The following is a 144,179-nucleotide window of genomic DNA, read 5'->3' on the forward strand; positions in this document are numbered from 1 at the left end:
ATTCAATGGGCCAGGCCACGCAATTAAAAACCAGAGTTTTCATCAAGACATTAGAAGTGGTGATAGGACTTAAGCCCTCTTCTCCATTTGTCATCAAATTTGGGATAATTCTGAATGGAAATGACAGGAGTCACATGAAGAATTTGTCAAATAACTGTTGACATGGCTACAGAAATAGGGAAGTTGTCTGGATCTCAGAGGGCTTAAATTAAATTTCTTTATCTCCTGCCTACCCTAGAAGGAAATATTTCGGTTCTGTCTCCCTCTCTTCCTCATTCAGATGGACCACTAGTTGCTGGAGGGACTTCCTTGCTATTTTTGAGTGTAGTTTAGCACCCACCACGTACAGGACCTCAATCTTTCTCTTTAAAAATGTTTTTCTACCAAGACAAGGACAATCCTTGGCCCTTGGACTGCTGTGGGCTTTCTCAACATGGCAGGTAGGATTTTACCACCGTGGGAGTGATGAAGCAGGGATAGGCCAGGCTGTACCACTCATGGAAGCAGAATGAAGAGGGAAAGACAGCAAAGATCCAGGATGAGTCCTGAAGAAATGGGTAGCTGCTCTCCCTGTGTGATGGGCACATGACTGCTGCTGGAGGTGACCACGTTGCAGTAACAGTCACCAGCCCAAATATCCCGGCTGTGCCTTCAGCAGTGACTGCGCCTGCAGCAGTGGCTGCTTTCCTGCCTGCTTTGCCCTATGCCCCAATACAGTCCTCTTAATATTTGTCACTTCTAGTTCCCCTTTTTTCTGGTAGAGCTGGAAATAGATGTATGGGACTGTATCACATCCACCGGAAACATCATATGGGGGTAGGCTGTAGCTGAGGGCTATTCAGATACTCCACAGATGGGCAAGTCCCATGAAAACAATTCTACACGTATGTTTTCTCAGGGTAACTCCTTCCTCTTCTACCTCTGCTCTGGCCTGAGTAAGAAAAACTTGCTGAACAGGAGCCCTAGGGGGGTGATATATTCCACAACCAATGGAAAGCAATGCCAGCATCCTCTCAGCAAATGCTTTTTTCCTACACACGCAGCTCTTTCTTCTAACAACCAGTTGCAAATAGGTTTTATTGCTCAATGGCTGGCTCAAGTAGACATTTAACAGGCTTTAATTCTTCATCAAGCTTCAGATTTTCTACCCGGGAACTCTTCCTCCTTTTCACCTCCTCTCTTTTCTTTTCCTTTGTTAAAAGCAGGACATGACAGCCTGCAGGGTGATGTCTATTGTTATAAGTTGAAAGATCTAGCACACTCCAGAGTCTGAGAGCATGCATGAATTATTAACATCCTTCCCCACTGTTCCTAGTAATGTATGCAACACTTGAAAAGGCTTTTCTTTTAGCTTAAAGCAGCATAGATATTAGTGGTTATTCAAGACAGCCTGGGAGATGCTATGTTAATATTGCTTAGCCAGGGCTTGGCAGGGGTGAACTTTGGATCTTTCCGGTTGAACAGGAGAAGGGACATGGTCCAGGAATAACAGCAACAGCATTGCAGCAGTTTGTCCCTATGGCCGTGGTAATTTGAGAGAAGGAAGGTTACACTACCAAGTTTTCAACCAGAAAGGCATAGATGCTGTTGTCTAACTTTTGTCAGATAACCAGGACAGTTAACTTACAAGCCTAGTCACCTGTAGATCACTCTGTTGCCAAAGGGGTGTTAATTACCTCCCAAAAGTGTTTTAAATCATTCTTCTGTGGTACCTGTCCCTCTCTACTGAGTAAGCGAAGCCTCCTTGCCACTGTCTCCTCTTACTTTGTGACACCTTCTTGCATTACTCCCCGAGCTAATGCTCTGCCCAGCTGTGGTTGTCCTCTCTGATGCTCCTCTGCCTCTGGGATGTTGAGCTCAGTGTCCCTAAGCTAGGAACCTTTCCTCACAGTAGTGGGGTGAAAGCTACCGATCTTATGTGATTTTCAGCTAAACCTGTGGTGCGCCTTTCAACAGGCTGCCACGCACATTTGCAAGGCTACCGTGTTTCACCTGCTGAGGACAGAGCTAATGTGATGGGGCTTCCCTCTGCTCCTTTCTGGCCTCAAACAGGCCTTATCACTGCCCCCAGCTGTTCTCTTGTGGCCAGACACAGTTGGCTTGGTCAGTGCTGTAACAGAAGGGGTTGTCACACATTAGGACCCCAATTCATAAACCCCCAGTCCCAGCTTTCAGACTGGCACAGCTAATCTGCCACAGCCAGTGAGACCACGCAACACTGTGGGTGAGCTACACCGAACACACCAAGAGCATCTTCTAGCACATATGTTGAGACCACCACATGACAATTGCCTCGTACATCAAGAAACAAGGAATTTTAGAAGGTTGTTTTGCCAGGGATGGACAGCAGTGCTAAACTGTCTGTAGCTAAAGAAAATATAATGGAAAAAGTATTCCATGGGTTCTTATTTGTTCTTGAATTACTAGGCAAACATCACTTATAACAAACTAGCAGTCAGGAGCCTTTCAGGGATGAGTATTCTGGTTAATGAAATCTGATTTCTTACAGTTTTGTGTTATCGGTCTCACACACTCCTCCTCAGTCCCTCCAGCTTCCTGGCCAGTCCTCTATAAGCCTCACTTAACAAAAGTCACTTGCCCACCCTATGGTACCTTCATTTTCTTCCTCCATCACAACACCCTTGCTCTGAAGTATCTCAGCTTCCCTCATGTCCACCAGCTATTTAGCTAAGGGCTGTGGAGACTGAATGTGTTGGTCTGGGGATGTAATCGCAACAGAAAATCCAAAGGCTTGGGTTCTTCTTGCTAGCTGTTGGGTACCTTCTCTGCACCCAACTTGCAGGACTTGTGGGTAGTAGCTCTGAGATTGATGTCCTGGTGTTAAGCTTCAGCCCACCTTGCTGATGGGCTCAGGTGTTAGCAGGGATGGACTAACAGCAGATCTGCACTCTGACAGTTAGAATATGTTCTCAACCACATTTCTGTCAGAAATAAACAGCTTAAAGGAGTTGAATTTCTCTAGTTTGCTTCTCTGTGAGAGACACTGTTAGCTGACCTGCTGGACCGTAAACTCATTCCTCAGACCTTCACTTCAGCTATCTGCCTGGTCAGAAACATTTCTGCTCCCCAGGCTTGCCTTGTACATGGGAAACATTTAAACAGTTTGTCAAAAGAAGAGGCTGGGAAGAGGAAAGGAAGGAATCACAAACCAGAAACATCTCAATTTTTTCCAGGCTATTTTTCCTGCTGAAAACCAAATCAACTCAGCACAGCTGGGCTCCTGCTCTTGTTTCTGTGCTTTCAAAAGCAGCCAGCTCCTACAGCATGGGCAAGACAACCCTTTGATAAAACAGCTGAGTGTCAACCTGTGATATCACCCTGAGTGCTGAACTTCTCAACGCCCCATGAGGGCAATGCATCAGGTTTAAAGCTCTTCTGGTAGTGGAAGGAGAATGGTGCCAGGCAACAGCAGAGCAGGGGATATCTAGGAGGTTTCCTATGCCCCCGGTCCATGCACCATAGTCCTGTCTGCAGCACAGTGCCCTGACCTCTCTCCCATGGCATGACCGTAAGGATCCAGTGCCTGTGTTTGGAGACATATGGGTAAGGATGAGTCTTGGTTCCAGGCACAGGAGATGACGGAGGAAGGGAACAGTGAGGTTGCCACAAGAGCCGTAAAGCTGTACACGTGTAACGCTCCATGTCTGTGACGTGTTTCATAGGTCTGCAAGTAGATTCTCCCTCAGCAGAAGGAAACAGAGCTCTCCTGGGCTCCATCAGAGCCAAGGGGCAACCCCAACACAGCTATTCTTAAGCAAAGACAACTGTCCCCTTCAATGTCCATGAAGGTCCAGCTCCTTTGCACTGAAGGAGAGCAACACTAGGTGGCACTGACTTCATTATGTGGAAGAGTCCAAAGCCACAGTGATGGACAGAGCTGCTGAATGGGGGATCCTGATAAACCCCACTTTGGGGAGCCTTCAGCCAGGGGGTATCATCTTCTGCACATTTGGACGCCTAACCTCATGGAAGTGCCTTGTAGATAGCAGTGCCAGGAGAACAGAAGTGTTTCCTCTTCTTCACAAAGAGGATATAAAACATGCAGGAAAATCAGGGCTTTGTTTTTCAAATGTGCTCATCCTCAAATGCTTGGTGAAGTCTCACAAATGGTCCTCCTACATGCCCTGTGTACTTAAAAATAATAATACATATGAGCACTTTGTTAATCAATGCCTCACTCAGACTACACAAAGTATCATGTTTCCTGAAGCCTTCTGGTGTTTTGCATCACCGAGGACTTTGATATGGTCTCCTCGATGTAGCCTTCTTCCATGGGATCAGATACAGTGGCTGTGAAAGAGCTTACCCAGGTACTGCTGCAGGTCAGGGTAAAGCACTTGGTGGACACCACTGCTTCAAGAGGGCCCCTTCAGAGTGCATAAACCTCACCTACACATGGATGTTGTGGGCACAGACTATATGTGGTGAAGTAGAATGAAGCTGTATGAGATCAGAGTAAAGGTCTGCTTAGTCAAGTTCTGTCCCCAGCAATGGACAATAGAAAATGTATAGAGAAGAGGCAAATGAAGAACATCCTGACAGCTTGCCACTCTGGGCCCTCAGCAGCTACCGGGGTGATTTTGCGTGAAAAGCCCTTAATGAAGTTTTCTTCCCTGAATATGTTCAACCACTTCTTGAAATCATGTAAGTGTTAGTATCCCCTTGTCTTCTGGAAAAGTGTTTCACAGCTGCACTTCACACTGCTAGAAATGTGACTTTTTTTTTTTTTTTTTTGTTTCCTGAACTAACCAGACAGTAATGTTACTTGATGCATTACCTGGGTTTTAGTATTAGGAAAATTAGATATGAGTTGTTCCCTGTTTCCCCTCTCTAAGCCACTCATTCATCTATACCAGATGCTTTCTATGGTACCTCTTTTCCAGCCCAAAAAGTCCTACTGTATGTAATTGTTCATCATAAAGAAACAATTCCACATTTCAGCATTTTGTCACTCTCCCACTTTTTCCACTCCCAGGATATTGCACTCTAGGTGGGGAGACAGGACAGCAACACAAATAACATCAACTGAAGGCCCTGAAAAGATTCATACAGCAGTGCAATGATGTTTTCTGCTATTATTAGCAAAGGCTATACAAAAGAAAAAAGATGGCACTTTTCTTGACCATGAAGCTTTGTACCAAAATTGGTGAGAGCCAAAAAGACGCCTATTACATCCATCAAGGACCTTGCTGGAGAGCCATAGTTTATAGGCAGATGTCTATGGTTGTCCATGGACCTCACTAGTCAGGGAGCCAGATGGCTCATTCCCTCCTACAGCAAGAATTCAGGTTGCAGAGAAGTCCTCAGGCCAGTCCAGCTGTGGAGCCTGCCTTCCTTCCAAAGCTAGTAGGAAATCTCTTAACTAAAAAAAAAAAAAAGGCATTTTTCATTAGAAAAAAATCAAGACAGTGTGCAGAAGAGCAAAGCACTAGAGGTTCAGAGGACACGTTTCAATACCTAGACACAGATATACACAAGACAGTAATGCTGTGGCTCTCTGTGTTTTGTAAATCATGAAGGAGTCATATTTTTCAGACAGTCCCATACAGCACATGGTCTCTTTTGTCTGGAACATTGAAGTTGTGTCTCGTCAGCTAAAATAGCTTCATTTTCAGAGACATTGAGGGAACGATTCACCCCACCTAATATCACCTTTGTAGGTGTTAGTCTCCCTTTCCCCACCTGTGATTGAAGGAAAATGTGGTCATTTTTAAGATGTGATTCATCTGACCTGTTTTGCACATTTACATTTGTCTGAGTTAAATGTGTTCTGGATGTGCCTGTTTCACTTGAAATAAAAACCTCGATTTGATCAGACAAATCCCACCCTTCATGCCCAACATGCCTACTCATGTTAGCCTCCCAGATGGTGTCCAGAGTCCCAAGAAAAATTAAACCAGGTGAAATTCATCTGCTTTTATGTTGCTTTAAGGACTCCAGGCCTTAGATGAATTTGTCACTGTTTTCCAGGAGCAGACAGCCTACCCATGCATGCAGCTGGCTCAGTGTTGTCTAGGTTCCTATAGAGATGGTGCTGTCTATCATTCAGGCAACTTTTTTTGTGAAAGCTGGGGCTCGGTGCTAAATCAGGTGGCAAGAATTTAGAGCATATGTGAATCAAGGCAGAAGAATAAAGATCTTCCTATTCCTCCAAGCAAAAATCTACACAAAGTTTTGGATGGCGAAGTGCAGTTCAGAGTCTACAGTCAGTTGTTAGTGGGCTAAATGGACCCTAGAAATTCTAGGTTTGGTCCAGATTTTTCCATGCAAGTTACAGGCAGGTCTAAGTTAGGCTTAATGCTAAGATTCTTGGGTGCTTGATTTAGTTCTATTAGTTCTGCAATGTATGAACTAAGAGCATTTACGCCAGAAATGGCCATCATAACAAGACTTTTACAAGTCTTTATTCCAGAACCAAGCTGATTCGTGAGCAGGTCATTGCTGTAGGCCCTATATAACCATACAGTTATAAAAATTCAGGGAAGATTCAACTCCAGACACTCAGATCTGAGTGCTTGATTCTGAGGCTGAATTGCTCCCAGACTGAAGAGATGTGAAGGTCCACGTATGCATTATGCAGCTGGGCTTTCTTTTGTACATAAGAGCGATATGGGGCACAGCTCAGTTGTGGGACACGCCTGGACTCTGGCTGCTGATCCAGATCTTATTGCCTGGGTCACTGCTGAGTCACTCTTTGGGCTCTGCTCCATGGCCTATACTGAATGCCAAGCGTCCATCAAACTCATAGGCTGACACTTGCACTCTAGATCCCTAAAGTTGAACATCTGCATCTCAGGGTACCAGAAAGATATGCATTATCTCCTTTTGCTCTCCATATTACATGTTTGCTTTTCTATTGTAAGTGGTTTGATCTTATTTCATCGAGATTTCTATGTGAAGAAAACAGTCTTTCCTAAAACAAAAAAATAAAAGCTTCCCTCCAACACACAGGCACATCCCCTCAATGCTGAAGTATGTTTTATGTCACACAGTAAAATTCTCATGTGCCACTGTTTACACATTAATATGAAATACAGGATTAGGCTGTAAAATGAACGTGCTGGTTTCAGTTCCTTTTGTCAACAGGGATAAGTTGCACCACATGTCAAGTAGTGGTAAAGCCCTGGTGCAGAGCGTTAATGGAACTATCCATTAATACCTATGTACCATGGCCAAGAAAGACTCAACTTTTTTTCCTGATCGTAGTGCATGCTGCTCAAAAAGCAACAGCTGGAATTGAGCAGAATTAATAGTGCTCAGAGTAAGAAATGTTAAAGGAAGCCACAGAGAAAAAATGCAGACTGAGATTTGAATGGTATTCTCAGCTAATTTTTTTTATTGTAGGATATGGAATACAGAACCAATCCAAGCAGGATTTGACATCAATCCCTCCCTGGGCCAGCCTTGAGCCACTGGCTCTTATCCACTGTCACAGATATACTCCAGGTGAGTTCTGACACAGTACCAGTTAGGAGTGAGTCACACCCTTTCAGTACAAGGGTTTTTCAACAATTATGAGCTACAGAGGGAAAACCAAATGCATTATTCAGAGAAGTGGGCTAAACGACCACAGATTTACTATGGAGGACAATGGAATAACAACATATACACTTACAGTTACTGTGGATCAAGTTACAAGTACTAATTTATTATGCACAACCACCATCCCCAAATGGACAGAACCACTAGGCCAGATTCTGCCTTTATTGTGCACCATTGTGAATGTACCATACTGCCTCAACTGAAAGTTTAATAAAACTGACTGGACTAGATCTTGATCTTAATCAATACACAGATCCAACATGTGGTTCTGGCTCTGTCACCACTGATGTTCAGGTATGAAATTGTCCTTTTCCACCTTGCTGAAGCTTCAAGTCCATGTCAGACTTATTTCCATGATCTGTTGGCTCTCCAACAGCTACTTCATTTCTTCTTGGAAGTCTAGAAGTAACACTGGGAGCCTCATCATCCATCCTGATTAAGATGAAGAGGGTAGCCTAAAGGATGAAAAGATTTGGAGTAAAATGTTCCCATCAGCTACCAGGAAAATCAGTCTCTAAGGGAAAGCAAACCAAATATTTTATTAGTATTCAATTAGAGAAAAATAAAGCTAACATGTTTTTAAGAAAATTAGACAATGTCTAGGAAGACGGTGTTCTCTTTTTACCCATCTACAGAGTAGATGACTTCAGATTTTGATAGTAGAATTTTTTGACCTATAAATGCAGCACACCAGATTTGTGGTACAGCTTTCCCTATGAAGTTCTCATTTTATATGATGATCGCTAATACTCCGTAGGCTCGTCCATATTGTAATTAAATATATGTCAATACAAGGGGCACAACACCTTTAAACTTATCACAGGCCTTGCCTGAAGCACAGGGATCTCTAGCTCATGCTACCTCCTTCTGCTTCCATTTGTGTAAGAGAACGTGACTGTGCATCAAGGAATATGCTGTCTTGCCACAACACCTATTTTTTTCTGCAACGATGAGTTCATGCAACAAAGTTGAACAGATGGAGAAAAATCAAGAAGGTTAAGTTAAGACACAAGCGTTATGTTAGGAAAAAACCTCTTTGTGCTAACGCTCAGATTAGTTCCACACTCCACTGTGCACTTCGAGCCTCCTTTTCTTTGGGAGCATCACTCAGGGACGTTGCAAGCACCACCTTAGTCAAGACAAAGATGATCTATGTGAGGATAAGACATGTCTTTTACTGAATAATGTTCTAAGAAACTGAAACCTTCCACCCTGAAGATCAGAGATGGTGACTCAGACCACCAGCCACCCCAACTCCAGACCTGGATCACCCTCCACAAGTACTTTTGGTCCGAGGCTGGAGCTGCTTTTCCTGTTCACACACTGCATCAAGCAATCCATGTTGAACTCAAATAACAGCTAAAGCTATGCAGCCCTGGGACCAGACCTCCTTAAGGTAAATTGATTCCTGATGCAGCTTTCCTCTGCTCTTCTCTTTGTGCCTTCCTAGCATCTTTTAGAATTCACATGCTTCCATTTGACATGATCCTTTCATCTTCTGGCGGGTAAGGCCCCATTATTACAATCCTCTGCATGTTGTATAATTATTATAACAGCTCCCTTCGGGCTCAAGTCATTATAACTGTCATTTGATTAGCTTTTTGTCATTAGGTCTTTTAAAGAATGACTCCACCCTTCACACATAACATATGTTAATTCATTTCCACAACATCCAAGCGTCTCTCCTCAGCTTGACAGTGACTTGATGAGATCTTGTGTTTCTTTTTGCACACACTCCCTTCTTCTAATTGATGACCAGATGGAAATGATGATCCCATGCCTGATCGCATTTTTGATAATAATTTAGGCTTATCAAGAGATCCAGCACATACTTCTAACCTACACACCTGAATCAGCACAGGTTCTTCAGACATCTGTATAATCATAGACTGACATTTAACAATTAACAGTTTTCCTACAAATTTTTTATTTGGAGGAAAAAAAATCCTCTCGCTGATCTCTAAGCCTTCTCGGTGGCCAATTACAGGACGCTTAAATTTGCCATTAACTTCAGCAAGTGTCTAACTATTTCAGCGCCGTCTCTCAGCTCTGATGGAGCCTCACCTGGAACATCTGTAAGCAAAGCACACTCCATTCCTACACTATATTCCATTATGGATGGTCTTGAAGAGAGTCATGTGTTTAAGAAATCTTGATTTCACTTACTTTATCTTGATAATGGTTAACCTACTACACTATGACCACAATACCAAACACTTAAAAGTTGTATAATATTCCTTTATCTGTGTTTGATCTTATTTGTTAAACTAAGATGACAAGTCCGTCACAGGTTTTAGGTTGCTCTGGGCTGTTGCCAAGATTTCAAGGTGGTTCATATTCATACTTGCACTTCAGTTATCGCTGTCTGGTAAAGCTCAGAAGAAAGTCTCAAACAGAACCAGAATTAGCATCCTAGATTTCCCAAGAAGCCACAGAAGGGGTCTGTCTGGGTTGGATGTGGTTGCTGGATCGCAGAAGCACTCATTGCACCCCACATCAGCATTGCTGTGCTGAGCCATGCTGTGTGCTGCACACATCCAGGCTGACCTGAGCCTGGAAATCTCTTTGCTTCCTTCCCTATAAACACAAGTTATTGACCTGTGGCAGCAATTGCACGACTGTTCCTATGGTCTGAGCTGTTGCAGTAATTTGATTTTATATAATATTTTCTATTTGAGCAGCTGCTATCAAAGACCAAATCAAATTAGTTCCCTGATAGAAGAAAAATTAAAGCAACTGTATTAATATCTTCCAAACGTCATGGCTCAGCCTTGCAGCCCAAGTCTCACACCATGGTGTTGTGACAACCACAGCTTGGTAGGAAGACGATACAAAACTAAGCGATCGTCTGGAGATCCGGTGTCATTTCCACCAGAGGAAAATAAAAGAACTGGTAAAGTGACTCAGTGACTTAGAGAATCAGTAACCGTCCAGCCACTAAAAAGTTGTTTTTCATTGTGTTTGTGTCTGTTTCAACGTTTCCTGCACAAATGGCCAGATGGATTTACTGCCAGTGCCAACTCCCAACATCACAAATACTCGTATCTCAGGTGCATTTGCTGTTGGCTCCACAGTGTGCAAGCATGCCGCTCGAGAAAGGGGGAAATGCAACAGGGACTTACAAAATGGTCCCTGCCAAATTTTGAAGCCCCCAAAGGGCTGAAGAAAATGTTTCTTTAACTTTGCTCACTGACGTGGATGAGTGAGGTGGCAGTGGGGAGGGTTTTCGTGACCTGTTCGGCTACAGAACAAAAATTGTGGCTGCTTCCTGTAAAGGAACTGTCTGCTGAGGTAAAACATGACGATTCATGCCCACTTCAAACACTGTGTGCTCCGTCCTGCAGTTTTTGTTTCAGAGAGCCAACAGTAAGTCTGGGTGGAAATAATTTTTTAAATTGCTCATTTTGTTTTCATTGACATATTTAGGAGAGAACGTTTTCTGCGTATCAGGCATCTCAACCAGCTACCACCGTTCACTGTCTAAACAAATCTTTAAGGATACAAACTGTCCTTCACGCTGTCTCCTGGGTCATGTAGAGTCCCAATAAGGGAACCAAGTACAGGGAATAACCTAAGAGTCCCTAGAAAGCCAAGAAGACATGCAAAGCTATACCTGTAGTAGTGAGTTAAGCAGGTCAGGACACCTTCTCTGTCCCCAAGCCCATTGGTATGGCCTGTCTGGTGTTTAAGCCAAGAAAGACACACAAAGACAGACCAACCTCTCACGTGCTAAGCCAGCATGGAGAAGGTGCATTTGGGACACTGAACAAGTCTACACAGAGCTGGTGGTTAGGGACTATGGTGGGAAGGATGCTCTTCTAGTCTACATTGCGAAATAACTGCAGAGAGAGCATGCCTATATGCCTCTTCCCCACGATGAAAAGTGATTGTATGTCAGACTGCACTTATCACAGAGCCAGCGTGGAGCAGTTCACCAAGGATCTGAATTTCACCCATGAAAAAAAAAAACACCAAGCAAAAAACTGAACACTTCTTTTTCGTAAAGGCACCAGCAGAAACTCTGATTTTCAGGGCCTTGCTTTGCTTCTCTTGCCTGTTTCTCCTCCAGGACTGCAGGCCACACAGGAGGAAGGGCTGATGTTCAGCCCCTGCTCTGCTGAGATCAAGGGGAGACCCCTGAAACCCCCAAAACTGAAAAGCTTGCAAGTGTCCTTCTGCAGGAGGCAAAAAGCTGCATTTGGGTGTCATATTTTTCCACCTCAAACCAGCCCTTGGTGGGCCCAGCAGATAAAGCTTTGCCACAAGCTGTAATACAGTTTGTGTGACAATTTTTTCTTCTGAGGACTCAAATGCAAACGTTTGATACGTGTCTGGTTTTCTAACCACAGAGACAATATCTTCTTCCTCTGGGCTCCGTGGGGAGGCAGAGACTGGAGGGTTTCTCACTCTTCCCTCGCCTCTCCTGACTCATTCACCCTTGGAGATGCCCAGCCAACGGGAAAATAAACTAGAGAAGAAACCTCCTGAGCAGTCACTGTGTGGTGTCCCAACCAGGCTTAGTTACATCTTGGGGCCTTGGTCCATTGGGCTCTGCAGTTTTACTAGACGCACTGTCCAAAGTCCCTGTGAATCCACAGCTGGGCTCTATCTGCTGGTTCCCATCTTCCCTCCATGCCTTCACCCCAGGGAAGGGTAACGCAGAGTGGGGATGCATGCTGAGGTCTGACAGGTGCTACTGAATCATCAAAAACAGGGTAAAAGAAAAACAATAAAAACGTGTACCCATACATCTATTCTTTTTTTTTTTACCTGCCACAGGAAATAGGCATCAAAGGGCTGTTCTGAGGCACCCAGAGTGAAAGGTGAAACAGAGCTGCTCTCATAACCAATGCACTTTGTGATTCATGATCTTTTGCTTTTCCTAGAAGGAAAATCAAAGATTATGGTACTTGTTTATGAGGAAGTTAAAGAAGAACCACCCTCATGGAGGCCTGAGCAGAGGATTTCAACCCTATGGAAAAGTCAAAGATCTTTCCTCAGACCTGAGGAGATTCAAAGCCATTGCTCCAGATGTCCAGGAAAGGCACTGCTCCATTAGGCTACAACCAACATATGGGAAGAGGGGGAGGATGCCTTCCTGCCCCTGCAGCTGATGCTGGACTGCAGCGCAGCATCCCATCTCAAACTCTTCATGGAGAGAAGCAAAGCAGCTAGCAAAGCAGCCCAGAACATTGGGACTTCAAGTGGCCTGTTTCCTCTGAAAAGTGGAGCTATCTGAGAACACTAACAGATGGGGTTAAATACAGGGGAAATAAAAGAAACCACTGAACCTGTGGAGGAACAAAACATTTCAGCCCAACTTAAAGTGGCCTCCTGTGGGTTGCTTTGTTGATTTACAGAGAATGTTCTCAACCCATTCCTCCTCTGAAATCCTCTGTTACTCCCCTCCCATATTTTTATTTTATTAATTTCAGCTACTGAGGCCAGAAGTTAATGACTGTCCCAGCTCTGTCCACATCTTAACTCAACTCGAGCTCCTTTTCTTTGCTCCTGGAGAGGCAAGGGGAGCAGCTGGGAGGTGAAAGCCCTCCCTTCACCCAAGCCTTGGTTCTTGGAGAGTGCAGATGGGGGAGCAGCCCCAGCACCACCATCACAGTATTCCACTTGCTTGGGTGGAGGGAGGGCTCAGGTTGGTTGTGGCTTTGTTCAGTGTGGTACAGAGCTCTGCTCGTCACTGCTGCCCCATATCACCATGAGCTGTGCGATGAGGACACGCTTCAGAGAGTCAGAGTTAGTCCAGGATGTTCCAGCAAAGGTAACGACTTTGGAAACCAGGCTATTGTGCAAAAGGGATATGACTTGTCTGCAGCAATCAGAAGGAACCAGGGACAAAAGAGCTCTGAGAGGTCCTTGGAAGATATTTGTTCAGTAGCAACTTGGAGCTAAGTAATCCAGCGAAGGTCTACCCACTTCAGGTCCTGGCTACAACTATACTCCTGGAGCCACCAGGCTCATAACAAAACCTCTTAGAAACACAGTTTTGCACATATTACTTCCCCAGACCCATATGTCCATAATAATAATAGTAGAGTGATAACAGCAACGATAGTCAACACTAACAGAAAGCAGAACTTTAAATGATGAGAAGTTTGGTTAAACAGTTCAGTGAAATTCTGGAGTCACTGACCGTTCAGATCTCCCACCCGAGAACTGCACTGTCGTTGGTGCTGATATTGGTAAATATTTGTACTGCAGGAGGCTAATGCATGTAGTTCTCACAGAATGTGATGAATATTGAAAGGTTACTGGTATGAAAAAAGCAACCAGATAAACTGGTGGAAGAAAGATCCATGAAGAGGTATTGAATATAAAGCCACAACTACAGGAAGGCTATGAACAGCAAGTCTTGCTCTGACCTACTACTGGTTTGACGTGAACTCTTGTTCTCATGCATTTCTTGACAGTATTTATGGGAGTCTTATCTGTATTTCTTCTAGACAGGTAATACTGGGACTCTATAATGAACCTTTTCAGCTTCTGAAAAGTTTTGTGAAGGCTTGCATCCCATGTTGGTTAGATACTATTACGGGTAACACTCTAGTTGGTTATTCCAACCGCCAGATCATGTTTGTGGAGACTTTTGGATACGGCCTTGAGAATGAGGTGATTTACTGACACACTTATTTTTCGCAGGTGTTCACCCAATCTAATATTACTGTTCCACAAGATTTATGTAGGCATGTGCTATACTCTTGAAATCAAATAGCCATTCACGTAAATCGTGGGGTGCACGTACACGGGATGCTTCTAGGTGGTACTTTGCCACACAGACAACCCAAAACTGCAGGCAGGGATGGAAACACCAGTTGCCACTAGTGTTGATGGCACTGGAAACTCCTTACTACATTCTCAGCTGTGCATGGGGCTTCATGATGTGTAGTTCAGACATCACAGTTCTGCCTGTGCTCTGGGGGAATTGTGTCCCTCAATGCACCCTAACCACGTTGTCAGGGGTTAATTCTTAATCTGACGATACTTTCTGACTTTTTAGTTCCTGATTACCATCACACTCTGATCTCCTATCAAGGGATCTAGCCTCCCACAAAGCAAGAATTTCTCTTCAATCTTAGATTGGTCATAAAGTCTTCTATGTTTTCAGCTTCTTTTGATAATCGCTGTTATAAAGCATCGCTCTCACATGTCTCTTCTTGATGTGGAGTACAGTACTCCTTCCATTCCTGCTGCATGCTTTCATAGTTAACTTCCTCTGCCTGAGTTAGCTGAAAAACATTAAAAGCATAAAGAGCTTTACAGCCAGCTGCTGTCAGAAATAAAGCAACCTTCTGACTGTTTTCCTTTCTGCAGCACGTTTAACGTGATGGTACAATATGATGCAGTGGCTCTCCTTTGTCCCTAAAGTGCGGTTTGTTTAGGGTTCAAAACCAGGCTCATCTTCCAGGCAGTGTATTACTACTTTTCATTAGTTTAGTTTACTCCTTATACCATGAAATGTTCATTAATCACTCCCAAGGAGTCATGGTCGTGTGCCGTACAAGGGCTTGCCAAATGCAAACTCTTTGTTCCCTTTATTTCGGGGTAAGCTAACCAAAGCTGCCTCAGGCGTCTTGCTCATACCTAGTGGCTTTCAGTAAACGTGATGTGGCTTCGTGTCTGTGTTCATCCTGGTAGGCAAAGAATATTGCTTCCAGGATAATGGCTCCCGTCGTGGGTGAAAAAATGTGTAAAAATTACTTGGTATATAGATTGGTTGTTACTGTTTTCTGAAATGAGATTCACAGCCTGACTTCTGTTGCTATGTATAATACGTATGTACATGAGAGTGCCGCTGGAATATTGTTTAAGCTGCCTGCCAGCCCTGTAAGCCAATAAATCAAGGCCTGAAAGGCTCCAGAAAGTTTGCAAAGCTGAGGAGAGAGTTCCACTCCTTCAGTCCCTGCAGAGTTCATCTTCACAAGGAGTCGTCTCCAGCACATTGCCCAAGATCTGATAGGCTTCCAGTGTTTTGGGAAGTTTCATTTTTGGTTACTCAGCGCAAGAATCGTAATAAAGCCTCGCCTTCAGGGGACAACACTCAGACCCTCATGAAGTCTATCCTTACCATGCCCTTTCCCTGTGGGCACAAAAATCCATCAGCAGCTCCAAAGGATTTCTGGAAGTCCTGTCCTAAGAGAACTGCTTGGGTTTCCTTCTTGTCCTGAATTTCCAGGGTTGAACTCTGATTATCCAGACGTGTTCAGTGTGAATTAGTCTGACTTCAGGTGAGCACATCTCTGACATTTCATGGCCAATCTATTTCAGTGTTAATTTATATATAACCTCTGTGCTGGTGTTCATGTCTATTTAATGTCACTACTTCCTCTCTAGTGCCTATCTTTCTGAAACAGAAAATCACCCATGATATTAAGATCAAACCAGAGAAACTCTTTCTTTATAAAGTTCAGGAAGCAATGAGTTTTTTATACACTGAAAGAGATATTTCATGCACTGTCTTTTTTTTCCCATGGCATTGTTGCAAATGCATATTATAACCAGTGTTAGGTTTTTGAACTCAGGATTAACAACTCAGAGGTTAAAGGCAAACTTTTGTTAAGTTAGTCATAATTAAAACTTTTTTTTTCTACAATGCCCAGATGTATAGACAATCTTCTAACACCTTTTGTTTTCTATGCCATTTTTTCGTCTGTGACTCAGATGCATAATTTCCATTAAATGCAATGTGGGTTGAAACCTTGCATAGCCCGCTGAAATGTACCATGTTTCTCCTCTACGGTAGTTGCTCTTATTTGTGCTGTACAAAAATATTTACAGAAAAAATACAAAGCTAGACTCAGAGGTGGTGTAAGTGTGTGTGTGTGTGTGTTCAGAGAAATCATAAAATCGCAGTAAAATAAGATCTCAAGAGACCACATCCTCCATCATCTGTCCCAGGGTGGGATCAGCCCTACCCATTTCAGTTCCCTATATGTTTGCTTAATTCCTCCTTAAAATCTCCCACAAGTTTTTGTACATGTGCAAGTTCACCCGACTTGTTCTTAAAACCTCAAATGACAGAGCCTCTGCAACGTGCCTGCAGCAACCGGTTCAGAGCTTCTCGGTCACAGCTGATGAAGCTTTTTCCCCAGTGTTTGCCCTAATTCCACCTTGTTGCAGCTTAAACCCGTTATTGCCAGGTCTGTTCCTATCACTGGAGCCAGTGGACCCATATCACAGCAAATGCCCTTTAGTATTTTAGGATTATAATTATCTTCAGTGTAGATACTTTTTTCCAAAGGAAGAATATATAGTAAGGCACCATTTTTTCCCCATAAATGCTTACTACCAAAAAGGGAAAGCAAGGAGAGAGAAAGCGATACTCCAAGAATGCCAGAACTCTGAAAGTCAGCCAAATAGTGTACTATACACTACCCCATATTACTTCTTATTTAATTAATAGCTCTATCCTGCAAACATTTGAACAATTTTATTCCAGTATGCCTGTGGACACATAAATAGTGGCAACATTCACAGAAACATCTTTCTTTTTTAAAGATTATGGGCTGTTCATTGGCTCCAGGCCTGATTTATAAGCCCGAACGGCTGAAGTCTGAATTGATCCTCATATTTCTTTAAAAAAGCACTGGAAAACAGCCTTCCCTTGAATTATTGCATTAAAAAAAATACAAAGAATATTCATACTTAGTCAGAAACCTACATGAGTAATAGGTTACCAGAATTTGCCATTGTCCAGGCAATTTTAGAGATTGCATCATCAGTTTTGTTTTGGCATGTTGTGCTGTTAGACAGTCTTTCAAAAACTTCATATTTGAGATCTGCCTCAAAAATAAATCCTCTTTAAGTGGTGCATTTCAGAAACCTGTCAAAATAAACAGGGTCCAATGGGTTCTAGTGAAGGTCAAAAGAATGTACACACACGTATATACACACATGCACGTGTGTATTATATATATAATTTTTGCAGTTTGAACACCAGATTTAGCCATAAAAACTCTATTCACTGTTTTTCTCTCTGTAATGGAAAAGATGAGTCAATCACTAACCCAGTGCTTGGGCCTGAATCTCTCCTCCCCAAAGCTGGCACAAAAGGAAGTAACCTAGATGAATTATTTGGAGTTACATCAGCATGAAAGTAGAGCAACTGAGAGAAGAATAATATTCCTCCGTAAAGCTGAAGAGGTTTATTTTAGCTTCATTTATTCCCAGGCTTTTCATCTGGGGACAGTGTTTTCTTTTAACTTCATACGGTGTAATGTGAGGCTGCTATAAAAACTCCTCTATTCTTTTGAAAGTCAGGCTTCCTTCTTCCTTTGTAACATCTGTGACCCTTGACACTCCCATGGAGAATGCGTTCCTCAAAGACTTATTACAAGAGTGATTGATTCGAGGTGGGTTTTCAACTCGATTGCATTTTGTGTGACAGGGAATATAAGCAACATTGACCTAACCTTATCACCTGAGGCATGAAAAAAACAAATTAAAGTGCATGATTTACATTTGCTGCAAGCATCCGTGGCTGTTCACTCATGAGACCAATTTTATGGACTTGTTGGCCCCATATCCTGCAGGATCTGAGAGCCACATCTACGTGGCTTTTGCGTAAGCCCAGCTCCAATTCATCCATCCTGTTGGATCCAATGCAGCCCATGGCGGCCCAAGCTGCCAGCAGATATCCAGGGCTCAGCTCACTCTGAGCACCTTGTTGTTATGTTGTACATTAGAAATCCCCCAAATGCTACCTGCCACCTTCCTCCAGTTACATCCCTGCATCATTTAAAGCTTTTCTCGTATGGCTGAGATATGCCCACTGTTGTGGACCATACACAGCACCACATAACGGTAGATCAGGGAGGACAGGTAAGACACAAATCTTTGCTGTGTATCTGCAAAGGCCCTTTTAGCACTCATATTGCATTGGCTTTATTGGCATCGTGATGGCTCTAACATCTGTCACTGTATCCTCAATTACCCATCCTACTCCACCCATGGTCCACATCAATATCATCACCCCAATATACATGGACCAGCTGATACCAGTTGCAAAAAGGAAGTGGAAAGAGGACATGGAATGAGCCCTGCGCACATCCAGAACTGCAAGTCAGGCTTAACTGGTGGACAAAATTAAAAAATCTTTTGACAACCTTGTGACATATATGTCTGGCAGTTGTGAAGCCAAGGGTTGGTGCTCCTCAGGAGCTCACTCCCAGGATGAGTGTTCAAGCTGAGCCAAGGAGATGGGGAGCTGGGGGAGCTGGGGCTGGCCAGCTGCAGCCCTTCCACTTCATTTCAGTTCAGATATATTGCACAGCAAACACAGGAAATCGCTACCCAAGAACACAAACCAAAATATACACGGATCTTTAGTTTCATTTTAGCAGTACCAAAACACAGCTGATCCTCATTAAAAGTATGATATCTGAAAGGCTGGAGGGAGGATGCACCTTTATAAGAGACAGAGTTGGCAGGAGCCTAGTATACTATCCTCAGCATCCCTCTATCACAAGGCAAAATCAGCCCTACCCACGACCTTCTCCGTAAATGTTTGTCCAAGTTATTTCGAAAAGAGAAAGAAATATTGGAGCTCCCATCCATTCCGCATGAAAGCTGTTCCAGTAATCACTAGTCCTAGCATTAAAAAGCTTTTTCAATGACTAAACTAATAATACGAGATGAAAAGTTCAATATGATTTATCGGTCACAAACTCTACAGATGTTTCTCTGTAAATATTCTCAGCAAAGTATATTTTTTTAAATCATTATTATGTTCCTGGGACTATTTCAGTTGCAGTGCAATCTGAAGATCTCAGTGTCAGGACAAAACTGAAGCAAGACATCAGTTCAAACCATCAGTCAAAGCTATCAGTCAAACCACAACCATCAGCCAAAGCAAACCAATCTGATCTTCTGGGACACCCTACACAGCAAAAGGCAAGGTCAACCCAGGAAGCCACTGGGGATATATTTCTTAAAAAGCAATGATTCAGAGAGGGATTAGAAAGTACACCCAAATGTCTAATGCAACCAGCCCTTCCTGCAATTTCAGGCCAAAATATCTTGTTCTTGGCAGACACAGAGAAGAGACACACCTCTTTGCCACTATTGGCTTATTTGAAAGCTGTTGGCATATCCTGCTTTGCTGCTCGACCTAAACATCCTCGGTGTCTTCCATCCTTTGCTGTGGCCAAGGTCCTTACACCCTGATCCTTGTTACCATCGTCTGGCCTCCTCCTCAAATATCCTTGGAGCCCACCTGGCACCCACTGCAGTCAAAGAGAAGATGACCTCTAGATGGTCCAGCCTTTAAGTACAGGCTTCCCAGGCTGCACTAAAACAGCAGCTTTTCCCTTCACATGGAGTCTGAGCTCAGAGAGACCTGCCCGTTGCATCCAGTCTGGTTGTATTTTTACTGTTCGAGCAACAAACTAAGATTTGGTTGGAAGCAGTTCCTTAATACTTTGGTTTCCTTTTCAGTTCTTGTTCCCCTGTTTTGTTTTGTTTTGTTTTGTTTTGTTTTGTTTTGTTTTGTTTTGTTTTGTTTTATTTTATTTTATTTTATTTTATTTTATATCTCAGGATGATTCAGAAACTCAGAGGAACCCAAGGGGACTGCAGCCACCAGGATTTATTTGCTGTAGCAATCCTGGAAGCGGCACAAGGCATCAAGCTGTGTGTTGTACTGCGTTTCAGATCCTGCCGTCTCCTCCTGCCTGTCGCTCTGTTTCCATGAGATTTTCCCATCCCTGGAGCAGCGTTGGCAGAATGAATGGCAGGACTGGTCCCGATCCTGTGAAATCTGTCCTCTGCACTGCTTTAAACTGTTCTAGCAACCTCTTTAGTGAAAGCCACTGGCCAGCTGTGGGGGAAGGAGGTAAAACCAACCAGAATTGTTAATTTCTGAAATATTTATGATTCAGATCCACAGACCTAAAGTTTGTCAGCATGAAGATGTCACTATGATACTGTTGAAGCTGCAAAGTGAACTCAACAGAGTAAAAGTAGCATAAATTTTCAAATGGACACTCTTATTTTGATGCAGGCAATCTTCTCTTGTACAGCAACTCCATGAAAGCAGGGTAAAGGCAAACCAAAATATATCAGCCTGTCAATGAAAGAAATACGTGTTCCCAGCAATTCATATTGACAAGGCTGTGTTAGGTTAATTAGCTTGGTAGTCAACAGCATTGCACATCAGTTAAACTTTGCTTTGAGCTTCTCAGCTTGTACTTTTCTCTTTTAAAAAATAAAAAGCAATGTTGGGGAAAGATGTCACATCTTGCGTGACTCCAGACAGCGCTGGAACATAGATAAGTTTCTACTTAAAAAAACCTTTCTCCAAAAGACTTTTAAGCTGGGCTTCTATGTCCACAACTTGGTCCTTCTTTTTTTCCTCCTTAAATCTCTCCATTGCTCTGTCCAATGTATGTGTTGCCTCTCGCTACAAACCTTGTGTTACTTACATCCTTCAGACATCAGTGTTACAGAAACACTCCTATTAAAAAGTCAAATGAATAATACATTAAGGAGGATTTCTCTGTAAACATGTCTTTCATGTCTTGTGTTTACTTACTTGTAAAAGAACATGAAAGAGAGAGCTTTGCTTTACAGCTCGAGAGAAAGGTGCGGAGAAAGATGACAAAGATGATAAAAAAGTGTGGAATAGCAGCCTGGGGAGGAACACTTAAATAACCTTGGACTCATTTACAGGCTGAAGAGGTGGCTGAGGGAGTACGAGAAAGGTCTGCCACACTTCTACCCCTCTCCTAAATGGTTTTCTGTTGTTTGACATCAAACTGACAGACTGCAAGGAGCATTCCCACAGTGGCTCTCCTGGCTCTGCAGATGCTGTAAAATGAAAGAGGGACAGGGAATAAGCTCAAGGCGTGGGCTGCTGCCTGTAGGCTTCACACCCACCAATGTATCCTCATGCCACATTCAGAGGTAGAAGAAGTTTGCTGTCATGTTACTGCTATGAAGCACAACTCTGGCAGGCTCCTCTCCAGCCTTACTGTTGTGACCTTGACCTGGAAACAAGATAATATAAATAAAACAAGATGTGGACAGGCTGGAAGGGGCCCAGAGAAGGGCCACCAAGATGATCAAAGGACTGGGAAGCTGCCATACGAGGATAGGCTGGGAGAGCTGGGTTTGTTCAGCCTTGAGAAAAGGAGGCTCAGAGGGGATCCCATCACCAGGTACCAGTACTTAAGGGGTGGCTACAAAGAAGATGGAAACTCCCTTTTTACACGGAGTCCCGTGGAGAGGACAAGGGGGAGGGACACAAATTGCTCTTGGGGAGATCCCGATTGGACACCAGAGGGAGATTTTTCATGGTGAGGACAGTCACCATTGGAATAATCTCCCCAGGGAAGGGGTTGGCTCGGCCACGTTGGACACCTTCAAGAGTCGAATGGACAGGGTGCTGGGCCATCTTGTCTAGACTGTGCTCATCCTAGAAAGGTTGGACTAGATGATCCCTGAGGTCCCCTCCAACCTGGGATTCTGGGATTCTGTGATAATAAAGGTATGCAGGTAACAAAACTGCCTCAGGACCATGGGAACACATGAGATGGCACGGAGAAGAGCTGGGGCCAAGTGCAATGTAGTGTGGACATAGCCAGGAATGGGTCCCAGGACAGGCAATCGGTCCCTGTTTTGATTTAGCAGCCTAGATAAAACCACTGGTGCAGGATCAGGGATTAATAAACATGTTTAGTTGCTTTTTCCACGCAGCACAAAACTTGGTGAGGCTAAAGGCCAGAAGGCACTAGATTCTGCTTGAGAATCTAGTGAGGCCTCCCTTCATGGAGGCCCAGGTAAGGGCAGTCTACAACAGAAAAACACCTTTATTCCTTGCCCCATTTGTGGTTTGAAGACTCCCTTTAGATGCTGAAGTTAACTCCCAGTTTCTGCTTCCAAGTCACCTCTAGTTTTCAGATATTATTATCCTGAGTTTCTAGCCACCTCTGGCTGTGCTAAAACATTTTGCCCATGCAAACACTTTGGTACCTCAAGGCAAGCCAATGGACCTGTGTAGCTGATTTTTCTTTCAGTCCCAAGCACACTGTTCCCAGTGCCATAAGGGGACCTGTAATTCTGCAGCAATGGAAACAATTCATTATAAAAACGAAATCAGTGTTTCATCTCTCAGTCTGATCTTATTTTGTCTGGCTGTTGGCATGCAAGGGCCCCTCTGGAGTTTATTGCAGTTTTGCACGTTACTGAGGGAGGCATCTTTGCTGTCTCCCAGCCTTACAGGACAATATTTTCTTTAGAGCACATGCTTGGTGCCATGTCTCGGCCTCGTTTCACATAGCAATACGGCTTGTGGAGCCATGTCCCATGTCTGTCCCTTGCTCCATACCTTTGGGACAGCTTCAAGAAGAACAGACTGAGTTCTGATTATTTCACATTTCACAAAAAGAGGCAGATGGTAAAAGATGGAGACCTATCCCCACCCACAAAGGCTGCAGTTGTAAACACAACCCCTATTAGACCATGGAGAATCCACACAGGAGAAGCCTCTGTGCTCCTGCTTGGGCCCAGCAGCAAATGCACAGGTAATTAATGGAATGACTTCTTTCTTTTTTAAAACTGTCAGCTTGGAAATAACCCACCCCAGCGCTGCATTCTCCTGTGGGAGAAGGGGAAACTGAGGCAGGGAACTTGCTCTCTGCTGTCGAAGAGAAGAAGACCCCAGATTTCCTGAGCTGGGTGCTTCATCCCCCACATCGCACCGCTGTGCAACAACTTAAGCTGTACAATTGCCAGCTCTGCTTTCATGGGACAGTGGCTGCAGGGGGCAGTTACAGAGAAGGAGCCCAAAAAATCCCTTTCAGCAGCTCTCGTGTAGTCTGCCAGCATCTGGACAGCCCACAGTTTCCCCAGTCTAAAACAATTCCCCCACCAACGCAAATATTCCTTTCCTTGAGGGGAAGGGAGGCCAGTCGATGTTTTGGGGAAGGAGGAAACCAGCGTACTTGACTAGATCATGGGAGGTACCTCATCATGAAAGATTGTGGTAGAAATAATCAGTGAAACACAAAAGAAGACAGGATATTATCTCCACCAGACATGATTAAGAGCATTGTTTGGATTTCAGATAATTGGTCAATGAATTTTTTGCCTTCCAGGAGAATTGTGCTGCAGGATTTTGGTTTATACCTGAGAAACTTGTTTCCCAACTGCAGGTAGAAGGTTGGAAAGTGGGAGGGACATATGAGCCCAAGCCATATCCTGCATTTTCAATGGGCATCAGACAGTCCTTGAGTGAGGGAGTTTGTATGATTCCCTTCTGTAGACTGTCAACTCTGAAAACTAATGATGACAGGGTACTGCAGGCTGGAATCAAAAAGTGTGGGGAACCACCTGGAGATGAACACTTCAGTGAAGAACATGGATCATGTTTTAATTGCCTTCTCTATTTCTGGATTTCAGTGGAGTGCTCCTAAATCAGTCATTAATCAATCAAATCCCCATGAGAAAGAGTCAGGGCTTGTTTCACTTACCTAAACGTAGATGCCCGGGGTATCTGAGGCGCTCAGATAAGGCTGGCTACGTGGGACCTGTGCCTTTCTGGATGTGTGGCTGGAAGCTGAACATGATTGCATGATACTCTGGCACATCTGAAATGGCACTACACACCTATGACAGAGCACCTGTCTGGCACCCTCAAAGTCCAGGCACCCTGCTACAAAATCAGCCATTTTCTGCACAGAATATGACATTTAAGTGCAATCCAGAAAGTGATAAGCCTGTAAATGCCAAGGAAAGTTAAAGAGCAGTCTGGCACTTCACAGCCAAGCAGCTAATCCCCGAAGTAAAGTATTTTACTAACTTTTATTTTAAGCTTTTCTTTAGCAAGCATAACATGTCTGAATACAAATTATCACAAAGATCAAGATGTTCAGATCTGAAAATACCTCACAACAACTGTCTGCTTTAACCTTTCCATATTTTACATATTTTTCCCTTATAATCATGTTCCACCCACTACAGGATTTCAGAAGCACTGGAAGGCAATGCTTCTGTGGAGCGTATGTGTTAGAACATAATATCTGCTATAAAGTGTTGGCTGGGAATTACTAGAAAGTGTCCTGAAACAAATGTTCTTCATTAGACCTATGCTAATTCAGATCATATCATTTTGAAGCAAGAAAGTACATGCAAATAACATCTGTCTCGTAACAGGAAAATGACCCAAGCCTAAAAGTTTGAGTCTGGATCTAGATCTTACACCTCATGAAGTGTCAAGAGCTCCAGGCTTGGGTTCTTGCTGAATAAAACATCAGAAAAAAATTAGAAATAAGACTAACAGCAGCACAGAGACGTCCGTGCATCCAGGGTCTCTGATGACCCCAACAGGCAAGGCAGGCGTGGAGGCACAGGCATCAGATAAATTCAGTAATCAGGTAAGGGAGATCATACATCAAGTCTCTAACAGCTACAAGAATGAAATGCAGATGTACTGTAACCATCCACTGGTCTGTTATCCGTACAATTGGCATTCCTGTCGCAGCTGTTCAGTGTACCAGCCACATTTGCCAGGGACGGAGTGGAACAGGGTGAGGACAACTAGAGGTGGTTAGCCACATCTTCACAGGAATGGGTTTACCTGGAAAATTCTCAGGATCCCTCCCTTCCTTCCCCCATTAGCATGTTGGCAGAGCAGATGTTCTTATATCGTATTGATTTGCACACCGTAGATTTACACCAGCCTGTGTCTGTTCACAGAGATATTTATACCCAAAGAAAACAAGGTAAACCTGACATGTCTGGTGTCATCTTGGTCCCCATGGAGGATGAGGGCCAGCCTGGAGCTTACTGTTCAAGAACAGTGTGGAACAGAAGAAGGTGGCAAGAAAGACCTCAGAGGCTGAGGAAACATCATCTACAAGGAAAAGCAGACTGAACTAGAGCACCGTGCAATAAGACAAATTCAGTGCAGGCAGGTGGGTGCCCAGTCTCTGAGAGTTACTAATGGCAAATGAGCCAAGGAAAACCATAATAGGCCAAACACACAGGAATACCTCCTTCAATACTCCCAGCCTCCAGCAACTTGTATTTCCAGGACTTCCTAAACCAGAAAGGGTCTGCTGGAACTTAGTAACCCTCAAGGGATTTTTATTTGTGTATTTGTCTAGGGGCTTTCTGAACCTGCCTAAGCTTTCAGTGGTCACAACACCTACCAGTGAAGGTGTTTCATAACTTAGTTACAGATCTTGCATGCTGCATGAAGAACTACATCTGCATGTTTCCTTGAACCTATTTCTTTCACGTAATTTGAGATAATTTTATGTTCCTGTACTGGAAAAGGCTGTGGCCAATGATCTCTTACATGTCTCAATGGCACTTATGATTTTATAGGTCTGTGTCATATCATAGGATAAGAAGTCACAGACTGCAGGTGCATTGTAGTGGATTTGAGTTAGATGTTAAGGAAAAATCATCTTTATAGTGGTAAAGAGAATGAGATGCTGAAATAGATTGTATACTAAGAGGAGTGAGCTTGATTGTATATCTGTCAAGAAGGCAATCGATCACGTTCATGGTGCAGATTATCCCACTCTGAAGTGTATGTCCATGCTCAGTCAATTAAATTGCATTTTAAACACCATTGACTATTGAAAGATCTCCAGTGACAACCACGGAGCCTCAGCAGCCTCCTCTCGAGGAGATAACTAAAGTTTGAGGAGAAGAATCCCACCCATTTGAGTCAACCCAGGCAAAGCAGGACTGCCAAACTTCCATCTTTAGCAAATCTTTACCAGTCACTAAAAGCTACTGAAATGCCATGACAATGACTTGAGCTAATGCCTTCAAGTACTTGCTTTTCCTAAGTGTTCTTTGATGCCAAGCACACACCACACCAGTTCAACTCCCATGTATTCTTTTGACTTTGCAAATTGTGTAGTGAAGCTGCAAACAGTGGCTGTGCTCTGCCAGGTCACAGAGAAGATGTGAAGCCAAGACACTGAAATATGGTAGGAAAGGATAGCATCACCTGAGTTTCCTTGTGCTCAGCAGAGCCCTGTAATAGATATTTTCCCCTGTGACAGTCTAATGCTGTGCCTTTGTGCACCAGGATGCTTCCTCCTGTCCCAAACCTACAGGAACTTGAGGGATCCACAGCTGGCCTCCTCCTTCCCCAGTTGTCTTCAGTACCTTTTCTGTTTGAGTTTTGTCCTTCAGACCTTCCTTAGGCCAAGCGAGAATCTCTCAAAGTCTATGAAGGGATAGCCACTGACTTCAGAAGGGCTTGGCTCACCCAGAATTACTTCCCTGGCGGAAACAACTAAAAGAGGACCTTTGCTTTGACAGGCATCACCAGCTCAGCCAAGACACAACAATCCTCAGCACCAAGGACCTACCTGGATTCCACACCCCATATCCACGTGAGTATTTGTGCTCCTAAATCATAGCTACATTAAAAGCAGTAGAAAGAAGAAGCCTCAACAGTTCCATGTCCAAGGTCCCTCATGGAGCTGATTCCTCAGTCAGAACTATGTGTAGTGACTACAGTCAGTCATTATGGCTAATTTTGTGTCAGATGACTAATTCACCATCCCTCCCCATTCCTTCCAGGCACCTTTCATTACCCCTACATCTAATTAGCTAGACCTAAAGGAATGCTAAAATAAATTTTTTCATGAATAATGGCCCCTCTTAAATCTATGTACCATAATAATGGCAATTAATTTGAACAGGCCATTTAAAAGCTATTGTACTGAGCTCAGCACAAGCCCAATTGACATCCAAAAGCCTTTTATAACCCAGTACTCTCTGCACTATCATCAGTTATCTCCTAATTAAACAACAAAGTTCCCGTGCAATGCCCCAGTTAGATATCATTACTAAACATTTTGCCATCACTTAGTGGATTAATGTGGCTAATTAAACAACTTGCAGCACAGAGGCAAGATCATGGCATGACACTTGAAATGAGGTGTGCAAATCTCTATAAATTGTTTGAAGTCAAAACCTGCTTAGCCTATATTGACAAAAAGGATTACTTTAAAAGTCAATAGCTTTATTTTTTTTTCCCATCCTGGGGAATAAAACCAAAACACGTCCCACAAACTCCAATAACAAATTGCCATTGGAAATGTTGGCCTTTCTATGCTCAAAAAAGAGACAGCCCCTTTGCTCAAAGTTTGTAGGGGGTGGGAGTGTGAGGGTTTTACAACAAGAGTTTGATGAAAAATCTCCCAGTAAATTTTTCATCATCTGAATTCTTCAGCTTCACCTATGCACCTGCTGGGAGGACCTCACCCCATACTGGAGCTCAACTTTACCTCTAACAGGGAACTCCTGCTGGAACTCTTCATATGCCACTATAACCAGTAAAAAGAGTTTGGGGGTGATGATTTCATTCCATCAGCAGGCAATCCTGCTGCTGGGAGTGACCAAGCCCAGGTTTCTAGTGCTGTGATTGCTTTAGTATTTCCAGATCCAGCCTACTTCCAGGAAACTCGTGGGTTTGCAGGTTGAGCCTCATGGCTGCCAGGTTTCCAGTTTGTGATGCAGCTGCCGCTTTCCAGCTGTTGTTCAGCTAACATCCACCTTGCAGGATCTCCGTTCTGAATTGTACATGTCAGATCAACAGCTATGGAAAAACATGAAGGTCTGTTTAACCTAAAGGAGAAGAATTTGAATTGTAAACCCGTGCTATATGGGAGGCCGCTCATAGTACACCTGTCTGTCTCCACTGACCCTAGGTGATTGATTAGCTGGGGTTAGACATCTGACATCCAAATTCTGGAGTCAGAAATTTCTCATAACTCACACCACCAGCCACAATGGGTTCCTAATCCACAATGAGGAGCACATCACTAATGAAATGCTTATAATCTCTAAAGGAGCAACCTTACCCAGGCCACAGCATAGCGTTGCAATTTTCTGTTTACAGCAGCTGAGAGTGTGAAAAAGCACTTTTAGGATGTCTGAGATTCCTGCTTGGAGCTGTGCTGGGGACTGTTCACATGTCCCGGTGGCCCTGATGACTATGTTGATGGCTCAAATCCATGACAGCAAAGGACAAACCCAAATCACTCTTATTTTACCCTAGGAAGCAGGGGTAACCAACAACCTGCTAGTGAAAAAATATCTTAGAAAACATGATTAGGTGGTACAGTAATAAACAGCATGCTAGGTATTTTCGTGGCCTAAGCTATGTCTGACGATGTGCAGAGGGTTCAGATTTGTATTCAGATAAGGCAATCACAGTGAAACTGAAACTCCCTGCATGATAACTAATTCTTACTAATGTCAAGGATGTTGCCTGAATTATAAAATCTGAGGCACCTACAAGAAGAAGCATGTCCCAGATTATGTTGTTGGGTAGCACTCCAAAAATACCCATGAAGCAGTTGGCTCATACACTCTCCACCAGGAGGCACTCAATAAATCACTTTTAGGTGATCGCTTGCAGGTGAAGACCTTGACTTTTCACTTCATCTGCCCGGCTGTGTTGGGCAGTGGCTTCTCTGTTCTTCTCTTTGTGTTAAATTGAGCACAGAAGGATTCAAAGCGAAACTTGCACACACACACATATGAAAATGATCCCTTTGGTTTTTCTGTGGTTTACAGTTTGGTCACCAAACTACTTTGGAAGACTGGTTGATACCTGACTGTATCTCTGCCAGGTTGGATGGAGGTATCCTGGTTATCCACCTGGATTCTGCTGTGGCTCTCACTGTGTTCACCACTCTAGGATGCCACTGCCTGACCCCAGACTAATGCGGTCATATGTCACAAGGATTAGAATAAAACCTACTCATGTACGAATGAGCACTTCCTGCCTTCCTTTCAGCCTCACATATATCGTCATCCTTTGCTTATTATAGTGCCCAGTGCCCAGTCACAAGTGATCGCTTCCCCTTTTTCCCTTTATGCTGCAGAGTATTGTGCAAACAGAAAACCAGTCCCTGTCCAAACAGAACAAACTGATTGCAGGGAGGAAAAGCATGTTAGAATCATAGAACCATTAAGGTTGGAAAAGACCTCTAAGATCATCAAGCCCAACTGTCAACCCAACACCCCCAGGCCTCCTAAACCATGCCCTGAAGTGCCACGTCTGCACGTTATTTGAGCAAGGGGTACAAATGCTTGCTCATGGGCTTGGCAGAGCAGCCTAACAAAGAACGGGCAAATAGACCTGTGCAATAATAAAAGTGATACCTCAAAGTTCAGGTCGCAAGAGGAAGGCCAGATCCAGGAGATGGTTAGCGAGTGGATTGGTGGCGTAAGTTAGACAGTGGAACAACTCCTCCAACACATAGGTGACAGCCTGGTCAGCTGGAGAGCTAGTGCCAACTCTACTGCAAGGAACCTGGAAAACAAGGTGTCACAACTGAGGACAGTTGGGCAGGTTAGATAGGAACAGCCGCCTCCTCCGCAGTCCTCAGCAGGAACAGCAAAAGCAAAATTGCATCAGTTCCATTTAAGTGGCAAGCAAATGGCTGTGCAACATCAGCTGGTGCTGTAGTTCTTAAACTTGTACCTCTCCTGCTCCACGTATTCCAGATTATCCCCCCAAATACAGACATGCACTTTCTGAAATCTCCCTACATTGTCTTGCCCATCTATGAAATTTTTCTCATTTTCCCTTGTGTCCATAAGTCTTCTCAGCTGACGGACTGATGGTGACTCAGATGCTGTACTGAGGCACTGAAGCAAGGATTAAAGGTTCAAGCACAGAAGAGTCAGTCTGTCTACTTCCACACTCCTTACTCAGTAGAGAGGGAAAAATGGCTATACAGGTATTATAACAGCCTGAAATAGCTTCCCTGGCTCCGTCATGTCATTGGTATTGCAAAGTATGTCCCCACTCTTCCAATATCTGGACAAGTGCAAGACCAATAGCGAGACTGGTGGAAAATATAAATATATAGATGCATAAATACTCACATAGGCAGATGGGACACAAGACTGTTCTGTTACTGAAGCTCTCTTTTGTCATCTGGGCATCTCTTTTTATATCTCTAAGCTGCTGCCACCTCCTGTTTGCCCTGCTGCTGGAGATGACAAGGCCCTCTTCTTAGACTTAGATGCAGACATCTGTGGCAATATCCCGGGGTGCCTGTGGGTGTTGTATATATACACAGGCTCTTTTGATATCCTCTGTAGATTATGGTCTTGCTACAGCCCTGCATCTAAACATGTCTGCAGATTACACATGGTTATGTATGGATGTAGGTTTGTATGCATGCACACCTTGCCTTTGGTTGTTTGTATGCCCTTAGATTAATGAACAATGGTTTTGCTATTCAGAGTTTTCTGGCTCTTAAAAAGCGCGTTTTTTCCTCTTAAACTAAGTTCTTAACCTGCATCTTAAGTTACTCTCTCAGTAAACCCCAAACACAGAACGGTCCATTTAACTTTTGATTCTAACCATTTCACCACCTCGCTTTCTCTCACAAGCACATTCCTCCTGTCCCCAGAGACTCAAAAGAAACAACGCCTTTCACTGACACTGAACTAAAATTTTTCAAGTATTTCTATTGATCCAGACTTCCAAAATGATTGGAGGTGTGCCTACTGTGGTTTAAATGAGCAAAACCCTGCTCAAGTCAATGAACCTTTTCTGATTTACAAGGAGCTGCCTCTTTGACTTTACCGTCTTGTCAAGTTGGATCTGAATTAGACAGGCAGTTCTTAATGAAAGAGAAATTCTACATGAATTTCAGAATCCAAAGCTATAAATCCTAAAGGGAATATACACTGCCTCACCATCACAGTTATTATTTAGCATTCATGTTTCACTAGCATCTTGATGTTAGCCATGGTGAAAAGCTATCACACTACAACTTGTCCAGACGTGTAGAAGTGGCAATTGTTGTCCCAAACAGCTTGAAAATTCCAATAAAAAAGAACTGGGGGAACAGGAGGGCACTACTAGAATGAAATTACAAAACCAGCTGCATAGTCTTCAATGCTAAGGGTACCAATGTTGCAAAAAGTCAGGGCCCTGGTACTGCATCACCTTCCAATTGCAACACGGACCTGATTCCCCATTATTGAACGTGCAGTCGCCTAAGAAATAAAATGAATTGAGAGTTTGTGCAGTGACATTTTTAAACATGTACTGACTTTTAGGGAAAGCCCACGATGAATATTAAACAAGCCCCTGCATTTCCTAGGGTTGCTGTGTAGGACCTGACTTTCCTTTCTCGGTTATGTGCCGTGACCTTTTAAAATCATATTTGTCACTGCATGGTTCCTCTGCTTCTTCAGCCTTATTCATTCCGGGACTTCAAGAGAATTAAGCCTCTTCTGTTGCTAGAAGAAAGCCCTGGATTCTCTCATCTGGAAAAGGACTTTTGACTAACGCTACTGTGCATGGAAGAGTGCTCAGCAATTATAAGACCAGCTGAGTACAAACCAGAGGTGCAAATGAAAAGAATTGCAGGTTTCAGTTGTTACTTTTGAGGCATTTAGTGTTATAGCACCTTGATGCCTTACACAACACCTGGATTAAGTCCAAATCTTCAAGGCTGTACTGAAAGATAAAACACAAAGCCTACTTATTACCTAAGTCCCAGTTAAGCCTTCAAAATAGACTTCAGGTACAACTACAGTGCTGCAGTTGCCTCCTGTGTGGGACACCTTCCATGATACAGTCATTTAATTTCAGGATACATTTGAGCTCTTTCTTATATATCCTGAAGGAAATGACAGGCCTGGATAAACCACTTTGGATCAGACAGTGACTGTAGTTTTGGTTTTCCTTTCCACCATTTGTTTTTCCTTGTATTTGCAGGCACTATCGAGCAGGCTAGTCATCTAATCCTTTCTGAAAGCTCTCTCTAAGAACTAAATGAAGCCAGAGGTAAAAATGATTCATATACAGTCATGTTTATCATTGTCTGGAAAGCAAAGTGTTCAAACCAAATCCACCAGAGACAAAATAGCCTGAGCTGTGACCGTGATGACCTACTTTTAATAATACGTGAACTCTTCAGAACTGGGTGGGTGGGGTAAATGTGTAAGGCCCCTGGTGCATGGCTAGGAGATATCCTACAGGAAAGGATGCTCTGCAGTCTTTTCACCCTTCAGATCCTGACCTTCTCTAAGCAGAGATGTGACTACATCATGAAGTAGTGCCACGGCTTTCATCTGTTTACCAACACACAAGAGCACTGAACACACAGCAGTCCAAAGGACTTGCCGACAGTTGTTAGGTTATCCTAAAGTTGTATTCTCACTGCTGTAGTGATGAAGACAACATATGAAGATGACTGTGATCTGATGCACAGATATCGACTTCTTGATATGATCAATGAAGCCTTCCTCCCCCACATCTGTACTGTCACAGAATAACTCCTTGAAATAGCTACAACAGCTTGTTATTTCCACACTGTACTGCAAGGCAGGCAGCAACACTGGCATCCTCGAAACCAGCCCAAGTGAGGCAACATCATCTGTGTTCACACCTACCCAAACCGAGTGCCCTTGCTGTGTGCTGGCCCAAATCACAACCACGCTGTACATGTGTTCTTCCTGTCCCTCTATCGCAGCCCTCTCATCTTCCCACATGTTATGGCTTAGACAGGGTACTGAAGGTCATCTACAGGACTAATCTATCCTTAATTTCTTACCCTTTTTTCTCCTCTGGCCTCCTAACATGAGTGTGGAGTTTTCAAGGCTTCTGTCTACCCTGTCAGACCCCTTGACCACAGTGGACATGACGCTCACACAGAGCACAGAGTTATGTTTCTAAGGGGTTGATGGAGTGGTCTTCAGTCATTTGTAGGAAAGTAGTAATGCGCAGTGAGCACACAGCCAAGCCACAGCTGTGAAATGCCTGGGGATCTCCCTTTGATTTCTTCCCTCACTGAAATTCCATTTCTAGTCCTGCTAGCAATGCTGCAGGTACTTGGGTACTTAAGTGGGTTACAGCCTGTTGACTGTGGCCAGTGACAGAAAGGGAAGATCATTGCTTACCTTACCTCCAAGTACCTTCCTAATCCTCCTGACCCTAGCTGACATCTCTGTAGCATCTACCTCTGAAGCACAGCTCTCCTGGCTGCCAGAGCTGGCCTGAGGGCACTTGGTTTTCAAAGGGAAGCTGACACATTTAGTGCCATCTAATCTTGTTGTCTTCCATGCTGGTGAAAATTGAGTCCATCGTGTCTCTTGCTCAGTGTCCCAAAGCTGAGGTCATTGATGGAAAAAGCACCTGGACACCCAGCATCTTCCAGTGAACAGAAGCTATTGTGGAAAGTCATCATTTTGAGAATTTTGTGGCCATAATAGAAAGGATGTGACAATGGTTCCCTTAACCAGAGCCTGATATGTTTCCATCAGCCAGCACTGATGGTAAATGTACTCACATCAGACGTTTTCATAGCACCATGAAGAAAAAGATTTGACCTTTCACCTTAACCACTAAAAGAAAGCAAGCCAGCAAACCCACTCCTCACCCAAAATATTCACCACAAGGAGGTCAGGTCTTAAACGTTACCGTCAGCAGCCTCTGCTCACCCCAGCTTACGTTTACTCTGCAGCAAAGACAGATTACTGGGAAATTTAGAAGGAGCGTGCACACCGCAGCACCCAACTGAATAACTCATTATTAGCAAAATTTCACTGGGAAAAAACACTGCTTGCTGGCGTCCTTGTTTCTTGTGAATAGACCAATTCAAAATAATTAGGAGGCCAAGTCATGTGAGAAACACAGAGAGAATTCAGAGACACAAAACAAAGACCTTTACAGGTCATCCTTGGCTCATGCCTGCTCAAGGTTATGTTACAAAGGAGTGGTAGAAAGTACAGAAAGGGGTCTTTTTCGGCTGGCTGCTCCCAGCTAGGATGTGACACTGGTGCAAAGCAAGCGCAGAGATAGATCAGCACTCATTTTGCAGCACCGAGAAGGTGACAGCATGGCCTCAGCGCACAGTGGGGTAGGAGAATAGCAGTGGGGTGAGGGGCTGCTCAGCACCCCCGCGTTGGGTTGTGAGGGAGGCAGAGTGGACTGAGTCAGGGTTTAGCAGGCTTAGCCCACCACACCTTTCAAACTATGTCTCAGTTTCACATCCCTGTTCGTTAAACCACTGATGACTTCTCTCAAAGACTTTCTTGGAAAACGCACTACTGAGATCATGAAGACCACTAATGGGCATCTCCATATGCCTTTGGTGAAAGCTCCCCCTTGGTCTTTACATCTCCAGTGGCTGTGAGCACATGTACCAGATACTGCAGATCATGGAGTCTTTCCCATGCTAGATCAGCTCTTCCTTTGGCTAAGTCGTCACCACCTGGAGCTGCTTCTGGCACTAATTCATGCCATGACTCAGGAAAGACTCTCCAATGGGATGAGTCTCCATCTTCTCCCCTGCCAGGCCTGACCTGTCAGTTCTCACCACATGCCTTCTAAACAGATTCAAGTGCAAAAGACACCTTGAGACAAGATATCTGGGGACTTATAGTGTGGGGATGCATGACTGCTTACCCAAGAGCTAGACATTGCCCGTCTGTGTCACTAGGCTTCAGTCACCTGTCTATAAAAGAGGGAAAGCTGTTCCTTTTTAGGGCACGATAAGGATAAATACATTTAAAAATACGAGGTGCTAATATATTGGATGTAAGAGACTTTAGTCCTGCCTTAGACAATCTGTTCTGTGGGGGTTTCCTCCTCCAGACTGCCTTGCATAAAGGATGCTATTTGCCGTTAGGAGTTGGTCCCTTTTAGGAGCTTATACAGCACCCACCATAAGGGGCTTCTGTGTCGGACACCCAGCACTTCTGAAATACTAGGGATAAACTGCTTTGAGATACTGCAGTGTATAACCCAGAATCAGAGCTATCAGGCAAAACTTCTCAACTCCTCTCCATTACATAAGACAGCATTCATTTAAGATCCAAATGTGTATTAACATCATGGCGTCTTACTGTTCTTTCTGACAAATTATTTTATTTGAAAAATAGGAATCTGTGACTGTCTGTCTGCTGAAACTGCACAGATCACAGCATCACAGACTGGTGGGGGCTGGCAGGGACCCCTGGAGCTCACCCCGTCCCACCCCCTGTTGGAGCAGGCACCCCCAGAGCAGGGGCACAGGGCCGCGTCCAGGCGGGGTGTGAATGTCTCCAGGGAAGGGACCCCACAGCCTCTCTGGGCAAAGATAATAATAATTTTAAAAAAACATTCCTGGATTCCTGGGAGGAGGGTTCAAACCCTTTATGAGTGCATGATCACTAGATCAAATGCTCCCTTACGAGCTGGGCAGCTGGGGCCCATTAATTTGGAGGAGGTGACTTTGTCTCCAGGGAGAACATCTGCCCCACCTCAGCAAGCATCATATGCATATTCTAGCCATGATGCTTATTTCAGATTTCAGTTATGCTTCAGCTTAAATTGTGGTACAGGCTTCAGCCATGGGAGGACACCATGGTGTAAATTGTCAGCAACAAGGCTCAAAACCCAGACATCCAGATCTAAAACTGAAAACACCTCTCATGTTAAAAAGAACAAAAAAAGCCCTGTATTGTTAGCACAGGAGCTGCAGAAGATTGATCAACCTCCCAGTCATCTTGTCCTTACAGTACCCTCTAGAGGGGTGCAAATTTCTGTGCTGAATACCAATGCAGTTACAAAGACAAATGTGAGCACACTTGAAATCTTGCTGATCTCAACCTCTGTGACTTCCCTGGGCAATGACTTCTGATAATCCCAGCCAAATTTAAACTAACGTTCTTTTAACTGGGAAGACAGTAAATACAGAGGATATATAAATACGTTACAAAATGAGCCCAATGCAATTTGGTTTCCCAAAGAGGTTGTGGACTCTCCATCCCTAGCGCTATTCAAAAGCTGTCTGGGCATGGTCCTGGGCCACCAGCTCTATGTGGCCTTGCTTGAGCAGGAGGCTGGACAAGGTGGCCTCCAGAGGCCCCTTCCAGCCTCAACCATTCTGTGACTCTGTGATTTCGAAGATCGTTACTGTTGATTTTGCTTCACATTTCCCCATGCAATTAACTAATGCTATCAAAAGCACTAGGAATGGCAGAATATGTGTGCCAGCAGTCCCACAACCCCCAAACTGGGCAGTTTGTCTCCGAGGGTGGTCAGCAGCTAATGCCCAGGCACAAGGACAGACCAAGCTTGGAGTAGGCTTTCGATCATCCCCATTTCAGGGACACTTACTAGAGATGGTGTCTTTGTGCACAAGTCAGTGAAGGGCTATTGCTTTCACACAAGCCACGGGCAACTGTTCTCAGGAAAGGGGAGGACCTTTTGCTTACAAATGACTGTAGCCGTTTCAAAGCACCACACCTCTCATGCAGTGTCAGCTAGAGCGTGTGGTCACATACCATGAACATTTCGGCTCTGGAGTTGGCTGGGGAGGTTTTTACCCACTCCCACCCCTCCACCACCCACCCCACCTCTTCCCCACCACCACTGTGTTCACTCAGCCCTTCACACGGCCATGCCCTGCAAAAACGATGCCTGTTACAGGCAAAGGACAACCCGTTGTTTTTTTTTTTTTCTTCGGTTTTGCTTTGCTTGTTTTTCTTAAATCCAGACCATTTTGCTGCTCTGGCTGAGAGCACAGTGAGGCAATCTGTTGAGTCAGCAAAGTGAGGAAGCCATAACCTGTTGTGGGGAGGCAGGACACAAGCAGGAGGGAGGCAGAGTGTGGGAACCAGCATGTGAGGGCAGGTAGTGGCTTTGCCTCCCTCAACCTGCGCCTTAAAATGCATTTTACGCATCTGATCGAATTATTTGGAATGCCATCAGCTCATGGCTGCTGACAAACCATAGTACTGAGCCCAAAATGACTGAATAGGGACTGATAAAAAGCTTTGAATCTTTATAAAATCACAGCTGAGCAAACTTTATGGACTGGGAACACATTCTGTGTCGTGTGTTCGGTCCTTGGCGTGAGACTAACAACTCTTGGAGGGTACTGTAACACCACCAGTGATACGACCAGCATCACAGCTGATTTATTTCTCTTTATAACTTGAAAGGGCCAATACATATCTCCAGTCAAGGAGGGTCAAGGGAGTAAAATCAAACCGGACCTTGTAGAAAGATTCTCCCATAATTACTCAACCTTTTCTGGTGAAGCCTGGGAGATATGCACTGTCACACTGTATTTTGCAAGTGGTTTGATTTGCTCACTGCATTTCCTGTCCTTTTCTGCGGAGGCCGGGGAGCTCCCGAGCTGGAAGTGTGTAACAGCTAGGTGGACAGACCTCTCTTGGGAGTGGGCGGTTTGGGGAGTGTCAGACCTGCCGTAGAGCAGAAGGGGTGAAGTGACCTCTCTGGTCCTTTTCAAGTCCTTATTTAATGACTGCTAGAAGAGACTGAAATGTAACTTTCATGTTAACATGCAGGGCACACTTTGAGCAAAAATGGAAACCTTTAGGGGAGGAAAATAAAAGAAAAAACCCAGTTTTAGTGCTATTTTAACATTGAAAATTATCTAACCTTCTATGTTTCCTTCTTAATTTTTCAAGCACAATGACTCAATAACTGAGTTTCAATTAATTCAAAGCAAAGACAAAGGAATATTTCACCTTCTTTCACAGCAGTTATTAACTGTGTTCCCTAGCTATTTTTTCCCCACACCTCCTTTAAATTAACAACAAACTGCAAATAATCATCCTTGAAAACCAAACAACAGAGACGAAATATTTTGAGAATGAAACTCTTCAGAAAGGCCCATTGCCCAGGCAAAACGCTCAATCAGTTTGATTTTTTTTTCTTACTGAAAATGTGGGTGGTTTTCAAATACAGGAAAGAAAACACGATGGCTTGTGGTGATATTTTCCACCAGAAAGATGCATCTTTAAGGGCTTTTGGTTTCCAAATACCTACACCCACAGGAGTGGCCTCGTCTGTTGTAGAAGGCAATGCCTGATTAGTTGTACAAGTCAAATTAAATGACAATAATAATATACAGCAGTCGATGCATGTTTCGGTGGAAGCTCTGTGTCAGCTGGGTAATTAATATGGCAGCTGCCTCCCAGGCTCCAGCACTGTCGGTTTTAAATATGTAAAAAGCTGCTGCTGCAAAAAAGAAGAAAACCTGTTCTCTGTGTCCCTGCTGGATAGGATCTAGTTGAAGATGTCCCTGCTCACTGCAGGGGGGGTTGGACTAGATGACCTTTAAAGGTCCCTTCTAACCCAAAACCATTCTATGATTCTATAACAAGTGGGCTTAAATCCCGCCAAGGGAGGTCTAGGTTACATGTTAAGGGAACGCTTTCTGGCGATGAAGGACAGCTTTGGGACAGACTCTGGCTGTCACCAGCGGTCTGGAGAGACAAGATGGGTGAATGTCCCCTTAGAAAAGGCTCATATTGGTTTCTCCATGGGGCAGGGGCTGGAAGATGTCCTGCCAAGGCTTTTTCCTGCTCTGAGACCTTGTCGTTGCACAGCCAAATGTTTAATTGAGAGAGGACGCAGGCTGAAGCCCTTTTCTGCCCCTGTGTTGGAGCTAAGTGGCCCAATGCGCTGCTTTGTGTGTGATATCTGGAAACTAATCCTGAGCCTAAAAATTTGCAGATCTGCATCATTTCCTATAGGCAAAGTGATCCTCATGCAAGCGGCTGCTATGTCATGCTCTGTCCCCAGGTGGGATCTGGTGTATGTGGGGGGGATTATCAATGGGGTCAGAGAATGGGGGAGTGACCATGGGGCTGCATTGTGGCTGGGGATGCCCACTGCAATGCCCAAAGCTTGCGCTCATCTGGTCTCAGTGCAGGTGGGTATGATGGTCCTCCAACCATCACGTTCCTGTGCAAATTGTAGCAACACCATCAGCAACCAGTGGAGCTGAAAACTTAAGCTTAGCATGGAAATATATAGGATTTTAATTATCTACAGCTCACCTTGACTTGGGGTGAAAGAACCTCTTCTGCATGGTTGTAGTATCAACACCACACCCCATGCCTCCCCAGCGTAACGCACTCTGACGCGGACAGGAAGGATGGATATGTAAGTTAATGGTGTGTTTGCAATTAAGATGCAAAATCATCTGCCTCATGAAATGGCTTTTTCTCTCCTGCTGGTAGCAGGAATAGGTATTATACTCAGATCAAATTGTTCCAGAAAATAGGATAGAACCCCTCTTTGAAAGCAATTTATTGCCCCTGATTTGCAAAAGCTCATTGGCCTTTGCCTTGCCTTGCCTTGCCTCACCTTGCTTCCCCTTTCTTTATTTTAATGCATAGTTTACATTTTAGGAATCAGCAGCAAGGGAAAAATAATGACGACAGTATTCAAAGGACCATCCCAGTCTGTTCAAAGTGAACACTTCCAGGTCCTAAAATTTCAAAACACCTCACTTGGCTGATCTCAAACAAAACAGCTCCTTTACAGGTCTGGCAGGTGCCGTGTTCTGCAGCCCTAACAGCATATTGACCTCTTAGGGAAACACCTTGAGGATCTTCTCCAGAGAGTTAGGACCCACAGAAGGTACCTGAACATGGCCTCATGTCTTCTATGGGTACGTCAGGGGTGTGAAGGTCATCTGTAGGTTTCCCTGCTATAGCTGTAATCATTTTTGTTTGACTGTTAGCAGCAGCAAAGCCCCCTAGTCTCCCACCGTGCTCCTACAGGAGTTCTCACAGTCTTCTCCAAAACCTTTTGTTCCCCAAATTTTGGGGGTTTCCTTTCCTGCTTGTTGCTCCTCTCCCAGGTTCTCAGGCCCATTTCCCCCTCTGCATTCACAGCCCCCAGCACCATGGCTAACCTTATACAGCACAGGAGGAAGCCAGTGGACCTGAGAAGGTCCCCCAGGGGATGTCCCAGGCAAAACCCACCTCTGACACCCTCAAGCTCTGAAAGGGGTGCACCAAACAGGTACCACCTGGCCTTCTTTCATACAGCAACCTGGTGCGAGGTTGAGCCTGACTGGATAAGAGATGTTTCAAACACCCATGGCCAAGAATGTAACACAGTGGGGCAGATGAGCGAGGAAGGACTTCCCCTCTGCACCCCTCAGCAAACCTCCCTGGCTAGCCACAACGACAAGGCTCTGCAACCTGGAAAAAAAATCATGTTTTCCTAATTATTCCATTCTTTTAGGTGAGAATTTCTTTGCAGCCATGGTTTTCCTGTCTTCAAAAGGGGGTTCTGTGCACGCAGCCCCAAAGTGGGGCTCTTTGCAGGGCTGCACAAGATGCTCACCTCCCAGCCCCCGGGAACCGGGCCCTTTTTGGGGGCAAAGACGGGAGGAGGGCGGGGGGGGGGGCGGGGGTGCGCGGAGCGGGGTGGTGCCGAGGAGGAGGGGGAGGAAGAGGCGGCGAGGGCAGCCCCGGCGGTGGCAGCGGGAGGCCCGGCGTGCGCTTCCCCCGCGGGCCGCGGCGGCGGGGCGGGGGCGGCTGCGGCGGGCAGCGCTGCGCCGCTCCGAGCCGGGCCCAGCCGAGCCGGGTTTTACCGGGCGGAGCCCAGCAGAGCCGGGTTGAACTGCGCTCAAGCCGTGCCAAAGCCGAGCTGAACCAGGCTGCGCCGAGCCGAACCGGGTTAATCCGAGCCGGGCTGCGCGGGCAGCAGGTACTGCCTGCGGAGCGGTGCGGAGCGAAGGGCGGCGGGGGTTGCGCGGGTAGGGCCGGGCAGGGCGTCCCGCTGCGGGGCGATGTGCGGGGGGCTGGTGGGGAGCGGGTGAGACCCCCGGGCGCAGGCGGAGCGCAGGGCAGCGCGGTGGGTGCGCAGGAGGCGCGCAGGGGGCGCGCAGGAGGCGCGCAGGGCAGGAGGGAGAACCTGTGCCCAGCGGGGCAGCGACAGCGAGAAAGTTTAGGGCACTATTTGGTGCTGTTGGCATTTCATTTTACCCGGGACGCTGCCCAGGACGCTCTGCTTCAGCTGTCGGTTCTTGTCCTGTTAACGGGATTTTAAAGTTGTCAACTTGGCACTTAGTCAAAGAGTCCTTTTTCTTTTTTTTTTTTTCTTCTAAAATAAGAGTTTAAATTACTTTCAGGTTCTATACCTGATGTCTTTTGCGAGTGTTTGTGGTTTCGTAATCACATTTTCCTGCCTTTAAAAAAGTGTTGTTTTCTCCCATGTGCCTTCATGCAACACAAAGTAGAGGGGAAAATGAGAAAAACAATGAAAACCGACTATAGCCAAAGTGTTATTCAACACAGTAAACAAACTGGGGAAAATATAGAGGGAAAAAACTTTCCCCCACTAGGTTCTGTGATGTTTTGTAGGTGTTTCTTGGTTACAGCAGGATGTAATAAGACAGCCAGATGGGAGTCTAGTTTTAGAGGTGATGTTGTATCTCGGTTACTGGGTATATCATTTTCGGATCGAGTTTGTAATATTCTACTTGTAATATTCTACAAACGAGTGCTGTGGTAAGTTTGAAAGCAGGTTTGAGCGGTAAAAAGAAATGAACGGTCTCCATCCCTCCTCCGCTGCGTAGTGTTGTGAGCTGCATTTCCTTTTGAAGGAGGGGACTCGAAAACCCAGCCTGGCTGCTCGGTCCTGGGACCTGGGTTTTGTTCCCTGCATGCACGTTGAATGCTAACGAAGTTAAACTCTTGGGTGTAATCGGAGCCTTTTTAACATAACTACAGTGCAACTAACTAACTCGGCTGCATGTTAATCTCCAGTAGTGTGAAACTTTACAGGGGCGGAAAGCGTTTTACAGGCTCTTTTTAAAATTTCCACCAATAAAACAACAGTAGCAAAGAAAATTACTTCAGCAGCTGAAAGCCACTCAATTGAGTCATGCTAATAGCAGATTATTTAGTAGGGTTACTAGGGCAGGAAGAGATAAAGTTTCACTGAACTTGCTATTAAAAAAAAAGAAAAAAAGGCGGTGGGAGGGAGAAGCAGAACTATTTGTGGTGAATAGAGCAATACTCTGACTTTTGTATTTTTGAACAGCCAAATCCTTGAGGTCCTGGACCTGTGCTTTTTACATTTCTTTTTTCATCCTTCTTTTTGATTGAAGAAAGGACTCCACATCCCCTTTGAGGCCACCAGGCGTTTTTGAGTTTCTAGGGAATGTGCTTTAGGAGCCAAGTCGAGGGGCCAGCAAGGAGCACCTGCTCCAAGGAGGTTCCTGTCCCACCTGGTTGTGGTGGAGCAGGGCCGCATTCAGCTGGACGTATCAGGTGGCCCCTTGAGAGCTGCTTTCCTGGAGCTCACCGACCCACCGAGCCGCCGTTGGCTGAACACCTGACATCAGAGTTGAATCTGGATCCCGGTGTGGGCCCTGGGCTGTTGCCTCTGTCTCTTTTTCGGTGTCTAGGCTGGACATGGAACTTCGACGTCCACCAGCCTTTATTTGCCAAAGCTCCCTGAGCTATGGCGAACCCCTCATTTTCCTCATGTGACTTTTTGGCCAACCCCTATGAGGACACATGATGAATGAAGTAAGTCATGCTCAACCTGTGCAGAGGTTTCTGGCTTGAAAGGCTCCCTGCTTTAAGACGATGCCACAGTGGCACTGGCATAGGCAATGCAGAGTTAAGGCATTCTCCCCGCTTCTACGTGTCCTTTGGGATTTTTTTCAAAGCCCTGTCGAAGATTCAGATCCCCCCCCCCCCGAAACCCCGTCCTGCATCTCAGCAGCCCCCCGTGCCCAGGCTGTTTTTGTAGTCATGCTGCTACGCTGGGTAAAGCTTCTCGTGTTTTCACAGCGAGGAGAGCGACGAGCAGAGGGTTACTACACTGCCAGGGTGGAGCTAACTAATTTTTTTTTTCTACCTCAAGTGTGTTTCCTTTCAGAGAAAGTCACTCAGTTGACTCTTAGAGCTTCTCACATTTGCATTGTGTGCCTCACCATCATGTCAGAGGTGGAGGGTCTCAAAGGAAAGGCGTAGAGAAAGAGACAAGGAAGGAGGGCTGGAGGGAAGGAGAGCTGCAGCAGCTTAGCTTCCCTGCATGACAAGATTTTATTTTTCCAGCTTGGGATCTTTTCCGACTTAGTCTCTGCATATTCTCCCACTTCGTTCTGAACAAGGTGATATGGTGAATATAACTTCTGATGGCAACTTTTTGGTTTCTTCTCTTATTGTCTGGGTTTAATTGCAAAGAGCTCTGCAGCAGCCTAGGAAGGAGGTGAAGTATTAACTGCCTGCCAGGGCTTTGTCAGGAAAGCTGCTCTATAGCAGCTGTTTCTGGCTTTTTACGTATATATTTGTGGATCTAAGCTAAAACACTTGGCTGCAAGTTCTGCTGTTGCTTCCCCTTTTGGTGAAGCCAGGATTTGTGTAAGCAGAGTGTTGTTCTTTGCCTAAGATTTGAAAAAGTCATTCTCAAAGTAGAAAAGGAAGAGAAAGTCAATACAGTAGTAGGAACATCCAAAACCTTTATGTGTGAAATCACCTATAGGACTAACCAGAGCCTTGACCCTGTAATCACAGGTACCTACAGCTCAGTGTGCATGCACAGTTCCCTCACAGGGTTACTCGCGTGCTATCTGCCTGTTCTCACGTAGAAATGTTCACCCGGTCGTGTTTGTGATTGACATCAGAAGGCAGTCTGTGTTAGCCTGCAAGCTCACCGTGACAGTTTGTTTCCATTCCGTATTGTTGTTCTCTGTTTGCCTGCACTTGCATCTTAACCAGAGCATCTGAATTCTGGTTGTAGGCCTGACTGGAAGGAAAACATTGGCAAAGGCAGTGTAAACTACAAACCCTTCTCTGTAGCCGATTGCAAAGTGCTTTTTGTATCGTTGCTTGTTTGTGTTAATTTTGTGATTTATCAGGCCTGCTGAAGATTTTTAGTTTGTCACCACCAACCAGGTCACATCCAGCAGTAAAGATAACGTTTATTAACTTTGATGATGCGTGTGGAGCAAACCCAGATTGCTTTTCAAATTACAAACAACTGATATTTCCTCTGGTTTGTATCGTACCTTGGATCAATGCCATTGCTTTGGAGCAGCTTGCTGGGGCAGAATTGTGCCATCCCGTTTTGGGGTATTTTTAGTTCCACCTATGTGTAAGAATCCTTTCCTCTGTTTGCTCCTTTTGGGCAGAAATGTTGCATGGAAGAAGTGTACGGTTGTATGGGAGGCACCCAGAGCAGGGTGAAAAGAAAATGGTGCAGCTTTCGCGTAGCTGTACCTCGTCTCTCTCACCTTGGTGTCATATGTGTGCTGTGGATGTAGTGTTCAGTTATCTCTAGAGTGAATTTCTTGATATTTATCTGAGCTGTGAAGAGCCCTGGGATTTACAGATGACAAGCTCTACATAACGTTTTTCTGGTTTTTGTGAATGGTCATTTCCACGTCATGTTCGACGTGTTTTGGGCTGGCTTGCTTCTCAGTAATGCTTCTCAGCTGCCTCAATTATTATGTCTTTTAATTTGCTTGGCATTCATTCAAAAGACCTGTATCCCCTTTGTCTTATCGTTGTCCTGTACAAATGTCTCACTTATCTCCAGGAGATGCAACAATATACTCAGAGCGTATGCATAAGAAATACCAACCCTAAAAGACAAAAAACTTTCTAGTTGATAAACAAGTGAGAACAGGGACATTATGAATTTTGTGGCCATCTGTGTATCGTACTCGGTCTGATTCTGTTGCTCCTGTGACTTCTGTTATGTCTACGATCTTGCCGCTTCACCAGGGAAGTGAAGGGAGTCTTAATGCTGAGACCAGTTTAGGGCATCCTCACCCTACCAGGCCACCAGGGAGGAAAGGGCTGGTGGGTACAGCTCATCACGTGAGCACTTTGTGCTGTGTCCTCTGCGATGCTTCTCCTGCATGGCCAAGTGCTTTCACCTGCAAGGGTTTGACTGACACTCCATCACTAAGCTGTCAAGTACCTGACCTGCATGTCAGTCTGGACCTGTCTGTAAAACAGAGGTAAAACCCCCACATTTTGCATAAAGATTATGGAGAAAGTAGCTCTGAACTGCCTGGGAGGTGCTTGCAGACAAAAAGAGGCATCTCAGCCAGCAGAACAATGTGAAAAACCTCACGATACCCACAAACCAGGCTATGAACCTCACTGAGCAATGTCGCTGGGGCTGCTTGTAGGCTTCAAATGAAACAGCACAAAAGATCATTCTGCCCCGTACTGTCGCCCAAGGCCAGGGCACTCTCCATCAGGAGATGATACCACTTTTCCAGGGACAGAAGAGACTCTTTATGGAGAAACTATATCTTTCATGGCATAATTTATTTTATTTGTATCTCATCAGTAATGCCTGCTGAATACCTGAGTTTAGAGAAAAGATGCAGGGTTTTCTTCTATTGCCACTGACTATGAACTGGAAAAACAGAAAAAGCAATTATAAGAAGTGTCCTTTTCTTTTTTTCATGAGAAATATGTATTAGTTTATCAAAGTATTGCTGCACTGAAATCATCTCCTGTCATAGACAAGGCACCTACAATGATCAAAAATTCAGACAGTTTTCATCCAGGGTTGCCAGACCACGAAGAGTTAAAGGAAAGAACCTGATGTGACATCAAAGAGAGATGTCTATAGGAGGTGGTTGGGACATTTTCCATGATATGTAAAGGAATTCAAAGGTGGCAATAAAAACCTTTCTGTACTTAACACTTTATAATTATCAGAAAACATGACAGTAAGAGGACTGTCTCCATAATTTCTACGGCCCTGACCAGGAGCTGAGGATGAGATAGTGCATGAACGCATAAAAAAAGATCCTAAAGAGTTTACAATATATGTAGGAATGAGTTATAGCAAAGGCAGCAAAAGCATGGTACATCTAGAAGTAGAAATGGTGAAAGAAAGAGATGGAAGGAAGGAGGAAGTCGTGCAACCTTGTGTGTTTCAAGATCATAGCTCTTCATGGGCATAGCTCCCAGCTCCCATGTAAGGAGTTAGAAGAGCAGGGTCTAAGCTGGAAGCTTCAGGGTTACAGATTCAGTTGGGTTTAGAGGACAAGAGAAATAAAAGTGCTTTCCTTTCCAAGAAACAGATAATTTTCAGGCTTTTTTAGTTCTTAAGTGGAAATATTTTGGTCCACAACAAAAACGTTTTGATTCTGAAGGCTGTTATTGTGTGTCATAAGAATTTAGTTAGAGAGGGCATGTGCTTTTCCATTCAGCTGATTTTCTGGAGCTTCCAAGATGCACCATGACCTCTTTATGTGGTGCAGAAAGGTGTGAGCTCCATCCCCAGTGTCGCTGACAATAGTGTTCATGGGAGATGTGGTCCTGTGGATAAACCTGGTTGACAGAAAGAATAGGGGTATGGGAGAATCTTATCTCTAGTTTCCATGAGGCATTATGATAGGCCGGACGACTCAAAGATTTCAGGCTTTACATCTCAGTTTTTTTGAGCAAAACCCCAACTTTTTTTTCAAAAAATATTTATCGTTTAGTTGAAAAAGTGAGTCTGTGTCAAATATGTTTGACAGATTTTTCTATGGCAACAAAAAACACCAGCTCATGGAGGCGTTTATCATTTAAAAAGACAGGAAAAAGACCTTTGAAACTGGTTCGAATGGGTCGTTCCGGGTGCTGGGGTAACATGGGAGAAGATGCGAGCATGCCTGCAGAAGTGGATCACTGCGTGGAGGTAGGGTAGACCTCAGACTCATCACAAGAGCAGTTTAGGGCAGGAAAAACCCTGCATAGCCAGACAGCATGTGAAGGCGGTGCTGGTTACAATGAGGTGGGTAGAAGATAGATAGGTATGTGGTGAGAGGTGGGTGTGGGGCTGGGGGCAGCTAGTACGTTCTTCCCTGCTGCATAAGAGTGAAGAGATTCACCTGCTTTCAGGTCTAGCACACTGTAAGGAAGTGCTCTTCAGTTCTCTTGAATCTTTGGCTCTTTCCTTGGCTTTGTTAGCCTCATTCCTGGGCATGAGGATTCATGCTTACACACCTTGCCAGAACAGCTAAGACAAGAGCATCCTTGTTCATCTCTCCCTGTAAGAAAGAGGCACCTCCAGAAAATGTACCTGGGACAGACTGAGCTAATTACCTCCTGTTAGGTGATATCCAAGGTGCAAGACCTTTCTGCCTGTTGCTTCTTTATGGAAAGAAGACCATCTAGCCCCAGAACCAGAGTGGACTCACTCGGACTGTGCAATAATGCAAGTATGCCTTTTCCTCAAACTCCTACCATATGGGCAATATGGACCCACTGCTTACTTTCAGGGTGGAAGGTGAGGTCTCAAGAGATCCAGGTCAACTTAGCGAACCCAGATGTTCACCTTACATAGCCCAAAGCAAGTCCCAGTCTAAACCAAAGCAATGATGCCTGGTCACATTCCCACAGTGATACTTTTTTTTCCCTTGCTGGCATGTCTTTGGTGTTAAGCAAAGGCCTGGGACCTGCTGCCCACGCCTTCCTGCCAGGCAGGACGCACAGCTCCACCTGATAGCTGGTGTGAGCCACTGGATGTTCTTCTCCGAGCAAGCGTGTCCCTATGTTTATTGCATTGCATTTATCAGCATAGTAATGGCTGTGCTAATAAAATAACAAGGCTAAGCGCTGTGCTGCAGTCAGCAAGACCTTTTAAGCGTCAGCGCAGTCCCACGTCTGGTTGTGGCCTGATAGAGCAGCACTCTGGCAGGCACACTTTGAGCAATAGTATATGATAGGGACTGTTCCCTGTAGGCAGGACGGATGAGGATCTTTCAAAGGGAGATATACCTAAGGGATGGATGTGCTTTTGCTCTTGGGATGAGAGAAGATATCTTAGTCCACTCAGTGCGGGACATGTGTGTTCATGCACTGCTAATCCCAACAGTACTGGCTTTACTTTGCAAGATCAAAATGCCTCGTCTGGGTTTAGTAGGACCGTCACGACCTAGAATCACTTGTAGCATACGTGCTGTTCACAGGACAGAAGGGAGATGTACCCTTGCCCTCAGGAAGGGATGTAGCCAGAAAGGGGCAATGAACATAATGAATTGTCTTTGCATGCTGGATGTAACAAGTTTTGCACCTCAGTAGAGAAGGTGAGAAGAAATGCCTCTCCCTGGCCACCAGCATGGACCTGCTCCTCACTTCTGTCTGGGCTAAGTGTGGTGGACTAAATCACAGCCCTGAAAAGTCATCTATGAGGGCATAGACTCATCTGGACTCCTCTGTTTCTTACCTTGATAAGTTTGAGGCATTTGAAATGGCGAGTAACAGTACAGCAGACAACTTGTAACCCAAACAATAGCTCTAAGTCAAGCACAGATTCCCCTTTTGTTGCCACATCTGGATATTTCTTTGCAGAGCAGCCAGCACCCCCTAGGCCAGGAAGTACAATTCCTCCTTCATATGCCCATGTACCACATGCTTTCTGGAAAAGCAGATAAACCCAGTCCATCCCAATAACCAGAAGGGCTGTCACACCACTATACATGCACACATTTACTGAGAGTGTGGATTTAATGTAGCTCATCTCAGGGATGCAGGGATCAACCGTGAAAGGGGATGTATTCTCAAAGCAGACTGGCTGTAGGGCTTTGGCTGACTCAGAGTTTTGTGAAGTTATTCTGGTGTTTTGTGGGAGAAGAACCCCTCTAACAAATGTATTCACAACTTTGAAGTGACAGTAAGCTTTTCTTGGGTTTGGTAGGTGTATAGTTTGTCTCTTTCTGTCATCACTGAGGCAGTAACTCAACACTTTGGACCCAGTTCTGTGCTTGGGACCAAACATGCAGCAGCAGTAACCTCACTGTGAGCTAAATGTCTCTGCCTGAGAGGCCAAAATGAACCTGTAACCTAAATAAACTGCCCAGGTATGTGGCCTTAATTTTATTTTTAATTTAAAAAAAAGAGAGAGAAATGTTAGTGGCAGAAGGATTTATATGCAAGCACATACGTGTAAGGCTGGAGTAACTGTCCTGAAACGTGCAAGCTTGTTGCAGCTTTGCCTTGGCACAAGTGAAGCACTAATTCAGCTTGGTCTTTTAACGAACGCATGATTTTGTAAAAGGCAGATAACAATCTACAGGGGTACTCAGGGACTCCACAGCCAGCAACAGGATGGCTGTCACATTAATGAAGAGCTTTGGGGTCATCTATTGCCATAAATCCCCATGAACCTTGCTCCAGACTTCTGCAAGTGCCTTGGGAGCAGAAACTTCTCTTTTGTTTCAAAACTAAACTTGCATATGATTAATTTTTCACTTGGATTCAATCCTTTTATTCTGGGGAGGTTTTTGATGTGGTCATTTGATTTTACTGTGGAGTTTCTATGTGCTGATGAGCCTGCTCCCCTTCTGATGTAAATCAGCAGTACAAGTCAGGAATAGTGGTGATGGGGGAAGAATCAGTCTGAGCGAAGGAGGAGGCATTTTGGGCCTGTTATGTTGAGAACAGAAAAAGCAGCTGAGGCTTATAGAGATTTGTCCTGGCTTGTGAATGGGATTTGGACAAGGTCGTACCCTACTTATCCACAGAAACCAGAGAGACAAATGTTGATGTGGTAGTCACCGTTATTTGTCTTGAAGGACTGTGCGCATGTTGAGAGCTGAATTTACCCAGGCTTTCCCCTCCCACCCTTGCAGTAACACTTGCTATTTATGTTTTGATTTATAACATCAGTGAAATAATGATGAACATGCATCCTCCAGCTTCCGTTTTCAGCGCCCCTGTTCCCTCCTCCCCCTCATACAAGGGGAGGGTGTTTGTCAGGGCAACTACAGACTTTGTTATTAAAACATTTGAGCAAAATAGATAAAGAAGGTCTCTTGAAAATGGCTTTGTGTCTCCCTGACCCCTGCCATCAAAACAAGGTGGTAACCTGTAATGTGTTTCGTAGTGAGATTGGAAAGAATGGTGCTTTTACCAAATCTCGTCATTAGAAAATTCAGTTATGCGGCTTATGTCATTTTTTCCGGTTCATAGTTATTAACATTGTCCTTCTGCCTTATTTATATACCAGATTCAAACCCCATGGAAAGTTAAATAAAGGTTTTAGAGAGTTTTGGTTCAGAGTCCATTGCACTTAGGCAAAGCCATCATTGTGCCCTCAGCTTATTGGTCTCTCCCTGCAATACGTGTGTTAGTTCGTCTCGGTGTCAATGCGGACGAAGACCCATAAGCTGATCTCTGAATTTGCTTAACTGCTGGCAGGTGGGACACCACAGCTGGGAGCCATCCCCTCTTGTCTCAGAAGCCTAAATGCCAGACAGACATCTCCACCTGAACTAGCCACCTGGTCTCTGTCGGCTGTGGGGAGAAAGAGGTGTTTGAGGTCACCAGGCATTTGACCCATTTTTGTCAGCTACATGGAGATATGGAGATTAAAAACCCAGCAGGTGTCTTTTTTTCTGTCATTCATGAAGGGAGCTTGGGGTGAATAGTCCATATGAAGATGTATATGGAGTGGGTAGTAGAAAGGTAGGGTAGTAGAGAGTAGGAGTCAGGAATCCCAGCCATATATTGGTTTGTTTGGGCAAAGAGGGGAGGGAAGGGCACCTCCAGTGTATCAGGATCAATAGACGCACCCATGTGTCTGTGAGAGAGGTTGGCATAGGGTGGTTCCTGGTGACTGTGGTCCCTTTTGGGCAGAGGACCCTCGCAGAAGCATCACTAGCTACAGCCCCATCTGCTCATGGACCTCTCTTGGTAATCACACAGAGGGAGGCCGTGGTGGTGGATGAGGAGCAAGCAGAAGGCAGTGGCATGGTAGACAAGGAGAACGTGGTGTTAACTGAATGAGCTTTGGACCATGGTACTGATGCGCGCCTCTGAATTCAATCCTTTCAGGGAATGCTGTATGTGTTTGCTGGAGTCCCAGTAGCCACCAATATGCATCTTGATGGTACAGCTCCCACGTGCACAGCCCCTCTGGCTCTGCAGTTCTGTTAGGCAACAACTATGCTATCACCTCAGAAAAAGGGACTTTATTCGTTTTGGGGGTGGTGAGGAAGGGGTGGTAACTGATTATAGCCTTTTTCATCTCTAGACCAAAGCACCGCCTGGATTTCTTTGGTCAATCCTTCCTTTTCTGATCATAGTAAAAGGGACATCATTTGTCTAAAATAAACAATCATCTGTTGCATCTTTGCAAATGCTGCTATGGCTGTAACTCGTGCCATTGTACAGAGGTGACACGGCTTTTGAGCTCATATCTGTTTGGGATTTTGTGAGTGCACCAGAACTACCTGTACTGTCGCACCTGGATATCTGAGTGTGTAACTGAGCTTTTCTCTGGCCAGTGGTGTGTGCAGGAGGGACAGCACATCTTCCTTGTTCTCTGCATTGCTTACCTGAGCTAGGAGAGAGATGCTGAGGTGAGCCCTGCGTGGTTCCTGGGGATTGTGAGCCACGGTAATACTGGGATAGCTAGTGTAGGATGGACTGAACATTTGCTTTATGCGAGGCTCTGTGCCACCTGCTGAGCTCAGGGAACAGCATGAGCCAGGGCTAGTCCGTAGGGAAAAGAGTGTGAGTTTTGGGGAGAAGGGATGGAGGTGTTGTCTGCATCGTCACAACTTAGCTCTTCACACAGTGCGAAGATGAACCCGTGAAGGTTTGCTTAAGCATCCAGGCGGTGGTATGAAAAAAAAACCAAACAAACCCAAAACCAAAACCAAAAACTGATTCTCTGGGCTAAAATGCATTATGACTGTGTTTTGTATTACATTCTTCCACCCACTGCGTGTCCTATATCCACCCAGTCAGGGAGATAACTAAGGGCAGAAGCACAGAAAGAAACTGGTGGACTAATGACCGCTCAGAGAACTGATGTGAGCTAAATGGTGAGATGGAAAAATATGAAGAGACAGACATGGACGGTGTCTCAGGAACCCACCCAAGGCTCTGATACTGAGAATAGGGCACCCAGCTATAAGTGGGAAGAGAGCTTTCAGCCTAGCTGGAGCCACTGCTTCCTTATTTAAATAGAAGTATAGTTTTACATTGGTCTGACTGAGGGAGAGGGAATGATATGTCAGAATTTATTTAAGGAGGTGGCTGGAGCCCAGAGGTTTTGGCAGTGGGAAAGACATAGAGGTTGGTGTTGCGGTGGTGTTGACAGGAGAGGGCACAGGTGTGGCATCTGCAGAAGGGAGCCCTGAGATCGATGGAAAAAAAAAAAAAAACAAACAACCCTAATCAAGGGTCATTTTCGTGAAGCCACGGAAGCAAAGACTGATGGAGCAGATAATGAAGACAGAAGCTGCAGCTCTGCCAGCTTCTGCTGTGCGAAATAATTTTTTCTGCTTTTAAGGTGTTTAAGAATAAACATGAAACTGCAAAGGTGTGGAGAAAGCTGAATTATCTGTAGTATCTGTGGTGGTGTTCATTGCGAAGCGCGAGCTGGGCCAGGTGCTTACAGGGGTAGAGGTTCCTGCAGGCTTACTGGGAGGACTGCAGGGGAAGGAGAAGGCAGCTGCGGGGGGTGGACCAGAGCTGGGCTTGTGCTGTTGGTGTGCCTAAAATGAAGTTGTCAGGCATCTTTCTGCAGTTCCTAACTGCTGTCCCTAATAGGAAATGTCCAGTGCTGGAAAGGAGCGAGGAGAAAACGCTAATTCTCCTTAAATAATAGGGCAAGATCTGGAGAAACATGGGACAATCCTAGATAAAAATCGGTTTCTTAAAATACATCTCCAAAGTCCCATGTGTCACAGAAATGAGGTGTTGATGTCTACTGTGGACTCCAGTTTCAATTCAAGGCTCCTCTGAAGAAAATTTGTCTATATTTTTGAGGGGTATGTGGCAACACCAAGCACACAAGAAGCTTCAATCCTGACAGATGGCTAGACAGATACATCAAGGATGATGTAGCTGTAGTCCGCCAGGAGGCAAAGGGATGAGAAAAATGCTCTTTTCCAGCCCAACATTTCTGTGATTCTGGATCCAAATACCTTTAGCAGATTTCCAGATTAAATAAAGACATGAAATACCTCTATGGCTGAACAAGGTTAACCTTAGATGTGAAACTGTGCCTGCAGAGGAAGGATGTTGATATGTCCCGTTATGGTCCCGCCGCCATCCTTGGGACATTTTCTTTTTTTTTTTTTTTAAGGGAAAGAAAGTAAAAAACAGGTGCAGATGCTGGCACTGGCAGGAAGTTCAGTGCATTAACGACCATCCTTATACAAGATGGTGAAGTATTTGAGGCAAACTCCACCTGTGTCATTTAAAAAAAAACAACACCAAAACAAAAAAAAAAAAAAAAAACAACAAGAAGTCTGTGAACCAGTACTAAAATCTTACAGAAATACAGGAACTGCTGGGCTAACGAACAAGAGGCCAAAGGAAAGGAGACATTGTAGCTACATTTCACTTCAAGCTAGTTTTATTTCCCTCGTTACATTGAAAAGCTCTTTGCAAACATTTTGTCTACAGTGTTTGAAAAACTGGGCACTGTTGCTTGAGGTTTGTCCCGTGTTTGTTAGAAGGCAACTAAAACCTGAAAAAAGAAGTCAGTATTAAAAATTATAAACAAATACAATTATAAATAAATACTCAAAAACATTTCTTTTTAGTTTCTGTGGCCTGAGTGTTGCAGAAATGGAGTGATACAGGAAATTAAATTAACCAGAAGCTCTCTAGGAAAATAAGAAAGCAAACCCAACAAGTTCCTTTGAATAATCTGAACCCAAAGGGGGGGAAAAAATGCACAAAAAAAAAGGTTTACAAAGGAGAGCAAACTGAATAGTTGTGCATGTTCCAGGTGTGACAGGTGAGGGTGCGAGTTTGCTTTGTTTCAGGACCAAACATAGCAAATGTTCATTAAATGTGAGGAAAGAAAGGGTTGTGACCTAGCTGCAGGGACAGGACCTGGAGGGGTTTATTCCCAGTAGAGATTTGATGGGTCTGCTCTGCTTCTCTTTCCATTTTACAGAAATGGTAAGATTTTTAGCATGAAAAATCTTACCTCTCCAGGGGGAGATAAATTCATGTTGTCTACTAGAAAACAAAAGGCATATCTGGAAGGTTCTCCTTTGGATGGGAGACTTTAACTCCTCTATATGAACAAGTTAATACATGTCAAGGAGTGTCCCTGGGCACTAGACCCTTTTTCCGTTTCTAGAGCGACTTTCAGAGCAGGTGACCTTGGACAGGCAGGATGTGTGGGGTCCCCACCCAGCTGTATTGCAGTGTCTTTTCAAGCTATTGTAACTGTTAGACGTGAATGCATCTGCTCCCTGAACAAACCCTACAACCTGGGTCCTTTTCACTGGACATCAGAACATCATTAGTAGGCCTTAACTGATTTTGGGCATCTTTGGGTAGATGTAGCCATAGTGGAGAAATAGCAATTCCAGGATGGGATTGGCTTAACCTATTTTAAATGTTTTCTTTAGGATATGGTGATGCACCCCTACAAGTACTTATATCTCTTTACTGTGTATGATGGGAGCTGGGGTGATAGTTTATGTGTGTGCTGCAGTTGTCTGCATATTTTCATGTGAATCCATCCTTAATCTCTTCACTGACAGCAAGACCACAATTTCTCGGTCTCTTTATCCCAACCAAAATGCAGTTGCTCCATACCACCCCCATGTCACCATTCCTGCTCAGTGCGGGCCCCCGCGTCCATGCTCGATCAGTTGAATCAGGATGCAGCTGCAAACTCGCTTGCCAAGTAAAGAAGAAGGGTTGCTTTTAGAGAAATCTGTTCCCTGATCCCAAACCCTACACAGACACCGGGCTGTGCTGAAAGAGGTTGGGAACCTGCAGTATGAGATGGGGTAGAAAGCTGGACCATGTCTTTGGACATAGCCTGCATTTAGGTCAGGTTAAAAACAATTGTTATGCAGAGACCTAAGGATAGCAAAGTACAAATTCCCAGTTTTTAAGACCCAGCTCTACATGTATCTGCTAGAATGGTTGTAGATTCTGTCTTAGAGTCTGTGGATGTATGCAAAGACCACTGGCATTCCCAGCAGCAATTTTCTGCAGTTCCCCCAGTGGGATGAATACCAACCCTTTCACACCTGCGTTAACTCCACTGAAGCTAAATCATGTACAAGATCTGAAAATAGATGTGTGTGAGGCTCCGGTCTTGCCTTGTGTACAACAAATGCAACAGGAAGATACCATGTGAACTCAGCAGAGTCCAAATAGACTTGTTTGTAAGGCTATATATAGGAGACCACGTCTTGTAACTGATACACACAGCTTGCTCTAAACACAGCATCACAAGGTGTTCCAGAGACTTAGAGAAATGCCCGTTCCTGTGCCTGCCATTCCCCCCAGAAACATCAGCAAACCTCACTTCCACATGGCAGAAGAAATGCTTTGCCTGGTTCCTCTGTGTCTGCAAGCAATGGGCAAGGGTTTGTATGGAAAGCATCACCTACGTCTTGAATTCAAGTTATTTCTTGAAGTTTTGAGAGGGTCTTTAGTTGCATAGAGTCTGGTATTGTACCAGTCCCATCAGAGGCTGCTGGTCCTGCCTCTCCGCACCCTCTCCCTCCACTGCCTTTGCAAGACGCTGCAGATGGGGTGGCTGACTATAGAAAGAGAGAACATTAAATGGCTGTGCAAATTCCCCTCCTTTTCCTCCTCCTCCTCTGATCCACAGCCTTGTAAAAGGAAACTGTGGGAAAAGTTGAGTGGCACCTGGAGGGGTTCTGAACTTCCTCCTTTACGAAAAGGCTGCTTTGATCTCCATGGAAATAATGGGTGATACAGGCACCCAAAGTGAAAGTCATTCAAGGGAATTTAGATCTCTGTTCCCTACTGTATGGTCTGTGGGATATGAGGAGTCAGGGGGCAGAGACAGGGACTCCAGCCATCACTGCTGGTATTCAGTGTTGCTCTTGAAATCTGCAGGAAGACCCTGAGGTGTGTTGAGTAATGCTCATGTGCAGGTCTCCACCAGCTATATAAACAGATCTTTGCAGGGTCAGGACCTGCCTTTTTGGCTGGGAGATGCCTTTCAGGGGGTGAAGAAAAGTTCATACCCTTCAGCTACAGCTGCTGGTTCCTCTCCGTCTTGGTGATGCTGATCCTCAGATTATGAACTCTTTTTGCACGCAGAGTTTGCATGCAACAAAGGGGAGAAAGCTGGAAATATTCCCTCTGACCTCTAGAAAATGAGCGTTTGATGACATTAGGAAAGCAGCATCTCAAATCCAGAAATACTTCCCCTCCCCCATGGTTGGCCATCATTCAGTCAATTGCCATCTTTACTGTATCAGGCATGCATCCTTTTCCATTCACCGAAACACAAAAGCATAAATCCCACTAAAAGCAGCTGTCCTCAACGCAGTTCGTTCACCGACTAGGAGCAGGAGCTCATTTCTTCCTCTCTCCTTAACCACGACTAATTAAGGATATTAAGGAGTTTATTACTTCTGAATATCATCTGGGAATGATTTCCATATGTTGCATTATTCTCCAGGGTGGGCAAAGCTTCCCTGTGCCAGCAAAGCAGGGTGTGGTACTGCTGACTGTCAATTGCACCGTGTTTAGTGTTTTACTGGAGGACAGGTTACAGGTGGCCCTTTATAGAAAGATACATTTCATCCTTAGTTTTCAGACAACTTATAGTATCCTTTCTGCTGGGAAATTAAGCAGACACCCTCCGTATCCATTGCAGCTGCTTCTAGTGTTAAATTAAACTGCTGCTATTACAGTGAGCAGTTGCTGGAGCTGAGTTGTGTTGTTCCTTGTTTATGGCTATGGATGTGAGCCAAATGGCCATCCTGTAGTGGCAAACGCTGGAGATATGACCTGGAAAACAGATGTTTGGGCCAAAGCCAAAGTGGTTTCAGGAAAGACAGTGAGAGAGAATCAGGAAAGCAGTTATCTATCTGATTTATTGGACAGGGTGAAGAAATTCACCCCAGGGCAGAGTGCTCACGCAAGGCTGGTATAACAGTAAACTCTGATTTTAGCTAGCTTTTAGCCAGACTTTGCAAGGCTTATATGGGCAGCTGTTGATCTGCTAGTGCTTACACTAGGTGTGCCAGACCTACGTGCTTTGCAGCTGGGCAGAAAACTCTCGCCTGTTTGCTGGTGGTGGCAGAACATCTCATGCAATAGACCGGTTTATGTGAAGTCCCAGCATACGTCTTTTTTTAGATCTGATACAATGCTGGGGATTTTTTGAAATCTAATGGCTTGAAGAAACTGATCAAAAACAGATTTCTGCAGTGGAGGTACTCTGTGTGAACAGGTCATCCCCAGGCATTCCCCTTAGCTCTGAAAGGAGAGAAACAGGTTCATCACATGCTAGTGGAGGGGTCTAAAATGGGTCCTGCTCATGATCTGAGGGTGCTGGTTCCTCTCTCAGGAGCCCAGGTAACTCCCTCACATGGAGACGCTGGTGCTGTAGACATCTAGGAATAGGTGAGATCTGTCCCTCCTGTGTTTTCACAGAATCACAGGCTGATTGAGCTTGGAAGAGACCTCTGGAGGTCACCTTGTCCAACTCTCCTGCTAAAGCAAGGCCACATAGAGCAGGTTGCCCAGGACCATGTCCAAACAGCTTTTTAATATCTCCAAGGATGGAGACTCCACAACCTTTCTGGGAAACCTGTTCATGAAGTGCTTGACTGCACAGAGCCAAAATCAAGTATTGCACTGGAGGGGGGAGGGAGGGGGTGTCCAGCATTTAAGACTAAGAAAAGTTTTAAATGTCTCTGTTCAGGGAGCAGATCCATAGATCTGAACAGGTATCTTGTAGCAGATCCAGCGAGTGATTTTTGGAGCAGTGATGTGAGTATTTAGCAGAACAAGATGCTTTGACAGTTTTAACTAAATTACATTGATTTCATTGAACTGTGATGAATGCCAGGCTCAAACTTTTAGCCCTAATTTTGTTTCTTTAGTACTTGAGCCAATAGCGTTACTACATTTTAGTGCTGAGGTGTAATCAAAAAACTTTTGGCTTCCTTTAGCATCAGTCATGTTCTTAGATGCCCAACTTGTTGACTAGTAATTCGGGCTAGTACCCTGAGTTTTTCAAGGTGAGTTTTGAAAGTCTGGGTAAGGGAGGCCCTCCCTGCACTTCCTCCTGCTCCCATCCATGGAACAATAGGTTCTAAAATCCAAGGGTGTGGGAATTGGGGATTTGGAAGAGGATACATAATCATCTCTTGCCCACCAGTCACCAGAAGTATTAGAGGAGTATGATTGGAGGCAGAGAGAATACATCTCTGTTCACACACAGAGTCGTGATGCAGATGTTTTGACTTTGGCCTTAGTCTTTGGCTCTCGTTAGCTTTCCACAGTGATGCTGCATTGCGCAGACTGAACATGCAACTACTTGTATTTCTCTCCTGCTGCCAGAGACCCTTTGATTTGTTTTTCCTTTTGTCTTTAGATTAAGTAGGCTTCTTGTTTTTTGAAACAAAGGAAATGGCTACATAATTGCATCAAACAGAGGGGGGAAATATATAGACATATATTTCTTCCTGTTAAAGAGATTTTTTCCTACTTAATTTGATCAGATTTCTCTGCTTCTGTCAGTCCAGGCAGAAATTTTAGCCTTTTTGTGCCTCAGACCACTCATAAACCTTTCCCTGTAGTATTGTGCAGTGCCACAGATGCCCCTCCTTACAGAGCTACCTGTGCCTGAATATCTAAATGCAAGTGGCTTTCCAGACCAAGTTCATCAGGCACTTGGATAATGTGTTTGTGAAACACCCTTCAGAAAGATGCTGCCCTCATCCAGAGGAGAACAGGATTGTCCTAATCTCCTGCATCCAGCCCCAGGTGGTGCTTTGCCTTTCCCACTACTTTCTCTAAAACTGCAAAATGCTGATGTTTTCCCAGTTGAGGGCAATGCCACATGCAGAGGTCCTTGGACAGTCTTCAGAGGAGGTCTGGTAGCTGCTGGTGGCCTATGATCTGTGCATTCCTAGGGATACACAGTAGATATGAGTCACAGGATTTTTTTTCTCTCTTTCTGTCCTATCCTGTCTTCCCCAGAAACCCGAGAGGGTTTATGAGTCCTTGCTGTGTTCCTGAAAAATCAGCCAGGCTGTTAGCTAACCTACTATGCTCAAATGGGAAGGAGGGTCTTCCTATACTGGCTGTTGTATAGATTGGCCTTATGTAGGGTAATAAATTTAGGGAAACATCCTGGGAAGCCTCCTCTGCTGAAATCTCTATCAGAGTATAGCTGCAGTTGGCTACACGGGCCGTCTGTTTGCCAAAGTGTCAGAAAGTGTTGCAGTGTGAGCGGCCAGTACTTGTGAATATTCGGGCCAGAATAGTTGGCTTTTCAGTCCCAGTTCTAACTGTAGCTGTTTGTCTTCGTTTTATAAAACAGAAAGAAGGAAAAGATCTCACCATATCCAGGACACAAGCAATAAACCAACCTGCTGCGACCTGGCCGCACACTAACAGAAAGTTGTTCTGAGTTTTACAGTTGCCCTAGAATTTTGCACGGGGGCTGATGGAAACTCATCACTCCACACTGCTGGGTAAGAGAGAAGACAATCAAGCAAAGGGCTACGTCTTGGTTTTTCAAGTTTTCCCCTCTCCTTGATGGTCTTGCCTCCTGTCTCTTTGAACAGAGAGTCCAAGTTTTAAAGTCATCCCAGCCAGAGGAGCAGTTGTCCTCGTTCTTTCATCTGAGAAAATCCTTTCCATGTTGTCCACAATTGTGATGAAGAGAGACGACCCTTTTGCCAGAGACTGAACTTGTCTGTCAGGAAAATACCATTTACAGGTAAGAAAATGCCATTCCCAGTGAAGAATCTAGATCTTTTTCTGTGTGAGGGTAGGGAAGCTGCCCTTGGGATAGAGCATTTTATGTGTAAAAAGGAGAAGAGACGTGGGCTGCATCCCACACCATAAGTCATTCAACTTTTTGCTGTTGCAGTTGAACAATATATTGTTGTCAATATATTTGACGGGTAGCAGCTGGTGATAGGACTCATGTTGTTTAACGGTGGTGGTCCAAGATGTAGACATCTGCTGTTGAGTTCTAAGTGCCTCCTGCTCCCCATTGAGTAGAATGGGAGCCAGGAATGACAAGCTCAGAAGTTGACACAAAAGTGGGGTGGAAAATCCCGGTCCTTGGGCCCAGATGGCACAATGATGGACACCAGCTACAGCAGTTAATTTCTGTTTTCACTAAGTTTTCTCTCTGGAAGCTCTGGAAGAGCCTACAGAGAAGACCAACCTAAAGGCTTTGTTGTGTTTCCTGGAATCTTGTTTTTATATGTTTCTGTTTTCAGCTGCTTAAAATTATCCTGAGATCCATTTTTTTTTTCTCCACTCTACACTGTGTGGTTCGTATGAGCTGAATTTTCTCTTTATAGCTTCACTTATGGATATGGGTCAGCATGCAGGCAGTTGAATGCCCGGATCATTTCCATGCTGTATATAAATAGTACGCAGTTATTTCACAGTTTCATGTTCAGCTTGCAGGCTTCCAACAGCCTTGTATTCCCGAAACCCTTTCTATTCTCATAGAATTTGGGTTCTTGAACGTGTGACTCAACATAAATTACAGCAGAGGTTATCCCAGCCAAGAAAGTCCCGATTTGGCTTCTGTGTATTGTCAGTCTCGTTCCTGATGGTTGGCGTCAAGTCAGTAGTACTCAAAGCTGCTGTTGCGGGTCTTTCCAGCCCTGCGATGGGTTCAGCTACGCCATTAAGCCGACAGCTGAGATACGCTACCTTACGCACGTTAAACGACACTCGTTCATTCCATCATCTTGCTAGACAGTGGAGGAAGTCAGAGAGTCTCCAGCTGGATGGATAACTAACGGCCGGCGTAACCCTGTCCGACGGAGATAAGAGGCTGGTTAAAACCCAAGGGAATTTTTAGACTCTTCCCAAATATCGCCTGTCTTTTGTTTGACACAGGACTTGTCATGTCTCCCTTTCTGCGTATTGGTTTATCCAACTACGACAGTGGCCCTTACCTGCCATCCCAGGGGGAGGTGATTAACCCTTACTGTGCTGTGATGGTTAAAGAAGCCGTGGAGTCAGGTAAGTGGGGAGGTCTTAAGTATGTGTGTGAGCTTTTATAAGACGTGTACACCTTACTATGTCATCACTGGTGTGTAGGAAGCACATTGGTAAATCTTTATAAGGGCTTGTGAAGGGCCTTCTGTGTCTCAGCACAGTGTAAGTTTGGGTTTGGCAAGGCCTGCAATGCAATCTGATTTTATGATGATGCCTAACAAGTCTATGTCTTCTATTTAAGGTTATTATCAACTGGATTACAAGTCCTAGCATGTCACAGAGCAGATGAGCTGAGCCGTATTGGGTTTCACTTTTATATGAGCAGTTGTTGGCTTGTCAGTGGGACAAATGAAGTCTGGGTGTCCTGGAAATATCCTGGGAGGGCTGTCTCTGGTTATCACATTTTTTTGAGGAACTGACAGGTCCAGCAACTTCCACCATTTTAAAAAAATAACCCTCAAACAGCCCCAGTCTTTGCAGAGAGACTTAATTTCTCTGTGTAATTGCTGTACTATGTAAAATGTTTGAAAGGGAAACCCCCTGCTATGCTGTTTTCTGTGTCTGGATATATGGATTGTTGCATGCTTTTCCTGATTGAACAACATCAATGAGTCTTCATTGGGAAAATGTTTCTTATATGTCTTATGCATGAAAATAATCCCTGTAATGGGGTGAAAAGTTCTTCAGTTCTGCTTTTCAAGAATCATGAAGATCAAGACCTTCAGTGTTAGAGAATTCCTCATATTGGCTGTTATTTATCTTAAGTCTTTGATAAATTCCTAACTTGACTCCTGTGATTCTTTGAAAAATTAAGCTAACTCAGAAATCCCTTTTTATTCCTTGAGAAACCCTATTACTCTAACCTCTAGAGGATGTTAAAGTAGTTTAAAAAATGATAAATTTTAGAATTTTTAACCAACACATTTCACTTTTTGTTTGCATGTTTATTTGGTTTTTTTAAAAGTCAGAATTTATCACATTGAACTTTGTCTTGGCTTAAATTATACTTTAAATGATGTGGAAGGTGTGGTAACTGGTAAATTCGAAAGGACAGAAAATACTGCATGACAAGATATCTCGAAGATCTCACTTTTTACTGAAAATATGTCTTATTTCAGGTTTCTGCAGGGCTTGGCTGTTTGCTTTAATGAGTTCTTTGAAAGCCATAGCTCAAATTGAAGGCTCTTGTCAGTTCAAAAGTGAATAAAACCAGTTTGGTCAGCACAGACCTATATTTATTTGTCTTACACAGAGCTGAAAGTGTTTTGTGGCATCTAATAAACAAAAATGTACTAACTAAGGGACATAATTTTTGTGCTCCTGAGAGTCAATAATAATAATAATAATAATAATAATAATAATAATAATAATAATAATAATAATGAAAGAAGAAGAAGAATTCTACCAACAAGATATACAAAAATGTGTTTGGGGGAACTGTTCTCCATTAGTGAGGACTGAATATAGGAGAAATTATGTCCTTCTATTAGAAGATTTCTGTTTGCTGGGGTGTAACTGCACTCATCTAGCCATTGCTCAGAGCATGGTGGGCAGCCGGAGGGACTCCTCGTCATGTCAGTGGTAGGAACAGGAAACTCCCGAGATTGATTCACCTCAGACTCCCCTCTTAGGGCAGGTTGAATCACCCTTGAGAGGTATTAATCTGCTGCTGGTGGAGGGTGTCTAAATGTATAGATGGCTGACCTTACCTTAAGGTGACTAAGGCAAGATGAGGTCATGGTGGGATCCATCTCCCCAGTAATTCCAGTCTTCTGAAAGGATATTCATATCTGAGCAAGGCAACCACTTTTGCATTATAGCCCAGGGGAACAAACAGGGATGTCCATGATTGTATTCATCTCATCTTGAGGTATACGTCCATAATGGATCTGATGAATCACACCCTAGAAAAGCCCAGTTCTCTCCACTGACTCCAAGGGCAGTTTAGTCAGTCCACCCAGAGGCCCACGTCTGACATTCGGTGCGATAAGCCTGACTCTAAATGCCAGAAATGCTCTCAGCATGACTATCCTGAGGAGCTGTCATGCTCAAACAGGCTTAGAGATGGCAAAAGGTGATGAAGGTCTCAGGACAAACATTGGCTGAGTATATCTGAAATAGCTGCATCCCTGCTTTGTGACTATTTTGATCATAGTTTGCTCTCCAGCTCCCTGGTTTCACAAAGCGCTTGATACTCAGTGGTAATAGGATTGAAAAATAATTTCCATTGATGCCCTGATATGCCAGTTTTGGCTAAAGTGGCATGTCCAAGGAGCAGGAGTGATTCAGCTGCAAAGCTGGTAACAGATGCAAACAAACCTGGCTCCCAGCCTTGTGCTCTGACACATGGCCATTATTGCTATACATGATTGCTATATAGCGGCGAGTGCAGAATGCAGGGTAGGACATGCCTAAACCCAGAGCTGAATCCAGGATAGCTCCAGTCCCAAATCCCTGCAAAATCTCTTCTGGAACTGTTTTGGTAGACGGCTCTGCTCTGACTTTTGCAATTTCCTATTATGGATCAGATATATAGCATGTGTAGCATTAGCAAAGCGTGAGGAAGTGGGTTTTGTTATTTTTTTGGGGGGGGAGGGGTCTTCTTTTGCAAATGGAGCACTGGTAGATGATAGATGTGTTTGGCTCCCTCAAAAAGGGAGCCTGAGTCTACCTTTGGATTCATGCTAAAGGCTGTCCCTTGTCAACGAGCCATGATGAGTGAATCATTGGCACAGAGGAACCCAAGGGTCTGGGGGTAATGCACATCATCTGTGGACATAAGGGTGTCACAACAATGGCACCGTAAGAAATTTCAGAAGCTCAAGAAAGATATTGGGAACCTTTTTTTTTTTCCACTTGTTCATTTTGTGTAAGAGATCCTGGTATTTTATGATATAAGCTTAAAAAAAAACCAACCAACTGGAAAAAAAAAAAAGCCCAAAAAAAAAAAATCCCCAAGCACCTCCATGTAGTTAAAAGTGTTATAGCAATTTGTTACTGAAGAAAAGCCATTTCAGAGATCATAGGCAGCCCTGAGGTAAAAAAAAATCTGCCTTTTAAAAATGGCTTCTGCCTTCACGAGCCACCCGGCCCAGTGCCATTTTACCACCTGTCTTGGTGACATTTGCTTCATGAAAGACCCTGCTCCATGTCTGAGCTCAGCAAGCCTCCAGGAAAAGTGCTCCCAGCTACAGTGGGAGCTGCTGCCCGGGAAAGACAAATGCTACTTTATTTTTCAGGAACCCAGGGTTAGCTTAATCCCTCGCAGAATTCCACAGACGTCAGCGGGGACGCACCGGGGATGACTGGCTGATCCCATATATTGGCCAGTTCATTCACATTCCAGGGCTTGTTTATTTAAGCCGTATGTTTAGGAGTGCAACGCAAATAAAAGCACTTGTTTTGCAAGTGCTGTGTCTCACATCCGTGGAGTTTCACTGATGTAGCAAATAAATAAGGGTCCTTAATGAGATTTCTGTTCTCCATGATGCTGGGAAGTTTATATCTCATTCGTATGTCTTGTCTTGTCTGCTTTTGTTGAAAGGGGGCGTTGAATATATATTTGCAAGCTTGAAGGGAATGAATTAAGGCTGCAGACAGTGGGATCAGTATATGATTGCCTAAATCTGCATATGTGAAAAGCCAACCTCACTTAGCTGATAGAGATGGATTCACCTTAGATTGAGGTGCTCTAAACTTTGCGGAAACTGAATTTAAATTTAAGATTTAGCTGCACAACTGCTAGTCATACTGGGCAGGACGAGGGTGAGAATTGATTTTACGCTGCAGGAACGATCTCCGCTCAGTTTGCAACGCAGACCAGTGCTTACGGTCAGAGCAGACTGCAGCTCAGATTGGTTTATGTGATCGAACCAAGTGCAAAACCGCTTTGTGAGAGCCAGGTGTTGGGTCGTGGGGTGACACTTCAGCAAGTCAGTATTGGTTGCAGGGTCCTGCATGCCTTTGCTCAGGAAGCTGCTTTCTCAACCAAGTTCTATCTAGTGGCTCTGGCAGGTGTTTCTCCTTTCATAGGAAAGTGGTACGGGGTGGTGAAGGGAGATTTTTGTTGTAGTCTTGTGCCCTGATATTTGTTCTCTCTGCAATAAGCGTTCTCTCATTTCCAGAGATTAATATTACACAATCAGGAGCCACTGTTTCCCTTTTCCTCCTTCTCTCTGGCCTCCAATAACTTTGGAGCTTGTTTACCAGTTTTAATCCGTCCTGAAGGTGTGTAAATGAAAGCTGAGCAGAGGAATTAGTCCTCCCATCTAGGAAAGATTTTCTGTGGCATGTGCCATGTTCCAGGCCATCGGCTGCATGTGCTTTTCCAGCTGGATGGGATGAGAGAAAGGGTGAGCTTATTGGAAATAGGAGCAGGGTCTTTAGGAGGCAGGATTTGTAGGTCTGCTGCTCACACGATTGCTTTTTAGTCTCTTGTGCCACCAGCTCTGTCATTTGATGGGTTTGAAATTTGCAGAGGGTAACTGTGAAATCGAATTTACTTTTAGTAAGTGTCCAAGCCTTGTACGGGGCTATATGAAATAAAATGGGCTGTATGAAATAAATAAAGCTGGCTGAGACTCTTTTCAAAGAGAATTACCTAGAAATAACTCTTTGCAAACTAATTCTAAGCCTCAGAGATACCCTTCACCATTTTAAGATGCGTCTGCTGTGAAGGAAGAGGAATTAATGCATGAGGAAGAGTTGCAGGAAAAGTTTGCTCAATTGAAAAATCTACACCACTGTGGATGTGGTTGCAGTTCATATATTAACATCCCTGAGTTAGCCGAGATGTAGCAACTGACTGGACATGCACTGCAGCTGAACATTAATCATAAAGTGCATCCAGCATTTGGGGGGATTGAAACAAATTTTTAATTGCTGTGGGAAAGGTGATACATGTAGATGGTTATCTGTGATGAGATTCAGCTGATTAGAAGTGGGTGTCTATGGTGTCGGAGTCTACATTTGAGGTCTACTCAATAGAGTTAACGGAGTCAGGGGTGGAAATTATCTTTCTAAGGTAGATGTCTGCATTTGGTCAGATGAACACACCCTAACTCCATTGATTTATATTGATGATATTCTCTTCACTGGTTCTGAATGGACCCAATGTTCAGACAGCTCAGATATGGCCATACGCATTGCAGACACCAAAAGTTAAGTGAGATGAATCCCATCCTCGGTTTCACTTCACACAGTAACCTTGTAGGACACTCTAACGTGATCCATTACACACCCTGCTTGGAGAGAGAGACCTTAAAGTGGATAAATAACACAGATCTGTCTCAGGGACTGCAGAGTGGTGGCCTTAGTGCAGATGAGAAGCAAGTGCAGTCACTCCAAACCACTTCTTGTTGACAGAAAATGGCCAAGTGTACGTGCAGAAGAAGCCCACCATGTACCCACCCTGGAACAGCACTTTCGATGCCCACATCAACAACGGCAGGGTCATGCACATCGTCGTCAAGGACAAAAGTGCCGAAATGGTTTCAGAGACCACGGTAGAACTCAAGGTGCTGGCGGAGAGGTGCAAAAAGAGCAATGGGAAGACAGAGATATGGGTGAGCATCTTTATCTTCTCCGGCAGGATGTGATGGGGATGCGACGGGATATGAAGGGAATGCCTTGTGTCTGTGCCAGGCTGTGATGGTAACCAGCAGGGCAGCCAGAACTGGCTGCCGTCCAAGGAATAATGTTTTGAGTCTACTTGGTTATGACTTGAAGGAAAGACTTCCATGCGTATTAGAAAAAAAAGAGCATGTCACATTTATATTACCTGCTCCGGTTATATTGGAACATATGCCCTCTGTTAGCAAGGATCCTGGTTCAGGTGAGCCATGCCCACGTGTTAATCTTTGCTTAGGAAATCCACTGGGGACAAATGGTAATATGAGTGCCTAAATATGAATTATTTTCTGTGCTCTGGGGATACAGCGTTAAAAATTTAATATCAAGTAACTGATTCACAGCTGCCTGACTTTAGGGTTATGTCAGAGGAACTCCTTTAAAATCACTGGAGTTATAGTGGAGTAAATTTGAAGTAACAGTCTTCATAAGGATACTAAATGTTAAGGTTGTGTTCCCTGGTAGTCCAAGCAAGAAAGTTATTGATAGTAGTCTTTAACAGGAGTATTCAGTAGCGATGCCATGAATAATGATAAAGTGGAAAGACGTTTGGAGAGAAACTGATTTCCTGGAATTTTTCGTTTTATTTCTCAAGCCAGTTCTCAGGCTAAGCTGCTTGGGTTAAGCAGAGAGTAGAAAAGTCAAGAAAGCGTTGGTCACTTAACGGACCTGAGAGCAAGATTTGGTAGAGATTTGCACATTTAACCCAAAACATGGAAGAAACGGATATACTTAGGGTTGGAATTGAAAACCAAAAGGCTCTGCTCAGTGTGACTCCAACCCCAGGCTTCAAAGCTGTGTGAGGCAGCAACCTGGTGAGGAGAGGGGGCACAGAGTCTGGCGTGCTGCTTGCTTGCATCAAGGGTAGCACACCTGAGGTCAAGTGGATTGGGAGACCCTGGTCCTGTTGTGTCCCAGCCTGGTAGCAGCTCCTGAGTTCTTCTCTTCACTCACTCCCTGATACAAGTTACAACCTGGGGAGGGTGGTCCCTCATCATACAAGGGTCATGAGGAGAGAGAATAGCATTTTTCTCACTTTTCTGTGCAAGGGCACTGTTTTACCTGGAAGGAAGAGAGGTAACTTTGCTCAGGCTGTGCTGGAGGTGGGTGGGGAAGACACTGTTGCGGTTCTCAGGCTGAAGAAATCCTTGAATATAGGTCGTCTTATTCTTTGACAAGTGGATCCAGATTTACAAAGGCACCTATGGGCAGAGGTTCAGGTAGGTGGGGGTTTCCATGTCCAGTGGGAAGGCCTAAAAATGCCTGGATAAGCTTGTAGCATCACTCAGGTTGATGATAATGGAAGTTAGACTTGCAGAATGAAGTATCTAAAAGATTTCAGCATCTTGTCTGAACTTGGCTGGTTTTTTTGAGGTGATCCCACTTCCCCCTTGCAGGATCCACTGGCAATGGCAAGTTTTCTCTATAGATAGTGCTGGTCCTGAGCTGGTGTCTAAAAACCTGCCTATGGCTTCTGTGATTTAGCCACATTTATCTCTTTTATCATGCCACTCCAAGAGTTTGATAAGAGGTGATCTAGCCTCCTCTCTCTGTGGTTGCTCCTACCCTGCCTTGTTGCCCGACACGGGTATGAACAACCCAAAAATTAGTGTTCATTGGCATTTGTCACTTCCCACTGGGAAAAGGAGATCACTTGAGTCATCTGAAATGATTGTTGCTTCTTAGAATGACTGCTTAATGATTGCACTGGTCTTTTTTCTTGTTTTTCACTTATGTCAACCAGCTAGAACTGAAACCTCAAGGCCGAATGCTGATGAATGCAAGATACTTCCTGGAAATAAGTGGCAAGTGATTTTATTTGTTAATTGATAGATGTGACTTCTGATTGTGTGGGGGAGACATGGTGTCTACACTGAAAGCAGTGCCTATGTTATTACCGATTTATTCATAGAAACTATTATAACAGTTTGAAATGAACACTCCAGAAAAGCAATTTTTATTGTATGGTGGGGATGAAGATTGACTCTTCCTCTGTGATTTGCAAGGCAGATTTTTGGCCATTTTACCACTAAAATGGTAGGTTTTCTCATTACGCTAAGTAAGACAAAATAGATACATAAAGAGCCAGCTCCCTCTGAAATCATTCTACTTGTATGTACGCATATATGTATGCGCCATGGTGTGCATCATAGCGCAGTTGTAAAGGTTAGGATACAATTTACAGTTGACAACACCTAAGTACATGTGTTAGTTGGTCTTTTAAGATCAAGAGCAATCTAGGCAAAACAGGAAAAGAGCCTAGAGAGTGATTCATCTGATCAAATACAGGTTTCTGCTGCAAGGTGAGCTGAGTCATTCAGTGGGCTCCAATGCCTGCTCCAGCTAGACCTCCAGGGACGTAGCAGCAGCTTAGTCACCCTGGACTGGAGACACGCCATCATTTATGTCAATGTCCGTGTGAAATGAATTTTGCTTTGTTAAAGAAAGTGGGTTGCAATCCAAATGCTCAGTCTTATTCTCCTGTCTGTGATGCCAAAGTCCTCCCTGCCTTTCACAGATGTGGGGTGAAGCTGTAAGGTGTATGTATCTAGAATGACTTTACATTTAAAGAAACATAGAAGTACTAAAACCAGCTAATAGCATGTCCATACTGCTATTTTCTTCATCCATTCCTAGTATAGAATAGACTATTATTGCCTCCTTGTGTGTTACCAGATATCAAAGAGGCCAAAGCATAGAAAATACAAGTTGTGATTGTATTACAAATAGCAAGATCAGCATCAGATCACACAGGGGGCCAGTTTTGACAGAATACCTATGTATACTTGCTGTGTAATGCATGAATAAAACAGAAATCGAGAGTGAGATATTGTATGCGTATCTAGATTTGTACACACAAGCACATATGTAAGTGCACATGTGTATATGCATGTGTAGTCAGAATTGGTTTGTTTGCTGTTCCAGAAAGTTTAAATATGAACTGTGAATAATGGCATGGACCCAGCAAACAGCAAAGCAGTTGCTGGCATGGAAAATAAACAAGAAAAAGAATAGCCTAGGAATATACATATGTGCTTACTCACACACACGTGTACACGCACACACAAAGAATTCAGTTAAATACCCACCTATATATAAACACATGTGTGTTTCTGTGCATATATAATTATTAATTTTTATGTAATTTCGTCTTTCTTAGGGCATGGTTCTTCAGTGCTATACAAAGTTAGAATTTTATGTTTGACTGCAAATTATCTCTTCTTGGGAAATTTCTAGTCTACATTTCAAAAGCAGCATTATGAATAATCAAGGGAGCTCAGAGTCCGAAGTTTAAAGTCATTTTAGTGTCCTTGTAGGAATGGCAGATAAAAAAAAAATCCAAACAAGCCTCATGTGGGTTTCAGAAAATGGTATTTCTTAAAAATATTAATTTCCATGCATGAATCATTAGCTTCAGTCACTTAGTGTTTTGGCAGCTGCATTTTCTCAAGGCGCCTGATCAGGACAGGGTGCCCTAATAAATCTTCTGTTTCCTTTCCCCCAGATGCAAAGGACCTGGCTGACTGTGAGACTGAAGGCTTTTTCTCCTTGCACCAGCGCAGGGGAGCCATCAAACAGGCCAAAATCCATAATGTCAAGTGTCACGAGTTCACAGCCACCTTCTTTCCACAACCCACCTTCTGCTCTGTCTGTCATGAGTTTGTATGGTAAATGAAAAGAGATGCATTTTCCCCATTTAACCCTAGGGACCAGCTCTTGTGTAGATTTGTCACTTAGGGACACGGCTTACTGGTGGACTTGGCAGTGTGAGGTTTATGGTTGGACTCAACGATCTTAAAGGTCTCTTCCAACGTAAATGATTCTATGATTCTATGGCTCTCTGGTTAATATCTATACTCCTGCTGTCAGTAAAGGCAGCAGGACTGGACCCTTGGCATCTTACTTGTAGAGTTATTGCATCACTTCAAGGATGTGGTTCATAGCTGTAATTACAACTTCATTTTTGAGTTTATTTTTTATAAATATTTTTGCCTTTGGCCAAATGCACAGACGTGTCTCATCAGCCTGGTTTGCTATTTGGATATTGTGAAATTTAGAATGTGAATATGTGCTGAAAAGGCTGTGAAAAGCACGGAGAACCACCTCACAGTTAGATTGAACGAAGATATTTAGATTAGAGAAGCTCTATAAAGACTGATAAAAGGCAAAGCTATTTTATTCTGTTCCTTTCATAAATGTTGCTCTCCTTTCTTCTGTCGAGGCTTTCAGAAAATTCAGAATTAACCATTTCTCTGTTTTTCTCAGGGGTCTGAATAAACAAGGCTATCAATGCAGACGTAAGGAACTTTTTTTTTGTTGCTATCTTTATTTACTTGATCCTTTCTAAAGAAATATTGTTATTAACAACACGACACACTTGTTCTTTCAGAATGTAATGCTGCCATTCATAAGAAGTGCATTGATAAAGTAATAGCCAAGTGTACAGGATCAGCAGTCAATAGCAGAGAAACAATGGTATGTATTATCATTTGGTTGCTTTTAAAAAACTTGGGCATCATTCAGATCTCTCCTACATTGCTGTAAAACAACTTCTGATGAAGCAAAACATGCTGCTGAGCTAAGGCTGTGTGATCTGATCTGTGCCCTTTGTGTTTTACATTCCCCGTGGTTTCGTTACCTCCTACTTCTGATTTACTCAAATGCAGCTGCTGAATAAGACGTGGCTGAATCAGGACTGACATTTTTCTAGTGTATGAAGTACAGCTCGGAAGGAAGTCATGGACATGAGGTGGAGATTTACTGGAGGAAATTCTTCACTACCTGGTGTTAGGCAGGACATCACACTGAATTTTCAGAGCAGTACTTTAACATCCTACTCTGTCTCATCTGAGATTTCCAAACAGTTGATGGAAGATCTATCTCCATTTTTTTTTTCCTCATATCAGTTTTATTATAAACCTTCTTTGCTGGTGGGCAAAAGTGGAACTTAAACTCTTGATAGGACTATTCCTTTTTCCTTAATTGTGTCCCAGAGCTTCTGTTTGCTTCCAGTCCTGCTCTAGTTCCTCTTCTCCTCTTACAGTCTTTAGAAATGAGATTCGTGTCATTTGTCTTCTGACATCTCCGGGGTATATATATCCAACTTCGTCTTCACCTTTGACTCCCTATAAACTAAAAGAAGAAAAATAAGCTTTTCCAAAGACTGATTCATGACAACAAATGTAGACATTCATTTCAGGATGGAATGAATACGTTTTAGAAGTACTGCTGTTTTTCCATTGAGCATTAAGAGAGTCTGGGTGCATAGCTGAGATGCAAGTTATTTGGTCAGATAAATCAAGCCCAGGGTTTAAATTACCCAGTTCCCACTGAATTGCACAGTTATTATGTATCAAAATTTAGCTTTGTATATCTGAATGATAATTATAGATGGTTTCTTCTGGGTAGTCATATTCAAGGATAACAGGGCAGTAGACATCCCAACTTCTGTGGTACAAGCCTTGGGACCGTTGGTTTTCCAAACGGAGCTGAGGTGGAGAGGAATGAATTGCCAACACAGCTTTTCTCTTGCAGTTCCATAAAGAGCGGTTCAAGATCGATGTGCCTCACCGCTTCAAAGTCTACAACTACAAGAGCCCGACTTTCTGTGAGCACTGCGGCACGCTCCTCTGGGGCCTTGCACGGCAAGGACTGAAGTGTGATGGTGAGTCCCTGATGTATGTGGCATGAGCTGAGCATGGGAGTGGGCCGATGTCTTTAGAGGGTTGCAATCTGAAGAGCCAAGTCTCATTTATCACACTTCTCTACAAGACCTGTATGAGATGGCATCCAGGGTGGTGGAGAGTTCAGGAGGGCCATCCTTAAAGGACGAACATTCTTCAAGGAAGACGACAACTGTCAGTATACGGAAAGATATGTCATCCACGAGACTGAAGAGTTGCTTCCCAGACAGGCAAAGAACATCTCAGTGACATTGCTGATCTTCCAAAATCACTTTTAGTGTCAACTTTTGTATGCTGTTTCCACTGTCAGACAGACCCAAGAGACTTCACCATCTTTATAATCCTATACCAATGGGGAGACTCTGTTATGTGGTTACAGTTTGTCTCTGAGCTGCTAGACTGTAGAGTTTTGGTAACCTGTAGCTGCAAAGGCTGATGTATGTGGAAATGCAACCTTTTGCCCAGAAGGAGATGTATAAAAGCTTTGTCTCCATAGAGAACCAAAAAATGACCTGAGAGCCATCTCACGAGACATAAATGGTGCCTAGGTTTTGAGCTGTTTACTTGGCTGATCTCTGCCCTTGGCCAACAGCAGCACATGTTCCTGCCCAACCTGATGTCAAACCCTTTACAGCCTACTTATCCCGTGTTGTCCTGACATCTCTTGTTCTTTCTTTCAGCATGTAGCATGAATGTCCATCACAAGTGCCAGACAAAAGTAGCAAACCTTTGTGGAGTTAACCAGAAACTAATGGCTGAAGCTCTGGCAATGATAGAGAGCACCCAGCAGGTAAATACTTTTAAGCCTTGAGGGACCTGGAGAAAGGAGGATCAATTATTCAATGTTTGTTTCAGTGCAAGAAATAAGGGCATTCAGTGGAGCACTGTGGGTAGCAAGTTCAAAGTAAAGACTAGGAAATGGGTCCTTCATGGAATAGGTAGTTAAGCTCATCTCAGCACTTTGTGGAGGCCAAAAGTTTTCATGGGTTGAGGTGACAATCATCTCCAGTGTTCACAGAAGAGAAATCTGTTCAGGAGTAATAGAATGATTCTCATAATAGAAAAGCACTGTCTTGGAATCGGGAAACCTCTGAGCCGCATATCTCTGGAAATAGGGAGAATATTCTGAGGAGATGACTTTGCATGCCTGTACTCTTCATATATCTTTACCTGGTGTCTGCTGACCCCCATAGCAGATGGGACATGACCTGGAGGGACTCTTGCTCTGATTCGGTACAGTTGTAGTTACATTATGTTTGTCACTGAGGTTGGGTAACAGGGTCCACGGCAGAGTGAGAGGAACTTGGTTTGGGTCCTTTTGCTGTCACTACCTTGCTCCGTGCTTGTGACTTAGCAGTTTGTCCTGTGACTCTCTGATCTGTTTGGAATGAAACTCCCCAGACCATGGACTCTCATGATGAGGCCTGGGCCTTGGGGAGAGGATCAAGATACAACTGTCATATAAACAACACTGAACACAGAAAATTGAATTAAAAGAAGGAAAAATAGCCTGTCACAAGCCCAAAACCATAAAAGAATTTAGAGATTCTAGTTCAAAATCAAGATTTTTGAGATCCCTCTCAGCTCTTGAGTAGCCTCTCATAGGGTTCTCTAGTGGAGATCTCTAGGGGATCTCTCTATTGGCAGTACAAAGTCCTGCTAACACCAGAACACATCTCACAGAAGGCTGTGGGTTCCTCTAGGTTATCAAACCCCTAAACGTTAGGTACAGGGTTGCTCTTCTCATAAGCAAAGACCTCTTCTAGATCTTGGCTTCTGTGACAGTCACGCTCAAGAAGCCAGAGTGTCCATAAGCTCAGAACATGACATTTGGCTCAAAAGTCATTTGCTGTTTTCTGTAATCCAGGCTCGCTCTCAGCGTGACACTGAGCCGATCTCCAGGGATGGACCTCTTGAAATTGGCTTCCCAGTTCCTGTGAAGGAGGCAACACCACTTCAGGCATTGCCAGCATCTACAACAGGAAAAAAAGGTAGTTTCCCCTAGTGATATGGGACAGCAGGCTTTGTTAATTTTTTTTTCTTTTTGCATGGTTAGGTGGAGGTGACAAGGATGGGGAATTTATTAGCCATTGAATTTTTCATGCATCTTTCCAGCCTAGAGCAAGGCATACCCTTTCTCATCCTAGGATATCAATAGCTCTTCCCAGCCACATCATTTGGCCATGGCAGATACCCTAGATCTCAGCCTAGTTCCTTTCCTTTCTATAAACCTGCACTTTTTCCATGCCATCCCAACCTCTGATAACATAAGACACCCCCGCCACTCATTCAGCTAACCCCTACACTCTCCTTCTGACCCGGTACTTGAGCACACCTCATACCTGCACTGGCAATAATCTGTTTATTCTCTTCTTGGGACTCGTAGACTGTAAAATCTGGTCCTTCTAATCACCATGGCCAACTCTTTTTCTGATTTCATATTTTTGGGTGGGGGTTGACATCCAGTACCTTTGAAAACCATTGACAGATCCCCACTTCGTTCACCCAGGAGCTGATCTAGGTGTCACGGCCCACTGTGCTACAAGAACAAACGTTTAGGAGGGTGAATGAGAGACTGGGGAAGAGCATTGATTAAAAGACCTTGGAAAAGGCTACTGGGGGCTCAGTGGCCTAAAACAAAAAAATACAGTTTCCGGGGGGATTCATTGTTTGTCTGCTTTGTGCTCGAGTCACAGAACTTAGGAGCAAAAATGTCACCATCTTTCATTAGACTCCTGTTGGCCACGTAAAAGGCCATTTCAGAACCTCTCTCCCTTCATGGTTCACAGTACCCCTCCAAGAACTGTTTTGTAACTGCAGGAGACCTATGATGGCATTGGCACAATGCTTTTCTGCCTCCCACAAGCTTTGAAACGCATCTACCAGAAAGGGGAGGGGAAAAAAAGAAAAGTACAAGTGAATCAATACTTAAACCTAGCAAGGACTGGGACAGTGGGTTCTCAGCTCCAACCCTAATCAAAGGTCAAGATGAGATCCCAGACCCCACCATCATCCACTTTCTCAGTGCAAGTTACCTGTGTGGAGATAATATCCTGGAAACTGGACCTAGAGCAAAATGCCAGAAGGCACCGGTTAAAGCATGGCAGAGCCACATTATAGCAGTGCTTTGGGTTTGATACTGCACAGCACCAGGCTGCTGAGCCTCAAAGGCTGGTTTTGGTACCATCTGAGCTAAATGGACAGTGCCCTTTGGCCCCCAAGGGGAAATAAATGGTGTCCCCATCTATACTTATTTACTTTCTTTTCTAAAAGTAGAACTGGCTATGCTGATGTGTATCAGCAAAGCCCCAGATGGATTCAAATCTGGTTTACCTGTGGGTCTGTCTGCTGAGTACTCTTCTTGCTGTTCAGCAATGTAAGACAGTACAGCAAATGTGCACTTGAGTACAGGGGATAAATCCAGTAAGGGAAAGGATATCTTAGAACTTCATGAATATCCAATACTCTGTTGAAGAAACTCTGAATAGTTCCACTCCAGGACAGCTGGAGTACTTGATCAGAGCTTCATATCCAGAGCAGGGTATGAAAATTCAGTATGAAAATTCTGTCCCATCTTTTCACATGCTAGCTTTGCCAAGGGTCTTGAAAAGGCCTCGAAAAAATGGGACCACATCGTAATGGCAACCAGTGAGAAGGAATGAAAAACACAGGTGGCCAGTATGAAGGGTTTGGTCATGTTTTGCCACCATAAAACAGAAAGACAGATGAAGGAGTTTGTAAAGTGGGAGTAATACCACTGAAGAAGGTGGAATTACACTGGAGTAAAATTTCCTCCAGAGAGAAAGCAACGTGGGAGCGGAGCCAATCTACTTAGTGGATGTGGCCACCACATTTCCATTTTTTTTAAGTACCCTTTAAAAACTCTAACCTGTAAGTGTTCTGGGGATTTTCTGCTCATTTCCAAAGGTTTATTTGAATGCTTTCATGTGTGTTGCAGAGCCACAGGGCATCTCCTGGGAGACTCCGGTGGAGGGCACAGTGAAGGGGGAGTCTCTAATAGAGTCAGACTTGGGAGAACAGCCCCGGGAGAAGGAAGAGCACCAAGTGCAGCTAAAACTAACCATTGAAGATTTTGTCCTGCACAAGATGCTGGGGAAGGGCAGTTTTGGCAAGGTAAGCATCAGGGGACCAGACACCGCTGCATAGGTCTGCATATTGATTATTATGGCACTAAATAGCATGTGGTTTGAAGGCCAGCTTAGCTGAGCAAGCTCAGAGGGAGGCAGAAGCATGAGCTGAAAAGTTGACTGTGGATCACGTCCCCTCTCCAGAGCAGCAGGTGCCCAGCTGGGAACGCTAACTGCTCTTTCCCAGCTCCAATCTGTGCTTGAGCATAAAGCAAATTTTGCAACAGCCAAGAATTTGTACTTATGAAACGAGAACCACCTGTTTTCAGGGGATTCATTAATCTTGAATTGTGGATTGTTCTTCCTTCTTGCAGATGTCCCCTGAAAGGGGACTCATGTTATTCAGTGCCAGCATATAGCTGCATGAAGCAATTTCAGCGGAACTCACCATTGTATTTTCACAGCCAATAAGGAGAATGAGTATTATTATGTATCACATTGCTCAGATCCCATATCTTTCCAGGGTGAAAACTGTGCCTTAAAGAAGGGCTGCTTTTTGCCTCCTAAGTGAGCTGGAGAAATTGCTGCAGCCAAGTCTTAAACTGGTGAAATATTTGCTGCGTTGGCTTTCCGTACTCAAACATACTTGGCATGTCTACAGTTTGCATGGGAAGCAGAGCTGAGGCATCTCAGCTAGAGCTAAGCCAGAATACCCCAAAATCCACAGCCCAGACTAACCCGGACTCAAGAGCGTACATGTCATAGAAACATATTGGAAGGGACCTCTGGAGGTCATCTAATCCAACCTGCTGCTCAAAACAGATCTAATCAGATGAGGTTGCTCAGGGGTTTGTTTAGCCAAGCCTTGAATACGCCCACTGAAGCAGATTCTATACCCTGCATCAGTGCCCTGTGCTAACATGGACTCTGCAAGCCTGCAAGCATCTGCATCTCTCTGCAACACACCATGCATGGGTGTGGAGAGGATGGGCTATTTCATGCCCTTCTGCAACAAACTTCACCCACAAGTTTCCTGTGTAGGTGTTGTTCCTGGTGCCCTTATTGGCTTGGAGTGAGATTCACTTCCCCATAGAGGGGACGGGGTGTGCAGATCTCAGTGCATGAGGGGACTCTCCAGCTCTGCATGGACCAGGAGGTTGAGGGCCAGACCTGTGAAGAAGCCCCCTCTGCATGAGGTCTAGCATTGCCTACCTGCACCTTGGAAGTCACAACACAAGTCACAAATGAACTGCGTTCCCCCAGTTTCCCCAGGAAAAAAGTGCCCTGCACTAAAACAAGGGTAAAAAGGGTGCCTGCAGCATCAGCACTGTTAGCATTTCTGGTCATTCACTGCAGAGACAGAGGGAGGCTCTAAGCTCTACTCTCTGTCTAGTGCTACAAAGTGAAAAGCACTAGTAGCCAAAAGGGTAAATAAAACTTTTGTCAGGGCTAAAACGTGTCTGAGCTTACTCAGTAAATAGTGTCTGGTAGAGTACTTCAAAGACCTCTTTGATGAGCCTTATATACTTATTCAGTCTGTGGGAAACACTGTTGACAGGCTGTTAGCGTAAAGATCAGGACTGGCACTGCCTTCCAGCGGAGACTTCTTTGCTCTGCGGTCTCCAGAAAACCCTTCTTTGCTGCTCTGTGTCTCATTTACCCTGCCCATAAAAACAGATGGAGGTCCTAACTCCTCTGGGATGCGTTTTGCTCTTCTGAGAGAAGTCCTGTAGAAGCACAGGGGACCCAGCCTGTTTGCTCAGGCCTCCTGCTAACTGGGAGGAAGGGGAGAAAGTGACATTTGACATAGATCAGTTTAACTACTGGTGGACATCCGTTTACACCTGCTGAGGATCTGGGGCAGGGCATTTGCATTTCACATGTTGACAAAGCAATATTCTATGTTTTGTTATTTGAAGTCAGAAAACAGGAAATGTATCTTATGAGCATTTGCATAAAGATGGTTTCTGTTATAAGAAGTGTTTGGCTCTCTGAAATGTCCTGTCCATACAGGCATGCAGACCCTGCTCTTGTAATCGCCAAGACTTTCTCATCCTTCTCCAGGGTTCAGCTTCATAAAACTATTCTGGGTGTGGGGAACAAACTCAAAGTCTACAAAGTCTTAATGGCAGAATTGGGCCTTAAACATCAGCTTTTTTAAGGTCTATCGTGGTGAATCCCCCAGAGCTCAGCCCCCATCCTCACACGACAGTGCTGCCAGCTCCGAGAAAAGCATCGTTCTTTCTGAGCAGCTGTTTCCACCTTAGGTGTTCCTCGCCGAGCTGAAGAGCACAGACCAGTATTTTGCCGTGAAAGCCCTGAAGAAGGATGTGGTGCTGATGGATGATGATGTTGAATGTACAATGGTGGAGAAGAGAGTCCTCTCCTTAGCTTGGGAGCACCCATTCCTCACTCATGTCTTCTGTACGTTCCAGACCAAGGTAAGACAAGGATCTGTCACCTTCCTCCACAGGCTGAGGATGTTTTGCTGAGGTGCAGATACTTATTGAAGTATTCAAGTCTCCTCGATCCTAGGGAATAGCTTGGACATGAGGTGGTACTAAAGGAAGGGATCTTCAGGTTAACCACTTGGAAAATGGCCCTAGGAATTTCATCTGCCTTCATCACATTAACCTGGAGGTCCATTTGAGGATTTTGGCATCCAAGACTGACTGAGGTGGCTGTGCAGAGACCCTCTATTAAAATCTGTGTCCTGGTACCCTGGGCTGTGTGCAGAGGCCACATCCACAGCCAGGGTACAGATGTGCCCAAACTGGTGTTATCTGAACCTCTTGGTCCATGAAGAGGTACGATGCAGTGACTAGCCTGCATCAAAGCAAACTAAAGAAAATCTGGCTATGGAGAATAAGCATGCTGTCATTCACTTTGGGAATCTTTTTTTGCCCCCACTTACTCTTAAATTGCATCAGACTCTTCCTAATTCATGCAGGACCACTGGTGGTGAAGGCTACAGTTCAGAGTAGCAGCGCAAAGCATCTTCATTTGAAAACGTGCTTAGGACTCCAAACCAAAACTGAAGTGACATTTAAGGAATGAATATACATACCTTCATGGCCCTACATGGCAACGAACCACCAGCTGACCAGCTTTTCCAGAGCCTTTTCTGCAGCCACAACCAATCATCTTAACACTAAAGCACACACAAGGCATACTAAAAAATGATGCAAGGAAATCTGAGAGGTTGTCTTGTCTATCCAACCTACCCAAACCACTCCTGAGAGGTGTTTGCTATCTCAAAGCTCAAATTCAAAGGAAAGTCATTCTCTCAAGGCTGCCTGTTCGGTGTTTTGTTACGATGCTCCCTGTCCCCGCACAGTCCCAGCATTTAGTGATACAAAATACTGCTCAGTGTAAGTTTAGGACCTGTCACCAAGAGGCTTTTTGCTTCTGCAGGGTCAGGAGAAACAAATATAACCTCCGCAGTATATCCTAGTCACCCGTGGGATGCGGCACCTGTTTAAAGACAGATTAAATTTATAACAGGGAATGTCTGCGAATTGCTGTAGGCGATGTGACACTAACCCCAGGCATTCATGTTTAACCCCTTCAGAACTGTCAGCACATCCTGGGAATGGATCCTTGCCTGGAGAGGAAAGGAATTACTTCCCATTTTTTGGGGCTAGGTTTCAGAGGAAAATATAAATGACCCAACTCCAAAAGCAAAGAAAATCGAGACTTAATTAAAAAGACAAAATATTCACAACAGTCACATCTCTACAAGGGAGCTTGTACTCCAGGGAGAGCTGCTTGTGCTGCCTGTAACTCCAGGAGAGGTTGACTTGCATGCAGCAGCAGAACCGCGTTGTCTGTGGTCCAGCCCTGGCCTGGAAGCTGGAGGCCAGGTTCAGGATGGATACAGCGGTGGCAGTCTGCTGCTCTGGTTTCAGGCAGCGCATGCACGCAAGTGTCCACTTCCCTCATGAGACCACAGCAAAAAGATGAGAGACCAAACAGAGTCATGCCAGGAGGCAGATGGGATTTACTGACCATTTAGGGGGTGGGGGGGGCTGTGCTTCCGGCTGTGGCTGAGGCAAGGAAAACCTGCAGGATGGAAAAGCAATGAGTGCCTGAAAAATCTGTAGGTGCCAGGCTCAAAAACCCAAGTGCTCCTTTCCTACACTGTCTCATGGGCAATGTCACGGTAGTGCCCTGTTAACATATAGAAGGAATCTACATCATCCCATGTCAACATTGCCACCTTAAAATTATTTGATATTTTGATTATTTGAGGGCGTTTTGCCCTCAGGTTCACAGATACAGAAGCTGGAATGTGGCTGCCCAGGCCAAAGAAGCTCTGGGATGTGATTGATTTCTAGCTTATGATTTTCTCCTCTGACCTTTGCAAGCCAAGTGGTGATGGCTCAATGCATGAAAGTCATTCAGAGCAGGAGAGCTGTGACAAGTCATGGACTGTCTTTCACGGCTCAAAGGACAGCATGGTTCAGTTGTAATATCTTTTAGAGCAATCATTTTAGAAGCCAGGGCACTGCTATGTAGTCCCTCTCTGGACTTTAATATTGAAAACTTGCATTTTCAATTGAAAAATGGAAATTTTTTTAAGGTTTCACTGGATAGATAACTAGTTTAAAACAGAAATGCATGTGTCAATGCCGTCCTGAATCTCTAATGCTTTGACTCGCAAGGCTTCTGAGCTGCTTCAGGTACTGAGCGCCTCTGCAAAGAACAGTAAAAACAGGGATATTCCTACACTGAAACAAGAACCTCAGTAGTCCCCGTATCTCCAGAGCGAAAAAAAGTCATATGATCTGTTGGCAGTTCTCTGAGCTCTGCAGTGGGTTTCTTCCTGGCCTCAACCCAGGTAGTCAGTGAATGCTAACATATATAAAGCTTGACAGCCCTTCAGACAGGTTTTTGTAGGCACCAGGCACCTAATGCTCACTTTTATTCCTGCGGAGGCTGAATGACCAGTGCTTTCTAAACTCAGAATACTTGTTCTGTTTTGCTACATGAGAAAAAATTCAAATGCGTGGGGGTTTTTCCCACTCTGTTTTTGAACTTGACTGTTTTATTTTACTGCAGTAATCTTTGCATCCAGATATTCAGCTGACATAATTATATGGTGTGAATTTTAACAACAAGCTCAGAGAGCTATTCTGTTGTATTAGATTTAAAGGGACACTGTTATGTTAAAGAGGAGGAAAAACATGTTTATAATTCTGTGAAATCCCAAAATTAGTAATCCCACAACAGTGACTAGCATCCCAGTGCTTATGTTTTATTCTTCTTTTTGCATTTCACTGATCTCCTGTGATAAAAATAGGCTTTCCGTTTTTGAAAGTCACTGTTGTTTCTGTTTCTTTACTTCACTGACCAAATTTTTATTCACACCCTTTACCGAAATGCAAATTAAGTCCTTAGGTGTTTTGGCTTGTAGCACAAAAAAGCAACACAGAAGACTGATTCAACCCAAAAGAGAAGTAATCTTTTTTGCAATTTAAAAGGAAATGTTACAGAAACATTTCTCTTCTGCTTTACTAATCTATTATATCTTTTCAGGGTCCTGGTGGTGAGCCATTTTCACATGCTCTGTTCTTTTAGTGTGCGTAATACTGACTTTAAAACCTTTTACATTGGCAGGAAGGGGAAAAGGATTGTAAATAAGGACGGTGATCCTAATTTAAAAATTCTGGGCTCTGAAGTGTTTTCCATGAATATTTTTAGAAGATTTCTCATTCAAATATCTCGTCAGAGGAAACTGTAATTCCTGCGAAATTTTCCAAGGGCAATTTCAGTTTTCTTCTATCTTTGTCTTGCTATTAGAGGGACAGGGCTGAATTATTTGACCCGAATCAGAGCATGTAGGTGGCACAAGCTTATTTCACACTCATTCGATGTCCATTGCCTGGCTGTGCCACGGACCTTCTGAGCTGCCCTGGATCAGGCCCGCATGCCCTCCCCAGGCAATACAGGATCCTCTCTGACCACAGCATGGCTGCAGGATGCTGATGCATTGCAGGAGAAGCCATTCAGCAGGAAGGCGAGGTTATAAGCCTTGACTTCCAACACTGCTGAACCACTGACGCACAACAAAATATTGGACAGACTAAATTAAAAGCACAACAAAAATCTTGGTCACAGGAGGAGGTGTCCGATGAGGTCAGGCCAGATATCTTTCTAGCCAGCAACCAGTTTTTGGTGTTGACCAGGAGGGAAGGGTAAGGAAGAGAGTACAGGGCGACAAAGTGATTTTCACTTTGCACAACCCATCCCATGCCTTGGTGTTCAGCCATTTGGGAGACACGATCTTGAAGCTTCAAGCTTCATTCCTCCTCCATCCTCCTAGTATTTTCGGGGGGATAAGTCAGCTGAGAAACGTCTGATTCAAGGCTAGTTGCCAAATTTTAGCCAGCTGATGGGAAAGCTGGGGAAGAATTGGGAAGCCTAAGGAAGCTTTGGGGATTTTACCTCTTGCAACCAGCAGGAGGGAAAACTGGCAAGGTCTCCCTCAATCCTGGCCAAAATTTCAACATGGTTCAGTAGAAATAGCAGCATCTCAGCAGAGCTTTGGGATTTCAAAAAGATTCTGCCAGAGAAGGTGTGAGCAGCTGTAATTGTAACATCAAAAATATGAGGTCTTTAACAAGACACTTTTAGGTGGTGTCAGTCCATGTGGTATGAACAAGTGGAGTGTGTTGGCAAGAAAAAGAGGCAGCCAGCTCACAAGCATAGTTTTTTTTAAGTGATAGATGATCGACATATTAAATATACATATTCTATTTGCCTTCCTGTTGTCCAGCTCTGAGGAAGATCAGCCTGACATATATTCAGCTTTGCCTGAGATTTCTAAATGTCTGCAATGTAGCTGCTCTTTGACCTGAAAAACAGTTGATGTCTTAAAATACAGACATTACTTTTTCCCCCCTTATTTTTTACCTGATAAAATATTTATATTTCATAAATTTGATGACTTTGTGTTCAGTTTTTGGTCTGAGGATTTCCCAAAATTTTCACAGAATTTTTTTCCTAACCTTCGGAAGAGTAGACTCTTTCCAAGATCCCACACAATACTGATAGGGGAAGCCACTTTCTCTTGCAAGACAGGGCTGACAGTAACTCAGTTTACCACTGTGAGTGATGTACTCTGCCTGCTCTGAGCTGTGAGGAAGCATCCTGGGATCTCAGGACTCACGTGAAAGGAGCTATTGTCAGCCATGTCTGCACCTTTATGTACATGTATGTGTTTTTATATATGTGTATAAATATATCATACGCTTTGTACCAAGTAGATGGGCACACAAAGCTAGGCATCCCAAACGAGCAGTTAAACATGCAGTCAAAAATGCTGACAGTGTGAATATTAGAACAAAAAATAAATCATGAGATCAGCGACTGGACTATTTGACAGCTGTAAGAAATGCTGCCATCTCCAGAAGATAGACTGATATTACACCAGGGGAAAAAAAAAAAACAAGTCTTTAAACCAGAGGACAAAATTAAACCTGGGGTTGCTTTAATCTGTAAATAATTGTCTTTGCTCATGCCCAGATGGTACAAATAACAATGTTAATACCTCCTAAGGTCACCTACTAGCAGTGAGTGACCCTGCGATAGCTGTTCGTCATGGGAGTAGACAGAGTGAGGTGTGGGTGCATTGCTTGCTTTCCCACTGGATGGGATGCTGTGATGGGACTGCAACACCCACTGAGCGGCGTGGTGGAGAAGGGCTGACAGGCCTTTGGCTCCCATCTATCCCATGAAATAAATCCAAAGCATGGGGGAGCACCTAGACTGGGCTGGGCTGAGCTGCCTGAAAATGTAAGACAAGAATCAGCTGCAGGAATTGCATGGTGTCAAACCTTTCTCTTGGCAAGGGCCAACCTAATTCAATGGGCATGCAGTGGGGTTATGTTACTTACTGTGCATTGTGGAGCCTTCTCCACATGCAGCCATTTGCAAGGGTAACTGCTCTAAATAATGGTAAAACCACACTGTCCTGCAGCATTAATTATTCTGATATTCATGCTCCTGGAAGCCCTGGGAAGAAGAAATTTTGCTCTTCAGTAAATGGTGTTAAATTGTGTATTTGTATGCAAGCGCTTTCAAATGCAAAGAAAACAAAATCTGAAAATCTCTGCAGAAAAGTGCTCTGGAGGGCTTCCAGCTGGTTTGAGGATTTTAAGAGCCTGTTATAGGATGTACCTTCAAAAAAGATCAATTTAAATGCTGCCTGCTTTATACTCATTGTTTATAAAGTTGAAAGCATCTCTGATAGTGACTATTCATTCTCACAGCAGTAGCATGCAGAACAGAAGCAGGTTGGTTTAACTCCATCCCTGCCATGTCCTGGAGAGGCAGAGGGAGCAGGTGGCTCTGCAGAGGAGCTCAGCTCAGCACAGGCACTGAGGGACTGATAGGGCAAGAAACTGCATTCTTGCAGTAATCAAGTCTTTCAGCACCCGGCAGGACTGAGTTGCCTAAGGAACCATGTTATGTTGTGTGCAGGATGAGCACCATTAAGTGACTGTGTGTTGTACAACATCATGTTGTACGGTTCTGTCTGCTGTAGGAGCGGCGTTCTGTCCTCCCGCTGAGGGGGTTCTCATGTTCCCTCTGCTACAATGGAGAAGGCCCCTGGAAGATGATCTAGAAGTAGGGAATGGCTGATATATGTGGACATCCACAGGACAACTAGTGTCAACTATCCTGGGGAAGTGTCCATTGCTGAGTTCAGGAAACGCCTTTACAGTCTTCCTTGAGCTCTTTTGTAAAAGATGGCCCCAACTCTGCTGAGAGACCAGATTTGTTCTGTTCTGTTCTGTTGTGCAAGTCTGGAACCATGACCAGAAGTATGACTTCAGTGTTTGCTGCCTGAGGATGTTCTCACAGGAGGTCAGCAAGTTGTCTGCCATCTGTCTGCAGAGCAGACAGGGTGAAGGTGAGGGGCCCTTCTCAAGCCTCCTTCAGAGCTGTATAGGTCTCATCACGGAGGAACAGCGTTCCTGTTTGTTTGCTTAGCATCCCTGAGATAGGACCATGATAGGGGATAAGGGCATGACACTGTCATGCCATCCCAGCTGCCACATCTTGAGAAACACCCGCTTCCCCACCTCTCGCCTGCTGCAGGTGCTGCCAGGCTTCAGAGCCTGGCAGTAACAAACAGCAGCCATCAGATCACTTTCCCAGGACAAAAGGAAGTGTAGGTCAGAGGCTGACTGCAAACATGGCCTCCGTGCTGTTCTAACCCTTTGACCTCTACCACACTGTTGAGTTTTCAGTGGTTTCAAACATGGGTTTTGACGCTTCCCATTTTTAACAACACGTTAAAATCTGAGATCTACAGCTCTGTAGATCTCAGGCTTAGGAAGCTATCTCCAATAATTTGCTGCAGCTTGCACTGCTTGGTTACATCTTGCTACTCATAATGATGTACTTAGGGTTGATCTCAAGCAATTTTTCTCCATGGGCATTCCAGGCAACTGATCTTTGTAAGAAGCAAGAGGAAATTCCAGGTCTCAGAGCAGAAAACTCAGAATGATTCCGTCTTTCTTTTCAACAGCACTTATGTACCACTCTGTAGGACATGGTAGACCATGAACTTCAGTATTAATCATGCCTAAGTCAAGGTTGTAGTCTCCAGCTTCATAGCTTTAGACAGCCGAGCAACTGGGTTCATATAATGATCTTTGGATACCAATTAATCTGAGAGGTTGTCCACCTTTTCTTTCCTCAGATGGCAGAAGGATGCTGCCAGAGTCCCCAGTTTCGAGTCCCTGGTTCCATTAGATAGGTGCATCAGATGGTTGCTCAAATCCATGAGCAAGCAGAGCACAACTGCTGGAAAAACATGGACTTCAAGTATGCTTAAAGATGCGTGATAAGGTATAGCCAAACCCAGTCAACTTTCCAGGGAAGCCCAGGGGTTTTCTCCTTCCGAGTCCACTGAAGCTGAGTCTGGCCCATTTGAAGACCCATGAGATTTCTTCTGTCCTGGTGTGCTACATGCGGCTGCTGGGCTGTTGTTAGCTAAACCTCATCACATCCCTGTGCACCCTCACAAAGACCATCCGTTCAAGTGTTTCCCTGAATGGGTTCCTGAGCTCACATTGTTTCCAAGGTTTATGCATTTCTATACTAAATTACCCATGGCCATTTGGCCTATTTACTTGCTTAAACTGACTTATGTGCACAGACCTCTACAGATGCAAAACCTTCAGACCAAAAACCTGCACCCATTTGGTTTGTTTTCTTTCCCTGGGAGGCCAGATCTGGCCCTGTGCTTGTTGGATGACAGGTGGGGTTTCCAGCCAGACATCCATTTAAATAAGAGTACTGTAATTGAAAGGATCTGGCTAAAGAAATTGCTCAAATTAGAGCAGACAGCTGTTATTTGAAAGGAACAAGCACTGTTGGTTTTTTAAAAATAACCAGATATTGGCTTGCTGCCAGAGATTTTTACATTAGATCTTATCTTACTTTGACTATTAAACGTACAAGTAAAAAGAACCATGTTTCCCCCCCAAAAAAAAATATTGTGATGGGCAATATGCAACAAAGGGAAAATATTCATAGATTTTAACATAGCCTGGAGATGACTGACTTCAGATGTCTACAGAACAGAGAGGCTTTTGAGAAAAAAAAATACTGCATCCATTTTGTTTTATCCATGAATTATGCAAAAAGCTGAGATTCCTGAAACAGAAGTTTAAACTGGGAGCATATCTTCTTGCACAGATACTCTTCTTCCAGCAAAAGGCATCCCTCCTGCTTTGTGGGTACAATTCAGTGTGGAAGAGATTGGTCTGAATCAGCTTCCAGCTTCTGAGGGCCTGGTGTTGAAGTTATGGCTTGTGAAGCTGCAAGAGGATCAATGTGTACATCCAGGGTTGGCAAGGAAACCCTGATCACCTGTTCTGCTCTTTATCCAACGGAGATTCCCCCATCCTTTCTATGTATCAGGAGGAGAGTTTTCCACTGCCCTGGTGGAATGGCTGCTGGTTGCATGCAATTGAGGGCAAGGACTGGATCTTTTTCCAGTCTTCTCCAACGTGCAAGTGCTCAATGGGCATCCAGAAATACAATTAATTCAAGAATCTTCCCACCAGCAAGTAACATCCTGCCTTACTTAATAGAGCAGCTCCCAGGCTTAAAATCAAGCGTGTGCTTAAAATAGGCTACAGCATCTGTCCAGTCTCTGATAACCTGAAAAGGTCAGACCCATGTGCCTCCACAAAAGATGTGCAGGAATGCAGGTAACACCAGCTTGAGATCACTCCACTGGATTGATAATGCACCGGACTGGGGACCAGAGGAGACCTGGGCTTTACTTCTGCCTCTTCCACAAGGAAGCTTGTCCATCTGTCCTTCTGTTATACAGGCACTGTAGAGCCACTCGTCTCCTTCTAGTGAGCCTTGAGGTCTACTGGTAAAAATCAATGGCACCAGCTGGTTATTAAGTGGATTTGCAATGTTGCTAATGCTGTTTATACAAATCAGAGCGGAGAGCATGAGTACGGGCTTAGAGAACAAAGGAAAAATAAGGAATCTGAAAAAGAAACTGCCTTCTTTCTCAAACCCTCACTGTAATCTTTTCCTTCCTCTTTTTTAGTGCTTTCTGGGAGGGGTTTTTTTCAATTTCGTCTCACCCTTCGCCCCCCCTTATTGTCATCTTGTCTCATTCTCTAGGAAAACCTCTTTTTTGTGATGGAATACCTCAATGGAGGAGACCTCATGTTCCATATCCAGAGCTGTCATAAGTTCGACCTTCCCAGAGCAACGTAAGATGTTACTACTACCTTTTGGCTTTTGTAGGTCACACACATGGTAGAAGTAAAAGCAGCAGCTGGAGACACCAGGGATCTTCATTTGATTTTCAGCTCTGCTACTGTCCTGTAGAGGAAACCCTGGGTAAATCATTTGACCTCTCTGCACCTTATCCAGCTGCAAAGTGGGGATAATGCTTGTGCTGGAAGCAGGATCACTCTCTGTTCCAGCTGTCTCCAAACTATAAAAGAGAGACATGCAGGTCATCGCCCTGACTCAATGATGGACTTGGAGCAAGTCACTTCCTCTCCCTGTCCTCTTTCCCCTCCCACAGAGGGCTTTTTAGAGCCCATCTACATAGCTGATTTCAGTCAGACGTGACCTTGCTTTGCATTCTTGGTCAACCAGGGAAGCTATTTCTGTCTGGAAGCATTACAGATGCTGCTGCACCCTTGTCAGCATTGCATCTGCCTTCAGGTTTATGCTGACAAGCATAATCCCCCCTCAAACCAGGCGCTTCCTTCCAGCCTGTGACCTGGCGCCTGTATTTTGTGCTAACCTCAGTATAGTCCCACAAACATTTGTTCAGATCCGAGAGCTGAGCTGGACAGAAGCTGTCCCTTAGGCTTCCCTGCTTGCTGGACCGGCCCCCTTCCCAGCAGCGCAGTCCCTCAAACAGAGAGGGGCTCCAAAGGGACCATTCAATCCACCTGAGAACTTACCTCTGGAAGTGCCTCCACTGCCTATAAACAGCCCTAAGCATGCCTAAGACCTCATTTACATGGCCCATGGATAAGAATAATTTTTAAAGCAACCCACAGGTGCCTGCTGAGAATTACAGCAGCCTGGGGTTGCTCTTTGTTGTACCTATTGAGTTCTTGCTCTGCTCAGCCCATAATTGGGGGCCCCCGTAACAACATCGCGGACCCAAACTCCACCCCAGATCTACCACCAACAAGGAAATCCCACAGACGCATTTTTCAGCCCTCTGTGGAACCAAATACCGTGTCCTTTACAACACTGAGTGGCCTGTAGCCATGCCTCAGGCCCTGCTTAAGCTGAGGTTCCCAGTCCAGTGGTCAGAGGCGAAGCTGTTGTTTGTTAGAAGTAATGGGATTTTCCCTTTTTCCCTTCAAGGTTCAACGGGTGGGGGGAGGAGGCGGGGGGTGGGGAGATAAAGCCTATCAAAAGTGCAAAAGGTAAATTTAAATAAAAACTTAATACACCAACAGGGAGTTAAAAATTTATTTCACTTTGATTAAAGTAAATAGAAGAATTAGAATTAATGAAAGGTGCTTTTAATCCTCCTGCGAGCAAAAGGTATTTTAAAAAGTCAATGTTGAAACCACTGTTGGACTTAATTTTTATTTAATAATTCAAAAAAAGAACCAAACCCTTATTTAAATCAGTGTTTAATTTGATGATTTTTTCAAAAGCGTTCGAAGGTCCAGAATTAAGGGCAAATGCATTGAAGACTGAGGGAGCAGAGCTGCACGGCACTGGAGGGGCGTACGATCCTGTGGTTACATTTCTTTCTGGGAGAGCACTTTCATTGTGCAGTGGTGCTTCAGCCTCATGCTGCCTCTTTGCAGCAGGATGTGGCGGTGTCCTTTAGGCAGAAATGCGTTCAGGGCAAAGACCTCGAACTCAAAAAGACTCCAGAGAAAGGTCACCACGCTGCTAGCGGGTTCATATCTTGGATAAAATTTCTAAAGCAAGCCATAAATCTGAGCGGTGAAGAGATCTCTTTGACATGCCAAGGGCACTCTCTGGTCCCCAGCCCCCGATGCCTACCTGCCTGCGCCGTTGCTGGGACCACTCCACTGGATCCGCAGCAGCTGCTGAACACGGCAAATTATAGCTGCTCTTTTGAGGTCTGAGGCATTAACTGATCTGCACTTTGCAGTCTGGTGCATCACTGTAACTCATTGATTTACTTTAAGTATGTAAATAAGGGAGAGGCCCAGACACCACCCAGTCTGCCTTCCTTGCGACAGGGACCATATCGTGAGGCCAGGCAGGGGAGGCAGTAGGAGCTGGGCGGTGTTTTTTTTCCTCCAGCAGATCTGGAGACATCCTTGGGCACTGAAGGACACGTCCTCAGAGTCAGTTACATGCAAAAAAAGTACAGCTAGCCATGCAGCGTGGCTTCCAAATCCCTGAAGAGGAGTAGGCTCCAAATCCCTACCATTTTGCAAAGCGGTTTCAGCGGGCGTTGGGCTGCTAGCCATGTGGAACGCTTTTGGGAATCTCACATCATCCATCAGTTACCTCTGAAACCCAGTTACCCCAAGCCTTCTGGGAACTTAAATTTTTCCTTCTGTGGAGACAAAGTTTCCATCTTTTTAGGTCTGGTTAAAAGAAGCTGTTGGGAAGTATCCATTCTAAGTTGTGCCTTCTGTCACTCAGGTTTTATGCTGCTGAAATCATATGCGGGCTCCAGTTCCTCCATTCCAAGGGCATAATATACAGGTAATTTTACTCTTCAGTGTCTAATATGCTAAACCTTTTCTGCTTTCCCTGCAAGCGCTAATGGTAACTGAGGGACTGTTGCTTGGATGTACTTACTGATGTTGCATTTCTATGCAGATTTCCTTTCTACAGAGTCAAGCTGTTTTATTTTGAGGAGATAGTGTAGAAAAGGCAGATTTGAGTTCTTTTTGAGAATCCAGTCCCATTTCAGTTAACATTAAAACAAGCCCTTTGATGCATTTACACTGGGTCCTTCATATAGCACCCAGCATATGCACCTAGTTTAAGCTTTCCACATATGAAGGCATATAAGGCCAAGCTAGGCGTGAGAAATTTGGTATATCTGCTGTGCTGGTTAACCTGGGACAGTGGTGACAAGCTCAGGTCAAGTAACAAAAGCAGGGAGACAGGGATATACCTTAATTTTGGGGTTATTAACAGGTTTGCTGTGCACAGTTCCACGGGGAGATGGGATTCGTCTCACCTACCATCATGAATCTCAGCCAGCCACCCAAGCTCTTCTTGTAGCAAGCAGAGAGGAGTGGCCGTCTTTAGGTCCATCAAACCTGTGTTAGTGTATGAGAAGTGCCCATTTCTACAAGTGGGCTCTACGGGGAGCCAGTGGGCACTGGGTGAGACACTGCAGGCAGCTGCACTCAGACAGAAGAGTCCTTTCCCAAGATTACTGGTATAAACTTAGTCCACAATGCGTCAGTCTATCAAATCATGAGGAGAAGTCCTCAACTACAAAATTGCCCATTCCATCTTCTGCTCAACTTCCCTGGGAGCTTCAAGGTTGTGCATGGGTTGTTTGATCTAATGCACAAGTGTTTTGCTTCAGACCTATATAAAATGACAGAGACAAAATGGGAGCAAGAAGGGCCACAGAAATCAGGCTACAGTCTGCTTTCCCATGGCCGAAAGGAGGAACTGAATTTCTGGGGAGCTCTAGTCCAGCTCATCTTCATGGCAAAAGTTAGTTACTACATTGCAGCCTTCTGTAAAAGCAGGAAGCAAATAGCTTGTCACAAACAAATGGGAAAGCTCACTAAAGCAACAATGTTTGCTGAAACCAAAATGAGCCTATTTCAATGTTTGTCATGTAGTGTGAACATTAGAACAAATGCTAAAAGTGAATGGCTTGTTTACAATCCACTCTCATTAAAACGTAAGCTTTGATTCATATAAAGTCGCCTTATCATTCATTATTAGTACTCGTGTGGGAGCCATTTATAGTCTTTATTGACCAATGATGCTGATTGTGTAAACATGAGATCAATATCAATGACATTAAGCTAAGATGATCTCTGGGGTCTCAGCAAGTTTCTGGCTCTAATTATTGTTCTGGATGACTGAAAGGAAACACGTTTTGATATGCTCAAATCACTTAGCCATGACTGTCTTTTTTACTCTGACGTCTCAGGAAAGTTGATTAAAAATATCTGCAGGACATTGTGAGTTTGTGGCAGGGCTGTTAATGCTGAGATTTTGTTTATAAATACACATTTTTATCTGGAATTGCTACACCAGTCAGGGTTTGGGACCCATTTCCTCTTGAAAGGAGAGATGTTTGGAGACTGGAGCCTTGGGAAAGAAACGTAGGCAAATTGGGATAGCTAGACATTGGGTAGCAAGGAGATAGGAAGAAACAGTTCATTCACAGGAAGCTGGTGCAGCATTGCTCTGGGTATCAAGCTTTGAGAGAAAAGATTTAACCAGTCGTTCTCCTTTTTCCTTTTGTCATTGGAGACAATGACAACAAGGTCAGTAGGGAATGCACAGCCATCAGTATCTCAGTCAGAGCTAACTAAGCACTTAGGAAAATGAATAGAAATCATTTTTGAAACTACATCGCTTGTGATGTAGTAAGAATAATGAATCCAGCTGTTCTGTCTCAAGCACCCACATTTGGAAGCGTTGGCTTAAATTTTAATGAATGAGCCGAGGCGTTTTTGGCAGAAACTCCAGTCCCTGGAGCCAATGAGTTTGAGGCTCATCAAAGTAATGAAAGCAAACTGTAGGTGATGCGTTTTTTGTTTTGCTTCGATCTACCACATGAATAAAAGCAGTGCTGGCAGCCAGAGATTGATCTCAATAGTGTAACTAAAATAAGTCATTCCAGCTGGAAATTGTGACAACATGAGTGTCTGCCACTTGGAAGGCAAATGTCTCGGTTGTCTCTATATTTCTTTTTGATTGATGACTCCCACTTTTTCTTGGGCAATATTCTGGCAGCGACGAACAATTGCCCCATGACAACAATTTAGTGTGTAGACAGTACGAGGTCCCCCACCCTGACTGGGATAGGGCCAAAGCAAGATAAGGAGCTTTGCACAAAGAGAGAGGCTGAACAGCCATCTTTCCCACAATTGTAGGCAATCATCTCGGGAGCATCATGCATTAGAAATGACATTCTTTGAGGGAGTCAAAGCCATTTCTGAAAAAAACATGTTGTAAAACAGTTGTCACTGGAAGGGTAGGTATGGTAGGTATATAGCAGGTATATTGCACCATCGTGTTTAGGACTCTCACCTAAGGTGTGGAAAATGTGTGTAGGCTGTGAATCAGCAGAGGCTGGAAAAGGCCAATTGTCTCCTCAGCTGTAGGCACAAGCAAACGTTGTGTCTGGGTGTTTGGGAGCCCTGAGAAGGAGCAGTGATTGATAACGCAGGATAGGCAGTGCAGGAGCGTGGGTATTCCAAGGCCAGGTAACCCAAACCTACATCCTAGGTGAAGTGCAGTATCACCAATCCAAACATCTCCCTGAGTCATTATTTCAAGGAAAAGCAGAACATTTAGGTAAGATATAAAAGATTTAACATAGAAGCCATGCCAGTCTTCCTTTCTCTCTGTCTTTTTTTTCTTTCCTTACATGCTTTTTTCTCCTTTCAGAGGTTGTTCCTACTTAGGACCTCTTTGTTCTTTGTCAGTAGCCATGATTCATCAACTCACTTGCTTTTATTTCCTTCTCTGTGAATTTCTTTTTTCCCTCTCTCTTGGCTCTTTGCTTTCCACAGTAGCTCAGAACCTGAAACCTCTGACAACAGCTTGGCAGCTCTGTGTGAAGGGCTTTGTAAATCCTTGGGGCTCGGACAGTGCAGCCCAGCAGTGAAAAGGTGGTGGATGTTCTGCTGATATCTGGGGTCATTTTGACCCTCTTCAAGACATGCAGGGCTTGTGGGTTCTTAACTCCTCCGACGTTTGTAGAGCCTGCACTGGGAGGGAGAGCTGGCAGAAGCTTCAGAGAGAGTACTGAGTGTGCCAGGGAAAGAGAAAGTGAGCCAGTCCTTTCTTGCTCACCTTCTCCAGGCTGTGTCAGGGCAGAAGGACCAGCTGATGCGAAGCCCTTTTTACCTTCACTATTCTGTATCCTCAAAGGAGGCAGCTTTTAGAAGATGTCTCGGGTAAAGTCTTCTCCAGCAAATGAATCAGTGCTGGGAAAGGAGGAATGAGGGATATTGAAGTCCAAGAGAGCAGCTCCTCATTCGGCCCCCAGCCTTCCTTTGTAATTGCAACATGTAGGCACTACATAGAGGCAGACAGCAAGTTAATAAGTGTAACCTACTGAAATAACTTGTGTGGCTCTGTAACAATTTAAAGGAGGGGTTTCCTTCTCTTCCTCCACAGAGACTTGAAGCTAGACAATGTCCTCTTGGACAGTGAGGGGCACATCAAAATTGCGGACTTTGGGATGTGCAAGGAGAACATGTTTGGAGATGCGAAGACAAGTACTTTCTGTGGGACTCCTGACTATATTGCTCCTGAGGTAGGTGTGGGGTCCGGGGAGGTCAGCAAGCTGCTGTGGGGCAAAGAAGATGTCTTAAGACATGACTGTTGGTCAGTGGTGGAGGGTGAAAAAAGTAATAACCTGCTTTTGAGCAGTTCCAGTCTAGAAACTGGATTTCAGTTTGACTCAGACTCTGCTTTGCTGTCTCACACTGCATATTTTTGTGGCTAATGCATTTTTTGTGCAAATGGGCCTGGGAAGTGTTGCTTGTGTTAATGTCTGTCTCTGTCTCCTTGACTAAGGAAGGCTGGGGCTTGCGTGGAGACAGTCTCCAAGCTCCGTGCAAAAACATACCAACAGCTCCTTTTCTCCTTCTGCAGTAGATATTTGTTGATACTCGGGGGAGACAAGCTGAACCTGGCCTCCATGTGGCCATGCAATAAAACTGGGTGGTCGCAGACACCAGACTCCAGCTTGCCCATAGTGAGATCCTTTGCCCTTCCCCTTACTTCTTTCCATTTTTTCCTAGGCAGAAGCTTGCCCTTCCCCCCCCCACCCCCCCAGAAGTTTAGATATTTTGGACTAGATCCCTCCATGAAAGAGAAAGCTCCCTTAACCTGGTGATTCATCCAATGATAGAACTTACTATGGAGAGTCTTTCACTAATTAGGTGCCAAACTGGGGCCAAAGAAAACATTTTTCTGCTCAGAGAAGAACCTGTGAGTCATCATGTCCGACATCACTCTGAAATCCATTTATTAGCTTTTCAAAACCCCATTTCCTGATTTTAGTGTTTTCATGATGGATATTGGTGCTTTCCAAATAGCTTTTAAAGCTTTTGTTTTTTTCCCCTCCACTATAACTCATTGATCTTTTACTGTGCACCAAGGGCTTGATTCTGATCTAGGTTACACCACTGCTGACACAAGGGCTGGCCCCTTCAAATCAGTTGCTTTTGTATTGCCTAAGAGCAGTTTTAAGTGTGCTCTTCAATCAAGTGGCAGTTTTCTTTTATTCCACTTCAATATGCTTTTATTTTAAAAAAAATTTTTTCTGATTCTAAAAAAGACAAGTGATAATTCATTATTTGTGATTTTACTTTGTAGAAAAGAGAAAGACTAAAATAGCTCAGAGTTTTACTTCCGCACCATCATTTATTTTAGAGATTCAACGAGTGCATATAAAACATTTTACCTCTGAATTGAAAGCACTGCTAGAGTTTATGGATCATCTCTCCTGCCAGAGGCTGGAGCACTGGACTTTTTGTCAGTATTTCAATGTGGCTGCTGGCACTGTAATTTGTTACAGCCGTGCAAATAAGGGGACTTTGGGTCGGTAGGCAAGCAATTTTTTATTTCAAAAAATATTTGACAAAAAAAAAGTCTTAACCTGAAATGAAATTTCTGAGTTTATTTTTTCCAGACAATTGCAAAGCTAATAAATCTTTTCCTTGACTGCCATAAAATATTTAAGTTCATTCTCCAGAAATTTTGTACTTTAAAAAGTAAGCCTTATAAAAACAATGTGTCTTTTCAGATGAAAGGTTGGGGTGATTTTGTTTATAAGTGACTCAGAATAAATATATTTGGGAGTCATGTTCTTTCCTTCTTTTGACTATGAGTGAAACACATTATATATATTGTCTCTTACATTCAAATAGGGTTTTTGTCCTTTTTCCATTCTCCTTTTTTGGCATTTTTGGAGACAGATGTGTTAGTCATGAACATGTTTAGGCTTCTGATATTAAGGTCCTCCTTTGCCAAATGCCAGAGGTACATCAGAGGGGGTTACTTCTCACGTAATGTGAGAAAATTAATCTAAAAGTGAAGCATCTGATAGCACCTTATAGTGTTGTAGAAGAGGAAACACCCCAGAAGACAAGTAATCCCTTCCTACCTTAGTTGTGTTGGTCAGTTAAATAATTGTTTTTCCTTCATTAGAATAGAATAGAATAGAATAGAATAGAATAGAATAGAATAGAATAGAATAGAATATTTCAGCTGTAAGGGACCTACAACAGTGATCCAGTCCAACTGTCCGACCAGTTCAGGGTTCATCAACTTAAAGCACATTGCTAAGAGCATTGTCCAAATGCCTCTTTAACCCTGGAGGCCTGGGGCACTGACCACCTCTCCTGGAAGCCTGTTATAGTGTTTGACCACCCTCTTGGAAAAGAAATGCTTCCTAATGTCTAGTTTAAACCTCCCCTGGTGCAGAAACTCTGGATAACTAAATTAATAAGACATAACTTCTAGATAATAAGAAGAATCTGGGCCCAAGTGGCAATTTACAAGCAATTCAGGCAAGGTATGAAAACAGTGAATAAATTACTCACCTATTTCCGCTGTACCTGAGAGCCAGCAGTAAAGCACCTCTCTAAATCGTAGTTTTTCAACTATCAGCAGTTTCATATGTACTGCTCTGGTTAATTCTTTTCACTGGTATTAAGCCATCTCCATGGCTTGTCACTGATCCCTACACCATAGCTGTTGCACAGGGGATCACAGGTGCAACCAGGCTGTGGGCTCAAGAGTAAAGATTGTGCCTTAAAATGAACTATTCCTCTCTCCAGCACTAAAATCCTGATAAGGATCCTAGACATCACAGTTATCACATGTACCTTTAGACACCTGCAATGTAGATATCTATATATGTGCAAGTTGTCTAGGCTCCTGGATAACCAAAGGAGACAAATAGGTGTAGTATTTTACAGCAGGTAGATGCTTAGCTGGATGTCTAAAATTGGACTAATTCTCTTCCTTGACTATAAAAGGAGCTAATGATAACTGGTTCAGCTCCAAGTATCTCCCTAACAGATATCTAAAGGCAGGTGAGATTAATTTTGCTTCCCCAGAGGGGAAGTTTGAGAACATGGTGGTGTCTGGCCAGGTTTGTAGGGGAAGAAAATGACACATCCCTTCTTAGGGGAGGTCGGGACTCCAGCTGACCCTCCCTGGCCCCCACACGCTGGATGTAGCCTTCACTTTAGAGCTAACACAGAAAGACACAAACCAGTGGACTGACTGAGGACAAATTCCCATCGCTCTACCTGTAATTCAGCTGGTCTCAAAGGACAGACCAGCAACTGCTTTCTCATGTTATTCCTGGGGCAGATTTTTACTGGGATAGTTTCACACCATTTCCACTGACTGATAGTCCTAAGTACCCTTACACTGTCAATCTTGTAATTTAAAAATACAGCTTGTGTGAGTTAAATTAGTCCCAAAATGCTAATCCCTAACCATTTGTCTTCTTGCGGTTCACAAGCCTGATTTGAACCCTTGGGATAACTTGGAGAGCAAGCAAAAGATGACTTGCCTCACTTTTTCTGTTTCAGATCTGTCTGGTAGCCAAGGGTTTTTCAAGTAACTTAGGAGTAACTAGAGGAACATGCAACGAGTTATCTGTAGTGCGAAGGACTGTTTTGGCACCCAGGTGTGGGTGCGATCGGGAGCTCTCCCAACCACAGCCTCTACGCCACTGGCAGATGCTCTGGCTCATGCTTCAGGCAGGGGGAAGCACCTCTGCTGCCCCGCTCAGTGCAAAGTGGCTGTTGAAAGGTCAGGGTCTGGCCACCCTTCTGAAGTTGAAATAATGATGTCATACATTTTGCCTCTGTCACTCCTCCCTTTGGGCAGATATTGCTGGGACAGAAGTACAACACCTCTGTTGACTGGTGGTCCTTTGGCGTCCTTCTATACGAGATGCTAATTGGCCAATCTCCTTTCCATGGCCAAGATGAAGAGGAGCTTTTCCAGTCTATCCGTATGGATAACCCATTCTATCCTCGCTGGCTTGACAAGGATGCAAAAGACATTTTGGTAAAGGTAAGAACGACCACACATTGAACAAAAGTCTTTCTGATTTGTGCATCTTCAGCTGTTGTTCAGAGAAAAACATTCAGTGTGATAGGACTAGAGAAAATCACTTTCTTGTCTGTGGACCTCAAAGCACACCTGACCTAAGTCATAAGGCCATCTTTGTGTCTTCTTTCTCCTGAGTTGTGATAGTGGCTCCTCAAATCCAGTAAGTAGGATTGCAGGGTATCAGATACCAGCAGAGATCAGTTTCTTTGCAGAGCGATCCTGAAGGTGTAAGGCTCCTGGAAAATATATTCTTCCAGACTTCAAACTAAGGGTTACTGTGACGCCCTTGAAAATTACGGCTTTGAAGCAATTCTTGTGCCTTAGAGATATGAGGACATCTAGAGTAGATTGCTTTGGCATTCAGCTTGATTTTCAGTAGAGAATATTTTGCATCTTTGCACTGAGCTAAAGAGCAGGAGGACAAAGCCTGATCTGTGTCCTGAAGCAGCGGAGATACTGAAGCTAGTAGCACTATGTCATCTGCATTTTTAGTCTTTTGAATCTCCTATCCAGCAATGCATAGTGCCCTTTCTGAGTGGAGCACTCTTCTGTTGCCCTTTAACAGGCATCCTCCTCATCTTTTAGGTTCCCTTCCATTAATACGCTGATTTTTTTCATTACCTCCTTCTCAGCCCCACTTAGCGTCATAGCCTTTCTGGCTTGGGTTGTTCTAGAGTTTCAAGATAAAAACGCAACGAAGGCACAGCCAGTCTAATAAGTTACCTCCCCTCAGTTGGGCTTTGGACTGACATTGAACATGATCTAAGTTAAGGCATTTCACCTCGAGATGGAGTGTGGTGAGAGAGCATGTACAGAGGGTTATAATGGCTCAGCTGACCTGAGGTAACTTGTTCATCGCTAGATTTGGGCCATACTTGACCTACAGTCCCTACCTGTGCTTTTGCATTGACAGAGTGACAGAGCAATATACAGCATTCCACGACACAAAAATGGAGGATGTTATTTTAGCATCTGTGCTGGGCTCAGATGTTTAGGTATCAATATAAAATGACAATAATGAAAACATTCAAAAGCAGTTGTTCAGGCAGATGTACCATAGCTGACTGAGATTTTGAATGTCTATTTCTGGGACATACGCTGGCATCTTTCTGCACAAACAACCTGTATTCCTATCAGGATTAGAGATGGTGATCGTCTTTATAACAATCGGTAACCTTCCTTGCTTATGAAAAAAAATATTTTCTCCGTTATGGGCTACTCTCATTGCCACTCACTCTGGATAATGATATATTCCACCCTGCTTAATGTCTGAATTATCAGCACAGAATTTAACCTATGGAACCTGCACTGCTGTATAATCAGTTGTTGGTAGGACACTTAAGTTTTGGTGAGGCTTTGCCCACAAGGTTCACCAAAACCCAATGCCTAGGTTTTTTTCAAACAGGCCCTCAATGATCCATATATCAGATTATTTTGCTGACACTTTTTGCATTAGATATTTATATTTGTTCTTTTCTGAGTGGTATCTGTTGTACACTCACTGTTGGCCAAATAGAGGAGCAAGAAACTTCTACTGTATGTAACCCAAGTCCCTTTTGAGATGACCTCCATCAGTAAAGTGCTTCTGAAAATTTCCCCTTACCTCTGAAGTAGGACATATTGGCTGTATTTAGGCCACCTGCTATCAAGTGTTGCCGCTACTCCTCCCCATTGACTTTAGAGGGATCTGGGATCTGGTGTTACATGGGCTAGCTGGCCTGGAGGCCCCAGACATTTTACTGAAGATGTAAAGATAAATTTTAAACTATTCACACTGACCATTACAGCAATATTTCAGCACTACATCCTGCTCATGAACACTGAGAGGAGCTCGGAAGCATTTAGCACTCCTGAAACTCTCCCCCAGGAACACGTCAGCTGCTTCCAGAGCCAAATGGCTCCTGCATCACCATAAAAACATCTATGACAAAACAGGTTATGTTTACGCTAAACTGAAGAGAAGGCCCAGACCTGCACATAGCTCAGGGTGAAAAGATATGTTCCCAGCTCTAGCTTTCTCCTACCCTCAGCAGAATCAGCCATCCACAGGACTTGTAGCCTGCAGTGTGCAGCAAACACAAGCTCTCTGAACTGGGAGTCTTTTGACAAAGTAGACAGTTGTCAGCATCTGAGCTAGTCCGTGGAGAGAAGCAAGCACTCCAGGGTGTCTTTTGTCTCATTTTTAAGTGTATAAAGGAGGTCAGATGATTTGCACCTGGAAGTTGACTGTTTTTCTCCATTAATTATAAAGGGTGAAATAGTGACACTCCAAGTACCCAAAGGTATAGGAGATGAATGCAGCCCCACATAGGCCAGACTAGTATTTTCACATGCTTATATTTCAGCCCTACAAATTCTCCTGATAGCAAGAAATTGTCCAGACAAAAGCTTGCACGTGCGATCCAGATATTTCACCAGTGTCGTTGCGTATTTGCGTGCTCAGACACACATGTTGTTGCAGCTGTAGCAAATTTGTCCTCTCTCTCCTGCAAAGGAAAATGATGGCCAAGGTATCTCAATTTTGGCACGTTAGGCTAAAAATCTAAACTGGTTCCCTAATCAGAAATTTAGTATGTTACAAGAGTCTTCACACCCTCACCAACCATGCTTGAGTTTAAAGTCTGAGGCCCTGTCTGGTAGGACTGTCCTAATGAATGCACTGTTATTGATAAAAGACTAAGGTATTTCTCTTTCTTCAACATTCTAGCTTTTTGTGAGAGAACCTGAGAGGAGACTGGGAACAAAAGGGAACGTCCGCCAGCATGCCTTTTTCCGGGAAATAAACTGGGAGGCGTTAGAAGAAAGAAGGATGGAGCCTCCTTTCAAACCGAGAGTGGTGAGAATGCATCTTCTTGCAATTCCACCCACCTCCTGTCTTTCTCTCCAGAATGATTTCTTCCCCAAATATTTAAACCCTCCAGCACATGGTAGCAATAAACCAAAGCTGGGACCCACAGTAATATTATAAATCCATTTATTTAGGGACAGTGTCCAAAATCTTCAGACATAGGTCTTTAACGTCAGCGACCTCAAATCCTGTTTAGGTTCACGGAGTCAGCATTTTAAAGGTGGATGAATGTCTGCTTCACACTAAAATTAACTAGTTTAAGGCACCAAAGTAAGGCTTTCAAAATGCCCTCAAACTTTCAGGGCTATCTTCTGGAGTTCCTTTGCACATGCAGTCTCTCTGTCTAAAAGTAGATGGAGGATCTTGGTCTTGGACAGTCAGAATGGAAAATGTGGACTATTACTTAAATGTTCAAATGCAGATTAAGTTGTTCACAGGCTGTCTGGTATATTGTGTACATCAGTTACAAGCAGCTGAAACCATCTACAACTTAGATCTACCACAGCCTCACTCATTGTACAGTTGTTGGAAAGATAATTGTGAACTATGTACGTCTGTTCGCTGGGCTGCCTGACCTGATCATCATGATGACTACTTTCTGATGACTATAAGCCCGGGTCTGGCATGCCCACACCTGAGAAACCATAAATTGCTCATCACTTTCTCAGTTACCATAGCAGGGGTCTGGATGCCACTCAGAAAACCCTCCCTTAACCACATAAGTGCAACCCATTCTGTAGGGATTATCTTTCACTGCACTGTAGAAGGTAAAGAAGGAAAAGCAGTTCAGGTAACCAGGTGACTGGCTAAGTCAGGATAGTCCTGACTATTAATAACAGTCCTATTAAACTATTAAAGTCTTATTAATGGCAATGATATAATTTACTTTGTCAAGTGCGCCATACTCTCATTTTATAGTCCTTCACAAGTGTTATTTAATTGATGGGTCCAGTCTGCTGTGTTACAAAGCTACAACATCCCTGCCTGGCAGAAGTAATGGATCACAGGCTCAGTGCCTCCTATATAATATTTATTCCCATTACTGCTTCACTAGGATGGTAATAAACAAGTAATTAGTGCTGGTTGCTGGATATTAAGAGCTCAGACAGAAGTTTTCTGCAGTCTGACATGTTACTGAGCATTGTTTGGGCTGGAGTAAGTACTCATTGTGCAAAAGGCCAAGAGCAAATGCATTGCAGGTTCCTGGCTGAGCTGAGCTTGCTCCCAGCTAGTTGAGCTGGGCCTATAGGAAGCAGCCTGACAGGGCCAGTGCCATTGTAATGAAGATCTGAATACTAGTGATTTGACATCAATTTTTTTTCCTTTTCTTGAAGAAATCTCCTAGTGACTGTAGCAACTTCGACAAGGAATTTCTAAACGAAAAACCTAGACTGTCCTGTGCTGACAGAGCACTGATTAACAGCATGGACCAAAATATGTTCAGCAACTTTTCGTTTGTGAACCCTAAAATGGAGAAAATATTTTCCTGAGATCTGCCTTACTTCTCTGCAATGGTTTGAGTAACATTTTGTCAACTGAAGACTGTGAATGGTTGTTTTTATCAAGAACCCACCAGAAAAACATGTCAGTGAAAGTTTGTACCATGCCTGGAGGCTTCCAGCTTATTCCAGTCCACAGCAGATGCCAGCCACTCTTCATGAAAGATGAAGTTTCTTTGTGGTATCTTTTGGTCTCTCTTCTCTGTTTCCCAGTGTTCTTGAAGTTGAGAGCATCTGAAAATGAGGAAGTGACAAAACCTGTTCCCCACTATTTGTACACACAGCCAATGGGTTTCTCTGTAAGAAAAAACAAGTATATTTGAGCTTCCGGTGATGTCAGTGCCCATTTCTGCAATTCTCATGTCAGCCCACCTCCTTCTGAAGGACGGGTGGTTTGCTCAGGGCCTGAGGGCATCTGGGAAGGCTGCAGGCTGGTGCTTTCATAACCTCCACTCGAGCATGTGCAGAGTTGTGCACGTGTGCGCAGGAGTTTTGAAGAAGCAATTTTACTCCCTACACACTTTAAAAATAATGTTCACAGGTGCCTCACTGGGACAAAGAGACTTTGCAGACACCCATTCAAGCATTTTTACATCTCAATCAGAGGCTCTGGAGCTAAGCACTCAACCCCCGAAGGAGGATCATTGCCATGGCAAGCGTCAAGATCAATACAGAAAACCAGTGGTTTACACTTAGTACTTGAGCAGGAAGGGTGGGAAGTTGCAGTCCAGCAGAAAGCCTCGAGAACCCCTGTTCTAAAGCTTTAACTGTCACACACGCCAGGCTCAGCGCAAAATCTGGACTGATCTTTCTGGAGTTTTATCCTAAAACTGCATGAGAAAGGTGGAAGAGGTTTCCTCAAACCATTATTTAGGCATCATAAAACTGGCCTTCCAGTCACAGCATTGGCATATCTTACTTGCAAGGTGGTAATCAGTTCTTGCAAAGGCTGGTACACTTTCTGTTGCTCTCAGTGATGTCCCAACTCTTCGGTATGCCTTGCAGACGTAGGTCAACAAGCTGCACCCAATGGTCACAGGGCAGGACAATGCATCGGATGAGGGTGGTCCTCTCCTTCACCTGTGACATTTTGCTGTGTGTTCTATCCCTTTGCATTCTGTGGAAATGTAGATGGGTTAAAAAGAAATATTTTCTGAGACCCTTTCATTCTGGGATCCTTTTAAATAAAGATGCACTCTTTCCTGAGGTTGGAGAGGCGTAGAGCTGCCCAATTACTGCTTGTCACTGAAACACCAGTTAAATGCTGTGTCAAAATTAAGTCAAAGCCCAAAGAGAGGATTCTGTAATAATTTAGACTCAGGCAGTCACCCCAGCTGGTGTTAGGCTCTAATAGAAGTGTATACATTTGGAGCTTTGTGCATGAAGCCCTCCAGTCCATGGAGAAAGAGAAGCTCTAGAAGGGGAGTCATCTGTAACTCAGATTCCTCTCAGAGGTGCCTTTCTGGCTCTGCTGGACCAGGCTGTCAACTTGGGCCTCCCAACAGAATGAATGCGGCCTTGCAGGCAGTGCTGGGATACCGCTGGCAGTGGCTGCAGGCACCGAATCCTGCAGGACCAAGAGCAGAAGTGCCTGACATCGACAAGAAAAGCAGAGCACCCTGAAAAAGGTTTCGGTCCAGTGACTCATGAAATCCTTGTTTGTGCTGTATGAAACGCAGGGGGCATCTGTGCTCACAGTTTGTGCAGCTGGTCATCGTGTTTAATTAGAACAGTTAACATGAATTTTTTAAATGCCAGTGCTGTTTGTACAGTTTAATAAAATGTTGTGTACAATTGGAAAATGGGCATTGAAGTGATTAAATGGGGATGAAGAACAGAGGTGCTTAGAAAAACCATTAAAACGGCTCTGTGCTTTCTGGGGGATGTTCCCCAGGGGAATTTCAACCCATGAATACACAGGATCAGCAAGCATTTGAACAACTCTAACTACTCCACAGATCAGTATCTAAAACAAGGATTTGGCACTGTGCAAAGATATCCACAAAGAGAGTAAAATGTCCCTTCTCACCACCAGAAGGTGACACGGCTGTAAATGGGGTCTGTTATCTCAAAGGGATTGCAGAGCCAGATGTGCAGAGGTCATTACTATTAGGGGGCGATTCAGGTTGTCTTCCTGTGACACCTGAATGAGGCTGGATCAGCCAGGTCCTGGGAGGGCCTGACTCTGTCCACGTGCTGTGGATGGAGTTTGGATGGATTGATCCAGACTAGAGATTGCATTTCTGAGCATTTGAAGATTGGCAGTATTCTGATCTAAATGACTGTTTTCTTTGCAACAGCATGGTGGTTTGTGCTTGACACCAATGCAGGGACACCCCAAGAACATACACTAAGGAAGGAGGGTGCTGAATCATCTCTTGTGGTTAAGTAACTGAAGAGCAACAGGATTTAACGCCTCTCTGACCAGAGGCAGGGCTCTCTGCAGTCTAGCTGTGGCCCCGTACAGCTAAAGCAGCTAAACGTAAGAGTGACTTGTAAAGGAATAGATTTGAGTTACAGCTAGAGCAGACATGGTGTAGGGCTTTTGATGCAAACCACAAGAAGTGCCTGCTTCTCTCTGCAAGGTGCCTTCAGCTTAAAAACCAAATGAACCCACGGAGAATGGGGGGAGGCAGATGGGAAGAGGTGAGTACAAGCCACCACGAACGTGCCTCCTGTGTGTCTCACAAGTGCCACAGGCCCAAAACCCTCCCAGCTGTGCGTGTGGTGTGTGAAGAGTGACGTGGTAAGCAGCAAGCATTTTCCTGTGGTGGCAGCGATTGAGAGATAGGAGCCAGTGAGGGCTGAAAGCTGAACACCCGCACGGAAATGAGCAGAAGCCCAGGTACTCACAGAGATGTTCCTTTGCCTTGACTAAACCTGGCACCTCCATACCCATCTTGTCTTGTCTTCTTTATTTTTATTTCCCCTCCTCCATAAAATGTGCATTTTTTGGCACAACAGATGGGTCTTGACAGGTGTGGTTATTCATTTTCTGAAGGCCCAGTCGTGTTCTGGAACCCCATGGGATCTCAGCACTGCTGTAGGAGCATGGCACCTGCAAACATCAAGGTCTGGCCTCCACCACCACCTGCTTCAGCTCAAGTTTTGGGAGTCCTCACCACCCAACTTCTCCTTCCCCAGTCTTGCTGCTTCACTCTACAGATGCACAAATTCTTGTTGGCATTCACCAAACCAAACCTCAGGCTGATAAACAGGTCAGGACGAGTGGAAGTCACCAGTGAGTGACAGCCCTGATTTCAGCCCTCCTGCAAAGACCTCCAAGTTGCTTTCCAGAGGAGGTTGGTTGGTGTCACAGCTCCTCAGCGTGCAGCCCAGGGGAATGGTTCCCTCTCCCACAGGGAAGCCCAAGCTCCATCCTGTACCCCACCATGCTCTTTGCTGCCAATGCAGAAAGGAAAGGCACCTTCACCCAGTGGTTACCAGGTACATCTTGCAGTGAGGAGGTATCGCCAAAAGTCCCTGTCTACCAGTACAGCTGCAGCTAGTGTGTACTGGAAGTAGGTATGCTTCTCCCTTTACTATTGCATTTGTACCTTAGACCCTTCAAACCCAAGTGAGAGATGACAGCTGGGACCTAACCTGCTCTCTCACTCCAAGAGATGCCAGACCAGCTAGCATATCACCTACAGCAGCTAAGACCATAATCAATGCATGGCCCAAAGCATGCCTTGCGGTGTTGTGAATCCAGCAGAGGTCTCAGTGCTGACCACAGGAAGCTTTTCTACCTTATTTGCTTACAAAGAAGTTTTATCTTCACTGTATCAAAGCAGCCAGGACAGCACCTGCAGAGCTGGTGAAATACAGGAATTAATGCGCTTCTGGCTTTTCTGTCACTGGGACTTGTTGCAAGCCAGTGGTCCTGCACCACTCAGTGACTGTACCTGGCATGATGCAGTCCATGCTACTGTTTGATAACAGGCATGATGGAGTCCTATATCCTCTACCTTAATGTTTATATACACAAGGATATGAAATAATTGAAAAATAAAAGAAAAGTAAAACAAAGAAAAATCATCATGAGTTGTGGAAGATAAAACAAGCACAGAAAAGTAAAGTAGAGAAGAAAGGAGGAATAGAGGTTGGTATATTCTTATGCAACACTTCCCTTCATTCAATGGTTTCAATTACAGCTCTGCTACTTTTCTTCAAAGCTACTGGTATAATCCTAGAGTTGCTTTTGTAGCTGAAGCACAGGGTTTTCTGAGCTTTCAGAGGATGGGACAGCCTGAGATTAGAACAGATGAATGCATCTGCTTTGGCCCCCTGGGTAACACAGAGCAGTCCCTCCTACCCTGACATCTTCCCGAGAAATTCAAGTATTTCTGTCCTGAATATGGATTCAGGTCCCAGTTCAAATAATTGAATTCAGCCATCTATGGCATAGGAATGCAGTTTAACTTCTCACCTTTAGTCATCTAGGATCCCTGAGACACCCTGGATTATCCCGGAGGAATTCCACTGAACATGGATCTCCCCTACAAACTGTGGCATATCCCCCAGAGCACCCCCAATAGCAATGGACACCTCTGCATAAGCAGCTGAATCAAGCCCGGTGACTGAGTTCACCCTACAGCAGGCACCCGCACTCAGCCACCCAAGTCACTCCTTGTGGTGGGGACAGCATGTCACAGCTCAGCACATATGATTGGTTTGGGTTTTTTCTTGGTTTTGCCACTGGGTTGCAAAAATACCATCTCCTTGACTCATGTCCTGAAAAGTACCAGAAACAAATAGGTTTTGCCATGGTGCTCACCAGCCTCCCAGCCAGAGGAGGTCTGCAGCTGCCGGCAGCAAGCAGCGTGAGCCCGTGGGAGGCAGGCAGGATCTGCATGCGTGCTGTAGGTGCCTGTGGGACATTTGCTGGCACTGAGCTACTGAAACAGCCTGACCTAGAGGCTGGCAAAGCGACCAGGTTTTGACCCTGTTGAGGAATATCCTTGCAAGAAGAGAAGTCAAAGATTAGTCACCAACATCTTTTCTGTAGTTGCTAAAGAAACTTCATGAAGGAAATTCTCAATCTTCCTGGTACATCCTCGTTAAGGGGGACCAGAGGACACTGCATTCCCATTCCCAAACAAGCACCTTCCCTTCTCCCACACCAAAGAAGTGACAACCAGAGAGGCACAAAGCTCAGTGTTTACGGTCTTTTGAGAACTGTCTTTGCTTTCAGTCTCCGCAAGGACACTCAGTTTCATTTTGAATCTGAGGTTCTGGTGAGTCAAAAACTCAAAAGTAAAGCTCTGCCAGAAATCTTTGTCTGCCTCCATGAAAATCGTGCAGAAGTGCATTGCAAACCCTTGACACTTTTTGAGATTTCCTCAAAGGTCAACAAGGCCTAGTTGTTGGAGCAAAACTGAACTAACAGTATTCAACACAACTTTGGAAAGAGACATAAGGGAACGACAATCCTGTGGTTAAGGTGCTGCTGAGTCCTTGTAGACTTAGATTTATTTCCAAGTTCTGCTATACATATCTCCTCTGACCTGGTGCAGCCTATCTTGCCAGGCTTTGAATTTTCTTCCTCTGTATGGACATAGTTCATACTCTGTTGCTCTAAGTTCAGAGTTGGAATGGGCTTCAAGTCCAACTAACCAGAGTTGCCTAAAAGTTTGTCATCTTTAAAGATCATTAAAATGTAACTAACTTCATCCAAGGTAATAATCTAGGTTTCCTCTATTATCAGTGGAAAGAGTCTAAGAGTATCACAGAATCCCAGACAGGTGGGGGCTGGAAGGGACCTCTGGAGATCATCTCACCCAAACCCGTGCTTGAGCAGGCACACCCAGAGCAGGGGCACAGGACCATGTCCAGGCGGGGTGTGAATGTCTGCAGGGAAGGGACCCCACAGCCTCTCTGGGCAGCCTGTGCCCCTGCTCTGGCACCCGCACAGCAAAGGGGTTTGTCCCCATGTTCAGGTGGAACTTCCCATGTTCCAGCTTGTGCCCGTTGCCCCTTGGCCTGGCGTTGGGCACCGCTGAAAAGAGCCCGGCCCCATCCTCCTGACACCCACCATTCAGATATTGATAAGCATTGATGAGATCCCCCCTCAGCCTTCTCCAGGCTGAACAAGCCCAGGTCTCTCAGCCTTTCCTCCCAAGGGAGATGCTCCAGCCCCTGATCCCCTTGGCAGCTCTGCGCTGGCCTTGCTCCAGCAGTTCCCTGCCCTTCTTGAACTGGGGGGCCCAGAACTGGCCGCAGCCCTGCAGGTGTGGCCTCACTGGGGCAGAGCAGAGGTGGGGGAGAACCTCCCTCGCCCTGCTGGCCACACTCCTTTTCATGCACCCCAGGACACCGCTGTCCTTCTTGGCCCCAAGGGCCCGGTGCTGGCTCAGGGTCACCTCGCTGCCCCCCAGCACCGCCAGGGCCTTCTCAGCAGAGCTGCCTTCCAGCAGGTCACCCCCAGCCTGTACCGGTGCAAGTATGATTCATCCCATCCTAAGACAGATACCCAGAGTTCTCCATTGAACTTTCGCTCCCTTCACTTTCTAGAAAAGTAGGCAAGTCCTGCCCTGTGTGTACTTGTGCATCACCTTGTGCATCATTTTGGGGTTCAGTGGGGGCTTACTCTCAGGTAGATATAGTAGGGCCACTGCGTAAATATGGAGGATATAGAAATGCCTCTGCTAGCTGTGAATGTGAATGAGGCTTGGCTGCCTCAATACTGGTGCTGAATAAATATGCTGGGAGTGTCACAGTACTCGGGTCTCTGTTGTGGCACCCTGGTTTGGTAACTAGAACTAGGATGTCTGGTCCATATCACCATCCACTTAGCTAGTCTAGACTTCATCAGTTTGTCTATAAGGCTGTTATGGACTGTGTTGAAAGCCTTGCTAAACTCAAGGTAAAGAGCATCAACTGCTCTCTCCTCTTTCACCAATCAAATCATTTTATTGTCTAAGGCTTTTATGCAGCTTGGTCAGATGTGATTACCCCTTCATAAATCCATAGTAACTAATCCTAATTACCTTCTTGTCCTTAACGGGTTTGGAAATTGCTTCTCAGAGGATTTTCTCCATCAGCTTCTCAGGGGTGGAGGTGAGGCTAATCAGCCTGTAGACCCTTTATCATCCTTCTTGCCCTTCTTGAAGATAGGAGTGACATTTGCTTTCTTCTATTCTGCACTCCAGTTGAAGAGAGAGTTCAGGTGATGGGGCTTAATCACATCAAAACAAACAGCTCCTGCATGTCTGTCTGTATGGCTGGATATAGCCTGGGAGCAGCCTGCCTGCAGCTTAGCTTAGAAAGCCCCAGCTACTAAGCCCCAGGAATTTCCCACAGTCCATTGCTGTGACGAAGCTGAGGCCCATTCAGGAGTATTTGCTAAGGTCCTGGGGCAGCCGCTGGTGGATTGGGATCTAGCAAGACTCTGCCCATATGTGCCTTGCCTGAACAGAGCCTGGGTCCATGCTAACATGGTGGTTGTGCTCGGGCGTCGGTGGAGCTCAACTTGCCACTGCACCCAAGGGTGACTGTGGGTAGTGAGTGATGCACTGGTCTTTAAAGCCATCCAGGACCCCAGTGGAAACATGACGTAGCACACTGGAATATGGTCAATCATTTAGCCTGAGATTTCTCGTTAAAGCAATGAAGTTGCCTCCAAAGCTCAAGTGGGTTGGAAACTTGGTTAAATAGCTTGAGTATCACAGAAGATGCTCAGTTAAGAAGAACCTACAGGAATCCTTGAGGGCACAGGCTCTTTCTCATTCTACATTTTCACATGTTAAATAAATCCTCCCTTAATCTCTGTTCCAAGAGGCAACTGGGATCTGTCTGTCTGGGACCCACCTATTACTCAACCTGTGTTATTCAGTTGCCTAAAGAAAAACCTGCCAGTATACCCTAGTTGGAGAGGTGAGCCATTATTTTAATAATCACCTAGAGGAAAACACACTGTTTGAGTGGAGAGAAAATAAAAATTAAGCTTTGCATTGAATTTATGATGCGGCCCTTTATTTTAAAGCAACATAAACAGAAAATATTCAGACATCAAAAGGAGAATCTCAGCTTTCACTTCCAAATTCTTTTTTATTATTGTTGTTAGCCTCCCAGTAGCAAAGGAAATGAGTTCTCTGGTAATCATTGCATTTAATTTTCAGCTCCCTTCTGTTGATAGCATTGTGTATAACCTTTTTCTAACAGTTACTTTAAATTGTTTACTTTGATATTCTGTTCAGCTGGTGGGGAAAGAAAACTCAGTTCTAAATAGCCATTTTATCTCTGCTGTACATGAGCTCAGCAGGGTAATGTGATATCTCAGAGAGTATATTTATTTTAAATCATTGGTATTTTCCACCAGGGTGAAATTCTTCAAGATATGACCTCTCATTGCCTCCCTCCTTCCCCCCCAAAATGTCATGGGGCCAAAGTAGTGGAGAAAAAGGAACAAAATAGCAACTGTAATTCAAAAGAAACAATAATCCACCCAGAAACTCAACTCAGTTCTGGTCATACTAGGCATAATGAAAAGAGTAAAAAAACTGAAAAAATGGGGAAAATGGAGCACGCTGTTATCGTGAGGATAATAAATTCCAGACCACAGTGGCATTTTTGAGATAGTGAGGTAGGAGTCAGCAATGACACAAAGTGACCTTTCTTGAAAAAAAGATTATGTTAAAACTTAATAATGCATTTTAGTTCTTCAGGAAATCCAATGACACTGGAATTCAGATGGGAAGAGGAACTTTAGCTGTTTCTTTGTGCTGGGTCGTCTCCACACCAAATCATACATTTGCTTCTCTTTCTTTGGGTGGAGAAAAAGCAAAGGAATAAAAAGAAAGTCTCCACAAAACACCACAGCAGATTAGGCTGGAAACAGCCATCTTTGTGCCAAAAGCAGGGCTTGAACCTGCTAATATGAGCCATTGCCTTAAGAATTCAGTTAAATGCTTGGCTGAACAGCAGCAACACTTTCACACACTTATGTGGACTAACCACTAAAGGGAGACAGCTGTATCAGCTCGAGCCACTATTTTTAGCAGCAGCAACCCCCTTGAAGCAGCTCACATCTTCCAAATGGACCTCCTAGGAACAGCGAAGTGGCCTTTTATCAGTGCAGGAGCATATGGGAGAATAAGATCTCCTGCACCCAAAGCCTGCCATAATTTTGGGTCTAGGCATAGCTGAGAGAGAAAGTTCATAGCTGACTAGGAAAGTTTAAGGAACAGGCTGGGACTGCAGAGGACCACTGCAAGAGGAACGACGCATTTGTTCTTGGTATCGAGAACTAGAAAACTCCGATCCCTATGGCGTAGCTCTCTGAAATACACGCTTCTTCCTTGCTGTCGGTGCTCAGTCAAACACTGTCCCTGACACAGAAGGCTTGTGGTGAAGCTAGGATCAAGCTCTTCAGTCTTGGAAGAAATAAATCAGCATTCAGAGGAAGGCAGCTTTCTACCATGTCTCACCACAGGTATAACTCCTAACGTCCCTAGTATGATGCCCAATTTATACCAGGGAATAGACCCAGACATGTGCCTATTCCGTTGATTAGAGGTTTTGGATTAACCTAGTGTTTCTTCAGTTGACACTACTGCTACGGAGTGACCCTGACCAGACACTAAAACATAACAGTGGAAGAGCAGTCTGGAAAGTGTTTTTATTTGAGCGTGGCTCTGCAGGTAATGCAAACCTTGCTTAATACTGTGACAATCCCTTTTCTTAAGGGTCTGCAGACCCGAGTTTAATGTTAGGTCCTTAGAATCCATTTTCCATTATAGCACAAGCAGTATTTCCCTCGGCTGACTTTAGCTATCGGGGTGTTACGGTCTAGTCTAGCAAGTCAGGCAGGTTCCCCACAAGGTCAGTGGAGGCACATGTGGAGGGACGTTTATCCCATCCCAAATGGGGGATCAACAAACACTCTCCAGATGCCTGTAAGACTAACGGATCCTAAAACATCAAAGTTAGGCGAGGCTGTCTGTGTCTGTGAAACACTTGCAGTCCAGGTAACATGAAAATAAATGCTGTAGAAATCAGATACGTGATTTATATATGCACAAGAGCATATAGTATAGATGTTTGTACCTGAACAAGTAAAACTCAGCTCCCTCTGTCACTAAAAATTAATTAATACTGTCAAAGAAACTTATAACACAAGTCAATTCATCTGTAAGTAGATACCCACACAATTTGTACCCTAAACTTCATCAGCTGTTTTGATGAGGTCTCCATTGACTATCACAGGACCAGGAGAGCTGTCTCCCAAGTAGGCACGTGCTTAAAGTCAAGTCACTTCAAGTTCAGAGGGATGAATCCCTTTCCAGGTGAGATCAGAACAAGAAGATCACAACCTGCACTAACTGAATTGTAAGCTGTACAGGCAGCAAGAGCGGCTGCATGGACTTTACAGTCCATACGGACTGACTAAGCCTCCCCCTAGAGTGCTAGTTATTTATTAGCTAGATAGCAACCACCAAAAATGCTGTGAAGTAAACCCAGCTGCTGTGATCTCTCTGCTATCTTTCGCTAAGGTTCTGGTGACAATGCCAACAGGCTGAAGAGATCACCCCAAGCTGTCACTCCCTAGGCCTGCAATCTCTGAATAAGGAGAAATCAGCCCATCCTGAAGTGACATCATCCAAAAACTTCAGTGCTGTTATTCCAGACTTACGCCACTGTATAATTAAACGTGAATCCTTTGGGCCCCATCATTTCAGGTATCTTCTGAGGCCTTGACAATGGCAAGGTGATAGTGGACTGGGGCCTCTTCCCTTTAGACCGACCATCTGCGCTTCTGCGTCCCTCTGCACATGCAGATGTTCATCCTTCTCTCACTTTTCATCATACAGACGGGTGATTCAATCTAGCCAAGATGGTTTCAGAAGTTACCTTGAGCCAGCCATGCAGCAAAGGGGCTGCAAATGCCCAGGTGAGGCCCTTTGGTCTGCTCCAGGGCAAAGTCAAAAAAACTCCAGAAGTCTCAATAAAGTAATTCTATAAAATACTCATTCAAGCAGCTTTAATGGCTTTCAAAATATTATTCTTCTCAGGGATAGAAGCCACTTTAATCTACTCCCAGGCTTAGCATCTTCCTTCAATGCTCTCATTGATGTCCCCAGTAAGTTTAGGACTCGGATCCACAGTTCCTGGAAGCCTGGCCATCTTTGGACATGGAGATTTAGTTCATACCAGTCTCTCTTGGCTTTTTTTCTCTCATTCACTCACTGTGTAAATTATTCCTTCCTTTTTCCTCAGTCAGCAGAAAATTGAAATTTGCTGATGTCAGGATCTCTGAACAGATGGGAAAGCAGTATTGATTATGCAGTTGAAAGTAGGACATAAATAGCTTGTTAAAAGTAAATAATAATGGTTTAAATCCTGTGTACAAACCTTTATAAAACCTAGTGAAGCAAATCAAATAATCCTTCCAGAAATCTATCTGAGTTTTTAACAAGGTGATGAAATTCAAAAGCCATTTTCACTTACTTATGTTCGTGCTGATATAAGAGCTGATTGAATTAACAGTCTGGAACTGCTAGAGATGAGCCTGTCTTCAACATCCCAGCCAAATGAGATGTTTGCAGCTGATGTGTGAAAGGAAAAAGAGAATTGACGAGGGAGAGAGAGCGGGAGGACAGGAGCTGCAGAGTACAAGCCAGTTTTGTTCAGAACAGAGAGGGAAATTTATTTTTCATCACACATTCAGAGTCTGGGCCCAAACTCGCTCTGTTGTGTGTGACATTGGGGTCTAAGGCAGGGCATGGTATAAAGCCATGGAATAAATGTATCCTTTTGGGTCAGAGATCACCTATGCAAACTGGATCCTCACAAATCCATGGGCCCCGATGGGATGCACCCACGAGTGCTCAGGGAGCTGGCAGATGGTCTTGCTGCGCCACTCTCCATCATCTTTGAAAGGTTGTGGAGGACAGGAGAGGTGCCCAAGGACCGGAGGACAGCAAATGTCACTCCAATCTTCAAAAAAGGCAAGAAGGAGGACCTAGGAATCTCTAGGCCAGTCAGCCTCACCTCCATCCCTGGAAAGGTGATGGAGCAGTTCATCCTGGAAGTCATCTCCAGGCATGAAGAGGACAAGAAGGTTATCAGAAACAGTCAACATGGATTCACCAAGGGGAGATCATGCTTGACCAACCTGATAGCCTTCTGTGATGGCATGACTGGCTGAGTCGACGAAGGGAGAGCAGTGGATGTTGTCTATCTTGACTCCAGTAAGCCATTTGACCCTGTCTCCCATAGCATCCTCACAGGCAAGCTAAGGAAGCGTGAGTTGGATGAGTGGACGGTGAGGTGGACAGAGAACTGGCTCAACAACAGAACTCAGAGGATCATGATCAACAGGGCAGAGTCTGGATGGAGACCTGTAACTAGCGGTGTTCCCCAGGGGTCTGTGCTGGGCCCAGTCCTGGTCAACATATTCATCAATGACCTGGACAAAGGGACAGAGCGTGCCCTCAGCAAGTGCTGATGATACCAAGCTGGGAGGAGTAGCTGATACACCAGAAGGCTGTGCTGCCATCCAGCGAGGCCTGGACAGGCTGGAGAGCTGGGCCCAGGGGAACCTCATGGGATTCACCAAGAGCAAGTGCAAGGTCCTGCCCCTGGGGAGGAACAACCCCCCGCACCAGCACAGGCTGGGGGCTGAACTACTGGAAAGTAGCTCTGTTGAGAAGGCCCTGGCGGTGCTGGGGGGCAGCGAGGTGACCCTGAGCCAGCACCGGGCCCTTGGGGCCAAGAAGGCCAGCGGTGCCCTGGGGTGCATGAAAAGGAGTGTGGCCAGCAGGGCAAGGGAGGTTCTCCCCCACCTCTGCTCTGCCCCAGTGAGGCCACACCTGCAGGGCTGCGGCCAGTTCTGGGCCCCCCAGGTCAAGAAGGGCAGGGAACTGCTGGAGCAAGGCCAGGGCAGAGCTGCCAAGGGGATCAGGGGCTGGAGCATCTCCCTTGTGAGGAAAGGCTGAGAGACCTGGGCTTGTTCAGCCTGGAGAAGGCTGAGGGGGGATCTCATCAATGCCTATAAATATCTGAAGGGCAGGTGTCAGGAGGATGGGGCCGGACTCTTTTCAGTGGTGCCCAACGCCAGGCCAAGGGGCAACGGGCACAAGCTGGAACACGGGAAGTTCCCCCTGAACATGAGGCCAAACCCCTTTGCTGTGCGGGTGCCAGAGCAGGGGCACAGGCTGCCCAGAGAGGCTGTGGGGTCCCTTCCCTGGAGACGTTCACCCCCCGCCTGGACGCGGCCCTGTGCCCCTGCTCTGGGGGTGCCTGCTCAAGCACGGGGTTGGGTGAGATGATCTCCAGAGGTCCCTTCCAATCCCCACCATTCTGCGATTCTGTGATTCTCTGAGTATTGATTTTGGTTCAGGTTTGATATGTATAAAGTTCTTCTGAATTGAAAGCACTGTGAAGTCCATGCTCAAAATCCATCTGTCCCTCACCCACTAGCCACACAGCAACCAACTACTCTGTATGGTCATAACCAACTCTGAACGGTCATGTTAGGTAGAAAGATAGTTTAAAATTTTAAGGTTAGGCAACAAAGAGATTTGGAGAAAGAATAATCATTTTGAGCTTGTGCTGCTATTACCGCTGTTGTAAATGCAATGTTTTCCTGATTTACGTCTATGCTGGTCAGCCAGAATCAGGACAAAGTTTGCAGCAGAGACTGAGTCAGTCCATGAGGAGTGTCAGAGAAGACAGAATTTTCCTGGGACAGATTTCCTGTTGTTTTCATGTTAACCAATTTTAGCTCCAGCTCAGCCAACAACCAGTAACCGAGAGATGGTTTAGCAGCACAGCCACGCTTGCAGACACTCAAGCGGGCACACAGGACATGCACCCATGCAGGTGTACCCGTGCACTCACACTGATGGCAGGGCTGGCCCCTTCCCCTGAAATGCCTCCTCCAGAAGGGCATTGCTTCCCTCAAGTGTTCATCACTGTTGCTGCAGAAGGAAATGCACTGGGATCATGCTGCCTTCATCTGCCCAGAAATGACTGCCTGAAGAGAGCAGGGATTCAAAGCATACAGGGCTCCCCTAACTGCTGAATGATCTGAGCCATTTGCCCTGAGCCCTGATTTTAATCCACGATGAAGCAGCGCCCTGCTTTCTTCCTACCCTGATGCAAGGAGCTGGGAGGAAACTCTCTCCTCTGCTCCCATGACGTTCTGAAAGTTTTCAACAACTGGTTTCAGAGAAGCTGAAATACAAAAACCAGATTCTTTTGAGATGTTTTCAGCTGAAATTTCTTACAGATTCAAGATGTTGTGGATAAGTCCCCATTTAAAGAAAAATAAAAGAGATCCCAAAGACTAACTTTTCAAGCAGATTTACCCTTTCACTGCAGCGGTAAATATCTGAGGCAGGACTTTCAGCAGAAACCACAACCTAGGAATCTGAGATATGGACAGGCTGGAATACAGACAAGTGCAGTGAAGCAAAAGTTCCTACACACTCCCATAGGCAAAAAAGAAAATAATTTAAATTTTATATAACTTCACATGCAATGACTAACTAATTTGTGGAACTCACTGCTGAAGGATAGTAGTGAGTTTAACAGCACACCAAATGTTTTAGTAATTTTTGGAGAAACACTTGTGGAATAGGAAAAAAAGATGAGAAAACTCATAGCTGGGTCAGATCTATAGACCTCGTGGTGCACAATCATCTCTCCAACGACAGCATGGGAAAAAATTCTAGAAGAGCGTGATCCTCCCCGTTTTCCCTCCCTTTCAGCTCCAAAGCATCAAGTGAAGAAGGAATAAGACAATCAACAGAACAAATGTTTTTGTGATAATGACAATATAGGAGGAATTTGGGTAAAATTCCATTTCCCAGATTTGCCAGAAATTTCTGGGTGATCTTAATAAAAGGTGCATATTCCCTCTGCACCACATTTCCCTTCCAATAAAACAGAGGTGTCAAGTCTTTAAAAAGGAGGTGGTGTAACTATAAAGCTATAAGTCTTTGGACATACTTTGCTACTATGGTGATGAAAAACACAGACATTTAGGTGAAAAGACCAATAAAGGAATAGTCAAGTCACGTTACTCCTGATTCATGTTAAAAAAAGAGGGAAATTCCCACAATGAAGGATTTTCCTTTTGAGCAGAAGGATCCTGTGTAACGACACCAAGGCATCACACCAACATTAAAGGGAATTGCTGCTATAAACAGGTATTGATAAATAGAGAATCTTTTGTTTGCCCTAATTATTCACAAACAGGTGGTAGATTTGCTAACTTGTTCTTTATTCAAAATAGTTGGTGTAAACATATTTTTGTCTCCCTGATAGCAGGGCAGTAGTGTTCTCATTACTTCTTCCTGGATATTTGCACCACATGTTGGATATTAAATCACACACCGGCGATGATGACTGTGCCATTACGGCATCAGCTATCTCTAAAAAAAAAACAAACAAGGAAATAAATCCTGTTTCCTTTTTTTTTGGTTGGCAAATCATCTGCAAAATCTCACTATTGTTTGAATAATAAAAAAGCTTTTACAGATGGCCACAAAGTGCTTGCAATGAGAGTGTTCTCATGAATATTTATTCTTACCAATTCTTCTGACAACTTTCCACAGACATTCTTACAAGTAAACACTCAAACAGTCTCAAAAAAGCAAATAAAAAGGTTTTGCACATAAACACAAGAATGCTCACAGATTATTTATTTTGCAGCACTATCTAGAAATCTCACCCAGAAGAAAAGCCCTCTTGTGTTCAACTCTTTAGATGCAAGGATGAAAAATTACCTCTTTCCTGAAGAGCTTGGCCTAAGTGCACAAAAAAATAACATGAAACTCTCCTCATTTTACAGACGAGGAACTGATGTTGACCCCAATGGAGAGACTTGCCCTAAATTAGATAGCAAATGGCAGAAGCACAGAATTAACCTCAGAATTCCCACCCTTGCCCAATGTTCAGATCTAGATATTTTTTACCTGGCAGTGCTTTAAGGACTGTTTAGTGTATGGATTTTTGGCCTTACACTCTTTCACATCCCCAAGCAATGTGTTACCTTATACAGGGTACCCTATATAACTCCTCTATAGTTAGTGTCAGTACACTGTATATCCTGGCAGAGGCAAGAGTTGGAATTATTCACTTTAATGAGCATGGGCTGTTTTGCCTCAGCCAAATTCCACGTTCATTACATGATTTTTTGAAACAAAGGCAAAGTCTTTTTATGGCTTGCCAGAGTAAATAATATTTGACGGGTGTAGCATGTTGGGTGCAAGGCACAGAGGCTGGAGCTATGGAGGGTGATGTATTCAGTTGGGATACTTCTACGCACATGGTTCTTTTACGTGAATTGAATCATTGCAGATTATGCCCGATTGAAAGGAAACAGTATATTCTGTGGCCTTTAAAGATGTCACACTCATTGCAGAGCTTTTGGAAACCAGCGAGTCAGCAGGAGGAACACAATGCGGGTTCCAGCTATTAGGCAGTTATTTAAAACAAAACAAACAGAAACAACAAAACCACTTGTGAATTCAACAGATGCAGTGAATTCCCTGCTTTGCAAAGGCTAAAGTGTTTGCACAGAGGAAAGGGGCACTTTTATTAACATAAAGGTCACTGCAGTTCAATTATTCATTCAAATGAGTTATTCAGTATTTTCTTTTAATCTCATTAAATGTGGATGTCTGTAAACAAGTTCTGAAGATGCAGAGAAAATCAAAGACTAGCAAAAAGCATGTGCATGATGGAAAAGCAACAGGACAGACGTCTTACGGATGCACAGATGATCACAGGGAGATTTTAACCCAACCAAGGAAACATACACAAGAGCTCAAAATGCCATCTGACTTCTTGTGAACCACATCACTTCTCATGTGTCTCTTGCCTTCCCCATGCACGGCTGGCTTGTTACAATTGTATTTCCAGCAGTGCTTAGACAGTGGAAGAGCCTGTGACCCACAAAACCCACCACTGAATCCTCTAGATATCCAGGCCCCCAGGTAAAAACAGGATCAAAGTCACTCAAGACAGGATTAGACAACCTAAGTCCTCCTCAGCCCATGCGTCTAGTGTTTCCCAGTGGTGTTTCAAAGCCTTCAGAGATGCTGTCTGTTCAGAAAGAACAGTTTCATGTAATTAGGTAGAATTGAGGTATCAGACTGTAACTCACTGCCTTGTGTTTCCAGGATACTGAGATGCTTAGCTCCCTCTAAGTGGAAGCTGGAAACCTGAAGACACCTTAGATGATATAGCAAAATGTAATTACCCTAAGTTCTCTGGCATAGATCTAGTCATTCCATGTTTGTACATTTATAAAACCTGATAAGAGTCTGGATGGACTCTCTAGGCATAACTGGAACTTAAGAAATAATGTTTTTCACTTTTCTGTACGCAAGGACAGAAGATCCAGAGCTGCATGTCCAGCATCTGGTTGTTGGAGCTCTGGAGCCAGCCAAAAAATCGAAATACTGGGGAGGAAAAAAACCCACAACATCCTCTGTTCAAGAATTGTCTGTGCACAGACTTTCAATTTTCACCAACTGCTTCATCAGTCACAGTTATTTGAGGAGTGCTTTGTGCAGCTATCTCATAATTTGTCTTTGTAGCCTATTCTTTTGCAACAGCTGTCTTCATTTGCCCTTTATTAGCCTGGTTTGGTGATGGTCCCCCATCAATCTTCCCTTCATTCACTGATTCGGAGTCCATAACACACTTCATTTCTAGGCAGCCCTATTTAGCCAAAAACTAGAACTAACATATCTTTTGGTTAAAGGGAACACTCTATTTACAGGAATAACTACGTGCTATATCATCATATAATTAATTCCCATGTTCAGCTATTAAAAACTTTTGATTTTATTTGCAGTCCTGCCTGAGCGCAGATGTAAACCTAAATCCAAGCTTACAGTGGACATCCACTGTAAGCTTCCCTGTAGTCGTCTGGTGGGTAATTATTTGAGGCTTAGTAGAGGTGTTCTCTCATCTATGGATTTTGTCTCTGCTGCAGTTATTCTCATACTGAGAAGAGAATGAAATAAAAAGAAATATTAAACAAGTTAAAATTGCAGAGATTTGCTCATTGTCATTCTGAGCTTGTAAACAGAGCAAGGTTCCTGCACCTCTGAAGTCTGGTCTTGCAGATAACTTCTTATGAACTTCATAGTTCTTGTGTTCCAGAGAAACATCCTCGCTTCTCAGAACTCCTTTTCCTTGTAACTACGACGACTTATTCACATGGCAATGGCACCAGCCTTTTTTTTCATAGTTCAGAGACCTTTTTTCCTCTGAAACAGAGGAACACAGAACACATTGTAAGTAGCTCACCCTTGCGTATAAGTTGAGTAAGATTTGAAAAGAAGAACAGACAAGTTCAAAACCAAACAATGGCATGAAAGAAGGCTCTCCCAGACAGATTTGGCTCATAATCAGCCATTTCCAGAGGAAGCCTTCAAGGAGACTAATCTCACCCATATTTGGTGCTACTGTACTGGGTCTAAAAAGCGCCCTTCTTTACTCATTTGCATAGAAAAGGACAGATCCAGCAATATCCATCTATTGTCGTCTTCTCAAAACACTGCTGTGTCAGTGCCTTCCTGACGAAGGAAAGAAGGGGCCCACAGATAGCAGCCAGAACAGGGGTGGTGGATGATCTTTGACCATGACATCAAATTAGACTATTTCCAGTATAACACCATCATGATTACACATCATCAATCCCATTTATTTGGGGAAGAAGGAACTCCTTCGTCATTGCTGTGGTTACAACTAACACATAAATTTGAGATGGCCAGGTAGACTCCTTTGGTGAGAAGCAACCCGTGTGCTTAAAATGATGTGAGGAGGCAGACCAAGCCCAGCAGATCCTGGTGGTTCAAGGGATTCACCCACAGAAAAAAAGCACGTGTTGCCTCAATTTGCCACCTTTTACTTTGGGCTCCAGTCACACCTCCCCAAGGAAACAAATCACGTCCTTTCCTTCAAGGCTGTTGCTCTCTGACTCACAAGACTGATGGAGTCTTTTTTTTTTTCCATTTTCAGTTTTTTTCAAGAACTATTTTTCTTCTTTATTAGCATAAACCTGCAAGATGAAGCTTTGATAAGTTACTGCTTTCAGTCTTCCTAGCAGTAGCAGCTCCCATGCAAGGCAGAGAGAAATAGGAAAATCCCAGTCAGACACATGACTTAATCCCATGATGGCTTGCAGGGACTATGACTGCAGTTCAAGACAGTGCCCTGATCACAAGCCTAACTTCAGTCACTTGGATAATTACTTATATCCGAAAGTCAGTCACTGTGATCCAACTCTACCAACATGAATTCTACACTTCCAGTGTGAAAGCACTGGGAAATGATTACGACCACCTAAAATACAAGTCTGACAGACCCCGCCTTCCTTTACAGTCAAGAAAAAAAAGTAATTAAAGTTAAGGCACCTGAGATGAAGTCAGGATGTAACCTAAATTTAAGGACTCCTCATATTCAACAAGATGGTTTTGCAGAAATGTGCAGCAGACTTCATAAAATGCAACGTGCCCATAAAGTGAGCACTGCAGATACTGTACTGAAACCAATCCGAGCAAAGGAAGGATTTCAGTCTTCATTTCCCTCATTTTTTTAGGTAAATGTGGCTTACAATCCTGTTCTCTGATTGATTCTCTCCTTATCTTTTTCTTCATGCTCCGCTCAACGTCTGGGCCTATTTAAATAAGATTCATAGACAGAAGGGAAAGAGTGCCTACAAGGAAAGTCACCATGGTCAGAGCCTTGCTATGGTCCTGAGGTCCCATGCAACAATCCGGCCAACTCCATCAAGCTCAATCCGTTTACCCTCAAGAAAGATCCCATCAAAACTGACTTTTGAATTGCCTGCTGATCCATGCTAAGTTTTGGACAGTGGAAGTTGTCTGGAAGAATACCAGCCAGCAAGGGTTTAAAAAATAATAAAAAAAATCATTCTAGTAACTAAACCATTACAGTCCAGTGCCCAGGAAGATCTTTTTGTTTAATTTCTTAGCATGGACATGGACATACAGATGTGATGACAAAGGCAGTAAACGCTCAGTTGTTGCTATTCTTGCTTTGCAGCCACCGACTGTTGATTAGCAAATATGGGCTGGGAAGTCAATAAGCTTATTTGTATTGCCAGGTTACTCTGTATCTCTGCTTTTGGCCGATGAGAGCCTCAAAGGTTCACAGAATACTGAAGAGGGAAGAGGAGAGCTTTTATGAAAGGTGGTCATTACCAAATTGCTCTAACAAGGAGGACACCACTAACTACACACAGAGAACATGTGACCAATAACCTTCTCAAATGGCTTTTTTCCATGTTTTCCTATGTTCTTGGAATCAGTAGGTGGGTATTTTTCTTCAAATTTTAATCCCCGCTGGTGGTCAGTTATTGCCTAATTCACAGAATCACAGAATCCCAGACTGGTGGGGGCTGGCAGGGACCTCTGGAGCTCACCCCGTCCCACCCCCTGCTGGAGCAGGCACCCCCAGAGCAGGGGCACAGGGCCGCGTCCAGGCGGGGGGTGAATGTCTCCAGGGAAGGGACCCCACAGCCTCTCTGGGCAGCCTGTGCCCCTGCTCTGGCACCCGCACAGCAAAGGGGTTTGGCCTCATGTTCAGGTGGAACTTCCCATGTTCCCGCTTGTGCCCGTTGCCCCTTGGCCTGTCATGGGGCATCACAAATGATGAACTGTGAATGATTCCCTTGAATCATTTGTAGCTCTTCCAGAAGCAACACTTTCTGACTGTCACAAACTCAGGCTGACTGTACATGGGGATCACATGAATTGCGATCTGATGCCATTTAGTTGGAAATAGCACTAACTTCATGACCTTCTGCTAAAGCTTTTTAGCAAAGTTTTTTGCTGAGAAAATGAGGAAGTTAAGGGGATACTTTGCCGCTCAGGGTGACCAAGCCTGATGATTTGTGATTGCTGGCTGGCCATCCCTGTGAGACCGTGAGCCCAATTGAGGTAGGTCACAGCATTTTTTTATTGTGCTCGCCTGGGTGACTTTTACACTTAGAGCATATTCCCAGCATGCTGTATTTTGTGCTTGCAAATTTGAAACCTGCTTTCCTAATGAGTTTCTTTAATTAGCTATTTGAGTGGAATTTTCTGCCAGCAAACTCATTTGCTAAAATACGCATGGAAGGTAACTGCAAAAGAATGTAAATTGTGAGCGTGTCTTGAAATCAGAGTGAATATCCACAGTACTTACTTGACAGTAATTGCCATGATGTAGTAAATCTGGGGTATTTTTATGCCTGGAACCATGATTCCTGAGTACTGAAGGTGTCTGAGTCTGTTATATACATCCACTTCACTTGTACAGATGCTGAATACAGTTGGGGTAGAGCATGAAAGAAAGCAATTTCCATCTGACACTCATTTGTTGGTTTAAATAAAATGAGCTGGCAATCATAGCTAATTTCCTGCTGCTGAGAGACCATACCAATAATTGCCAACATCATTCCCTGCAGAGAAGCCTGAAGCTGGATGAGCGAGAGTGATCGCTCCTCAGTCCTGTAGTATGGGAATCGTGCATCCTCCTAGGTCGCCTCTGAGCTCAAGGGGAGTGAGAGCTGCCAACCCTGCTCACGGCATGACATCAGGGTGCTTACACCCCTCTGAACAATTACATGATGATGCACTTTAATACAGGAGGGCCACAACTGACATTTTTTTCCCTCCAGCCTCCCTTGCTGCATGTGCAAGAGCTGTGTTGCTGAGAAATACTGCAATTTATTTATATTACAACCCTATCTAATAGCACCACATACTCCCAGACCATAAAGCACTGCCTCTTTCTCCTTTTCCCTAGCTGCTAATATCACAGGTGAGCATGATACCAGGGGACACAGCATGGGAAAAGGCTGTCATCTCTGTCCTGCATACTTAAAATGACTGTGAAAGCATGACTTCAGCAGAAGCCCATGGTAAGACTCATGATAAATGAGGGACATTGGGCTGGTAGGAAGAAAAACCTTCAAGTTTTGCTATACTGCCCTAAGAGGGGTCTCAGCCCATATCAGCACTAGGTGGCTGGATACACCCTTGTCTTCCAGCGGTCAGTTCCCTTTCAAAGAATCATAGAATCATTAAGGTTGGAAAAGGCCTCTAGGATCATCAAGTCCAACCGTCAACACTACACTACCATGTCTCCTAAACCATGCCCTGAAGAGCCACGTCTATATGTTTTTTGAATACTTCCAGGGATGGCGACTCCCCCACCTCTCTGGGCAGCGTGTTCCAATGCCTGACCACTCTTGCAGTAATGAAATTTTTCCTCATATCCAGTCTAAACTTTCCCTCATGCAGCTTGAAGCTGTTTCCTCTCATTCTATGGCTAGTAACTTGGGAGAAGAGACTGATCCCCACCTTGCTACAACCTCCTTTCAGGCAGTTGCAGAGAGCGATAAGGTCTCCCCTCAGCCTCCTCTTCTCCAGGCTAAACCCCCCCAGCTCCCTCAGCCGCTCCTCATCAGACTTGTTCTATTCATCATCCCCAGTTCAGGTTAGGACCATACCCATAGCTTTACCCTCCCCGTCTTTCCAAATGCCTTTATCCCTCTCCTTGAGGCCCCTGTGACATCAAACACCTTCATGGATGGAAATTGTTTCGTTGCCACAGGTGGATAGACTGACCTCATGGATATATCTGTTCAGCCCCAACCTCCACCCTGAATTCCCTCACTGAGAGGGAAACCCATCCAGCAACAGTTCTTAACTCTGTCCTGGGAATTTGGTACCAGCTCTTCACCAAAGCTGGTTGGAAAAATCTCAGCTGAAGCATAACAATCAGAGATATTTTTTTTAAGAGTCGTAATTGCAACCTGCTCTGTCCCTAAGTTAGAAATAATTGAGGGTCATTCCAATGCAGTGCCCAAACTGTGTGGCTGGGAACAAAGGGGGAGGCTTTTACAGATGCTTTCCAGCTGCTTTATCTTCCCCCAGACTGTCTTGGCCCGGTGATCAACAGGGCTAGTAACATCGGTGCAAAACCTCCTTCCCACTCGTCAGAGGGGAGTCTTGCCTCGTTGCTTGCTGGGCAAGCTCTGCAGAGGCGAGTGTAGCATAAGGCGCTTGCAGGCAGGGCAAAACTCTGCCTGGTTGCTATGAACAAAGCTGCCTGCAGATGTGGTGGTGGAGCTAGATTGCACCAAGAAAAGTTGATTAGGAAAATGGATCCGTTTATTGCAGGTTTCCCATAGGATGAGATCTATGGACAGAGAACCATACAAGTTAGAAAGCATGAAATTACCTCCACAAATGCAAAGAAGAAATGAGGATGAATACAAGTTCTTCCCCAAAGCAAGGCTGCTATATTTTGTTTTTCCCTGTTGCTTTATCAACCTCTCCTCTCTTTCTTCTATCTGGATTATAAAACTTCCCGTCTTTCCAATGCACTGGAGTTAAACCCACCCACACTAATAATATAATTATGCCAGGGGATGCTCCCATATACTGGGACCGCCTTGTATGTCGTGGCTTGGCTCTGTGCTACTGACCTGCCAGCCGCCAAAGCAAGGCTAAGAGCAAGCTGCCAGCTGGGGATGGTCCCTGGGCTGGACTAATTGCCAAATGTGGGAATGCTTTGGGGATACATCTTAGCAGAAAGGGGCCAAATTTGTGCACGGGAATGTTCTAACATGTCACAAACATGGACAGTGGCCAACAGTGTTGCCAGCTTGCTTGACCAGTTTTTGTCTACAAATATATATACAGGGGGTGTATATCTACATTCATGTAGGTCCACAGTGGGAATTCCTAGTTACACCTCAAAACAGATCACGTAAAAAACACAATAATAGCACATGGTCAATCTTAACATAATTTCAAAACCGTGGTCACTAATCTCACAATTTTCACAAACAACAGTTACGACGTACACATTTTGCAACCAGCAGCAAATCTCTCACTGCTTCAAATCTGGCCAGATGTCACCTGGATCCTCTTGCAAATGTCTAGTGCAGGTGTAGGTCCAAAACCAGGCACCCAAGTGACAGCACGGTTGAAATTACATAAAATGACATGGACAAAAACTGCTAGCAGCACCTTTTTCATACATATAGGTTCACTTAGCAAGATTTAGTCTGGCAGTGCTGCGCTTTTCTGGTCAGCTGGTACATATTTGGCTTTTTCATGGAGGTGCTTTTCCAGGCCAGAAGATACTGGTGTGTGAGGCCAGGGGATGGGGAAACAGAGCCCCAGCACTAGAGTGAGCCTGCAAAGGTGCCTTTTTGCAGGGACCTCTGCTCACCTTCTAGTGAGGCCTGCCCAGCCAGCGTTAGGTGGATATACCCCAAACAGCTTTGCATACCTGCTGTCCTGCAGCTTTTTCCAGACGCCCAGAAAATTATGCACTCTTTCCCTGTGTTGAAGATGAATACATCTTTCCTACCACCATTTCCCCTAAGTCCTTTTCTCTGACAGCCTGAGGATCAAAACACTTAGGTGATATTGATGACCTCTTTGACCAGACAGGTGAAATCTCACACCCTGAGGAGATATTCACATTCTTTGCTCCTTCTTTGTGTTCTTCTATTTTCTTGCACACTTGTATCACCTCAGTCCTTCCCTTTCTCCATCGCCCCTCCATCTTCACATAGAGATGCTTACAAAGTGATTTGGTGCATCAAAACTGATGTGTCTTGGTGCTGCTCTGCAAATGAATGAGATTTGATCCTGCCTATGGGGAACCTGGAGACAGGAAATACACTGAGGTTAAAAACTTGGGGGAAGAGACTTGGGAGATCTCTTCAAATACACAAATCTGAAATAATAGGAGTCATTAATTAACCTCATTGTCTCATATCAACGGCCTGGGGTTAAGGATTTTTTGTACAAAGTCTCTTTTAAAACAGGATTAAACCATCTTTAATTGTTCTGAGAGCTTTTCTGGGAGGGAATTGCTGGTTGGATTTAATAACGTGGTAAGTCCAGATATAATGCAAAGTTTCTAAACACTGGAATTTTAAGTGGTGGGAAAAATTCTCAGATGCCTGATTTTAAAGGGTGGTTCTAGTGACTTGCCTTGCATATGTGGTAGGAACAACCATGAAACTGAAGCACGTCCTGGGATATGACTGGCACACACCTTTAATCAATTCTGATGTACAAACAAAAGCAAAGCTGGAGACCCTGGGTACGATGGAGGCTTGGAGCCTGGCCCAGACTATGCCTCTGCCTTGTGTTGATCCAGGGTTTGCCAATAATTATTATTTTTTTTCTCAGGAGAGCTGCCAAAGAGATTGAGAATCTGTAGCCTGTTCAGTGATGAAAACAGTCTCTGTCCCCTCTCCAGAAGTGAACACAAGATGGTGCTGCCATCCACTGAGAGCCAGCCTTGCATGAAGCTTTACACTGTTTCTACTTCTCAGGATGTTTAAAACAAACCCCCTTTGGATCCTCTGTTATTGAAGCTTGCAAAGAAACCTCTGGGACACTGAGAAGGACAAGCTAAAATATCTCTCTGGCAGGTTGGCCCAAGTGAGCTGGGTTAAGCCCATATTGCACGAGAGCTGCAAGCAAAGGTGCTGTGACATATTTCTCAAGCACTCATCTTAAATCTCATCCAGGGGAGAAAATTCCCCAGGGGACAATAACCACCACAGTTATCTCTTGTGGTGAGACCATGGGAGTCTCCATAGCAGATGATACCTACCATCCCTTGCCTAGATGAGCTGGGTTAATGCCACGATGCCCAGCAAAATCCTCACTAGGCCAGGCAGAAAGTGCCAGATGGCAAATGCAATACAAGCTGAGCAAAAACTAGCAACAAAAAATGCACTGTCCAGGATTATACTGTAACCAAATTCAGATCTGCTGTGTCTGCAGTGTTCCCACCACAGTCAGCATTTGGGAAAGTCTTCTCAATCCACTGCAGATGCAATGTAAATTCCCAGGCCAGCTTTTTGCCCTTCTCCAAGGAAAAGTTAATAGCTGATGTATATGAGACTTCACCCACTGGACAAAGCTGAGCCAACATCAAAAAGAGCACAGAGGAAAGAGATGTGACCTACAGGGAGATGGAGCAGACGTCAGTTTGCTGCTCCTAGAATCATGTGATTATGTGAGACTCTGTAGGAAAAAGATGTGCCAGTCTAACAAACTTTAATGAGAATAAAGGAATCCGGTTCCCCACAGACTCAAAAACTGTCCCCACTGGTCTTCCATGGCTAAACCCTGTGGGCAGGTGACTGAGACATTTATGAACCCCACAACTGTGTCGCTTGCTCTTGCATGGGCCTCCTTTTTGCCCAGTGATTTTGTCTTCCCCTCATTAGGGGCTCGTACAAGCCCTTAGAGACTCTTCTTTCTACCCAGCCACTTGCTTGCAACATCCATGGGAATGCAAGTTCCTGTGAGACGTCCCCCTCTCTGCTGACTGTGATTAAAACCAGCCAACTGCTTCAATGGTTCTTGGTGGGACACGCAGCATTGCGTAAGCCTCTTTCCAAAGGAACTGATGCTAAAGGGAGAGGTCTCTCCTCATTGGGGAGACATGCTTAAAAAGTATAATGCAGACACCCTTCTCATGAGGAGTGAGACGGCTGCTCTGTGCCCTTGCACTCTGAGGCTCGCAGTGACGAGCACTGCATTAGCTCTTTCCCACTCCTTATTTCTTGGCTTCCAAGTGCAGAGTAGATCATTTACGTGTGTGTCTTTCCCAGCCTCACGGGGGCTTTGCTGTGGCAGGACGGGGCGTTGTGCCTTGCAGAGATTTCGGTGTGACTGACATTTTCTCAGGTGTTCGTTTTCCCATCAAAACCTGAATGTTTTCCCCCTCACACAGCCGTGCCAGTGGACTGGTGGATGTGCCTTGTGTTGCCATGCTGGTAGCAACTGAACTGCCGTCCAGGTAGGTGTTAGCATATCAAGTTAATATCTGAGAGGTTGGAGCTGAAAAAAACCAACTTGTAGAAAATTGCAGTGCGGCTCAGATGTGGACCAATACAGTGAATATTATTGTCAAATCCTCATCCTTCTTTAGATCTCTACTCAGCTAACCCTTCCCTGTTATTACCTTGACTTTTGGTAACCTACTTCTTTGTGCTGGTTTATCTTCATGGTCGCTTTTTTGGAGAGACCTGCCCCTCCTGAAAAGGCTGCTTGCAATTACCTGACCCTTTTCCACTGTCACAGAAGCACCCTCCTTTCTGTCCCTATTTCTGTGACATCCTATACTTTTAAAATAAGTATAGCATGAGCGGAGATGTGGTGAGAAAAGCCCTTCACAGGCAGACCCACACAGCTCACTAGTCCTAAGCTCTGGATTGTTTTAAAAATTGTTAAGCAGGTGACCAGCTTTTAGAAAGGAAAAAGGAGAGCAAGGAAAGCTTCTGGGGTGCAAATCACACCAAGTCTGAGAACTTCTGGTGGCTGAGAAAGCATCTGCTTTTCTGGGTTACCTACTGGTACGACTTAACTTGTCAGGGACAGATGGGAAGGATCGCAACATGCTTTGGAAATCTCCCATATCATGGCATTTTGGGTCAAATCCTGGCATTACAGGAAAGCTGTTGCTGAAGGGTAAGACCTTCAAGCTATAGAATGATGCAGATGAGGCACTGCATGTTTGAGTCCTGAGCTGTGATAGTCATGCCTCTTTCTGTGCATGTCCCGTCTCATTCACTTGTTAGCGTCACAAATCAGATGATACCAGCAAGGGCAAATCCTGGATGGGGTTGAAACCAGTGGAAAGAGGTGGCAAAAATACACATTTGAACTTTAGTTTTCAAAAAGTGATTCACTAGGAAGCTAATCACCTGGCTGTGAATCCTCCTGAGACCATGATCGTACTTCATGTCCTACCGCTAGGTACAACCCTTCCCAGTGAGAAGGATGAGTACCTACAAGCTCAAATTATCCAATGACTGGGCTACAAGCCCCAGGGAATTATCTGATGATCCTATGAAACAGGGCTAAAGCATGGAAGTTCACGATGTCTCTGAGCAAGGGAAAATGAATACCAGCGCAAAAACCATCAGCTATAGAGCTGGCCTAATCCCTAGCCTCCTAGGGAGCCAGGACTCACCTAGTCCTGCAAGGACATACATACAGCTCAAGTTGAACAAGACCTGTAGGTGTAGAGACAGAGAAGCAACAGGGATTGTTCAGCAGGATGCACAGCTGTCAGCATGGATTGGTCATAAATTCAGGTCCTTGCAGCTGCTCATTTAATCCGATTCATCACCAGCTGAAACCTTTGGACCAGATGCTAAGCAGGAATATATTGTCCTGGCCACATCAATGGCCAGCCTAATAGGTTGAGGCATCTTTCCTCAAAGGTCAAGCACTGCTGTGCTCCCTGCCAGCAGGTACCATATATCTGGGAATACTGCCAGCAGCAAAATTATCTCACAAGCCCCCTTGATTCTTAAAGGAAGGCACTGCAGTGATACGGACCTTTTCCGTCCAGGACCACGCCGAGAACTGTCAAACTCATTCATCAGCTGCCTCTGTACAAATGGTAATAGCATTCATTCGCCAGAAGCTTGGCAGGGGTTCGGAGCATTGACCTAGAAGTTAAAGGCTCTTTGTTTATTACTAATCCCTGGAGCTATGCAGTCCCAAAGCCCTTCCCTTTCTGTGCAACACAAGACCAGCTTTCATAGCTGTACCCTGAGCCCAGTGAAGTCAATAGAAAGGCTGTCATTGTTTCTGGTGACCAATGCACTGTCCCTGGATTCTGCAAAATTAGACTGGTTTCTGCTTTTGTTGTAATCAATACAAGCATTACCAGTAACCACTGCTGAATCCAAATGTGACCATAGCATGTGTCCCTCAGGAGTCCCAGTGATGCTGAAATCCGTGGTCACCTTTTTCCACATATTTTAGAGGATACAGGATAAAGGCTTAGATTTCCAGCACGTGTTTAATATTTTCTAGGTGCCTTTTACTCTCAGAAGAAAGACTTCTTGCAACCACGCCTGGATCATACACTCCTTGTCCTAACCCTGCATAACCTTTTTTGAAAGCTTGCCTTGCATCTCCTGGGAGATGCTCCTGGTGTGATGTGACACCACCACTGGGGTCTAGCAACGCCTTTTCTAGTGCAAAAAAGAGCTGGGAAATGAGGGGCCAGGCAAATAAATATCAGCTATTTGTTTTAAACCAGCCAAGCACCTGTTTTACCGTTAAAAGCAAAATCCCCTGGGTTACATCCCTGAGCAAGATTTTTATCCTGCACTGTTGGAAAATCCTCTGATCTCACTGGCTTTGCATCGTTAATAACATCACTGATATTAATTAGCCCTTAATAACAATTAGAATGGGTCTCAGATTTGAAAAACAAACAAACCAACTAAGGCCAAAGAACTTCACCCTGTAAGTCCTGTGACCTGTCCATGTCTGCTGATCTTTTCCTGGAGGACTTCAAGTGATGGAGAACTTACATCAAGATAATCTACATCCAGCAGGCTTTGCCCACCAGCACTGCCCCATTGCTCATGACCCACTGCCTGTGGCTTTTGCCCTTCTCCAGACCCACATAGCCCTACTTGGCTCAGCCAAGAGCTCTTTCCTTATACTCAGGTCCAGAAGACTGTGTATTTCAAAGGAAGAGACCTAATCCATATTTCCTTCCAAGGGTGCTGTCCCATATGAGTTGTTTCCACTATCACAGTTAAAAAGAAATGTCTTCTTTCCATCTCTGGATGTCTCCTGCTTCCATCCACTGTGTCTCTTCAGAGAGAGGGACAGCCATGAAACTCTGAGCCAGGGATCTAAGAGAAGGAGGACAAATTGCCCTCTGGAGCTGTCATCTTCTCCACATCGGCTGCAAGGGGAACCAAAACAATATTTTACACTAAGGTCTTGCTTTTTCAGTGACAGAACCTAGGTGAAAACTAACCCACTGAAAACTAATTCATCCTACGGACCATGACCAAAACATGTACCTTAAATGTCTTCTGTAAGGTTAATCTACAGGGACTGGGGACAGATTGTCCAGAACTTTCTTCAGTTTTGGATAATTATGGCAGGGAAAACGGCTTTTCTAGGGTGCATTGGAGATCTGGGCACCAAAAAAAGTTTGTGTATTGTTATTTTCTACTTTCCTAGAAAGTTTTTCACTGGAATTATGTATGTCCAGAAATGATAATTGGCTCCATTTATTTTTTTTTTAAGAAAAAAAGGTATGAGTAATTTCTATGCTGAATTCTATTCGTTTAATGCTTCAGCAAAAGGACCTGAGACAGACGGTAGTGGAGGCTTGACGTTTCCCTTTATGGCAGTAGATGGAGCTACATCCTCAGCAATGTTCCTTTCCAAACGGGAGAGTAGAGAGAAGAGGTGTCATGGTTTTGCTGCTGGATTCTCACAGTAGCCTCATCCAGAAGGGGACTAGGTGGACAAAAGAGAGGAACAAGCAGGGGTGGAAAGCATTAACTAAATGCCAGGGCTGGGAGCACTGCCCACATCTCCAAAGATGCATTTACTAAGGGAGCTGTAATCCCCTTTCCTACCACGTGATGTAACATGGGGACTCACAGTTAAGCATATAAATGTTTGCACCTCTCCATAGCATGGCTGCATCCAGCCCTGAGACCACCAGCCTTCTCCAAGAGTTGTTTTGCTCCCTCCTTTTCACTGGCAGAGCTGAGGCTCTTCATTAAATTCCAGCAATTCCTTGTATAATTACCTGTTAAATGACTTCACCAGCCTTCAGCTTCAGTGCCCCCATCTGAAAGACTGTCCTTTCTCCTGCCATGGTCCCTGAGCTGTTTTGCTTCTTCTCCTTTCCCATGAAACTGGTGAAGTCCTGCAGACCTTTTTAGTTTATATGGGCTAAAACGTCCTCTGGAATATGATCTTGCTTCATCTTCAGGACTCCATCAATTCCTTCAACATACCCTTCCAGGCCTGCTTACCAGCAAGTTTTCATGCATTCTCTCCAAAGCAAGAACAGAGAGAGACTTTATCTCCCCACACTTACAGAAGCCATGATTTTGAATATTATTTCTTTGAAGTGGTCTAAAAATGAAACATGTGTAAGCACAACACCTTCTTGTAATTTATGGGTAGGCAAATCACAGAAAGCCATTTTAATAATACCATGTTTATCATTACAAATGCACCAGCAACGTTTCCGCAAGACTGAGCAGCTGCAGCCCAAAGCCTGTAAGTTACTGTGAAAGGCATCTATGAAAATGTAAGATCATCTCAGCCTCTAGCAGATCCTGCGCTGGGTGGGGTAGGAGTGAAAGTTTATTTATTATTTCTAAATCCATTTTATTCTAATCAGGGCTAAACAAGCTGTTCCTGGATGACAGAACGTGCCTGGATTTGTTGATTTGAAGCTCGTGGTTGGACTTTGAGTTTCTGTGAGCTCCAGTGGGGCTTTTCCTTTACCTCAGGTTTTAATTTAAATTCTTTAGTGCCTTGTAAGAACTGAGTTCACGGCATAGTCCTTCCCTCAGTGGGGACATTATTATGTTTTCTGTCTTCATTCTGGCTACCTGTTTTCATTAAACTCCTTGGAATTAATACTTTTACAGCCTTTGCCCCTCGGCCAAGTTCAGTTTAAACTGCCTGCAGCATCCTAAAGCTACTGGAGTGGAAGGACCCACCTCTGCTGTCCAGCATCCGAACAGCCAGAAACTGGGGATGGAGCTGCCAAAACTGGAGATTTTGGCAAAAATGAAGCTGTTCCCATGAATGCGCCAGTGTCACTGGCCTCAGGAAGTTGAGGAAATTGTTAGAGTTCCTGTGACATTGATTGTAACTGTTGCCGTAGTCTCTGATTCACCCTGCCTATCTGAGATGCCCCTAATTACGGACAGAGGGATGCTTGCAGAGCTGATTGCCCCTCTCCAGTGTATTCGTCCCTCTCTTTCCTTATCCCCTGCCAAGAAAGCAGAGGCAAAGTGATTAGTCCCTGCTAATCAGCCCACATCTATGCATTAAAAAGGCAGCATCAAGCTTATGTAGTTTTTAATCTCACCTGAAACAAGCTGGGGCCAGGCAGAGGGAAGCGAGCTTCCCTGCGCTTGTGGGAAAAGCTGGCAGACCTGTGTTTGCCCTGTTGGCACATGAGTAGGGCCAGGGCCCAAGCATGGACACAATTTCAAAGGAGCCATGAGTCTTCAAGACACAAGCATTTCTAGCTCAGAGACTTTTTAATCCCCTCCAGTGAGGTTTAGGATCCTCATGAAAAGAGCAGTCAGGTAAGAGAGGGAAAGCGCTTGTGTTTTCAAATCATTCCACACACCACAGAGGCGGAGGAACGCCGGGAACACATTTCATAATATCTCTGATGTTTTCCTCCCTCCAAGAAAAAATTTTCTGTTGTTATTCTTGCAGTCAGATAAGATCAAGCAGTTCAGGGTAGAAGGGAGGCACTGACTAAAGCTGTTGTAACTCACTCCGAAGCTCTCCAGTCTCAGGTAGGAGCCACGTGAGAGCACCACGTGCCATGGGAACTCAGTCAAGAAGGGCACCGGGGCTTGGTCTTGTTTATTGTTCTTGCCTGAGTCTGACTACAAGCTGAGGGGTAACTCAGGAGGACGCGATGTACCCTGCTCCCTTCCTGTGTCCACCCAAAGGCAATTTTTTCTCAAGCTGAGCCATGGCCCCAAAGCAAAACAAATTCCCACATTCAGCTCCAAACACAGAATCTGCAATTAAAGAAACCTTCAGTGTAAAATGCTTCTAATATAGAAAAGATTGACGGAAAATGATTGACAAGGACCTGTTCCACACTATCCCTTATTGACACACCTGGCTGTAGTGGAGGGTTTCTCCTGCCCTTAGGTGGTCTTCACCAATGCACTCTCTGTTAGCAGGGTTGTCTGTAGCATTCACACTGTTGGCTTGTCTTCAGTTTAAAGACAGCTTGTAAATACAAAAGCAAAAAATGTGGCTGGTGGGCCAAGAAAGCGGTCCCTTCCAAGCAGTCATTCTCACTTTTGGATTTCCCCAACTATCCAGCTCGTGCCCACAAAGCTCCCACTGGCTGGGAAGGACTTTGTGTCATTTAAGGTGGTCATGAGAAGGTCTGGGAAGTACCCCTGGATGTTTTTATGCTGTAGGGATGGGCTTTGTGCTCCACAGTCCTGGTCCTCCAGTTGTCCAGGTCGTGGTCTCATGCTCTTGGTGTCACACTGAAGCTGCCTGGACACATGGGAGCCCCATGTCCCAGCAGGCAGCAAAGGTGTGTTGGAGGTGACCAGGGCTTCAGGGCAAATCATGAAGGGTACTGCACACTGCATCACCTGTGAGTACAGGACCTGGGTCTTACTCATGTTGGAACAGGTCAATGCCTCAGTATCTTCCTCTGGAGATAAACACAAACTACAAGAATTTGTAAAACTATCTGAACATTAGCTCTGAAGAGTTCCCTGATAAAACTCACTTTGTCTCTTGAAAATATTCCCTAGGGATGTTCAAAACCCCTTTTTTTCTTGGATTTGGAGGAAGAGGGAGCAGGTGAGAAAACTGGAGGTGTTTATCACCTATTATCTAAGTAACACATAGAAACACTGGGCTGGCAGGGACCAACCTTTTGCTATCATAATCTGAAGAGTGAGAAAAGCATCTGCCTGTCTGTCTGTCCTTGTGTACATTTGTCAAAGTAATGTGACAGAGACTGCTTGCTCTATAGAGACGGAGTTGTCACGCTTCTCACTGTGACGGAGCTCATCATACCAACCACCCATAGATGTCTTCTACATAAAAACCGGCAGGGTTAGGTTCCCTCCATAGCCAATGAAGCCAACGCTTCTAGCACACAATTTATTCACTACACACCTGTATTTAGAAAATGGAATCAAACATCTAGTCAACACGGTTGGTAGTCTGGAAAGTGACATAAACTACTCTATATGAGGCACCTACCTATGACCAGCTGGATCCCTGCCTAGATTCTGCTAGCTATTTTAACTAAGTCTCCATTGGGCTCCCAAATCACATGGAGACACCTCTGTCCAGACACCTGCACTGGGTGCCTGCATGAGCATGGTGATTCTGATCCCTATGTTGGCTTCCCAAGATGGAAGGAATTGCTTGGTCCTGACCCCTGTGTTCTCTGACACTCCCAACAAGGAAGAAACATAAAAGGAAATTTCTCCTACTCTGCAAATGGCCCTGAGGTTTGTAGATCACTCAGTGCTTGTGCTGTGAACACAATAGGTGGGTTCATCACCACTGCAAAAATAGAAGTTGTTTTTAAACCAGACTAGATTACCTTTATAGTAGGTTGCATTAAAGGATTCCAGCATTACTATGCAAGAACCCAGCATTTCTCCTTCCTTGAAATGGCGGCAGCTGAGAAAATATCTTGATATTTTCCTACTTGAAAATAAGTGGAGGTGAAGTCTGGAGAGCTGAAACTGCTGTTTACCTGGGGAGGTTCAGTTATTTGGAAAAGGTGACTTGGTTTCCAAATAGGCAATGAGGAAAAGGCAGGTCCTCCAGGTATCCCATATTGTGGAAAACCGGGGAAATGGCCATCAGATCTGTTGTCACATCACACCACACCTTGGGTCTGAAGAGGGACCTGCCATGCATCTCACCCCTAAGTGCACACACTGCCCTGGGGTCCTGGCCTGCCTGACTGCAAAACTTCAGGCAATCTTCAGCAATTACATTACAAAAATCTTTACAGGAAGTTCGGTATTAATATGTGCAAGCGGTAGCGTAACAGTGCACCAGTCCATGGTGCCAGCTATTGAAATGCAGTGGTTCTGCTTATCTGGATCTAGCTCTTAGCAAGAGGGCCACCCCTCCTTCTCAAGGGGGTGGAATTTGCTGGCACTACTGTAAGTCTATTCTGTCTTTTCAGTAATTGCCACGGCAGTGCAGCATCCCGGGGTGTTGGCAGATATGCTTCAGAGTGGGAGGGCATTGCTCTGCAAGCTTTTGCTTTGAGAAAGAAAATTCCCCAAAATTATATTAAACCCTATTCCCAAAACACATCTAGACAGAGTTATTTAGGATGGGCTGTATTATAGTGCCCTGCCCTAAAGAACTAACTACCACTGAATCGGTTATTATTTTTTGGTCAAAGGTATTGCAGTCGCACCAGAAGAATCGGAGATCCCCGTCTCACTAGAGGTTGTTCAGATAAAAAAGCTTGAAGCATAGAAACAAAACCCATGAAACCAAAAAAACATGTGCAGCCTGAAAAAAAAAAAAGAGCTAAATAAAGAGAGGAAAGAAACAAGTGCCGGAAAAGTGCGTAATTATTTACTTATCAAAGACTTTGGAGCAAGTACAGATAAATGCAAGGACCGAACTGTAATGTTTTTACCTGTATTCTCTCTACCCAAAACTTTCAGAATGCACTTTCAGGGCAGGTCTTTGGCAAGAGGGAGTAGAGAAAAGTATGAGGATTTTTTAGCTTTTGTGAATCTTTTGAACTTTCAAACTTAGAACAAAATGAAGCCGGATATTTTGTGAAACTCGGGGTAGCATGAAACATTCCTCCCTGCAATTTAAGAAGTTGTTTGTACAAGTGAGATGCCCTGATTGGTTTCTTTGACTTTGTAACTGAATGCAAGCCTGTGTTATGCAAGCTATAATTATTCTTATTTGGAAACAATTTTCTCTTTTACTTTCAGGATTCTTTGGGGAATAGGAGGCAGCTCAAAACAGCATGGTTTGCCAAATCCAAATATAAAACAATCTTCCGAAAACTTTCATTCTGTTCTAAATTTGTATCGTAGCAATTCTGATAAACTTCAAATTCGGCAGAAGAATGTCTCTTCTCCTAATATTCCCTTGGGTACCAAATGTTATCCCAACACTATTAATTCAAACTAAAGCTCACTGGGGATTTAGTACAAATGAATACCTCAGTATCTGACTGTTTGAAGAGAATAAAGCCAAGTTCTCTGGGATTGGAGAAGCGAGCTTATTAACTTCAGGATTTACACCTTTAACAAGAAAAATAAAGCCATGGAAAATCTTAGGCTGGCTGGAAATTCAACCAGGGTTGAATCCTAGTTTTAGCTTCTACCCCAAGGGCTTGTCTACACTAGACTTCTGGTTAAAACATCGCTCTCTTCCAGCCACACTTTGCACTCTGGTTTTGGTAGAATAAACACTTTTGTAGCTAATCAGCAACACTTATTTTAACTACCACAAAGACAAGGCCCTGAGAAAGTAGAACCATGACTATTTAGTCTTTCCTTTTTGAACTGCGCTATACAGATGAATATGAGCATCCTACAGCTGTGAGATAGATTAGCTTTCTAGGTAAGGAACAGAGGGATTATTACATTTTTAGTAGTGAAGGTCTCACTCTAGATCCTACTTTGGAGCAAAACTGTGATAGGCAATGGTTCTATTTTTTGTTCAGGATGAAACTAGGCTCAGCTGATCTTTCAGGTTGTTTTCATGGGTTTTTTTCCCCTACAGTGTATTTCCATAGTCTGAAGTATATAGACAGCCTTGCAATCGGTCCCTGCCCTTGGACACTGCTCTGCAGCTGCTCTGCTCCTAATGGCATGGGGACAGCTTTCTGGGGAACGCTATGGTAAATGGGAGCACTGGGAAAGTCCTAAAGGCTAATCAGGTTGTCTTACATCAACCTCCACCTTCTCCATCAAGCCACTGTTACACCTCTGGGCACTGTGCCTGCAGGATCTGTCTATACCAGAGGACACTGCCATTGCTGGGAGGGTGTCACCTCCCAGTACAGACTGGGACAGGCACAACCTGCTGTGGACAGGAGCATGATGTGTGATGGTCTGAGCCACATGGGGGGCTACAGAGAGAGACCTAGATGGCCACTCTGCAGTGGAGAAGCTGGAGTGAGGACTGCTGCCCAACCATTACCCCACCCTGGCCTCCCACCCACCCAAGAAATGCAGACCCCTAGAGGCAGCGTATACTGACAAAGGCTTTTTAGCTGCTGAGGTAATTCTGTGGTAATTCTGAGGTAAACTAGGCCAACACAAGCACTGCTAGCCTAGTTGCCTCTGCACCGTGGATTTTGCTAGGAAACCTATGGTGGCTTCCAATTATCTTCAGGCTCAGAGATGCTCAACATCTGGATCAGGGTCGAGCCTGCCTGCAGGTAGGTGTCCGGATGCCCTGCCAAGGTGTTGCAGTTCAGTTCTTCCTTTCTTTCCCATTTTCACAGCAAGCAGCAAAAATATGAGCCCCTTCCCATCCAAATCTTGGACATTTCCCACCACTTCGTGCTGCAGATGACTGCACACACCCAGCCAAGAGAAGACATGGAGATCAGGGTGAGCTGCTCTGAAGCGTGCTTCATCCAGACTGCTTGTTGTAGTTCCATCCCGCACATCCACGCTGTGCTTTGGAAAGGGCACTATGTTCACCTCCCTCACGCCCTCACCTCCCCGCTGCTGCAGGACCAGGAAGTTCTGACCCAGAGCAAGCAGGGACAGCCACCTCTAGGTTGTTCCATGTCAGGCAGCTTTTCCAAACCTCTGTCTGAGATCATGAGATTTTCCACTCTGTGCCTTGAGTACAGCCCCCCGCAGAGCGTAGGTATAGCCCCAACCATACAGCCTTACCCCTCTGCCTCCCCTGGAAAATTACATCACTAGACAATTTACTGTTATTCAATAGGATTTAACAGAGCCAAATACAACCCCGAAAGAAACAGCTGATGCAGCTGTATCTTGTCAGCAGTGAACGCCTCGATGTGAACGGAAGCATGATCTGCCTTTGTTGGCATTTTCTGCTTTGTCTCTGACTGACATTTGCATCTCCTAATTAAAGAAGTATAGGCAACTGTATAAATATATATATAGCATTGCATTAAAGCCTGGGATCTATCTGACAGCCCAGCATGATACAGCAGCATTAGTAATGTTTGTTGTACCATTTCAGATGACCTCATTTGGAGTGGAATTGCAGTCAGCCTGTGTGTGTCCTAACCCAGACAGTTGCAGGCGCATGAGTTTTAGTAGAAATGCATCCACTGAATTGTTTTTGGTTATCCTTTTCTTTAAAAAAATCTGTGAGTCTTCTAAGTAAAGTTAATCTGTGTCGCTGCAGTTAGGTATGGGTTGGTTAGTTAGGTTTTTCATGAGATAAGTGAACTTTCAGGTTGTGATGGTGAAGTGTTGGAAACTGACAGATGATTGATGTTTGGGGAAGTGTAATTTGGCCTCCTCACACACCAGGACTAGGTCTTCATAGAATCATAGAATTGTTAAGGTTGGAAAAGACCCTTAAGATCATCGAGTCCAACCACTAACCTATCACTGTCAAGTCCACCACTAAACCATATCCTCAAGCACCACGTCTGCCCTTCTTTTAAATACCTCCAGGGATGGAGACTCCCCCACCTCCCTGGGCAGCCTGGTCCAGTGCCTGACAACCCTTTCGGTGAAGAAGTTTTTCCTAATGTCCAACCTAAACTTCCCCCCCAAAATATCTTCCTTCTCCATGCACAGGATGAGCTACTCTTCAAAGAAGGGTCAATATTTTGCTGGTGAAGGAAGGAGAACAGTGAAAGAAGCAAAACTACTTGTTAGGGAAGGAGACTTTCTCCTGCTAGCCTCATCTCTGAAGAGGATGATTTCAAACAGTTCCACGAGGTTGTCTGTATCATTTCCATATCACCTTTTCTAAGCAACTAGCACAATTCCAGGCTCATTTCACTTCAGTGCAGGGCAGTGTCATGTGCAGTCCAGGCTGAAAATGCTTTTCCACTGACATCAGGAGTTCAACTTGGCCCAGAGGTGACTTTACAATCTCAGGTGTCATCTTCCTTCTTCACTGAGTGTGGCCTCCCTTGTTCACGAAGCACCATGACCTGTGTCAGCTATCACTCAGCAGAAAGCAAACAGGGAAGGAAGGGTTTGGATTTCTTGGGTTACCTACAAACAGGATTTGGATTTCTTGTGTTACCTACAAACTGGTTCTTAAAGCATCAGTGAGGGTGACAACTAACCCTGCCCTTCCAGCTGGCAGTGTTTAAATATGCTTCTGAGTCTTAGAAGCAGGAAGCAAGACGATAAGTTAGATTATCTAATCATTATCTCAAGTAAGGAGGGCAGCTGGGTCAGTACAACACGGCTTAGCATGGCAACCAGTATATAAATAGGATCAGTACTTACAGATCAGGAGACTGCTGCTGACCAAGGTTAAAGGAATAACTAATGTATAAACATACTACAAACATGCTCAGAGCCCACTTGGATTTCCTGGAGAATCTGTGCAGAGGGCTGAATGCAACAAGTATTCATAAACGACCTTGTTGCGAGCATCAGGGGGTCTCTGCAGGCACTACGGACAGACAGGAGGGGGCTGGATGCTTGCCAGCTGAGGAGGGTGGATCTGCGCTCCCCGTTTGCCATTGACTCCCCAGGCGATGATGGAAATTGGCTTTTCCCTCCCCCTGACCTGGAACAGATGAAGCACAGGACTGTCATGAGGACCGATTAGTTAATAAGATACCATCATCCCCCAGGCAGGCAAAAGCATGAAATGATGCCGGGATGCACTTGGGATGTGCTATGAAGGCAGGGACACCAGCATGAATCTAGATGACTTCCTCTGTGTTCACACTTCAACAAAAGTTGAGCCAACGTGACTTCTAGAGCCCACAGCACCATTCACAAAGCAAAGGCACCTCATTTAATCACTGGGACTGCTGCGGCAACAAAGGCAGACAGAAAGGGGGGGGCTCAGGCTGCTCCCTGCCAAGAAGCAAGAGACCTATCTCCTTCACACTCAGCTGACAGAGGCAGGGAATAAGGGTCAGATTGATCCCCGGTGATTTCAAGGGGTTTTTAACCAGATGAATGAGGAGCCAAAGCAAGGTGTCAGCATGGCCCACAGTCTGCATGAGGCACTGTGCCTTGGGAAGCTGAGGATCGTGTTTTCTTTTCCAAAAGCCATTGGCACCATGTACATGTTATCACAGAGGACTCAAGTTTGTGTACTTCCTGAGAGATCCCTGCCTTTGCCACAAGCCATAGCCAATGAGCACAGCCTTAGCTTTCAATGGTGTTTTTCCATCCTTTACTTCCCCCCCTCCAAAAAATTATATAACCCTGTCCATTTTTAGAAACACAGACCCAGGGCTGCTCAGCACATCAGTCTGATGTTGATCATTTCAGCATTCGTGACTTCAGAAAGCCAAACCCTCCACAGGACAGGACAGGGCTCGAGTTGGTGGAGGAGGGAGGGTAAGAACAGAGCACTTTATGGGCACAGGCAGCATTTTTTTGTGTTGCAGTGTGTGCCCTGGTGGAACAGAGGATGCATTATCCTGCCTGCACAGCATTTTCTGACCTGCTTTTGACCCAAGAAACATTTGCATTCATAAATACTTGAGTTGTACCCCTGGGAGGTGAGGGAACGAGAGGAAAAGAAAAGAGCAGGTTTATCAAATCTGGGATCGCTGTGGGGCTTGGAAAGCAATTTTTTTCCTTCTCTCCTCCAACCCAACTGTAAACCAACCTGCATCCAAGAGGGCTTGTTTATTGTCTTTGAAACAAGCAGGATTTGCCAAGACGGCTCCCCAGCCAGTGACCGTCAGTTAAGAGAATGGTGAAACAAATTCACAGGGTCATCTTGCTCCCCATCATGCTCCCAGAAAGTTGTTGACTGGATGATTTAACTCTAGGAGACTTTATCCAGTGCTGTTGGTCTTCTTGGGAGAAAAAGACCTGAGAAGGCTATATACCAGACACTACCCATCTCTCCCTTTCCCCATGTGAGAGCCTGGAGAGAACTCAAGGTGGGTGGTGGAAAAAGGACATTGGAAGAACAGGAGGGAAAGGCAATCCTGGGAAAGAAGGAAGAACAAAAAGAGGAAGAAGATCTGATCTGGGAGGAAAATCTAGTTTCAAAACTGCTGAAATATGAAGGTGGATTCTGCCAGAAAGAGCTGAGAGAGAGCCATTTGTCATCAAGTTGAAGGAGGATTGTAGAATGATGGAGATCAGGGACCCATCCTCCCCTGCTGGAAAGCAAAGGGGTCAGAAAGAAAGGAAAAACTCACTTCAGGTAGACTTTCTTCAGCAAGATATAATTTGACAGCAAAAGGCACCTGGGACTAGAATGTCTCAACCTCATCTAGGCTGAAGTTGACAATCTGAGGAGGAAAATGGACTGTTCCAGAGAGTGATTCATCTGTCCTATCTTGAACCTCTAACTAGACCTGAGATGAATCATCTCCAGAGAGGGTTGCTTTTCCTTAATGCTTGTAAAGGATGACTCAGGTTTTGAGATCCAACTTCCATATATCTGAGCCAGACCACAGAAATCTGACCCATGCTGACTGTGTTTGTAAAGTAGAAGAAAGGCTAGAGTACCACAGACACCCAAGCCATTCTCCACATCTTGAATATGAAGCATAGTTCTTGTTCTCAAAAAAAAGAAAAGCAGAACTGGAGGAGGTACAGAGAAGACCATTAAGGAGGGCTGAGATATAGATCTGACCCTGCATGACAAAGAATTAAACATTTCATTTAGAA

The 144,179-nt window shown here is 44.5% G+C and overlaps 1 protein-coding gene across 1 annotated transcript; it reads left to right on the top strand.

The window, feature by feature from the left end:
* Positions 1-40,859: 40,859 nt before the first annotated feature.
* Positions 40,860-104,616, top strand: PRKCQ (protein kinase C theta). The gene is made up of 20 exons (XM_075081663.1): positions 40,860-41,044; positions 59,612-59,765; positions 59,859-60,013; positions 61,159-61,284; positions 66,625-66,824; positions 68,633-68,693; positions 70,394-70,556; positions 71,155-71,186; positions 71,279-71,364; positions 72,424-72,553; positions 73,253-73,362; positions 74,440-74,563; positions 76,531-76,706; positions 78,928-79,101; positions 88,325-88,416; positions 90,812-90,874; positions 94,502-94,640; positions 98,240-98,428; positions 101,175-101,303; positions 102,650-104,616. The coding sequence occupies exons 4-20, from the start codon at positions 61,167-61,169 to the stop codon at positions 102,803-102,805; spliced, it is 2,142 nt and encodes a 713-aa protein (XP_074937764.1). The 5' UTR covers positions 40,860-41,044; positions 59,612-59,765; positions 59,859-60,013; positions 61,159-61,166; the 3' UTR covers positions 102,806-104,616.
* The last annotated feature ends 39,563 nt before the right edge of the window (positions 104,617-144,179 follow it).

Source organism: Phalacrocorax aristotelis, chromosome 1 (assembly GCF_949628215.1).
Source record: "Phalacrocorax aristotelis chromosome 1, bGulAri2.1, whole genome shotgun sequence".
Taxonomy (NCBI): Eukaryota; Metazoa; Chordata; class Aves; order Suliformes; family Phalacrocoracidae; genus Phalacrocorax; species Phalacrocorax aristotelis.

Excerpts from the sequence above, each read along its gene's own strand:
- PRKCQ (XM_075081663.1), top strand. The coding sequence starts at position 61,167 with ATGTCTCCCTTTCTGCGTATTGGTTTATCCAACTACGACAGTGGCCCT. Across the intron at positions 76,707-78,927 it reads GGAAGGGCAGTTTTGGCAAG|GTGTTCCTCGCCGAGCTGAA; the intron begins GTAAGCATCAGG and ends TTTCCACCTTAG. Across the intron at positions 79,102-88,324 it reads TCTGTACGTTCCAGACCAAG|GAAAACCTCTTTTTTGTGAT; the intron begins GTAAGACAAGGA and ends CTCATTCTCTAG.